General features: G+C 35.4%; 1 protein-coding gene across 2 annotated transcripts; it reads left to right on the top strand.

The window, feature by feature from the left end:
* The first annotated feature begins 58,914 nt into the window (after positions 1 to 58,914).
* On the top strand, positions 58,915 to 141,523 carry LOC136030218 (DNA repair nuclease APEX1-like). 2 transcript variants are annotated; one of them, XM_065709042.1, is made up of 7 exons: positions 58,915 to 59,040; positions 73,463 to 73,738; positions 85,255 to 85,384; positions 121,770 to 121,913; positions 123,880 to 124,023; positions 139,055 to 139,235; positions 141,320 to 141,523. In XM_065709042.1, exons 2-7 carry the CDS (start codon positions 73,502 to 73,504, stop codon positions 141,435 to 141,437), a joined length of 954 nt encoding a protein of 317 aa, XP_065565114.1. In that variant the 5' UTR covers positions 58,915 to 59,040; positions 73,463 to 73,501; the 3' UTR covers positions 141,438 to 141,523. The 2 variants fall into 2 exon arrangements, with proteins under 2 accessions (XP_065565114.1, XP_065565107.1); XM_065709035.1 differs by lacking the exon at positions 58,915 to 59,040 and adding an exon at positions 60,571 to 60,715.
* The last annotated feature ends 2,656 nt before the right edge of the window (positions 141,524 to 144,179 follow it).

Here is a 144,179-nt window from a genome sequence, read left to right as displayed (position 1 = left end):
TACTTGCATGTGTGACAGCTCCCATTTTTAAGTTAAATCGTATACACATATGCTGCCACCTTTCCAAATACATGTCTTTTACCAATATCATTGATTATTTCCTAAAATTTCAATTTCGCTATTTGAGCCACGAGATCGGGAGGATCTTGAGTGGACTGTTCTGTGATAAATCTATTATCATCAGATATAATACGTGCTGCTTCTTTAATTTTGGGCCGATTAGGATTGTAAATCATAGTTATAGAGAAACCATGGGTCCAAGGCGACGAGCAATAGCCAATGTATCTTCAAAATTCTCAGGAAAGGAGTGGGTCGATCTGATGGATGATGATGGAATAATTTTTGCAAACGACTGCATTCTGTTTCGAAGCTAAGTCGCTGGTAAGTCGTGTAACACCTGTGTAGTTTGCAGCCGTAATAGTTTTCTAGTTCAATTGTATCCATTGTATATGATCACGTTTAACACAAATCCTAGGTATCGACAAGACATTGTAGGAAAAGCTGTCAACCAAAATGTAAAGCATTAAAACTCATCCGAGGCTGGTCGGGCGTCACAGCTTACAGAGAAAGACTTTTGGCATGTTTAGGCCAGAAAGCGATGCGATTTTATGCTCATTCAAGCCGTGTTTGATGTGGACGACATTCACAAGATGTTTGAAGTATCATAACCACGGTCCATCTTGATGTTCCAGCTGAATGAAACAGTGGTTTGGTAAAGGGCTCCACACGATGGTTGGTATTTTTTAAACTGACAACATTTTTGCCAAGTTGTTTTAAAACAATTTTATTTTACGGAAAACTGTTGTCAGCATTAAAAGTAAGTCAGAGCTTACTTCGTTACATGAAGGAGAGTCGAACTGTGTATTAATTCTTTAATTCCTGAAAAGCTCAATAGCCAAAGCCGTTCTTAAAATATTACTTTTATGCTCTTTTGGCAATCATCTTGCATATGGTGTCAGTGGTTGTCACAATAGAAGTAATAGTAGTAGCAGTAGTAGTAGCGTGCATATATTGCCTTTTTGTCAGTGAGTCATCCCCTTCAGTGCATTCCCTGAAAGTTCATGAAAGTGTTAGGCACGATCCTCGAGAAGGGGAGAAGGGCGCAAGAATTTTTTTTTTAATCCACAATGTATTGCTAGGATACAAATGGATTTCTGAAATTTTCGTTAAAATAATCGCATCGTGTATAGCATGTACACTTCAGCATATTTATACATCACTTGCAGGCAGCAACAATCAACATGAGCCATTATCTATTAAAGGTTTGTTGTTGTGTCGAAAAACTCCCATTAAATTATTTTTTATGACTGACCATTAAAGTTATTTTTATGAGGGGATGCGTGTCTAGGGGGTGACCAAAGTGAGGGGATGACCTGAAAGGTTTGAGAACCAGAACCATTCATGAGATACACCCCTTTGACAAACTGTAGGCACGGAGTGTGTTGATTTAGTTCAACTTTCTTTTCAATATTCCCCGAGATTTTTGCTTTAATACCCCCAGCCTTTGTACAAGAAGGAGTCATAATAGTTTTAGTAACAGTAGTTGTAGTATTATGCACATATTCCCTTTTGGTCAGTTGAACATACCCCTCATCATGCCCTGTAAGTTTCAACTCAATACGCTAAGCTGCTCCAAAAATATTGCTGATATACCCTTTTGACAACCCGTATACTCATAGTATGTTTTCATTTAGTAGTGGTGTAGCGTGCACATATCACCTTCTGTCAACTGATCATCCCTCTCCTCATTCCCTGAAACTTCAGGCTTAATAGCCTATACCACTCCTGAGAAAGACCCTTTTGTCAACCAACGCACACAAAGTATGTTTCGATTTCATTTAACTTCCCCCCATAAATTAGCTGAATTTTTCACTTTGTATTCCTTAGCCTTTGCAGTAGTTGCAATAGAAATATTATTGATTGTAGCAATAGTTATAGTGGTGGTGATAGCTGTAGTAGTAGGGGTAGGAGTAGTAGTAGTGGTAGAAGCAGCAGTAGTGACAATAGTAGTAGTAGCAGTAGTATTAGTAGTTGTAGCATGTGCATATTGCCTTTTGGTCCATTGATCATCCCCCCATTCATTCCCTGGAAGTTTCAACTTAATACTCTAAGTCATTTCCTGATATACGCCGTTTTGAAGACCCTTACGCACATAGTCTGTTTTAATTTAGTTCACCCCAGTGTCCTTAGCCTTTTTCGATACAAAAGATCAAACATATCCACCCTTCCTACTAAAAAATAAAACTACTATATGGGCGAATTGTATGACTTGCAATCCTTGCCCTAAGGGCTGTGGAGGGGTTCATCACCCCAGTGACATAGTTATTGAAACTTTCAACTATGCTGAGCAAGACGACAATCTCAGAATTAAAATAGAAGAATTTTGGGGAAAAAGATACAGAGGAGAGTGGCTTGTTCCCCTTTTATCACTTTTGGCTCTTTACAGAGCACTAGAACTTTTAATTCGGAATTGAATGAGCCAATTCCAAAGTTTCTATGACAAATCCCTCCATATGAGGTGCCTTGGTGAAAAATAAGTAATAAATGAAATATACATCGTGCTCGCTTTGCTCTTTACTTTGGTAGCACTATTGCGCTGCCTCTGATTATCATTTTGCTATAATCTGTTTAATGTATGAAGTCTTAAGAGACAATTTTACCAATTGTCAAATAGCCCAGTCAATTTTTCATTTGACCGACAATTTACTAATCCCTTCATTCCCCTGGAGAAATCAATCACGGATTAATTGATATTTAACCTCCGTCCTCGGTATAGAAAAGTGGCCTTTGCACCCTACCAGATCTGTTAGTTTAAATTTAAGATATAAATAACCTAATCCGTTATTACTTACCCCCCCCCCCACACACATAAAACACAATCCAACAAAACTAGGCCAGATTAACTTACCTCAAAACATAGTATCAACCAACTGCAATAGTAAAAAAATATTAAAAAAGAGTGATTAACGCATACAATGGCGTCATTCATGTATTTTTTTTGGAGGGGGGAGAGGGAGAGAGCAATATATATATATATATATATATATATATATATATATATATATATATATATATATATATATATATATATATATATACATATATATATATATATATATATATATATATATATATATATATATATATATAAAAATATATATATATATATATATATATATATATATATATATATATATATATATATATATATATATATATATATATATATATATATATATTAATCTAGGGGTAGGTCAATTTTTTTCTTTTTTCCAATATCACATTATCTACAGTAGTGGTTCATGCTTCCCCGACCTCCCTATGGTTCCATGACAATCACAAATTAAGTAATACATTCTATTGTCAGTTACCGCAACATAGTGGCAAATATACTCTATTGGAGATTTGGAGGATGTTAGCTCAAGCCACTTTTCAGCAATGATGGCCAACTGTATACTCTGTGGTATAGCCATGCTAACTCATTTCGTTATTTAATATATGTAATGATTGAAACAAGGCCCACAGTAAAAGAAAGTTTAAAAAAAATGCTTTGAAACAAAATTGTGAAGTGAACAAGAATCGTCATTTGAAGCTGATTCGGGAATGCTAACTTATGGCTCTAAAATACTAACTTATAATATAAAATTTATAGCTTTTTTATAACTCTGAAATAAAATATTTTCTCAGAATTTTCAGGCTATAGAAATTTTGACTATAACCATGCAACATTTTTAGTTCTGTGGCATATTAAAACGGGCAGTAGCATGTCGAATTTCTATTCAAATGAAGCCTTTTCAGAAATTTTAAGATTAAAACTTCGATGCAACGCTTCTTGGAACAAAAGAAAAAGCACACATCTATTAACCAACTTTCTGAAAACAGTCCAAATTTGCATATTTTTTTTGTTGTATAGTGACTTCCAACCTCTAGTTCATGTTTTTTGGACAGGCTGAATTTGGTGGTATAATTTTCATTAAGATAGTTTTCCTTTTTGGATTGCGTTTCCTTTTTTTATAGAATAATATAAATATATTGATCCCAAGAAATTGTAAGCGAAAATCGTCCTTGCATTATACCTTCTTTCTAATTATAAACTTCAGAAAGAAATAGCTGACAGTTTCGTTTAAACGCCCAGGAGCAAAACAATATCCTCTTGTCGCAATTCATACATTTTTAAGTAGGCTTGTTGGAAAACGCAACAAAAAGAAATAGAATTCGACAGAGCCTTGGGACCAATATGGCTAGGGCAGGCGTCTCAGCTAATTGAATTCCCAAAGAGTGATATCCCTCTTGGATAAAGTGTAATGATCGAAAGGGTTTTGTTTTGAATTAGCCAGGGGAATAGGCTGGTAGAAACAAGCAATCTTTCTTATGGGTAATGTCACGGAACATAGTATGCAATTTATTTATGTATCCTTATTTTGGTTAAAGGGATTGTTTTCTCCTTTTGTTTTTAGATATTTGGAATTGTGAAAGTTCTTTTTTCTATATTTCATCAATTAGAACGGGTCACAAAATTAAAGTAGATCATAAAAGTGAGAGTTTTAAAGGAAATCAAAAGTAATATAAATTTATACAATTGAATATTATCAGTTACTAAGTAAGAGGACCCCCTTCTCAGTTTGGCCTTTTACTTCTACTGGCTAGGCTACATAAGGGCTTATATGATGAAATCACTAATTGAACTTTATAATGATTTAATGATAGCATGGATAAAAAGACATAACAACTGTTGATTATTCGAAAAAAAATATAATTTTTCTGTTTTAACTGATCTTTTCAAACAAAAAGCAATCATTCCATCAAATGTCATCGTTTTATTTGATTTATTCGAGGGGTCATAATTCTACTTGATAGAACAACAATTTTAATCATTTTTACTGCTCATAAGTTATGGGCGTAGCTCCAGTAATTTCATTCAAAGGGTCCTGGGAGTCGGGGGCATGGGACATCCTTCAGGAGAAAGAAGCGTTGGAAGATGTGTGAAAAATACAAGCCTAAATGTGTTTTCAAGTTATCTGAAACATTTATTTTAGGAAATTATTTCATTATGTACGCTGAACAGCCAATAGGAAAAATAAGTAAAGGTGTCATGTGCCTGGCTTTAGTCTTCATTAACACATTTTTCTTCAAGCAGTAGTGACAAAAAGTTAGTATTTACCAAATAAGCTACACAGATAGTTTCAAGACATTACACAATACATAATAAACAATGGGCAGACATAAAATCAAGACAAAATAAATTACTGATGCTCGGCTTTTGCTAAAATTGTCAGTAATGAAGTGATGAAGACGACGGTAGCCTAAAAGTCAACAAGCTTTCGGATTTGTGATGGCGGAGTTCATATAAGCTCGGCTTTCTTTTGTCAGCTTCACTGCTTATCTTAAAGGCCTGCCCCCCTTCCTCTTTCCTCAACTCCCCCGCACAGCATAGAAGACTAATCTCACAGTTTAACTGCGTGCTATTCCAGCAGCCCCTGGCATCGCGTCATTCAGTTGCATGCGATTTGAAAACGGCATTGTAGCAAACCAAACCGTACACCCTTTCAATCGCAATTAACAGAACTATATACAGGACGTCTTCTCGAACAAGAAGGAAAATCAGTTTTTTGTATGGGCAGCGCTGATATGTCCTCTTTTTTAATTTATCAAACAGTTCGTGGTAACGAACTGTAGTAAGGAGCGATCCGGCTCAATAGTAACCAAGACTCTAAAAAATTGAATTTTGATATCAATAGCTACATCAAAAGAATCGCATTTTAATGCTGATTTTAAATATATAAGTTTCATCAAGTTTAGTCTTACCCATCAAAAGCTACGAGCCTGGGAAAATTTGCCTTATTTAGAAAAATAGGGGGAAACACCCCCTAAAAGTCGTAGGATCTTAACGAAAATGACACCATCAGATTCAGCGTCTCAGAGAACCCTACTGTAGAAGTTTCAAGCTCCTATCTACAAAATTGTGGAATTTTGTATTTTTTGCCAGAAGACAAATCACGGGTGCGTGTTTATTTGTTTTTTTGTTTTTTTCCCAGGGGTCATCGTATCGACCAAGTGGTCCTAGAATGTCGCAAGAGGGCTCATTCTAACGGAAATGAAAAGTTCTAGTGCTCTTTTTAAGTGACCAAAAAATTGGAGGGCATCTAGGCCCCCTCCCACGCTCATTTTTTTCCTAAAGTCAACGGATGAAAATTTTGAGACAGCCATTTTGTTCAGCATAGTCAAAAACCATAAAAACTATGTCGTTGGGATGACTTACTCCCCCACAGTCCATGGGGGAGGGGCTACAAGTTACAAAATTTGACCAGTGCTTACATATAGTAATGGTTATTGGGAAGTGTGTAGGCGTTTTCAGTAGGATTTTTTGGTTGGGGGGAGGGGTTGAGAATAGGGGGATAGGCTGGGGGAGCTTTCCATCGAGGAATTTGTCATGGTAGAAGAAAATTCCCATGAAGGGAGCGCAGGATTTACTAGCATTATTAAAAAAAAAACAATGAAAAAAGAAATATGAAAAAGTTTTTTTCAGCTGGAAGTAAAGAGCAGCATTAAAACTTAAAACGAACGGAAATTATTACCCATATAAGGAGCTCACCTCCTCCTAATACCCCGATCTTTACGCTAAAGTATTTTTAGTAATTTCAACTATTTATTTTACGGCTTTGGTGATTCAGGGGTCATTCTTAATGAATTGGGAGAAAATCTAAGCTTTAGTGTAAAGAGCGAGGTACTGACGAGGGGGAGAACCCCCTCATATATGTAATAAAAACATGAGAATACAAAACTATTTTACGTAAGCTAATTTATAAGTTACGTATATCTTTTACTAAAAAAAAGATTCGTAAAAAATTAAAAGTTCTAGTTGCCTTTTTCTTAATTAACCGAAAAATCGGAGGGCAACTAGGCTTCCTCCCCCGCTCTTTTTTCTCAAAATCATTCAATCAAAATTATGAGAAAGTTATTTAGCAAAAAAAAAATAATAAATATGCAAATTTCGTTTTAATTATTCCTCTGCGGAGAGCCAAAATCAAAACATGCATTGATTGAAAAACGTTCAGAAATTAAATAAAAAAAAAACAAGTTTTTTTAACTGAAAGTAAGGAGCAAAATTAAAACTTAAAACGAATAGAAATTACTTCGTATATAAAAGGGGCTGCTTCCTCACCAACATCCCGCTCTTTACGCTAAAGTTTTTTACTGTTTTAAAAAGAAGAGTTGAAAGAAAGAGTCAAACTTTAGCGTCAAAGTTTTGTATTAATTTTAATACAATGACCGTTTCCTCTCTATATTTTCATTCGTCGCTATTGAAGCCTTTAAACATATTGAAGAACTATTTAAGGGCTCATTTAAAAGGTAATTATTATATCTTATCATTTTTTTATAGATTTGACTCCATAAAGCCGACATAAATTGTCATATGATACCCTAAAAGCGCAATTTGGATGACATTTCTGGAATGGAAAGGCTAGGCGGGACATATAGACATCATAGAGAGCTAATTCTAGGCTCATTTATAATTTTTTTTAAATTGATCGGTTTTATAAAAAATTCAACTTTATAAGGCAATCATAAGTGCCATATGGCCCCAAAGAAGAACATTTTCGGGTTGTTCCCCTTTTTTAAATGAAAATAACAAAAAACAGGCCCTGTCCAATGAAAAACACCAAGAGAATATCCCTTGATAATCCCCCCATCCCTGCGGGAATTCTCCTCCGCGAAAATCTTCTCCTTGAAAATCTTACCCACATTTCTAAAAATAATCTTATTTTTAATTCAAAAATATTCAAAAAAAAGTTATAGTTATTAACTTATCCATCTGGCATTGTTTGATAAAGAATATCCAGAAAATCTGAATAATTCTTGGCAGTATTGCGGTAGAAAACCCTAGATTAATTATGACTTCCCAGGGATGCCAATCAGAGGAGAAAAATTGACACCTAGTGTTCGAAAATTAACTTTATCTTTGTTAACAAGAAAAACAAATCTATAAAATTACTGACAAAAAATTTTTCTTGTGTGAATCAGGGTATGGGGGTATACATTTCAAGAGGGGAGGGGGTTATATACTGAATATAATTTTAATGTCCAAAATTACTTTCACAAAGCGAAGCTCGGTCCACAAGTACTGCATGTCAAAACTGATAACAACAGAAAAAAGTACAGATTGACACCGCTTACATGTGCATACACAATTTTTAAATGCAAGAAAAATATACATATATTGTTCGAATTCATTTTATCCCACTTGCGGCAGACGTTACGTGCTGCACGCTGATACAGAGATAAAAATGTCCCACACGTAGCTCTGGTGTTGCGTGAAATGCGACTAATTTTAGTAGTTATCCATAGTACATTTATGTCAATTTTTTTCAGAGCTGGTTAAAAGAAATATATAGAAAAGAGAAAATAACGAGAAGTCAGCATAGTATTATACATAAAGGCGATTCTCAATTCATAGGTTAGTATATGCATCCGAAACGTATAGAATAGGATTTTAACAGCGCATGTTATGGGTTTCGATTACGAATACGAGATTTTGGAGGATTACTAGAATTTCTATTAAATCTTGGAAGTAAAAATTAAAACAATTCAATGATACCTGGAGCAGAGTCCCCTCCCCCAGTCTCTATTGACTTCCATGATGGAACTACAGCCGATTTGACATATCAAATTATAGTACAAATATTACTATTGAAAAGCATTAAGTCTTATCTTATTTTTCAATGATTCCATTTCTGTTCCATTCGCAGATGTAGAGGGTGTAATAACGCCCGCTTTTGAAAGTTTTAAAACAAGAAAATGTTATCTTAGACTGATAGATTTTAGAGAGTGAAAGAACCTTGAATATCAGGAATAAAAAATTGGCCTGACCAAACGTTACAAAACAGGAAGCATAGAACATTTTTGCATGTGTGCCATTAACTAGGCTTACCTATTTTCTTGCTGATAAGGTCCTGGGGTCTACGGTGCGGAATCAGAAGTTTCAAATTTGGTCTGGAATTGGACCCAGGGGCTATACATCCAAAGTGTCAAGATATTTAGGATCCAACCTGTAATTTCTTTTTTCCTAACTTAATTGACCCCCCCCCCTTCGTGAGATAAATACTTGCGTATGTGCCTGGCTGAATCATTAAGAATTGTTCAAGTTTCTATATCTTCAACCTTGTTCGATCTGGTTCTTTGTCACAGTTAAGGACCAGGAATCAATCCTCAAATGTTGGCTCGGCTGCTTCATTAAAACTCTTATTATAATCATGCTCATTGTCACGAATAAAACCTATTCAGTACAAACAGATCACATGACTTAAATCACCTTAGCGGCGTGATGTAAGGAAGGAGGGAAAATTGAATAATAGAGTTTTACAAACAAACATCCAAGCATCTGTCGTATCACTAATCGTGTCCCTCAGAAACTACTGAAAGAATGAAGCTGTGGTTAATTAGTATACAGTTAATTATCACAGAGGAACTTCATATGCAAAACATGTACTGAGTGTTTGTTTAACGTTGAGAAGATCCCACCTTCATTTGAATATAGTAGAAATCAAAGTGTTCTGTGTCAACCTGAGGATTGGAAAAAATCCATAGGATTCCTCCGATAGGGTAGCACAATGGAAGAAAAACGTGCATTCTAGTTCTGAAAAATCAGTTTTTTTTTAATATTAGCCTCACTTCACAAAGGACAACGAGTGAAATTCATCCCATCTCTTTTAGTTTACATAGAAATATGAGCCTGTATGTAAGAAGTGTGGGCCACCTCCCTCGCTATTTTCTCTTGCAAAAAATACGACAAGCCACTCTGGGCGGGAGGAACCATACATTGTACATAAAACGTGGGTTCAATGCTCTTTTTAACCCTCGGTTTCTGATATTTTCCCCACGTGACATTCCGCGGGAACAATAAAATAACCGTACACGCACGAAAATAAATTCTGTTACTTGCCACGGCACGTTTTCCCTGTTTCTTGCCACGGCAGGCATAGGAGATCCTTAGTACTCTCGTTTGTCGATTTGTATGATGCATGCAGGTAGTAGGAATTAAACTACATATATATATATATATATATATATATATATATATATATATATATATATATATATATATATATATATATATATATATATATATGTATATATATATATTTATCTTTGTTTCCTTCCCCCTTTCTTTTTCTTTTTAATGACCTCTAGCGCTACAGGCAATGGCTGTTTGAGGCTAAATTATTTTTTCCTGATTATTAGACTGACAAGTATAAAGCAAGTCAGTATCTCATATAGTCATTTATACTTTTTATCTAACAGTTGCGTGGTAACGAACTGTAGATAAGGAGCGACCTGTCTCAATAGTAACCGAAACTCTAAAACACTGAATTTTGATACGAATATATACATTAAAACAATTATATTTTTATGCTAATTTCAATTATATAGATTTCATCAAGTTTAGTCTTACCCAACAAAAGTTACGAGCCTGAAAAAATTTGTTTTATTTTCGAAAAAAGGAGGAAACAACCCCTAAAAGTCATATAATCTTAATGAAAAGTAAACTATCAGATTCAGCGTATCAGAGAACACTACTGTAAAGGGTTCAAGGTCCTATATGTAAAAATTGTGGAATTTGTATTTTTGCCAAAAGAAAGATCACGGATGTGTGTTTTTTTTTCACAGATGATCGCGGATGCGCGTTTCTTTATCTTTTTTTCAAACAGTTCGTGGTAACGAACTGTAGTAAGGAGCGACACGGCTCAATAGTAAACGAAACTCTAATAAACGGAATTTTGATGCTAAAATACACATCAAAATAATCAAATTTTCATGCTGATTTTAAATATATAAGTTTCATCAAATTTAGTCTTTGTCATCAAAAGTTACGAGCCTGAAAAAATTTGCCTTATTTTAGAAAATAGGGGAAAACACCCCCTAAAAGTCACAGAATCTTAACGAAAATCACACCATCGCATTCGGCGTATCAGAGAACCCTATAGCGAAATTTTCAAGCTTCTATCTACAAAAATGTGGAATTTCGTATTTTTTGCCAGAAGACAAATCACGGGTGCGTGTTTATTTGTTTGTTTGTTTTTGTTTTTTCCCATGGGTCATCGTATCGACCACGTGGTCCTAGAATACCGCAAGAGGGCTCATTCTAACGGAAATGAAAAGTTCTAGTTCCCTTTTTAAGTGACCAAAAAAATTGGAGGGCACCTAGGCCCCCTCCCACGCTCATTTTTCTCAAAAGTCAACAGATCAAAATTTTGAGATAGCCATTTTGTTCCGCATAGTCAAAAACCATAATAACTATGTCTTTGGGAATGACTTACTCCCCCAGAGTCCCTGGGGGAGGGCTGCAAGTTACAAACTTCGACCAGTGTTTACATATAATAATGGTTATTGGAAAGTGTACAGTCGTTTTCAGGGAATTTTTTTTTGGTTTTGGGGTTGGGGTTGAGGGGAGGGAGCTACGTGGGAGGATCTTTCCTTGGAGAAATATGTCATGGGGGAACAGAAATTCAATGAAAAGGGCGCAGGATTTTCTAAAATTACTATAAAAAAACAATGAAAAAATAAACATGGAAATTTTTTTCAATTGAAAGTAAAGAGTAGCATTGAAACTTAAAATGGACAGAGATTATTACACATATGAGGGGTTCTAAAAATACTTTAGCATAAAGAGCGAGATATTTAGGAGGAGATAAATACCTCGCTCTTTATGCTATAGTATTTTTAGTAATTTCAACTATTTATTCTACGGCCTTTCTGATTCAGGGGTCATTCTTAAAGAATTAGGACAAAACTTACGATTTAGTGTAAAGAACGTGGTATTAACGAGGGTACAAACCCCCTCATATACATAATAAAAATTAATGAATATAAAAGTTTGTTACGTAAGTTAATTCTTAAGTTACGTATAATTTTTACTAATAAAAAAATTCGTTAAAAATTAAAATTTATAGTTGCCTTTTTATGTAACCGAAAAATTGCATGGCAACTAGGCCTCCTTCCCCATCCCCTATTTTTCAAAATCGTCTGATCAAAACTAAGAGAAAGCCATTTAGCCAAAGAAGGAATTAATATGCAAATTACATTTTAATAATTTATGTGTGGAGAGCCAAAATAAAACATGCATTAATTCAAAAACGTTCAGACATTACATAAAAAAAAACTAGTTTCAAACAGTTCGTGGTAACGAACTGTAGTAAGGAGCGACCCGGCTCAATAGTAAACGAAACTCTAAAAAACGGAATTTTGATGCTAAAATATACACCAAAAGAATAATATTTTTATGCTGATTTTAAATATATAAGTTTCATCAAATTCAGTCTTTGTCATCAAAAGTTACGAGCCTGAAAAAAATTGCCTTATTTTAGAAAATAGGGGAAAACACTGTCTACAAAAATGTGGAATTTCGTATTTTTTGCAAGAAGACAGACCCCCTAAGAGTCACAGAATCTTAACGAAAATCACACCATCGCATTTGGCGTATCAGAGAACCCTATAGAAAAATTTTCAAGCTCCTATCTACAAAAATGGGGAATTTCGTGTTTTTTGCCAGAAGACAAATCACGGGTCGTGTTTATTTTTTTTCCCCAGGGGTCATCGTATCGACCAAGTGGTCCTAGAATGTCGCAAGAGGGCTCATTCTAACGGAAATGAAAAGTTCTAGTGCCCTTTTTAAGTGACCAAAAAACTGGAGGGCACCTACGCCCCCTCCCACGCTCATTTTTTCTCCAAAGTCAACAGATCAAAATTTTGAGATAGCCATTTTGTTCCGCATAGTCAAAAACCATAACAACTATGTCTTTGGGAATGACTTACTCCCCCACAGTCCCTGGGGGAGGGTCTGAAATTTACAAACTTCGACCAGTGTTTACATATAATAATGGTTATTGGCAAGTTTACAGTCGTTTTCAGGGGATTTTTTTTTTTGGTTTCGGGGGTAGGGTTGAGGGGAGGGGGCTATGCGGGAAGATCTTTCCTTGGAGAAATATGTCATGAGGGAACAGAAATTCAATGAAAAGGGCGCAGAATTTTCTAAAATTACTATAAAAAAAAATAAATAAACATGGAAAAGTTTTTTCAATCGAAAGTAAAGAGTAGCATTGAAACTTAAAACGAACAGAGATTATTACGCATATGAGGGATTCTAAAAATACTTTAGCATAAAGAGTGAGGTATCTAGGAGGAGATAAATACCTCGCTCTTTATGCTATACTATTTTTAGTAATTTCAACTATTTATTCTACGGCCTTTCTGATTCAGGGGTCATTCTTATAGAATTGGGACAAAACTTACGATTTAGTGAAAAGAACGAGGTATTAACGAGGGTACAAACCTCCTCATATACATAATAAAAATTAAAGAATATAAAAGTTTGTTACGTAAGTTAATTCTTAAGTTACGTATATTTTTTAATAATACAAAAATTCGTTAAAAATTAAAATTTATAGTTGCCTTTTTATATAACCGAAAAAATTGCATGGCACCTAGGCCTTCTTCCCTATCCCTTATTTCTCAAAATCGTCTGATCAAAACTAAGAGTAAATTAATAAATCTAATTAATAAAACTAAGAGTAAATTAATAAAAGAGTAAATAATAAGCAAATTTCATTTTAATAATTTATGTGTGGAGAGCCAAAATTAAACGTGCATTAATTCAAAAACGTTCCGAAATTACAAAAAAAAACTAGTTTTTCTAACTGAAAGTAAGGAGCGACATTAAAACTTAAAACGAACAGAAATTACTCCGTATATGAAATGGGTTGTCCCCTCCGCAATCACTCGCTCTTTACGCTAAGGCTTTTAATTGTTTTAAAAAGCAGAATTGTGGCAAAGAGTCAAACTTTAGCGTAAAGAGCGAGGGATTGCGGAGGGGACAACCCATTTTATATACGGAGTAATTTCTGTTCGTTTTAAGTTTTAATATCGCTCCTTACTTTCAGTTAAAAAAACTAGTTTTTTTTATGTAATCTTTCCAGGGGTGATCGTATCGACCCAGTGGTCCTAGAATATCGTGAAAGACCTCATTCAAACACAAATTAAAAGTTCTAGTGCCCTTTTTAAGTGACGAACAAATCGGAGGGCAACTAGGCCTTCCCCCACGCTTTTTTCCCCAAAGTCACTTGATCAAAATTTTAAGATAGCCCTTTTGTTCAACATAATCGACAAATCGAACAACTTTGTCTTTGAGGATGACTTAATTCTCCACAGTTCCCGAGGAAGGGCTGCAAGTTATGAACTTCACCCATTGTTAAACTATAGTCCTGGGTATTGTGCTGGGGTATACAGACATTTTGAAAGGGGGAGGGGGATTTCATTCTGGTAGGGAGGGGGTTTGGTTGGGAGAGACGTTAATATGGGATGATCTTACCATGGAAGAATTTATCATTGGAGGAGTGAATTTGTCATGAAGGGGGCGCCGGATTTCCCAGCATTATTGAAAAAACGATAAGAAATCAAATAATTTGTTTTTCATCTGAAAGAATGGAGGAATTTATGATGGAGGAAGGGAATTTTCCATGAAGGGGGTGCCAGATTTCACAGCATTATTTAAAAATCGATAAGAAATTAAATATTTTTTTCAACTGAAAGAAAGGAGCAACATTGAAACTTAAAACAAAAAGAAATTATTATATACATATTTGGGAATTCGCCCCCTCGTCAATATCTCGCTCAATACTCTAAAGTTTTTAGAGTATTTCTAAAGAGCTATTTATTCTAACTAAAAGGCCTTTGTGATTCGGGGGTTACTCTTAGAGAATTGGAATAAAATTAGAACTTCAGTACGATTTGAACAGTACGATCGTTTCCTATCTCAACCAACCCGGAATCAACAAAACCGGACCGAGATGCAGCTGCTCAGGATAACATATAAACCAGAAGAAACATAAGTGACATTACATTTTTTCATAGGTAGGCACACGTGTGGTATCGGTATTCGCAGCATGGAGAACAGGAAAATAAAAAAGACAATTCGAGCGTCTATGGGATAAGCAATAATGCAATACGTTGAAGAGATAAAAAAAAGGGAAAATAATTGGTATGGCTATAATAACGCAAAAGGTAGAGATAATATTTGTTTGAAAATAAAAAGTAATACAAAAATGACTTATAAGAACAATCAAGGTAAAAATAAGTATGCTCTGGTCTTGAAAAGACATGGGTGCCGTCAACTCTACTGCTTTTAATTTTTCTCGTTTTGAGTTTAACTAGGTTATTTGTTGTAATTTCTGTTCGTTTTGGGTTTCATTTATTGATCAATGGTGATTTGTGGTAGTTTTACGCTTGGAAGATACGGAAAATAAACTCGTAGAATTTGGCAAGGCTATCGTCCTAACAACTAAAACAATAAGAATATATTGGTTCCTAAAGCCAACTACCGTTTCAAAGGAAAGCTATGTCTTTTTATTTTGGTGCCATATGTTTTTAGCTTACTTTCGATGATTGCAACACTAACTTGCAGCTCATAATTTATTGCCCTTCCTCCTGGGATTGTGGGGGTTAAGTCATCCTAAAAGACATAGTTATTTTTGACTATGCTGAACATAATGCGATTGTGAAAATTTTGATCCCGTGACTTTGGGAAAAAATGAGCGTGGGAGGGGGCCTAGTTGCCTTCCAATTTGTTTGGTCACTTAAAAAAGGCACTAGAACTTTCAATGCCCGCTAGAATGAGCCCTCTTGCGAGATTCTAGGACCGCTAGGTCAATGCAATTACACCTGGGGAAAAGAAAAAAAATGAATAAACACGCAACTGTGATCTTTCTTCTGGCAAAAAGAATCAACATTTTTTTTAGATAGAAACTTGAAACCTCTATCGTAGGGTTCTCTGATGCGCTGAATCTGATGGTTTAATTTTCATAAATATTCTATTGATTTTTTTTGGGTGGGGGAGGGGTTCCCCTTTTTTCGAAAATAAGGCAAATTATCTGAGGCTCGTAACTTTTAATGGGTAAGACTAAACTTGATGAAATTTATATATTTAAAATTAAATTAAAATCGAATTCTTTTGATGTATCTACTGGTATAAAAATTCAGTTTTTTAGAGTTTTGATTACTATTGAGCCGGGTCGCTCCTTACTACAGTTTGTTACCACGAACATTTGAAAAACCCAAAAGATAAACGAAAAAATTCCTATGAAAAAGATTGCGTCAGTGAAAAACGAACAGAAATTACTTTAAAAAACTTTTTTCACCAACAATTTTTTAAAGAAAAGTAAAAAGGTCTGTTGAGCCAAAAATGAGCAGAAATAAAGTCAAGTGATCTTCCAAGAGCAAAACTACCACAAATCACTATCAATAAATAAATGGACCTTAAAACTAACAGAGGTTATAATTAGGTGAGTCAAATTCAAGACGAGCAAAAATTAACCTGAGTAGAGACCAGAGCATAATTAAATATTTTCGCTTCGTTTTCACTTCGTTTACTTTCATAAATAAAAAAAATATTAAAACCGTAAGTAATAAATATTAGTATATGTAAAGTAAACTTACAATCCGCAGTAATTTGTTTTTTTGTGAATTTTTTTTAAAAATTAATACCGCTCCCCCACTGTCTATCGAAAAATACCTCCAAGGAAATACCCCCTCCCCACAAAAAAAAAACCTGCCCCCCGTGGAGCATTATCAAAAAAACAATGAGAAATTAAATAAAAAAATAAGTTTTTTCAACTGAAAGTAAGGAGTAACATTAAAACTTTAAAGCTTGAAATTATTACATATATAATTGGCTCTTCCTTTCCTCAATACCTCGATCTTTACGCTAAATTATTTTTAGTAATTTCAAAAGAGCTGTTTATTCTAATTAAAAAGTCTTTGCAATTCAGGGGTCATTTTTAAAAATTGGAAAAAAACACAAACTTTAGTGTACAGGGCGAGGTATTGACGAGAGGTGAACCCTCTTATATACATAACGAAAATATACGAATATATAAGTTCGTTACGTAAGTTAATTCGTAAGTTACGCATTTTAATCACCAATAAAAATGTTCTTAAATAAAATTAAAGTTCTAGTGAGCTTTTTAAGTAACCAAATAATTGGAGGGCAACTAGGCCCTCTCTTCCGCCTTTTTTCTCCAAATCGTCTGATCAAAACTTTGAGAAAGCCGTTTAGCCAAAAAAAGCAAAAATTATTATTCAAATTTTGCTTTAATTTTTTATGTACAAGAACCAAAAACAAAATCTGCATTAATTCAAAATATTCAGAAATTAAATTAAAAGACAAGTTTTTCTAACTAAAAGTTAGGAGCAACATTAAAACTTAAAACGAACAGAAATTATTCCGTATATGAAAGGGGCTGTCCCCTCCTAAACACACCTCTTTTTACAGTAAAGTTTGACTCTTTATCACAGTTTTTCTTTTCAAAACAATAAAAACTTTAGCATAAAGAGCGAGGCGTTAAGGAGGGGACAGTCCATTTAATATACGGAATAATTTCTGTTCATTTTAAGTTTAAAACAACTTTCGGTTAAAAACAACTTATTTTTTACTTATTACTACAAGAATCCACAGTTTGGCTTGCTATTTGCATTTCGGAGCAACTTTTTCAGCAATTTTTTATCCTGAAACAAATAGTATTTTTTTTTTTATTTTGTACCTCCTCGAGTTGACTTGAAAAATAAAACTTAATGTTATTCCTAATAGATTCTATCTATGCTCTTTGACAACCTAGATACACTTACACTATTTTGATCTATTTAAATTGTAAGGGTAGAATTACTAATAGTAGTAGACCCGAAAGATTCAACCCCAGTCGTTCTCGATATATTGACGAGGTGTCTTATTGACAGCCATTCAAACAATGCCTTGTGATTTAGCTTTAAAGTGACGTCTAATTTTAAAGCATTGTTGGCCAATTGCACAATTTTGGGAAGTTGACATCCCTAATATTCGCACAGACATTGTTGTTCGACGGTTCTATTATACTGACCAAAATGGCTGTCACAAAATTTTGACTGGATGTGTTTGGGAAATAATTGTGCTCGGGAGAAGGACTGCTTACCCTCCAATCTCTTTTTACTCTTAAAATAGGCACTAGAACTTTTAATTTTGAATCAAATTAGCTCCTTTAAAAGTTTCAATGATATTTTTAGCTATTATGGAATGAAACTGCCTATAATATTGGTTATTTATATTTTGAAAACCAGCATGTTGATAGTTTTTTTCATTTAATTGAAATTATCCCTAAACATAAAGAAAGAAAACGATCAAAAATGGAGTTTTTAAAGGTCAAATGAAAATACTGAGGACCATATGTGAGGGCTGCCAATGATGTATTGTATTGTTTCACTGACAACGTGAATAATTAAGCAATACCAGATAACGCATCATTCTTGAAATTCTCGGAAACATACCAAGAAACTCTATCAAGCAAGGCCAATGGTGAATCTATTGAGGGGACATACCCCCTTCCTCATGGCTCCAAACATGCTCTGAACAAAAAAAAATTTTGACCAGCAATTGACAACATACTTTGTACCTAGAGTGATAAAAAACAAGTTTTTTAACTGAAAGTAAGGAGCGACATTAAAACTTCGAAGGAACAAAAATTGCTCCTTATATGAAATGGGATGTCTCCTCCGCAATCCCTCGCTTTTTACGCTAAACCTTTTAATTATTTTAAAAAGTAGAATTGTGGCAAAGAGTCAAACTTTAGCGTAAAGAGCGAGGGATTGCGGAGGGGAAAACCCATTTCATATACGGAGTAATTTCTGTTCGTTTTAAGTTTTAGTGTCACTCATCACTTTCAGTTAAAAAAAACTAGTTTTTTTTATTTAATTTCTGAACACTTTTGAATTAATACATGTTTGATTTTGGCTCTCTGCACATAAATTATTAAAATGAAATTTGTATATTAATTCTTTTTTTGGCAAAATGGCTTTCTCTTAGTTTTGATCAGACAATTTTGATAAATAAGGGGTGGGGAAGGAGGCCTAGTTGCCCTCCAATTTTTCGGTTACTTAAAAAGGCAACTAGAACTTTTAATTTTTAGTGAACGCTTTTATTAGTAAAAAATATACATAACTTAAGAATTAACTTACGTAACAAACTTTTATATTCTTATATTTTTATTATGTATACGAGGCGGTTTGTACTCTCGTTAATACCTCGCTCTTTACACTAAATCGTAAGTTTTGTCCCAATTCTTTAAGAATGACCCCTGAATCAGAAAGGCCGTAGAATAAATAGCTGAAATTACTAAAAATACTTTAGTATAAAGAGCGAGGTATTTATCTCCTCCTAAATACCTCGCTCTTTATGCTAAAGTATTTTTAGAACCCCTCATATGCATAATAATCTCTGTTCGTTTTAAGTTTCAATACTACTCCTTACTTTCAACTGAAAAAACGTTTTCATGCTTATTTTTTCATTTTTTTTTATAGTAATGCTAGAAAATCCTGGCCCTTTTCATTGAACTTTTCTTCCCCCATGACATATTCCTCCAAGGAAAGAACCTTCCACATAACCCCCTCCCTCAACCCAACCCCCCAAACCAAAGAAATCCCCCTGAAAACGTCTGCACATTTCCCAGTAACCATTACTGTATGTAAACCCTGGTCAAAGTTTGTAACTTACAGCCCCTGCCCAAGGGATTGTGGGGGAGTAAGTCATTCCCAAAGACAGAGTTATTATGGTTTTCGACTATGCAGAACCAAATTGCTATCTCAAAATTGTGATCCATTGACAGTGGGAAAAAAAGACCGTGGGAGTGGGCCTAGGCGCCCTCCAATTTTTTTGTCACTTAAAAAGGGCACTAGAAATCTTCATTTCCGTTAGAATGAGCCCTCTTATGACATTCTAGGACCGCTTGGTCGATACAATGACCCCTGGGAAAAAAACAAAACAAAAACAAACAAGCAAATAAACACGCACCCGAAATTTGTCTTCTGGCAAAAAATACGAAATTCCCCATTTTTGTAGATAGGAGCTTGAAATTTTTGCTATAGGGTTCTCTTACGCCGAATGCGATGGTGTGATTCTCGTTAAGATTCTATGACTTTTAGGGGGTATTTCCCCCTATTTTCCAAAATAATACAAATTTTCTAAGGTTCGTAACTTTGATGAAACTTATATGTTTAAAATCAGCATGAAAATCCGATTCTTTTGATGTATATTTTAGCATCAAAATTCCGTTTTTTAGAGTTTCGTTTACTATTGAGCCGGGTCGCTCCTTACTACAGTTCGTTACCACGAACTGTTTGATAAAATAATTTTAAACAATCTCAACACAATTCTGAAAAATTCCAAGCTTTATTCCAAAGTTACGTGTAATCCAAAACTGGAAAGTTAATGAAAAGAATCGTGAGGGTTAGCTTAATGAGTCAAAAAAACTTTTTGATGAGAAGTTTTATGTAATTTTTAAGTTTGTCAGAATATTTATAACAATAATAACAATAAGCATCACTTTATATTCTTTCTATAATACAAATTCAGTTGTTTCGATATCCTTCAATTTTCTGAAAACTTACTGAGAATTCCACGACAAACAGTTCTTAACAAACGGTTGGTATTCTCTTGGATAGAGCTATTCCACCAGTTCATAGAAGAAAAACGAAGGTCCTACATCAGATTTCGAAGCACATTTTTCTGGCTCAAAGAAAGAGCATAAAAGAGGTAAAATTCGAGTGAATATTTTTGCTTAAGAGGAACAAAAAATTGCTGGTGCTCCATGGCGCAATATTACTATCTAAAACCATGGATAATTGTTTCAACCCCCCCCCCTACTTGTTTTTGCTTTCACAATTAAGAATAACACAAATTCACACCATTATTCAAAGTTGCTCAAGATACTGAGAAAAATACACTGAACGCCAGACCTCTCAATTTCTTATAGGACTTTGGAGTCATCAACATAAATTGTATTTTGCATAGTTTGATAGATTTTCGCTAGTGCTCACCAGTGGGACTTTGATTGTCAGGCTTTTTCCTCGTCACAATTTTTAAATCAATAAATGGAGATCATAAATCTATGAAGTAGTCTTCATTGGAACAAAATTGAAAATGTATGTTTTCAGAGAGTAGAGGCTGTTGGTAAAATTGTTCTGAGTGGCCATGTTTCAAACTGACATCTACACTTTCTGCACTAAAAAGATTTTGAGATAAGGTGACTGTGGGATGGGATTTCTTACGGGGTAGAAAAGTCATTTCTGTCTAGGAAAAGAAATCCTTTTCGATCTAACAATTTTTTTCTTGGTTTCTTTTTCTTATTTGACAAGAGTGATGTCTTCCATTTCTGATCTGAGTAAAGACTTATGAGTGATGAGATGTTTCTCGATCTTTTTAAACCTTTTCCACTTTGTCGTGGTTTCAATCGCTGATGAATGGATCGAGCGCTGGACCTGACATTTTGTGACACACTTTCTTCAAAATCTCTCCCATATCCCCAATTGTGTAGTGTACAGGATAAAAAATACACAGCAACCGGAGCAATATATTTTTTAGCCAGGGGTAGTGCAAAGCGAAACAGCTTAGCAAACCAACTGCCAATACGATAGCCTAACATTAACGAACAACCTTTGCAATAGTACATTCCATGATCCAATTGCCGTGGTCTGAGAGTAGTAACGTAGCAATCAATAACAGGAGAAACAAATGTATTTTTTCTATTACCCATCTCGTTGTTGAGTGGGTCGAAATATACATGTAATTGCAGCCAAACCTTTTGTTATTGCTAAAGGATCACCTAATTCACTTCTTAATGTTAGTTGGAAGAGTTACAAGCACAAAGTAATTATAGGATCATACAGAAGATGCTTTATATTGCAATGACGAACGTGTTCGTGGGTGTTTTTTCATTTCAAAACACATCGGAGGGGGACATTGCAATTATAAACTGTTAATGTCTCAACAAAGAATGCATAAAGAAATGCACAACTGTCCGAAAAGATGCCGGGAAGGTAGTCTGCAAAAAGAACACGACCCATCCCACTAATAGTTTCAGCATTTTTACCATTGATTATATTTTGTTTAAAGCCAAGAGCATCTCTTAGGTTATCGTCGAGATGGATTATTCCATTGTCAATGAATGAACTAATGTAAATCATATTATGTCCCACTGAATAAATAAATTGGAATGTACCATTCTGACGAGTAGAGCTTCTTCTATTGATTACATGGCACAAATCAGTCATACTACCAAATTATGTGGATTTTAGTATGACATAGGGGTATTCACCAGGGCTTTCTTCTATCTATTCATAGTCAACAGGGAGTGGCCAATCATATGGTCCAATATTTATCTCATACGTACGGTCTTTTTAGGATATCATATGTATTTTTGAAAATCAAATCGACAAGAGCAACTTCACACTTTTTGTCGTTGAATATGATGGCGGGGGAGAATTTTATCCGAAAATCGCTTGTTTTATTCAAATATTGGTAGAGGTGATCAGACACATTAGACATAAAGGTCACATAGAAATCATTGAGACTTGTGTACGTCTTCAGCAGATTTCCAAGGATCTAAATCAGAGTTATATCTTAGCCAAGGTACAAAAACTGTCTCTTGCCCCTATGAGTGCGAGTCTTTAATATCTTTTTAATCTGATACTTTTTGACTCATTTTAACTATTTAACACATAATCATGAGAACCACTAAGAATCCCATCATCTTTCATGTCTTTTAAACGATGCGTTACGGGTTTAGTGTCTAGACTCTGGACACTTTAACAAGTTCAGTAGACTATAAGTAGTTCGCCTTTTCAGAAATATTAGTAACTCAATTGATTCGAACAGTATCAACAATATTGGATTTCTTCTTTTTCACATCCCTCCCTTCATTTGACCTTTGTTTAAAAAAATGTCAAGTGTATAAAACACTTGAACATTGGTTAAAACAATTTGGTTAAAACATGATTTTAACCAAATCATGAATAAAGGTAGTAGTATCAACGCACGATGTACAGTTTCTTGAAATTAAAAGTCGAAAAGTGCTTATCAATCGGTTAGCCTATGCTCCCTTTATTGAACTATGACTATGATAGAGCATTGTAATATTTTTCTATAAAGTCTTCTTTACATGAGGATTAACAAATTCAAAACCCTGATTGGTTTGAATCTTCCTATAACAATCTAGTCCAAGGATGAATTCAGCAGCTTTAGCAGATTCATCACCTCTCTTTGACCGCATTGGAATGGCATATTCATAGCGACTAAAACGCTGATTGCAGGTGAATGGAACTTTCTGGCTCAATCTGATTCAGTTGCATCTCATTTAGAGTTACAAGATCTGCTTGTAACATTTGCAAGGAGAAAACACTTTAGTTTTTCGATACTGACTACCGCAAACTTTATGATTACGATGTACGGTGTAGCTTGATTCATTCTAGGAATAATCTGCTAGCTTCTTTTCAAGTCCAGTAGATTCAGCAAATGTGGTGGGTGAACTGAAACTCCCCAATTGACCAATATTTCCATAAACATGTTCCAAAACTTCAACCATCTTGACCATTTTCAATCATTAAACACGCAGTGAAGTGTTTACCGTCCTTTTGCACACTAACAGTAAAGGGTTATGCAGTGATATTAACATACCTTCGGTTGAGTCCCCCCGCTCTCGTCAAATCATCATTGCTTCTTGATGTGCTAGTCTTTTCCCAAAATGATTTTAAATCATATTTTGATATTAGACTGAATTCCATCAATTGTTTTAAAATATGCTTATTACCAATAAGACTTTTCGGGAAGTTTAAGGAGTTTAAAAATTTATATATATTACTATCAAATTAAACTAATATCAAATCAAGCATATTGTAAGTCATGCGGGAGATTACAACTTGATTCCCAGTAATATCGATTTGAACATGTTCACTTTTGGCGAGATATGTCAAGAGTCTTTTACATTGCTCACGATAAGATTGAGGTGATGACGGTGATGAGCACTTGTCACGACTTTACACAATGATGCATCTTCTTTTGGTGACTGTGGTGGTGGTATTGAACTTGCAGAATTTTGATTCATTTCTTTTTTGTGACCAATGACATTTACATTGAATGGTCTCTCACAGTAACGTTTATATCTGTCGACTAGTCGAAGTGCATTTTGAAGTGAAATAGTTTTTCATCGTCAACAGTTGTCTCGTTGTTAAATGAATTCATCAATATTGTCCTTTAAATACTCCTTTTGTGAAAGGGCGAGTTCTATTGAAATCAATTTTTAGGGTTTGGCTATTTTTCACAGAGAAAACTATCTTCAAGTCTAGCAATTATCGGCAGTAAAAGTGTAAAGAAGCTACCACTCGCTTGAAGAAGCCATTTTCTTTTAAAATTGTTTCTTTTGTTTTTGACTGATGCTGCTAGGGCACATACAAGTGAACGATGTTGTTTACCCACTGCTTAACTACTTCTGGTAGTTGAAACTTGCCTTCAGATAGAATTAAACAAAGCTTTGATATGATATTAATGAATTCCCTGTCAACACCATGTTTGAGTATGGCTTTCCTTAATCGTGGTTTTGAATTACCTAGGGCGGAGAATAAATGTCTGTTTTCATGTAGTTTCTTCAGTGTCGGGATGGTAATTAACGACTTTTAATACTATTCGTTATAAGATAAATGGTAATTTTATTGTCGAAAATATCGAATACTACACGCAACTCCTCGGGTGTGTTTTGATTTAGATGCAATAGAATATAAAAATAGGGTTTACTTCTAGACTGATTGTATCCTGATAGTAGAAATTGTGGTTCACCAGGGTATATTTGTCTGTCTAAAGTTATGAGTAAACTTGAATCACGAACAACCCTGTAGACGATGTAGTAAGCAAAATCAAGTGCCCTCATCCATTTGATCTGATGAAAGAGATTGTGTAGAACTAGGGTTAAAGAAATCTGCTCCTAATGATGTCAGACAATGAACAATTATAGCATCTACTGAGACAATTCTTCAATGAATTCACCTTCATCATCAATAATCAACAAAGAGTTTGATTCAATTATATTAAAAATGTCAAATCTCTGTATGAATTTCATGTCTGATGCAATAGATGCGTTATGCTTTTTCTAAAAAAAATTTAATGGTTTTGAATTAAGTTTGTCAAAATTTTCGTTTTGCAAACAATTGATTGACCACAAAGAAACGATCTGGATGGAGTTTTAAACGGTACATACTACCTCCCTCAATGTCAATATACAACTAACAGTAAATTACATCTATACATTGATATAGATATATTCGATATTGATATATCTGATATTGATATATATATATATATATATATATATATATATATATATATATATATATATATATATATATATATATATATATATATATATATATATATATATATATATATATATATATATATATATACTAGCTGTTGGGGTGGCGCTTCGCGCGACCCCAACACCTAGTTGGTGGGGCGCTTCGCACCCCCCCAAGCCCCCCCGCGCGCGTAAGTCGTTACGCGCCATATTAGTTACGCGCCATTGTAGTTGTGTCCCTGTGTCCCACCTGTGAATAGAGATAGATATAAATATATGTTTTTAACTACGTAAAACATGCGAATATACAACATTCTTCGCTGTCCCATTGTCTGTGCATATAAATAGATTGTCAGGTTTACTGACTCTTGAACATGCAACATATAATTGTCCATGGGAAAAACAATCCGTATTCAGATCTATACCTCATTATTCTAATGATGTGTCCCTGTGTCCCGGTCGTCATTTATATTCCCTGTGTCCCGGTCGTCATTTGTGTCCCGGTGTCCCAGTTTGTAATTTCTCTTTGAGTTTTCGGTGTAGACTTGAGAAGATATGTTGGTCCCCATCCTGCACTGGTATCCGGGATCACTGCTTTTCTTGAGGCCAAAATAATTTCAAAGATTTAAAGAACATGAAAATTGGAACTTGGAATGTTACGACGTTAAAAAATGACTATCGCATCGACATTTTGACTGACGAATTCAGACGGTTTGAACTGGATTTATTAGGAGTTTCAGAAACTCATATCCCAGGGGTAGGAAGCATGAAATTAGGTGACATAGAATTTGTTTACTCAGGAAGGAAGGATGGGGTACATAGACAGGGAGTAGGGCTCATGATGAATAAGGAAGCTGCTAAGTCTTGTTTAGGCTGGGAAGGTATTAATAATAGAATACTAATTGCTCATTTTATGACTAAAAAGTTTAGGGTATCAGTTATAGTAGTATATGCCCCCATTGAACCAACTGATGGAGATACTAGTGACTCAGATGAATTTTACTTACAGTTACAGGAGCAAATAGACAGGGTACCAGGTAGAAATATGGTGTTTTTGCTAGGAGATTTTAATGCCCAGGTTGGTAGAAATAGGGACAGATGGTATCCTAGCCTAGGTAATTTTGGTGTAGGAAAAGAAAACAGTAATGGCTATAGGCTTTTGCAATTTTGTAGGTATAACAACCTAGTTATAACCAATACGGTGTTTGGTCACAAAATGGCCCATAAGTTGACATGGTATTCACGTGATGGTAAGACAGCAAACCTTATTGATTATGTTATTGTAAACAGAAGACTAGCAGGATCAATACAAGATACTAGGGTGTATAGGAGTGCCGTTATTGATGTTAAAAGTAAAGATCACCATCTAGTAGTGTCTAAGGTTAATTTAAAACTGAAATTTCGGAAGAGTAACTCCCTCCCGGAAAGTTATGATGTTGGTAGACTTCAGGATGAAAATTTGAGAAAAAAAATCCAGGAACAGTTGAGTACTAAACTTGAGGGTTTAAAATTTGACAATGTGGAAGATGGATGGAATAATTTCAGAAAAATAATTTGTGAAGTTGCTGATGGTGTCCTAGGGAAGAGTGCTAAGACAGCAACTAGGAATATTAGTGAAAAAGCTTTAGGTTTAATAGAGAGTAGAAGGGGTTTGTATAAGAATTATTTGAGCAATAGGTCGTATGAAAACAAAAGGAATGTAAAGAAAGTGGAGAAAGCATTAAAATATGAACTAAGGAGATGTGAAATGGAGGCGATGGATAAAATTGCTGAGGATCTGGAAGATGGGGCTAGACGGCATAATAGTAAAATATTATACTGGCATGTTAATAAATTGAAAGGGAGTAGCCGATCCGGACTAGTCCCAGTTAAAGATAGAAATGGGGCCACAATTAGTGATAAGGAAAAAGTTAAAGAAAGATGGGTGGAACATTTTGAGAATGTGCTAAACCGAGATACAGTTGCAGGAAAAGATATAGATGAAAATGAAAAAGTTTGTGATACCTTGGATGTGAAGGAAGATTTGTTTAGTGAGGAAGAATTAGCGACAGTACTAGAAGGATTAAAAAATAATAAGGCCCCAGGTGCTGATAGTATGATTAATGAGTTCCTTAAATATGGTGGCTCTGAGGTTAGGAATAAGCTACTGAAGATTATGAACATGATTTTTGAAAAAGGGGAAGTACCCAATGATTTTAGGAAAACCTTAATTAAACCACTGTATAAGAAAGGTGACAAGAGTGAATGTCGGAATTATCGAGGCATTAGTCTGGTCTCTGTAGGTAGCAAATTACTGAGTAATATGATACTTTTTAGACTGAGACATGCTGTAGACAAAGTTTTAAGGGAAGAACAATGCGGTTTTAGAAAAGGTAGAGGATGTGTCGACCATGTTTTCACTCTTAGGTTAATAATTGAGAAGTCCCTTCGTTGTCAAACACCTTTGGTCCTTAGTTTTATCGATTATGAGCAAGCTTTCGATTCTGTTGATAGAACAGCGTTAACAAAGGTCTTATCGTTATATGGTATACCAGAAAAATACATTAAAGTGATTTGCGCTATGTACGAGAATAATACTGCTGCGGTTAAGGTAGGAAATGAGGTTAGCAACTGGTTTTGTATTAAATCAGGAGTTAAGCAGGGTTGTGTTCTATCCCCCTTTATATGGATCATTTTGATGGACTTCGTCTTAAGGAGCACAGGAAAGGCAATTGGAGACCATGGAATCAAATGGGGAGGAAGAACGCTCCTGGACTTAGATTATGCTGATGATTTAAGCATATTAGATGAAATTGTGAGCAAAATGAATGAATTTTTAGAGGTTTTACGAGTTCAGGGTGCTAAAATAGGCTTGAAAATTAATGTTAAGAAGACTAAGTCACTAAGGTTAGGAATAAGTGAAGATGAACAGGTGACCTTAGGTAACGAAAAGATTGATCAGGTTGGGAGCTTCAGTTACCTTGGTAGTATTATTAGTAAGGATGGTGGGAGCAGTGAAGATGTTAAAAGTAGAATAGCTAAAGCTCAGGGTGTTTTTTCACAGTTAAAAAAAGTTTGGAAGAATAGAAAGATAAGCCTACAAACCAAGATTAGAATATTGGAAGCTACAGTGATGACAGTGGTCAAATATGGCTCTGAAGCATGGACACTCCGAAAAGCAGATGAAAATTTACTAGATGTTTTCCAGAGAAATTGCCTACGGATTGTTCTGGGTACCCGGCTGACTGACCGTATTTCAAACAGTAGGTTGTACGAAAAGTGTGGTTCAATCCCGCTTTCTGGGGCTATAATGAAAGAAAGGTTGAGATGGCTAGGCCACGTTCTACGGATGAAGGATGACAGATTACCGAAGATTGTCCTTTTTGGCCAACCGTCTGGGGCTACACGGAAAGCAGGTCGTCCTTGTCTGGGTTGGGAGGATGTCATAAATAAGGATTTAAAGGAAATGGGAACTTCCTGGGAGGGTGTAAAGAGGGAGGCTTTAAATAGATTAGGTTGGAGGAGGAGCGTGCGTAGCTGTGTTGGCCTCAGGCGGCTTGGTGCTGCAGTGAGTTATTAGTAGTAGTAGTAGTAGTAGTAGTTTCCCGGTGTCCCGGTCGTCATTTGTGTCCCGGTGTACCGGTCTGTAATTTCTATTCGAACAATCCCTGTGTCCCGGTCGTCATTTATATATCCCGCCTGTGCCCCCGGCGTCCCCGTTGTAGTTGTGTCCCTGTGTCCCGGTCGTCATTTATATTCCCTGTGTCCCGGTCGTGATTTGTGTCCGGGTGTCCCAGTCTGTAATTTCTCTTTGAGGTTCCCGGTCGTCACTTATATTCCCTCTGTCTCGGTCGTCATTTGTGTCCCGGTCTGTAATTTCTCTTTGAGTGTTTTTTCTTTTTAGTTTTTTTTAGTTTTTTACCTTTTTTCTTTTTTCAGTTTTCTTTTTCTTCTTTATTTTTCAGCGTCACTATGAAGTACATATCGACGAACCTTTGTTTTTTTAACTTAAATCTGGTAGGCATTGATGACCTTATCCAAGTCAAAATCCCAAACCCACCATCGCTATCATTTTCAGTTTTGATATGTTTTGACTTTCGCTGTCCAGGTGGATTTTCATCTAACTGCGCGGTTTTGCGTTCAAATACTGTTAATGACGTCACCGTCAAAGCAAAAATGACAACAACTAATTTCATGACGTCAGTCAACACAGAAACATGACGTCACCTGATCCACAGACAGACAGACAGACAACTTATTTTTATATATATAGATATATATATATATATATATATATATATATATATATATATATATATATATATATATATATATATATATATATATATATATATATATATATTGATATCGATATATTAGAGAACAAAAATTAAAGAATAATACATCTTTTTTATTTGCAATAAAAGCACTACAGAACTCTTTTAAAAAAAGGACTTGAATATCACAATTACAACAATACAGCCCATTCGAGTGCTAATATGCGTAACTCTTTCCAAATCCTATAATAAATTTTCAGTTTTTTCTTTTAACAAAAGTGAATAGGTACTCTCGTAAAATACTTGAACTTGTCCCTCTTTCGGCTTTTGGTGTCTATACACGCTTTAATAGAATTCAAACATGAGTTTCTTTTTTATTTCTAAAATTGCGCTACCAGCAGCAATATTTTTACTTGGAACAACACTTTAGTTTTTTTTTATCTAAAAAGACCATTTTGGAGTCAATGATGGTGAATAATGTGAAGTTTGGATCGGCACCGATTTGACCACATTCTTTTGGGTCGGTTACAAAGTCACAATTACACCAATTGTGCACACTGTCGCAAATTTTACCAACGGCTGAATTTAAAATGTTTAAAGATTTCTTTTTCAACTTTCTTTTTTGCTTCTGGATGTTTACTGACAAAGTGTCAATGGACATCGTCAAACACGGTTTTTGGTCGAATTGGAGGGCTCTATTTATCCTTTTGACCTTGAAACCATTGGCTAGCATTCATCTCAAAAGAAAATCATGTACAACAATATTTTGCTTCTGCTGAAGGTTGGTAATAAGTTTTCTTTTGTTTTAAAGGTATCCAGTGCACTCCCCCATCCTCTACCAAAGAAATATTATGTGGACTCAAAGAGTCCTTAGTCACCGGTCTGTTAATGCTCAGAAAAAGAAAATCCTTTACCGAGTCATGAAGTGCCACTGGTATTTCGCCATCAAATTCAAAAACCATCCTTGCCGTCCATTTTCCCCAGCAATGGTAATATCGAGTTGTTAGTTCACAGGGAGCTCAAGGATTGTTAAGCCATTGGGAGCTACTACACCGCAGAGACTAATGAGAAATTGCCGACACCAAAAGGGAGTTCATATTCAGAAGAACTGCATCTGACTTTTTACCGGTGCGTTGTCAAGTCGGGTCAATTTCCAGGATACAATCTATATGGAAAAACTACCCTCCCCTCACAGATACTTCTTCAAATAGAGGCTGATCCACGTCGGCGATTAAGCCTATCTCTCCTTTACTTATTTGAAAAATTAAATCCATCACCAGATGAGAAGTTGAAAAATAATTACACAAATCAAACCCAAATTTCTCATAGATATTATCCTTGTGTTTACACACAATATCCAACAGCGTCAATGAATCATTTGCCAAGTCTGTTTGACAATAATCCCCCTCCCCAATTTTTACACCCTCCCTTAGCCCAAAACTTCTTAGCAAATTCGTGGTCGGCAATGCTGCATTGACGATCGTGAACTAAATCATCAAACGATTCAATGAGTGGCAATTTTTCCTCACGAAGCGTGAAAGTGAAGTTTTACCACTTATACGGATATATGCCCTTACACGTTAATAAATTATACAGTTCATCATCTGGAAAGCGCTCTTTAAGGAGGGGGAACTATTAAATTCGTCACCTTTCTGTACCTGAATTAATTGACATAAGTATTTGGAAAAGAAAATAATTTATTGAGGATTTACAAAATATTGCTGTTTAACGTTTAAATTACAAGATTTAGGGGCCAGTCCAAGAAAGTTAATCTCCCCCTCCATAAAATTAGGTTGTTTCAACAATAATATTGACGGACTAACATCCCTGCCCAACTGTCCTCAACAAATTTCCCTGTTCAAAACCTGCATATTTTTATCTTTAATGGCCATATTATCTTTAATGACTTATCGTGTAGTGAAAGAGTCATTGGATAGGCAATATTGCGCAACCGTGAAATTGACTTATCTGCTGTTATTGTAATTGCTGTCATGGCTGTGCCGATAAAATCTTCCCCACTTAATGCTTCAAACATTTCTACCATTTTCATGGTATTATACGAGTCCTTTTGTTCATGGACATAAGAGAGTACGTTGACTTCATACTTCTTAATACGATTAAAATTAAATGAACCGTACGCATCCTTAAATTTGGCTTCACAGTTTAGGGTAGCCTTGTCAATCTCTAGGAGTGAATGCTGAGAGTTGTTGAATCGCAAGATAACCTTTTTACCGTTAACTGTTTCCACAGAATGATATCCATGATACCAAATTCTGCTTTAACTTTAATTCAGTATGCAATCTAGAAAGATACATTGGACGATAAAAGCATGTCCCTTTCTCATCCTTCTCCCGAAAACTCAACTAATAACTGTAATTGGAAAAAATTTCCAATTGAAGCGGGTTCACTGGCAGGCTTGTAAAGAAACCATACCCAGGGTTTCACCTATTCGATGGGTGGAACCCATATTGGATATATTACCTCCTTCTTATCTTTGCGCTCACCCTCCTCAAACTCTGTATCATATTGTAAAACAGTAACACCGATCTTTAAACGTTCATTATCCAAAGAAAAAGAATAATCCCTTTGAGTGTTACTGGGTATTGATCATTTAAAGTATCAAAATCTACTTTAGAAAAATTTGACCCCTCCCCACCTCAATTAACTCCCAAATTGTCCAAATGTGTCTTACTAAAATCATATCTCAGGAGCTCTCGAGCTGCCACGAGGAATTCATGCTTGAATCACTGGATCCCTGTGTCGAAGCAAACTTGTTGTATACCTTGCCATCCCTTTAAATCAACATTATAGTTCATACGATTATTTTTTTTCCTTCCACCTCTTAAAACAAAATTCTCTTTGAATATACCTACAATAAAATTTAAATTCTCAATAAATAAAACCACCGATCCACTACCCATCTCACTACACATATCCAACTTTGTCACAATACTATACCCCCAATCCATTAGTACACCCTTGAAACTGTGAAAATCCAGATGAAGTGTTAGCATTTCAGTTTGCACATAGTATGAATACATCTCATCAGACTTTTCATTTGAATAATTAATTTTTTTCAATCAACGCCTTAATGCTATCCCCCCACCCCCTCCAAATCTGTCTTTCAAGAAAAACTTGAATCTTGCCACATGGGAGTGCAGTATGTCTACTGGATTCGTCTTGATACTATTCACCATAAGTGAATTGCATGGATCTCCAAATTCATCCCTATACACATATGCATTGTGCAAGGCAGAGTCGGTTAAAGAAAATTTTGGCAAAACAGGGGGCGTTAGTGGATTTTCTTGTTCCGCTCTACTTTATCCTACTTCACCTTCATTATGATCGATGGGGATGGTGCTCATATTTAAATAATTCAGATACTTAAACATACCCTCAAGTTTATCAGGACTCAGATAATCAGCCCAAGCAAAACCATCCTCTGATACACTTTGGTTTTCATGGGCAATTGACTGAGCCAAACCCCCTGTTAAATATTTGGGAGTGTATCAGTAGTCACTTACAAAAAAAATCTACCAATAGGTTATCCACCCAACCAGGGGGCTTTTCTGTCTTGAAATAGCGATTGTCTTGAAATTGTTTTGGTGGTGTCAATATGAATATATCAATGCCATCAAATTGGCTCTCGACCCTTTAAGTGGTAGTTATAATGCAGGCACGTTAACTTAAAAATGAATGAAAAGTTTTTTTGAAATGGTCTGGCTTTTCATTAACCTTAAAAATAATATTTTGATTGTGTGTGTGTGTTTGATATGAAGACTCAGTTGGAAAATGAATGAGCAGTTATTTTCGTTTTAGAATAACACGGTTTTATTAAAATGAAAGGGAATATTTTAATAATCTCTATTTTCGTATCATTTAATATATAGACATAATCATTTTTTTCAAATAATACACACCCACACACCCATACACACACACACACACCTGCATACACACATACACACATAAGAGACAGAAGATAAACTCAAATATTCTTACATTTTCGTTGGAAGAGCTGGTCAATTCCTGAAGCTTTTGCTTACCGTTGATCATTTCCAATAGATCATCTATCATCGTCACATCTATATAGTTTGGAGACCTCATAAAAAAAATCTTCAAATTTAAATCCATCATCATTCCTTGGTCCTTATGGTTATGAAGAATTATTGGCCTAGAATAACAAAAATGTTCCAATAGTCATTTATGTTAAAGTTTCTGAAATTTAGGCTCAAATTTCTAATGTTCCAATAGTCATTTATGTTAAAGTTTATTAATTTAGGTTCAAATTTCTATGTTAAAACAAAATGGAAGTCCATAAAAAAATTATAAATTCAAAAAAACCTAAATCTCCCTCAAAAACATTTGTAAGTTCAAAAAAAATTAATAAGTTCAAAAACAAAATCTAATTTAGAAAGTTCTTAGCTAAAGAAAAATTCTTGCTTTTTTGAAAAGAGTTCAAAAAATGAACCTTAGTAAAAAAAATTATACAAAAATTCTAATTTCAAAAAATTTCCAAGTTCCAAAAAATTCCAACAAAAATCTAAGTAAAAAAAATATTGTAAGTTCAAAAAAAATGTTCAAAATCAAAATCATAAATAAGATCCGCCTCAAGTGCTAAGCTCGTAAACCACTCAAAGGTAGTGTTTATACGTTTTTTAGTTTGAATATTGCTCTTTATCGCTCCTTGAAGGTCAAGGTTCAAAAATATTCCGCGGGATAAGTTCAAAAGATTAAGAATGGCTAGTAAGGAGGGCTTTTTTTAAAACTGATGATTCTATAGGATATACCAACACATAAAATTCAGTAAATGCTCCTTTTTAGTTCTGATATTGTTCTTTACCACCCTCTTAAAGTCCAGGTTCAAAACAATCCATGTTTGAATTCAAAAGTTCAATAAAGGATAGTGTTTTTAACACTATAAAAAACTATAACACTATAAAGGTGGTCTGTTTTTAAAACTAAAGTTGATGTGCATACATTTCGATAACTAAAGGGATTGTAAATGTCTTTTGATAAATCGAAATTCTAGGAAAAGATTCCCTATCCACTAAGCATACGACAAAACTATATAGATTACAAACCTCTTTTAATTGAAATCATAGTCAAAATTCTTTTTCTTACGCTTGTTCATAGATCAAACTCACATTATGAAATGATAATAACTTGAATTGTCATTCTTTATAGTGCTTGTCGGATGGGTATGTGTGTGACAGAACCCATTGTGCTATTTCATCGACAAATTAAACTTGGCATACAAATGTTCTCAGGAAACGTTCTTATCTCTAGGGCAAGATGCGATGGGATTTCAACTTCATTTGGCTTTAGTATACCCCCTATGACTGTCGTAGGAGTATGGGTAGATACAAGGGATGTAAAACGTACTGGTGTTGGGGATCGATGGGATAGGGCCCCCTTCGTACATAGAGATAGCATACTACTCTTACAGCCCTTATCCACAAACTCTGTGCGGTTGGGTCAACCACAAAGGCCATGTTATGGATCTTTTTACTGTTTTTCAATAATCGACAATCTCAAAATTTCTCTTGGATGTATTTGGGGAAAAATAGGATAGGGGAGAAGGTATTTGCCTCCCCCCCCCCGAGAACTCTGACTCTTTTAAAGTGTACCAAAACTTCTGATTTCCAGTCCAATGAGCCCCCTCCGAAGATTATACAACGATACCTTCCATAAAACCTTATATTCCTTAGGGCATAACTTACAACCCTTGCCACGAGGGTTGTGGGGGGGAGGGTTGTCATCATCAAAGACTTTATTTCTGGACCTTTAAACTACGCTGAGCAAAATGGTAATCTCAAAATTTAGTTTGGATATTTTTGGGGAATGAAAGGCCTTGAGGGGATGTTACCCTCTAAAAACTTTCGCCTATTAAAGAGGGCACTAGCTTTCTCAATTTCTAATTGAAAAAGTTCTATTTGGAGTTTCTATGACACCAAATGGCCCTCTAAAAATTTCTATCAGATGTATTTCGTGAAAATACGACGTGTGTATGAGTGTGTGAGGGGAGAAGTATCTACCCAACCATCAATGTGACTTTAAAGAAACACTATAATTTCTGATTATCAATCTAGTGAGCCCTCTTCGAAGTTTATAAGACCACCCTTTCTATAAAAACCTTATATATCCCCAGGGCGTAGCTTACAACCCTCGTTTTCAGGGCTCTGGGAGGGCAATCATCCTCAAAGACGTGATTTTCGGACCTTTCAACTACGCTGAACAAGATGGCTATCTCAAAATTTTGACTGGATGTTTTTGGAGAAATAATGGGCGTTGCGGGGGGCTGGTTGCCCTTAGATCACTTTCGACTATAAGAAAAAGGGCACTACTCGTTTTAATTTCCAATCGAATCAGTTCTTTTTTATGTTATGACGACAACTCCTTCTATACGAATTGCCCTGGTTTAAAAAAAATTCGGTGTGCCCACATCGCTCTTTAATTGGGCAACGCTATTTTGCTACCTATGATAATCAACTTCTAACTAAGTTACTACCCTAAGTGTATAATTGCAGATGTACCCCTTTGCTAACCTGGATGCACATTGTGGACCCAGAACCAGTCTAAGGCAGCTTTCCGAAGTCTAAGTAGTCACACTTGTATTTATTTCCAAGTAGTTATAGTTACAGTCCCAAGAAGTCCCAGTTTCAGCCACAGTTGCAGCTCTTTTGATAACCTCGATGCACATACTGTCTTTTAATTTAGTGTAGCATACCTTTAGTATTTCTTGTTGTCTCACTTGAATACCCTTAGCTTTTTCCTACACATTCAGTATCAAACTTCCCCGACTTTCCCAATGATAAATCCTGTTTGTAAATAATGGCCACATTGCATTATTTACAACTTTTTTTGCGTATTATATTCCAAAAGTGACAAGATTGACTAGCTTGAACAAAGTGACAATTTCATAATTTTGACCAGTGTTAAGTGGGGTCTAAAAGACTAAGGACTCTTCAACCCTCTCAACATACCTTTAAAACTTAAGCCTAATACCCTTAGTATTAGTTTTACAGTCATACATATTACTGTTGAGTCCTTTTGACTACTCTTCGACATATAGAGTGTTTTGATTCCTTTTGCCACCACTCCCTCCCCTCAGTGTTTTCCAAAAGTTTTACCTTAATACCCTCAGCCTTTTTAGAGACTCAGTATCAAACATGCATCTTTTCCAAATAACAAACCTTGTAAAAAAAATAATAGGCAACCAATATAACTTACAACACTTACTAGAGGGGCTATATTATTTTTTCATTCCCAGAGGCATAGTTTCGAAATAGACTTTCGACTATTTCGAACGAGATGGCTACTCCAAAATTTTGATATGGTATCTTTGGAGGGGGGCAGCTAAAAGGGGGATAGGAATGAGACTTCTAGTTGCCCTCAAAAAACGTTTTCAAGTTCCACTTTAATACCTATAGCCTTTATGAACACGACCAGAATCAAACATTCTTATTGCATCTCATGAAGCATAGGTCCTAGATCTTTTGAACATTTTTTAAACAGAATTACTTTTTCAGTATTTTGACCAGTGATGAGGGAAAGGAGCAGGTAAAACAGGCAAGGGGGACGTTGAATAGCCTCTGATAGCTCTTCAACATCCCCTGAAATTTTCATCTTAACATCCTTGGCGGTTCCTCAAATGTTGCTGTTATTGTGTTCGACGTTCCTCTCCAAAGCTATGGGGGGGGGATGTGACAATATCCCAATAAGTATAGTTGTTTGACCTTTATACTATTTTGAAAAAGATGGCTATTTTCACATTTGATGGAATGCTTTTGAAGGGAAAGCAACTAAAAAGGGAATAGGAGAGATTTAAGAGCCTTCCAACCGCCTTTCGATTCTCCCTTAATATTTTCTGAATTTTTTAACTTAATACCCTCAGTTGTTCTTAAAATATTGCAGATCCTTTTTTTATAATAAGATGGATTCCCATAGTGCCTTAGTTTAATATAGCAATCTCAAAAGCTTCACCTTACCTTGGCCTTTTTGGATACGTCCAGAATCAAACATTTACCCATTTTCTAATGATATATCATTCATGTAAACAATGGGCAAATTGTACAATTGACAACCCTTGCCCCAGGACAGTGGGGTCATGGCATTCCTAGAGGCACAGCTATTAGACCTTTTGACGGCTTTGAACAAAATGACAATTTCAAATTTCCTATCAAAGTTGAGCAGAGGGGGCACCTAAAAAGAGCACCTAAAAAGAGCAAGGAGAGAGGGATGGCTGCCCTTCATTCTCACTACAACATCTCGTCAACCTACCTTGAAAGTTTCAACTTAATACCCTTAGCCGTTCCTTAGATAATGCGATAATCCCTTTCCACAGCAAGTGCATAGTGTCTTTTGATTCTGTTCAGTATTACTAACAACATTCACTTAAAATTTCACCTTAATAACCCAAGCCTTTTTGGAGACCTTCAGATCAAACATACCTTCTTTTCTAATAAGAAAACTTATATGTTAACAGTGGGCACCTTGCATAACTTACAAACATTGCCGATAGGACAGGATCCCCTTGGGCTCCAGTTCTGTTCGGGGATTTTTATCCACAAAGGCATAGTTTCATTTGACCTTTGGACTAATTTGAACCAAATAACTATCTGAAAATTATGATTGGATGCATTTTCGAAAAAAAAAGAATTGAGAGGGGGGCTGGTAGTTTTCTGATCACTTTTGACTCTTAAAAAGGGTAGTATTCAAATCCAGCGAGTACCCAATAAAGTCTATACGAACACCCCTTCAAGGAACACCTTATATGTTAACAATAAGGAGCTTGAATAGCTTACAGCCCATACCCTGGGAGTAGTGAGGGATTTTTCAACCCTGGAGGCATAGTTGTTTCACTTTTTGATTGTTTTGGTCAAAATAATTATCTCAAAATCTTTATCGGATGTATTTGGGGGAAAAAGGCGTAGGGCCTGGTTGCCCCCAATCACATTTGACTCTTGGAGAGGGAACTGAAACTTCTGATTTCCAATCAAATGAGTCTCCTACGAAGTTTATTGGATCACTTCTTCTATGTAAAGTGCCTCTGGTAAAAAAAAAATATTAATAGCACATTGAAATCTTTTGGCCCTTTACTATCGGTAAAGCTAAGGCGCTACTTACTTATTTATACTGGCAGTAGGATTAGGCACTCCCACCTCAATCGACATCTGAACAAAGCTTCTGAATGAGCTAAAAGTGCTAAAGCGTTGCCTAATTCTGTAGCCACACCTGGTATATTGTAAATACGCACTTTTGACAACATGGATGCACATATTGGTTTTTTCAACATCTCCATTAATATGCCCTGAATGTTTCAACTTAATACTCGTCACTACTATTCAGACATTGGAGATACATCCATTTGACAAATTTGATGCAGGCAGTATTTTTTGATTCAGTTCAATCTTAATTCATCTTAATTCTCCCTGAAAGTTATAACTTGATGCCCTTGACCTTTCTGGAGATCCATGATCAAACAATTCCCAACAATGAAACCTATACACAAATAATGTTTAACTTGCATAATTTACAGCCCTTCCCCCGGGGCTGCGGGGGGATATGTCAAACTCTGAGGCATAGTCACTATACCTTTTGATTATTTTAAGCAAAATTGCTATCTTAAAATTTTGTTGGGGTGAGGCAAGAGGGCAGCTAAAAGGAGTATGAGAGGAAAGCTGGTTGGCCTTCAATAGTTCTAAACCATTAAAAAGGACACTAGAACATTCGATTTTACTATTGAATAAGCCCGCTTTGACGTTTTTACAACAACTTCTTCCACATCATTTGGCTTGAAAGAAAGAACAAATAAAAAATACATGGAAGCCAGTTCAATCTTTGCTTTGGTAGGGCTAATACGCTTGATATGATCTGTATAAAACTTCATTCGACTTTTTAGATGTATAATTAATCCATACTTCAGTGGTGTAGTCTGAAGAAGGTAATTATATACACAGCAATCCAATTGATCAAACAATAAACTTTTGGGAAATACAAACGTGTTTTTATTTTTAGGGTTATATTCCTTTAAGATGGATGAGGTCAAATGGAATTCCTTCTGCAGGAAGGGGATAAGTGAATATTCTTATTTTTCGATAAGCAGCCACAATGCAAGAACTGAAGAGGAAGACACCAACGACGTCTTCTGTACACAAATTCCTAGCATTAGCAGTTCTGTAGATCAGGAATCAATTTGGAACAGTTCTTTTAATATAGAAAGTTGTAATAAGATGGAAATGGTTGCATTGTCCTTGAGAACTCGAAGGTAGACTAAATTGAATGTCTTGCTTTGTACCATTTTTTCTTCTTTTTTTTCTGTATGATATCAGCACACTGAACTTCAAAAGAGCAGCATAAAATATATAGCACTGGATAATAGCAGTGACTTCATTTTAGTTTTTCCTAAGCAAGCAAAAGAGAGTAATAGCCAACAACTGTTTTTCGAGGATGGGATTTGCCGGTCAGAAAGCTATTTTGAATTTAGTCTTTTAGCCTCGATATATTCTAGAGTTTATAGCTTTAGGCAGAAAGTTACTTCCCCTAGAAACACTACAAATTCTCATAATCAACTAATATTGTGTTAGTTTGAAGCTCTAATTATATTGAAGTTCCAATAACTAATTTGAATTTCTAATAACTAATGTTGTGTTAACCTTGAAGTTCAAGACGTAGCAAAAACTAATGACATTTGAAAATTTGTATCACAAAATAAAATTCAAAGAAATTTACTTGGAATTTTTATCCAAAAAATTAAAATGAGGTATAATGAAATTATCAATTTCAATTTTTTATCCAAAAAATATAACAAGTAATGTTATATGTAATAAAACTTCTATTTAGCGGGATTAAAAAGTAATCCCGCAAAAAAATGATCTGATTGGGTTCTTTTTAGCGGGATTAAAAAGTAATCCCGCAAAAAAATGATCTGATTGGGTTCTTTTTAGTTTCAATAGAATATTTGATGTAGCATTGTTCCTTTATTGCCTAAGCCTTGGGAACACCGAGCTGAAAAGGCAACACAACTAAGCAAAGGGTATATGCTATGAGTGATGCTATGAGTGATACTATGAGTGAAAGACTTGCAGATCGACTTCTAGATCGACTATCTGAGCTTGTGTGTGAATTCGGTGACTTGCCTGACACTCTAGGTAGTTGGGGCCCCACTATTAGGCTTTGGACAGTTGTTTGCCTGTTACTCCAAGCAAATTTACAATCTTGTGTTAATTGTAAATTCTTGGTCAACCTGTCTGAGACCGTAGGCGGACGTGCCTTGTTTGCCTATCATTCCAGACAATCTAACGGTTCTGTGTCAATTTCAAATTCTTCGTTAATCTGCCTGAGACTATGGGTGGGAATACCTTTCCAAAAGCTAACGCACAAGTATTTGTCCAATGATTACTCCCGCCCTTACTCCCGCCATTTACACGTGCCATTTAACCAAACACTTGGGAAACTATAGATTTCACTGTTCGCCTGTGAGTCCCAGGGACTTGTTGGTCATGTGTTAATCCTGTGACACCCTATTCCACCTTTAGACTACAAGTAGACCAGCCTATTATGGCCTAGGTTCACTTGTTCGCCTGTTAGTCCAAGCAACTTCAGTCCCAGATTTTGCATACAAGTCCAGTGGACATTGTCCTTCAAGTGCCAACCCAAAATCAATCTGATCTTTCATCTATGACTATCTACATTGTTTCTTCCCTAGGGATGATATATGAACTGATGGATGATAGACTATCTATCAACAAGTGAAAAGACATCGTTTTTGTACAATGCTGAAAATGGCTTGTGCTAGGTTTGCCTCTCATCCGGACAATCTATTTTAGCTTTTTCTACAATTAGCCATGGCTTGATTGCCATAATTACTTGATTTTAATTAAATATGTTTAATTTATTTTTACAGCTTCTCAAGTTTTTCTGAAAAATAAAACTTAATACTTTTCGCAAGACTATTTTGCCTACGCTATTTTGATTTGGTTCAACTGTAAGAACAGAAGTATAAATAGCAATAGTGACAACCTTGATGCGTATAGCCTACATTTTTTTGATTTGGTTCAATTGTAAAAGCAGAAGTAGTAATAGTAGTAACTCTGAATGATTCAACTTAATTAGGAGCAATAGAGTAGTATGAGTTGAAGCTGTTGTAGTATTAGTAGTAAGCAGCAATGGTATTCACATTGTGCTTTTTTGGTCTAGCACTTTACGCCTTATTAGTGTCAACTTAATGCTTTAAGTCGATACGAAAAATGTCTGATTGGCTCTGTTGATAAAATGCATGTGCGCAATGTGTTTTGATCTAACCCTACAATCCCCTTAACAGTCCCTGAAAGTTCTACATTAAAACCGTAAGCTTCAGTAGCATTAGTACTAGCAGCAGAATTAGTCCTACCACTACTACTACTACTGCTACTGCTACTACTACTACTACTCCTACTACTACTACTACTACTACTACTACTACTACTACTACTACTACTACTACTACCTACTACTACTACTACAACTACTGCTACTACTACTACTACTACTACTACTACTACTACTACTACTACTACTACTACTACTACTACTACTACTACTACTACTACTACTACTGCTACAACTACTACAACTACTACCACTACTACTACTACTACTACTACTACTACTACTACTACTACTACTACAATTACTACTACAACTACTACTACTACTACTACTACTACTACTACTACTACTACTACTACTACTACTACTACTACTACTACTACTACTACTACTACTACTATTACTACTACTGCTACTACAACTACTACTACTACTACTACAACAACTACTACTACTACTATTACTACTACTACTACTACTACTACTACTACTACTACTACTACTACTACTACTACTACTACTACTACTACTACTACTACTACTACTACTACTACTACTACTACTACTACTACTACTACTACTACTACTACTACTACTACTACTATTAATTCTCCTACTACTACAACTAGTAGTAGTAGCAGTATAGCTCATTTTGAATAGCTCAGCATACCCCTCAGCATGCTCTAGAAGTTTCAAGATAATACTGTAGGTCATTCATGATATACGGCTGATACGGCCATTTGACAGTCATACACACACAGTGTGTAACATACCCCAAAGATTTTCAAAAATGTTACCTTAATACCCTTAGCCTTAATATTATTAATAGTAGTAGTAGTAGAAGTGGAAGGGGTAATATACATCTTGTGCCCTTTGGTTGGTTCAACATTCCCCTTTTAGCCGCTGAAAGCTTCAACTTAATACTCTAAGCTGTTCCTAAGATATAGCTGTTACGGTCTTTAAATACCTGCATCCCCATAGTGTTTTTCAATTTAGTTCAGTATTTTCTTCAGTATTCCCTGAAAATTTCTCTGTAACACCCAAAGCTTCAGCAATGACAGTAGTAGTTAGAGCAGCAGCAGTCGTATTTGTAGTAGCAGCTGTAGTAATAGTAGTAGTAGTAGTGTTAGTAGTTGTAGCAGAATACACATTTTCCATTTTGCCTATTTCAACGTCCCTCTTAGCATGTCCTAAAAAGTTTAACTTAATATCCTATAGACCATTTTTAAGATGCCCCTGGTACGGTCTTCTGACTACCTGCTTGTACAAAATGAGCTTGTCTTTAGTTCAACACATCCATAAACATTATCTGAAAATTTCAACCTCCTACACTTAGACTTAATAGTAGTAGTAGTTGTAGTAGTTATTATAATAGTAGCAAAAGCAGCAGCACTAGCAGCAGCAGCAATATGCACATACTGGCTTTTTGTTATCTTAACGTTCCACTCAACATGCTCTGAAAGTTTGAACTCAATACTTTAAGTTATACATGAGAAATTGCTCATACATTTTTTTGGCAACCTGAATGCACACAATACATTTTAATTTACTTCAAAACCCTCTTAATGTTCCCTGAAAGTTTGACCTTGATGTCTTGAACTCTTAGTAAAAGTACTAGTCGCAGTAGTCGCAAAAGTAGCAATAGTGGTAACCTCCTCGTCATTCGCTTAAAGCTCCAACTTAATACTTTCGTTCATTACTGAGTTTCCCCTTTTGACAACCTGTTCTGATTTAGTTCAACCCTCCCTCAACACTCTCTGAAAGCTTTGCTTGAATGCACTTGGTATTTTTAAGCACCAAAAGTATTTACCAATAATAAATACTAGATTTAAGCCATGGGTAAACTGCATAACTTACAGCCCTTTCTGTGAGGGCTGTGGGTGGTTGACCTTTCCAACATTTCCAGAGAAGTAGATGCTGAACGTAACAGTTATCTAAAAATTTTGATTTTTAGATTTTTAGCTCTTATTTACGAAAATGTAGAATTTTGGTTCTTTTTTTTTTTTTCTGAGAGGAAAGACTATGGATACGCGTTTATTTGTTATTATTTTTCCCTCAGGGGCTATCGTGCAAGATTTGAATTAAAATCAAGTAGCTGTGGGTATCAAGAAGAAAAAGCCAAGACAGATAGTCCGATTGAGTGAGAGCCAAATCTGGCATAGGCCTTTATTAGGATAAAAATTATGTCAGTTCGTTTGTTAATAGATAAGTCTATCATCCATCCATGGATCATTCCTTTGGCAAAAGAACTAAGGTAGATAGTCATAGAACTAAGATAGTCATGGAGCTAAGATAGTCATAGAACCTATAGTTTTCCAAGTGTTTGGCTAAATGGCACAGGTAAACGGCGGGAGTAAGTATGACTCTCTTATTGGACCAATACTTGTTTGTTAGCTTTTAGGAAGGTCCGCCCGCCTATAATCTCAGGCAGGTTGACCAAGAATTTAAAACTGCCATAGGACCGTTAGATTGCCTGGAGTGAGAGGTAAACAAGGCACGCCTATCTATGGTCTTAGGCAGGTTGACCAAGAATTTAGTAATGACACAGGACGGTTAATTTGCGTGGTATGACAGGCAAACAAGCGTCTAAAGTCCAACTGGGCCCATCCGCAATGATTGTTAGGCAAGGCAATTGATTAAATCCATGAACTTAGACATTTTCACTAATAAAAACTTAATTTAATGTTAGCTGACCAACAAGTTGACTGGAATTACAAGGGAAATAGGCGTTCTAAGCCTAAAAAGGCCTGTCTGCCTAGAGTGTTAGGTGAGTGAACCCATTTATAAGCTAAGACAGTTGGGCTAACAAAGAATGAATTAAATATTGGTTGACTGATATTTAGTGGAGCGTCTGTGTTTATGTATTGGGTTCGACTGTCTAGATTCGTCACAAGCTCAGGTAGTTGTACCAACAAAAATGCCCACATAGTTAGTAAAATGGTATTACCCCAGACTACACTGCTGAGGAAAAAAAAATGTGTTTAATTAATTAATTAAAAATCTGCAACTTGAACTCCTGACAATAATCTAAAGACCTTATATGAGGGGGTCACTATAGAAAAAAAATAGTGAAAAATGAAATTGGCTGAGAATACTGGACTGAGCTGAGGCAATGAATTTATACTATTTTTAAAGCAATTGGAGACGGTGGGCATCCGCTCTGATGGTCCTCTGATGGTCTTGGAATATTGGGAGAGGGCTCGTTGAACCAGAAATAGAAATTTCTAGCGCTTCTTTAAATTAACGAAAAGATTATGCCACGGAAACATGGCATTTTTACCCAAACTACGATTTTGTGCCATGGAGGCCAAGTTCCTACAAATTGATAATTCTAAGAGAGTCAATCGATTTAAAAGTGTCAAAAGACTATGCATTAAGGTTCCAAGCTGCGGAGGAAGTAATACTTTATAGTTGTGCATTTGTTCCTGAAAATTCTCGAAGTCCTTACAAGTAAAGGTACTTCAGACAGGATAACTTTTTGATGTACGTCTAGAGGACAACAACCAATACTTTTTGTAAACAATGCTAGATGATTTTTTGGAAACTTTTTTTTAATTAAACTATTGCTTGCTTGTTTAGAATAAGGAGCGCTGTCAGTTTTATATTTGCTTTGTTTTGACGTAAAATAAAATAAAAAAATAATGTCCCCTCTAAAAGCACTTCAGATGGAAAAACTGTCTGATGTATTCCAAGTGGGTTGGATCTTAAATGCAAAGGGTGAACTACTATCATGTAGACTACTACATTCATGGACAGGGTATTCACGTATGAGGGAGAGGGTACTCCTCCCCCACTATTATAAGGCATTAGGATACAAAAATTAGTCTGTGAAACAGCGGGGTGAGACACCACTAAATTCGTCTCCCCCTCCAAAAAAAAGAAAAAGGCTAGTGAAGCCTCTAGTCAGTACTAAGTTAAGTCCTTGGGAGGTAATTAATCATACTTCTTAGTCATAGCCTGTCATCTCTCTGAAATCCCATCATAGGACAGCTCTTCTACAGTAATCACTAACTGTATACTTTCAAATTATTTTTTGGGTATTTATTTTACTCTGCTATGACAGCTCAACCCCCTAAAACACGAAGAAAAATTAAAAAACTTACATAAAAATGTATTCCACATCATATATCCTGCTTGTAGTTAGGAATATAGGTAAAATATTCTATTTTTTTTCTTTTTTCCATTACTGTATTTGTCACACTTTCTCTTTGGTCGCCCAATTTTACATGTGGATGAAATTTTTGGCTGGGAGAATTTTCCGGGGTGGAAATTGTCTGGGGGGGAGGTAATTCTCCGATGGATGAATACCACTGATCACCCTACCACGGATCAAACGTGACTACTCTTTAAACTAACTGCCTTCAAACAACTAACAATGTGCAAGACTTACAAATTTTTTGTCAGGGGTTGTGAATGATGTACCGTTCTTGGAGGTGTATTTATTGGGCTTTCGGACAAGTTTTATAAAAATCGCTGTCTTAAAATTTTGGTTGGATATATTGAAGGGTTAACGGGGTTCTTGTAGCCAAAAGGAAATTGAAGGTGGACTAGCATCGTAAAGGGGAAAAATGCTGCCGATCTAAGAAATTAATTACCATTTTTCACACTTGTCCTTTTATAATGGAAAACTGTTTGTTTTGTACTTGTACCATGTGATATCACCCCACTTTGCCAGCCAAAAAGACTTATACAATTGTACATTGGAAAATTTGCATACCACGTATATTCCGTTATCATAAATAAATCCCATTAACAAGGCATTGTATGTCAACCCGTTTATATAGCTTGAAGTTAATGTAATGCCCTTGAGATCTTCTTATGATAAAAGGAAAACTAAAGACAAATATTATATACATCAAAAATTTCACTTTAAAGTAAGTTTCCTATATTGAATTTGTCGGCCTTGGGCAGTCTAGTTAGCAATAGGCTGTGTTTTTGACTCTTACCAACGGCTATTTCTCATAATCAGTCTCCTTAATTTTGAATTTTCGTATTGCAGCATTCACGATGCTAACCATAGGTGCAAGCTCCAGGAGTACTGGTCACTTTTAGAAGATGCTAATATTTCTCGACGAGGCATAAAGCATAGCATATATTAAATACGTAACCTAACTTAATCTTATCTAACCTAACCTAACGAAAGACCAACTAAATACTTAAATAAAATATAGCTACAATTTGCTTTCCAACCAAGCCAAAGCTAATTGTATGGTATAAATAAGTGTACGTATCGGTTATGTAAAAAGACCCTATGAAATTTTGACACAAGAAACTGGTCAAGTAGCTTCTTTATACTGTCGATCATTTGGATGGCAAATATCAATTTGGGATAATAACCGGTAAGTTTGTAAAAATAGTTAGTCGTAAAATATAATATTTTCATCATATTTTGTTTTATTTCATTAGCTGTATCAAAAGTTTGGGCTATATATTTGCAGATTAGGGGGGGGGTTAAAGCATATCATATATTAAATACAGCAATGGTTAGTTTACGCATTCAATATATGCTATGCTTTACAACCCCCCCCCCTAATGTTCGAATATATAGCCCAAATTAGCTATTATATATTCATCATATTTTGTTTCATTTCAGTAGCATTAATCGAAATTCACTTCCCGAGTGTCTACTATTTAACCAATAAGTAAGTAAAGAAGTTACTTGGCCAGTCTCTTATGTCATGTTTGCAACATTCGCGATTGAATTTCTCGAGTCTTTATTTTATAACCAATAGGTAAACCTAATTTGTTTTTTTTTGGGGGGGCGGTGTCTTTATAACGTATCTTAGGAAACAGTCTTTGTCTTATCTGTCTGAAGAAATGGTGCTTTTATTTATTGGTGACTGTGTATGGTTACTTCTTTTACACATACATTTACTACGGTTATGCTTGCAGATCATCCCAATCTGAAATTATTGGCCTGTCACGTGAAGAAAGACGGAAGTTACGTCGATCAACTCTGAAATATAGAACTGCACATGCTTCCAGAGAACGAATCCGGGTAGAAGCTTTCAACCATGCCTTTGGTAGGCTTCGATGCTTGTTGCCAACCTTACCACCCGACAAGAAACTGTCAAAAATAGAAATACTTCGGCTAGCCATCTGCTATATTCGTTACCTCAATCATGTTTTAGAAAGCTAACCAAGTTCTAATAACAAATTGTTGCTGTCATTTGTTTGCGCTCTTTGCGAAAAAAATTCTGATAAAACAAAAACCTGTTCCATTATCGCTTACGCGAGGTGTTGGCCGAGAAACTTGTTTACCGTTGGAATCTTCTGAGCAACTTGTTGAGACAATTTGTCTTATGTTTGGACAAAACAAACCACTGTGTTGAGCTCAGAGAAAACAGAAGTAATTGATGTGAATTAAAAAACATCAAAAACAAGAAGAACAATAAGGAATTACTTCGTAAGACAGTGGAATTCTAATTTAAATGAATATTTCAGCCCTATGTTTTAGGGCCGTCCTCAGCAAGACATAAATATATAGAACAAAAACACTTACAACAACATACAACCAATAGAACTAAAATGATCTTTTTTTAAAACAGTCTCAGTATCCGTACTTCAGCGAAGTTCAACTAGGACTGATAAAAACAGTGAGGTGAAACAAGGCAATTCATTGAAATGAAGGGAAAATATTTAAAAACAAGTTTTTATTGCTAGTCGTGCCTTTTTGGCAGTCAACATCAAATGTCTCTTTGCAACTGGTTCTGTGCTATTGTCTACTGGTTTTTTGAAGTATTGTGTAAGATCGTTTTTAAATTAAATTTGTGTATAGAGCATTTAGTAAATATTCCTCGAAGTCCCTATTTAAGGAAATGTTATTATTAATCTTAAAGCTAATTTTAATTGCTTCTCTCGTGCTACCTTCTTTGTTCCTATGTCAGAGCTAATAAGGTCAGATTTTGTAAGAAGTATTTTGTGGCTAGGATTTTCAAAAACATGACTGCTTAAAGCAGAATCAAAAGAAACATTGGTAATATTAGAATTTAGAGCTTTGGTGATATCATCTTAATGCGTTTGTAGGCGTTTTTCTAAATTCTGGTGAGCTCTACCTACATAGTATTTGCTACAGTCCTATGGTATTTGATAGACCCCTCTTTGAGCTTCACTCTTGGAACTGTTGTTGTTAATCTGTGTTCTAGAAGGCTTGAATCAACGGAAAATCAAACCCTCAAAAATCTCCAAAATTATCTTTTCTTCCAAAACAGTTCCTGTGGCAGCTTTAATTTCCTATCTAGAGTCCTCTTTGCACAAATTTTATACTTTTATTTCTCACTCTAGATGAAGTTAGGGTTAGTTTGATTGAGTCTGATTAGGGTACCCTTTACAAAAGCCAACAAAAGGTTAATTCTCCTGCCAAGATAAAACCAAATAATTTGTATGACCTAAAAATTCTATCTAATCTCCGCAAAGACGCGTCCAGTACTATAATTAAAGCAGATAAAACTAATTTTCTCGTTGTCATGAATACAACATATTGTGACAAAAAAAAATTATTGACATCTAAATGATAAAACTACATTAACAACTATAAGATCATATGATACTGATCAGTTTGCAAATAAAATTATAAATGATTTCAGAAATCTAAGATAAAATGGTAAAATAATCCAACAGTTCTATAATAAATTTTCCCCGTTGGTAGCTTTTGTCGAAAATTTTATGGTCTACTAAAATTCCATAAGCAAGGCAAACCCTTAAGTCCCATTGTAGCTTGTACAAAAGTCCTTGCCTCCAACACTGGAAAATGGCTATGTACAGCCTTCAAACCTATGCTTTACTCTCAAAAATTATCCATATTGTAATTCGGTAGATTTATTCAAAACTTTAAAATGTAAGTATCTCAGAAAATACAATTATAAGTAGTTTTGGCATGGTTTCTATGGATATAGCCTAAATATTGATTTAGATGTATCTGAGCAATTATTAAGAAATAAAATAAGTGAAAATTATCATTTGATAGAAGTTTCGACAACAGGAATAGATTGTGAGGTCTTAATGAACTTGATTAAGCTTAAACAAGTATTTAATGCATTTCCAATTCCGTAATTTTTTCTACCAGCAAATAAAGGTTTTGCCGACGGGGGCACTCCTCTCCAGGTTACTGGCAAATATTTATGCAGAACATATTAAAATTTGGGCGTCAAATTCATATTTCTTGACACATATCTTCTGGGAACGTTACATAAATGAAATAAGTTCACTTTGGAATTATGGGGAACATAAACTTAGGGTTTATTTAGATTGCCTTAATACATATGATAAAACTTTAGAGTTTACCTTAGAAATTGAATTTTCAATTAAAATCTCATTCCTAGATGTGTTAATTATTCGTAGCTAACCCAACTTTACTATTTACAGAAAACCAACACAAAACAATAGATATTTGCTTTTTTGATCAAATCACACCACACAAGTTAAAAGAGCTATTGTGATCTCTCTCGTCGATCTTGCCCTAAACATTTATTCTGACTCCCACATCACAGCAGAACAAATATTATCAGGGACACACTTTTTGGAAATGGGTATCCTATTTTATTTATTAATAATACGATTAACCGTAGACTGAAAACTATGTGTAGTGAACGTCACTACAAATTTTAAGAAAGTTTGCACACAAAATAATCTGTATGTGGTATTTACCAATTATTCCAAAATCATAAATTTCTTAAATCTTGGTAAAGATAAAACCCCAATTACTCGACAAAGAGGGGTCTATCAAATACCATGCGACTGTGGCAAATACTATGTAGGTAGAACTCACCGGAATTTAGAGAAACGCCTAGAACAACATAAACATGATATTAGCAAAGCTATAAATTCTAATATTGCTAATGTTTCTTTTGATTCTGCTTTAACCAGGCATGTTTTTGAAAATTCTAGCCACAAAATACTTTTTGAAGAATCCGCCATTATTAGTAATGACCTAGGCATAAAGCAGGTAGCTCGAGAAGCAATTGAAATTAGACTTAAGATTGATAATGATGTTTCCTTAAACAGGGGCCAGGAATGAATATTCACCTAATGCTCTATGCACAAATTTAATTAAAAACGACCTTACTAAATATTTTTCTTAAATCAGTTGACATTAACACAGAATCTGTTACAAAAAGACCTTTGAGGTTAGCTGCCGAAAAGACAAGACTAGCAATAAAAACGTTTTTTCATTTATTCTTCTTTTATTTTAATGGATTGCCTTGTGTCACCTCACTTAATTTATCAGTCCTAGTTGAACCTCACTGAGGTAAGGATGCTCGGACTGTTTAAAAAAATCATTTTAGTTTTGTTGGTCGCATGTTGTTGTAAGTCTTTTTTCTTTTATATATTTTTGTTTTGCTGAGAACGGTCGTTGGACATAGAGCTGAAATATTCATTCAAATTAGAATTCCATTGTTATACGAAAAGAATTCCCTATTGTGATTCTTGTTTTTGAAGTTTGTGATGGAAAAGCAGTTTGGTCTTTGTCGCTGTTGATGTGAATTAAAACTTAATAATGTTCTTGGGTAGCATTTGCAGCCCAAAAACTCATTTTTGTTTGTGTTTTTCTTTGGTGTGTTTTTTTGTGTATTTTTACTTCTTTTTTTTAAAGTATATTTCTCAGAACATTTGTTCTAGTTCATCCAAATTTTCCCAGTACAAAATCATCGCTGAATTTTCACAATTTGTTCCATTCGAAAATTTCTCAAGATTCAACACAAAACAATTTTTCTATACGAAACTTGACATTTTTTTTTATTCTCATTCAAAGTACCCATTTAAAATTTAATTGCCTCTTTTGCAATTATCCTTTATTAATTATTAATTATCCTTTATTGATTATCCTTTGCAATACTTTAAGTAGTTTTTGGAACTATAAAAAAAATTATTTTTTGGAAATGAAATTTGTTCACTAAGAATGAAAATCAACTTTTATTGGAGCAAAAACGGGGGTTTTTCTAGTTAAAAAAAAAATTATATCCTATTGGAAATACCCAATAAGTTAATTCTGTATGTTCAAAATATTTTATTTATTATTTTTCTATTTCATTATGACTTTACCAGTGAACAAATCTAGGTAAGTTGATCAAATTAAAAGAACAAATTTTTTAGTCAACTGAAAGTACTGAAAAACAATAGAGCTTAAAAAGAACAGAAATTATTCCGTAAGTGTCGGTTTACTGCCCTCTACTCAATCCCCTGCTCTGTACGCAAAGGTCTTAGGGTTCTTGTAAAATACGTTTCATTCCAATTGAAAGGATCTTGTGTTTGAGCAGTCGGTCTTAAAGGATTTGGGCAAAAAGGCAAGCAATAGCGAAAAGAGCCAGGGGCTGAGTAGAGAGTAGCCCCGTTCACACACGGAATAATTTGGGTTCATTTTGAGTTTGAATGTTCCTCATTACTTTCAGTTGAAAGACTTTTTTTCATTTTATTTACTAAATTTTTGATCGTTTTTTAAGTTATGGTGGGCCACTGGCCTCATGTAACCCCAATTTATGGCTATTAAATTGTATATTTGAATAATTGTAAATTAGTAGGTAGAGTTCCGTTTTTTTTAGTCTTTTTGCTTAAGTGATAAAATGTTGGATTGTAGTTAAATTTTACACAAAATTTGAATATTTAGTCAGAGCTTTTATGAACAATAGTTGTGTTGAATAAGTCCTAAATGATATTTTACTACAGAATTCCGGGTGGACTGAGAGGAATATTAATGGTAACTTAGAAGGGAATTTGGCGTGGCTTTTGATCTTCCACGCGGCTGAGGCCATTACTACCTTTACAAGAGGGTTCTATAATATTTAAATCCATTGTATAAATGTGTCTAAATACATCAAAGTATATTTTGTAAATGGGATGCTATCATTTAAAATCCGTAAGAACAAAGCTCTTTGTAGCATCCCCTCCTCCTCAAATATTTCTTGGTTATGTTTTATTTCTTCATGGCAAATATTTCCTGATGAACCGGTCCTAGTTTCCCACTTCTGTAACAGTAGGCACGTGACTAACATCTTATTGAACTTTTTACAAAACCAGGCAACATTTCTTAGGCTCGTAACTTTTACGTTTAGCATTAACCTTAATGAATACTATATATTTGGAATTCGGAAAAAAGCCAATTCTTTTGATGTATCAATTTTTACCATTTTTGTTCTTCTTTTTTTTAGCAAACTAACTCAAATATAAAAAGACGAAAAAAAAACAAATACTATATAAGAAAATAGAAAATGGAAGAAACTCACGTTTGCGAACTATGGTTTGTGTTTTTAAAACAGGACTAGTAAGACCATTCAAGCACAAACACAAGGCACGATTACAGGTAAGTATCATAGGCAGTGTAGGCTACTAACGCCACCTCTGCAAAGAACGATTTTGGCACAACGTATAATTTATATATTTAGTTGGTTTCAGACAAGTGAACTTCGCATAAAAGAAGCTGTCGTAGAAACGTCGAGAGGGGCCCACTTGATATGAAATTGAAAACTCTAGTGCCCTGCTTAAGAGTCAAAAGTCACTGGAGGGTAACCATCCCCCCAGCCCAGCATTTCCTCAAACACATCCAATCAGAATTTTGAGATAGCTATTTTGTGCAATATAGTTGAAAGGTCCAGCAATTACGTCTTTGGGGATAAAAAAAAAAAAACACTCACAGCCCTCAGGGCAAGAGCTATAAGCTATACTAGTTGCTCATTATTAACATACAAGGTTTATTATGGAAGGGGCGATTTTTTTTTCTTTTTAGAGCTTGGGTTAACTATTAGCCCAATTTACTCTTTTCGTACTATTGTTATCACGAACTGTTTGAAAATTAGTATTTTACACTTAAGCCCTATTCGAAAAAAAAATGTCTGCTAAGAAATGCATTGAACTATATCTTAACTAAGGAACAACAATAGATGATCCTAATGCAGCTTTCAAATTTATTAAAAAAGGAAATAGAATTCCAAATGACAAAACACCTCATAAAATTACAATATTTCCCTGAACATCAACAACAGTGTATTATATTTAGCGAAAAGCCTGCTTTCTAAATTTTCTTCACTTCTTTCGGCTCATTTTACCTGCTATGGTGGTTTTTTGGATAAGTAATTTCTTAAAGACTAATCACTGAAGGGAAACCATCCCCCAGCTCAGCATTACCTCAAACATATCAAATCAGAATTTTGAGATAGCCATTTTGTTCAATATAGTTAAAGGTCCAATAATTACGTCTATGGGGATAAAAACCCACTCACAGACCTCAAGGCGAGAGCTATAAGCTATACTTTTTGCCTATTATTAACATACAAGGTTTATTATGGAAGAGGTGATTTTTTTTTTTGATTTTTTTTTTTTAGAGTTAGGGTTTACTATTAGCCGATTAGCTCTTTCGTACTATTTTTATCGCGAACTGTTTGAAAATTAGTATTTTACACCTACGCCATGTTCCAAAAAAATTATCTGCTAAGAAAAACGTTGAATTTCATCTAAACCAAGTAACAACAATAGATGATCCTAATACAACTTTAAAATTTATTATAAAAGGAGATAGAATTCCAACTGATAAAATACATCATAAAATTACAATCTTTCCCTGAACATCAAAACCAGTGTATTATATTTAGCGAAAAGCCTGCTTCCTAAACTTTCTTTACTACTTTTGGCTCATTTTGCTTGCTATGGTCGTTTGTTGGATCAATAATTTCTTAAACATAGCAAATTTTCAGTTTCTAATAAATAAAAATAAAAATATTGAAACTGGGTTGGACTGTTAAGAAGAGAGTAAAACTTGGAAAATTAATCTCTGAACTTTTTTATACGAATAATAGTAAAAGTCTGAATTTTCGGCTTCACATCCGGAAGGCTTCATCTATGCTTTAAAGCAAGAAAAGATAAAATTAGGAAAATAACTAGCTTAAGCAAACTAAACCATATATAAAAAGACAAAAAAAACACAAAAACTGTATAACAAAAATAAAATGAAAGAAACACACATTTGCGAACTATGGTTTGTGTTTTTAAAACAGGAATAGTAAGATCATTCAAGCACAAATACAATGCACGATTACAGGTAAGTATCATAGGCAGCGTACTAGCGCTACCTCCGCAAAAAACAGTGTTGGTACAACGAATTAATTATTAGTTGTTTTTTTTTTTCAGACAAGGGTACTTCGTATAAAAGAAAGTTGTGGTAGAAACGTTGAGATGGCCTCATTGGATATAAAATTGAAAGTTCTAGTACCCCTCTTAAGATTCAAAAGTCACTGGAGGGTAACCATCTGCCCAGCCCAGTATTTCCTCAAACACATCCAATCAGAATTTTGAGATAACCATTTTGTTCAATATACTTAAAAGGTCCAGTAATTACGTCTTTGGGGATAAAAACCCACTCACAACCCTCAGGGCAAGATCTATAAGCTATACTAGTTGCCCATTATTAACATATAAAGTTTATTATGAAAGAGGCGATCGTATAAACTTCGGAGGAGGGTCATTTGATAGGAAATCAGAAGTTCTCGTACCATTTTAAGAGTCAAAAGTGGCGGGAGGGTATATATCCCCCTGTCCTCTTTTCCTCAAATGCATACAATAGAATCCCTCCCCAGAGCCTGGGTGCAAGGTTTGTGAGATATATTCCGGGGGTGTATGAGGTTTTAATGGAAGAGGTGGTCGTATAAACTTTAGAGGAGGCTGATTTGATTGAAAATTGGAAGTTTTAGTTCTAATTTATGAGTAAAAATTGATTCAGTGCAGCTAGCCCCACTCACTCTCAAAGTCGTCTTTTCCCCAACGCATAAGATTGAAATTGGGAGATCGCCATTTTGTTAAAAATAGTATAAAGAATATTTAACAATTCCACCAGGGTTGATAAAATCCCAAAATCCAGGAGTAAGGGTTAAACAGTATGCCCAGGTTTTACATAAGGTTTTTTGGAATGGGTTTTCGTATAAACTTCGGTTGTGGCTCATTTGATTGGAAAAATGGAAGTCCTTGTGCCCTTTAAGAATCAAAAGTGATTGGATGGCAACCGCCCCCCTTCCAAGCTTATCATTTCCCAAAACACGTTCAATCAAAATTTTTAGACAAATATTTTGCTCACCATTGTTTAAAGGTCCAGTAATTATGCCTTTGAATCCACCCACAGCCATCAGGGCAAGAGCCGTAAATTGGACAATTCGTTCATTGTTTAGATATGTTATATGCTATTGAGCGGCTGTGCCCGTTTTCGACCGACTCTATAATGTTAGTACAATTAAGACTACATGCATGAAGGTGAAAATTTGGCAGAATATTTTGGGTGAATTTAAACTAAATCAAAACACACTATGTGCATGCAGATTGTCAAAAGGGCGTATCTCAAGAATGGATTTCAGAGAATACTTAAAGGGGAAGATAAATTGATAAAAGGGTAATGTGTGCATACCACTATTGACACTACTACCACTACTACTTTTACCAGCACTACTGCTGCTAGTGCCGCTACTAAACTACTCTTACTACTGCTTCGGTTGCAACAACTTGTAAGGCTTAGAGTATTAAGATTAAAAGGGCGTCAAAAAGGTGTCAAAAGGGCACGCAAGTAATATTTTTAGAAGGGCTTACCTTATCAAGGTAAAACTTCTGGGGCATCATTAGTGGGATGTTTAACCGAACATAAGACATCATTTAAATACTACTACTGTTATTATGACCGCCACTACTACAGTTATTACTACTATTAATATAACACTCAAACCGCTACTACTTCTCCTACAACTACAACCACAGCTACTGTCATGCTAATACTATCAAGGCTATGTCTATGAAGGTGAAAATTTGAGAGAATATAGAGGGAAAATTTGAACTAAATCGAAAGACATTTAGGTACGCTTTCATCTTGTCAAAAGGGTGTATCTCGAAAATCTATTTTGGTATTAAGTAGAAACTTCGAGAGAATGCCTAAATTAAAAGATCAATTGACCAGAAGGCAATACGTAAACGGTAGTACTAATGCTACTACCACTGCTACCAAGCCAAAATGTGTGGGACAGGAGCAAGAGATTAAACTGACTGGCTAGTCATTTTTACAGACTGTTTTGTGTTAATAAAAAGCATAATGTTGGTTTCGAATACAATGCGTGAAACCACTGAATGAATCAGTAAAACCGCTGCATTTACCGACCGAGATTCAGATTTTGGTACATATCATGTCACTATTTTAATGCTCTTTATTTGACCGAATGGAAAATTGTGGCCCTGTCTTTAAACTCACGGCAAAAGTTGGTAAAAATCCTGCGCTTACTGACTAAGTTTGAACTTTCTGTAGATAATTTGTCAGTATTTTCGGGGTCTTTATTTAACCGAACATAGAATTTTAGCGGCGTCAGAAAAATCATGGCGCTTCGCTTCACGATTTTACCGACTTATTTTTTACCGAGTGATCAGAGCATGTGGGGGGGGTCACCTCCCCCCCCCCATGCACAACTACCCTGACTGCTGATTTAATAGTTCTACTACTACTGTTACTATTACTCCATCTACCACTTCTATTGCAACTACTAGTAAAGCTATGAACATTGAGATGAAAATTTCAAGAAGTATATGAATATACAGGTTATCAAAATGATACATCAGCCCAGCAATGTGTTAGAAATGGATATTTGTATTAAGTTGAAACTTCTAGTACTTGATGCTATGTATGTTCAACTGAGCAAAAGACAGTATTTTAATAGTATTTGCTGCTACTAGTACTAGGGCTATTATTATTAATACTACTGCTGGCACTACTATTACTACTACTGTGACTACTGACTACTAATACAACTATGCCTAAGGGTATGAAGGCGAAATTGTCAGAAAATTTTTATGGGTGAAGATGAACTGAATCACAACACACCGTCTGTATGCAGTTTGTAAAAACAATATATATATCAGTAATATCATGAGAACACTTTTTGTAGGTGAAGTTGAAATTTACAGGGCTTGTTGTGGGGGATATTGAACTAAGGCTAAAAAACAATGATTTCATCCTAATATTACTCCTTTTTCTCGTTCTACAACTGCTACTACTACTATTATTACAACTCCTACCACTATTATTGTTTTTAAGGTTAGGCTACTACTATTAATTCTACTGGTACTGCTGCTTCTGTTCCTACTGTATCTACCGGTGCTACAACTACTGCTAATAAAGCTAAGAGCGTATAGGCGAAAATTTTGGGCAATATTGAAACTGTATTTAAGTAAATCGATACGTACTATGCCGACATAGGTTGTAAAGAGGATGTATCAGCAATGCTTCAGAGACATGTGATGGTATTAAGTTTTAATTTGAAGCTTAAACAATTCAGTTGAAGCTTTCAAGGAATATTTAGGCTGATGTTGAAGTAGATCAAAACGAACAATGAACATTTAGATTGTCAAAAGGGTGACAAAGTAATATCTCAAGAACGGCAAACATTATAAAATTATACCTTTCCGGGTAAGTCGTGATGGATTTACATCTAGCCAGAAGCCACTATGCTCAAACTTTTAATGCTACTTCTACAGTTACTGTAACTAATGACACCAAGGTTATTAAGGTAGAACTTTTAGATAGCGTTTAGGTTGAGTTTCAATTAAATGAAAGAGTATATGCATGCAGGTTTTCAAAACGGCATATAAGTAGTATCATAGGCAGCGTTGCTCTATCATAGCTAGTAAACTTTTAAAGAAGCTAATTCAATTGTAAATTTAAAGTTCTAGTGCTTGTTAAGTGTCAAAAGTGTTTGGAGGGTATGCAACCCTCTTCCTAGGCCCATAATTTTCCAAATACTTCCAATCAAAATTTGGTGACAGCCACTTTGTTCAGTATACTCAAACAACCAAGTAACTATGTCTGTAGGGACATTGGGTGTGTCAACACCCCGCAGCTATGCAATTCACCCATTATGCTTTAAAATTGAATGTTGATTAAAATTAAACCAAAGGTGCTTTGTGTATACTGGTTGCGAATAAAAGATCTCACCAATATCTCAAGAAAAGCTGAGGATATTAAGATGACAATATAACTAAATCAAAAGGGTATAAGTTTATCTAGATTTTTAGAGAATATAGAAAAAAAATTGAATGTTAATAAGTTTTATTTTTCAGGTCAACCAGAGGATCTATAAAACTAAATTAAGCAATATTATTGGTATCAAGATTTTCAAAGGGATGTATGTTGTTAAAAATAGTAAAAACAGTTTCTCTAGCGTAGAACTAGCTAGCCTACCCATGGACTCTTGCAGAAAAAACGAGAGGATGTAAGAAATTGTTTTCTTTTTCCGTAAAGAGATCTTTCTTTCCGTAAAGAACGATGTTTGCACAATGCATTAATATTATTATTTTTTTTTTGTTTTAGACCAGGACACTTCGTTTCGAATTAGTTGTCGTAGAAACTTCAAAAAGGGTTCATTCGATTGGAAATTGAAGTGGCTAGTGCCCTTTTCACTAGTCAAAAGTGATTGGAGGGCAACTAACCCCCCTCCCACGCCCACCATTTCCCCAAACACATCCAATCAATATTTTGAGATAGCAATTTTGTTCAACGTGGTTGAAAGATTCAGAAATTATGTCTTAGAGAATGACAACCCCCCCCCCCGTATCTCTCAGGACAAAGGATGTATGTTATATCCTGGGAGCATATAAGGTTTTTACAGAAAGCTTCATCGCAGAAACGGGTTCATTTTGTTGGATATTTTTAATAGTCGAAAGTGATCGGAGGGAGAATTCCCCCCTCCAGCCTTCATTTCCTCAAACACTTCCGATCAACATTTTGATGTAGCCATTTTGGTCAACGTAGATGAATGTTCTGGAAATTATGTGTTTGAAAATGACAACCCCCCAAAATCCTCAGGGCTAAGGGGTTAAAAGGTTGATGGCCTTAAGATTTAAGCTACTCAGGGGTATTTTGTTTTTCGCTTTATTTCTCTGCCCCTAACACTCTATTTCTCTGCCCCAAACACTCTCGTTTCTCCTTAAAAATATTTATTCCCCTTTGCCTAAGATACTTAAGAGTTTCAAATCGATCGGATATGTTTTTGAGGATTTTTGGGACACTAATTGTGGAATATGTTGTTACAAATTGATGACATAACCTGCGGATAAAGGATGACATATTGCCAAAGATTACCCTTTGGAGGAAGAGCGTACACAGCTTTGTTGGATTCAAGTAGATTGATGATCCGGCGAGTTGTTAGCAGTGGTAGTAGTAATGTGTTGATTTTTATGAAATTGCTCTCCTCCCACCAAAATGCAAACCCCAACAACACAAAGTTTGCTTCTCAACAATTTGATAATCCTTTCTACATTGTATTGTATCAGATAACGACACTTCTTGACTACTAAGGTCCCTGCGTCGGCCCTGCAGTGCACTACTGCAGCATGATTCGATCTCTGGGTCCCATATTACCAAGCTAAGGTCAAACCCACTAGGCCACCACACGACAATCCTTTCTACGTAACTTTCTGATTTTTTAGGTTTGAAAAAAATTTGTGAACATCCTTGCCCATTCTCTAGCAATAAGCTTGTGAGTTTGTTCCAAAGGGCATGGATAACTGCTAACCATATCAATTACCCATAGTCTTTGGTTTGTTCTTTTACCTACCATTGAGGTCATGTGAATTTGTCGCAATAGTAACAATTACATTTACAAATTGCTTTTTATCACGAAGTTATTCCAGTTAAAGGAAGACAGAAGAAATGGATTTGTGTGCCTTACTGGGAAGAATTACTTATATGGAAAATTCGAAAGATGTTCCTTCCAAAAATGTGAATGTGGAAAGGCCACCCACAGAATTTGCAATTTCAATGACTGAAAGAAAATATCCATGTGATCATTGCGGTCACTATTGGCAACGTAAACATTAATACTCAATTCGAAATTTGTCACACATGACCAAACGGTTAACAAAATGCCTCCCAAGAAAACTAAAAATGTGAGTTTTTTTGCTAATTCTAAGAAATTCATGTGATAGCCTAATCTAATTAAGAGAAACATGCTGCATATTATGAAGTACAAATTTCGTTGTTTAAGTTTTTCTTACAAATCTAAATTCCATTTAGAAAGATATAAATCTGCCTAGCCTATGTTTGTGAAGGCACAGGTTAATGTATTCATGTACTCCACACGTCAGTAATAAGACCATGTAGGCTTAGGCCTATAGGCTATATTTACATTTGTATGTCCCAGGAAGGTATTTTAAAGTACCAAACTCCACTCCTTCTCCCTCTAGAAGGTTCTGACCTTGGTGATCCTTAAAAATCTGTGTGCTATAAAAGTGAAACCTTGCAAAGTAGATCTTCTGTTTAAATGAAGTACAACAAAGTTGTTTTCAGCTTCACAACTTTTCTCAATACCAATTTATAAGGTTTGAAGGATATATAATTACATTTCCTAAATGAGAAAAAAAAACAAAACAAAAACATTGATATGGCTTAAAACTCAACTCAAATAACAAGAATTGCGTTTTTTTTAAACTTAAGCCAGAGGAAAAGAAACTGATAACTGAAAATTAAGGTAAAATGTTGTTTTGTCAAAAGTTCAATAGGTAGCCTATAGACCTATCATGTAAACAAATTTCAGGACCCTCAAGAGGGAGAAGGAGTAGAGGTAAGTACTTCAAAATACCTACCCAGGACATACTTTAGCCTGTTGACCCAACTATAAAAGTTTAGTTTTTATAGCCTAACCCCTTGCCAAGATAGCCAAAAGTAGCTAAAATAGAATTTTACCTCCTTTTGTATGTATTCATTGAAAATTAAAAGCTTTTATTGCCTATTTCTTTAAAAAAAACTACAAAATTCTTCCCTAGATTTTGGAAAAAGGCCTTCATTTTGCCCTTTATGTATTTTGTGAATTATTGCTGCTGAGATAAAGGCCTTTTTTGGCAGCATTGTTCAGAGTTTTATTCACCAAAAATACAAACTGGAAGTACAATGCTCTTATTTCCCCTCAAAAGGCTCCACGGCAAAGGATACAAGGGGGGTACAAAAAATACAATATAAGCAACAACCAAAACAAGAACAATAGCTAAATACAGATTTCAGGACCCTCAAGAGGGAGAAGGAGCAGAGGTAAGTACTTCAAAGTACCTTCCCAGGATGTACTTTAGCTTGTTGATCCAACTGTGAAAATTTAATGTTTGGAACCTAACCCCTTTCCAAGATAGCCAAAAGTAGCTAAAATGGAATTTTACCTCCTTTTGTATGTTTTAGTTGAAAATTTAAAGTTTTATTGCCTATTTCTTAAAAAAAACTGCGAAATTCTTCCCTAGATTTTGGAAAAAAAGGCCTTCATTTTGCCCCTCATGTATTTTGTGAATTAATGCTGTTAAAAGCTGCTGAGCTAAAGGCCTTTTTTGGCAGCATTGTTCAGAGTTCAGAGTTTTATTCACCAATAAATACAAACTGGAAGTACAATACTCTTATTCCCCCTCAAAAGGCTCCATTACAAAAGATACAAGGGGGATACAAAAACTACAATATAAGGAACAACCAAAAAGAGCACAATAGCTAAATAACATATAAGATGAAAAAGAGAACATACCTGAGGCCTGAGAGTCAAAGCACAGAGAAAACAACCATGCACTATGAGCAGACACTCAGGGGACAACAACTCCTCAGAGAAAAAGGAAAAAAAAGAAAAAAATGCTATTCTGTTTGATTCTTTACTAAATGATCCTTAAGAATCCTTTTAAAAGTCCCAAACAAGTGACATCTATGTACTGAAGAAGGCAGTGTTTTTCTACCAACCATTATTGACTAACAATCATTTTCTAATGACCCACAAAGGTTTTGTTGATCAACAATGTTGTTGAAAATGACCCACCACTGAAATTGTTGTTTGTCAATTTTGTTGATTAGGTCTAAATAGGAAATTTCAAGAACAGATATCTTGGGGATTTTTTTTTTTTTTTTTTTTAGAATTTAGAAGAGAAAAATAACTAATGTGCAAATAATGTTTTGTACATATTTTTAACATGATCTCTTAACTAAAATAAGACATGAGAAGATACTTTCTTTTGAATGACCTAACCCCTATTCCCACCAAAGGTAGCAAAGAAATCAAGTTGTGTTTTATGGTAAATTCAGAATCTAATCAGACAGTGAACAGGTTTACAAACTGTGAAAATTACAGAAGTAAACATGATTTCAACTGAAAATAGTTAAATAATGTTCAATTGATGTTGAAAGTGTTGCCATTTATTTCCAACAATATTTGTGTTCTTATATAAATTATTGTTGATAAAAATTTTTTGATAAATAAATTTGAATAAATCTGAACTCAATAAATCTTCTGGTCCAGACAGCATTCACCCACATATCCTATATGAATGTTGCACAGTCTTATGTTTACCTCTTTGCTTGCTGTTCAAGTTATCATTAAATCTTTCCTGGCTACCTCAGGATTTGAAAGCTGCACATATTGTTCCTACATTTAAAAAAGGCAGAAAGGACTTTGCTGAAATTTATCAACCCATTAGCATGACATCAGCAGTTGTTAAGGTTCTTGAAAGAATAATCAATTCTGCAATTGTTAAACACCTTGAAGCAAATAATGTTTTAGACACTTCACAACATGGCTTTCATTCAGGAAGATCTGTTAGCAGATCATCTGTTAGCAGATGAAGAACTTTAGCAGATCACTTATATTTTTGAGAGGACCAACGAACATTTACAGATTGGTGTTATACTGTTACAGATCTCGATGCAATTGGACATTTTTTCCAATTCAACACATTAATTGGGTTCAAAGTGAGGGTAAGGGGAACAAAGGAGGGTACTTGCTACTATTGTCATGGGTTTCTGTCTAGATTCCGCACCGAATTAAAATTAAAACGTCACTTGAGGAATTGTAAGCATCATATACACCAGTGTTTGGAGATGGTTTTGGGTGAGAATGCCATCTTGCATTTCAATAATTTCTGGAATTCATTTTTACAGAGCAACTAGGTGGCTTAAGACATCGAAAATAAACTCATGGACGTTTACGATCCATCAAAGTTGAATCTTGTCAAAGAACATGAGGCGATTGCAATCTCTCATGCCCATGCGTAAAGGGATGCTAGTAATACCATGCAATAGGTAGAGGTATTTGAGACATTGGGTGGGGAAGATTCTGTAAGCGTAGCTATGACTGCACTTATTAAACAGTCAATAAGTCAATTTCACGGCTGCGCAACGTAAATTACCCAAAGGTTCCATCACCAGAGGATGAGTTGGGTATTAAAACTAAAGAAATATGTTAGGTTTGTAAGGACAAAATTTGTTGAGGGCGGTGAGGAAAGGTCAGTCTACAATTATGATCATTTAAATAATTCAGTGTTAACGTAGGGGGGGAGGGTACTTTCGTGGACTGGCACATAAATCTTGTAATATCAACGTTAAACAACAGTGTTTTCTACCGCTTTACATGCACAATTCCAACTATGATTCGAAATTCATTTTACCAGTGTGTGGAGATTTGTAGAAAGGTGAAGTTGTAGATGGCGCATAGATAGATGGGTCTTTTTCATATAACGTGATACCCAAATCATCTGAGAAGTTGCTGTTCTAAGTTTCCAAAAAGAAAAACATTTCGAAAATGATAATACGTACTTGAATAAAATCCGTTTCGATTCCTGTATTTTTTCAATCCCAAGTCAATTAATTCAAGTACAGAAAAGTGACGATTTAAATAGCTTCCAGCACCTTAAACGGCGCTTTCCAAATGATGAAGTGTATGATTCATTGACGATTAGGGCCTTATTACTCCTACGAGTACTACAGCTCCAGCTTAAAGCCACATGAGGAAAAATTGCCGCCCATTGAAGTGTTATATGATTCACTTCAGGATTTTCAATGCATCACTGTCGACTATGAATTTTCTAAAAAAGTTTTGCGCCAAGGGAGGAAGTAAAAATGGGAAGGATTATTGTAAAATGTACCTGGCAATGATATATTGACGTTGTGTCTGTAAAAACACGGGTGAAATCTATGAGTAATTGGGTTTGGATTCGGGATATCATTTTCAACTCCTAATCTTGTGATACGATTTAATTCTTAAAATTAGTAAAGAAAAAACACGTCTGATCACCGACATGGATCAGCCGTTATTTGTAGAGAGATTCATACTGGGAGGGTATGCTTTTCATGGTGATCGTATCCTGGAAACCGATCCAACTGGACAACACACCTGTGAAAAGTTGGATGCAGTTTTTCTGGATATGAGCTACCTTTATCCGTCGGTACTACTGTTTGCCGTGTGGGAATTACAAATGGCTGGACAGTCCTTGTGATCCAAGTTTCTCCAACATTGCCACTGTTGAGGAGAATGGACCATAAGGATGGTTTTTCGAAATTGATGTTGAAATACCACTGGAACTTCATGACTCGGTAAAGGATTTTCTTATTCCGTGCATAAATAGACTAGTGGCTAGGGATTCATTGAGTCCCTATAATATTTCTTGTGTAGAGGATGGGGGTATGAATTGGGCACCTTCAAACCAAAAGCTTATTGCAGACCTTGACTGAAACGGAATATTGTTGTTATCACGTTCTTTTGTGGTGGATGCTGGCCAATGGTTTCTAGGTCACAAAGTTTGATAGAGCCCTCCAACTCGATCAGAAGCCATAAATGAAGACGCTTATTGACACCTTTGTAAGTAAACCCTCTGAGGCGAAAAAGAAGGTTGAAAAGGGTATCTTTAAACTCATTTTAAATTCAGTCTTTGGTAAGATGTGAAAGTGTGCACCATAGGAGTCGTTTTGATGTTGTACCTGACCCAAAAGAAATTGTAGGAATCATTGTCGAGGAAACTTTTACATAGAAAAAAGAAGTATAATTTTAGACAAAAATATTGCCACTGGTAGTGTAATTTTAAAAATGTGTGTAAGCTCCAAAGGCCGGCGGGGGGGGGGGGGGCAAGTTCAAGTGTATCAGGGAGACATTGATTCACTCCTGTTAAAAGTTAAAAAAGACAATCTGTTGGACAATTTAGAAAATTATGACCACATTAACTCTTAAATACACTAAACTAACTGGGACGACTCCACTTATCCGGAGGTAGTCAAGCGCCAGGACCGAAATATGTTATTATTTTCAAATCCGAGACGGGGAGCGACTTGATTTCCCTTGGTGTGCTTGCAGGTTCAAAAGTATACTATGGGAAAACACAATGAGGATATCAAAAAAGTCTGCAAGGGGCGCGCTTACACACTATGTTAAGGAAGATTTTGACATGAGCATTTATAGAAACGAAAATAATTTAGTTCCAAGACCGAAGGTCGAGGCCATTTGCTCTTTAAAATTAAAAATAATAGAGTTAGAGTTGAAGAAAATGCCATGACAGCCATATCGGACAAAGTCTATGTGTATGCAGACGATGTTAAGGTATTACCACACGGTCATTAATTAACTTCAGATCGAGATGAATGTATAAAATAGAGACAGCGTCTCGGTTTGGAGAAAGTTCAATAGTTGGCGAGAGGGGGGTTTGTGTTTTGTCTATCCCAACAGGCTCCAGTGCAGCAGTGTGTTTTATATTGTTTTTATTTATTTATTTTGCGCAAGGTGGAATTGTTGTGTTTTAAAAAGTGTTTAATAAGATACCATTATTTTTTACATAACCGCCTGGCCCTTCCCTCGGGTGTCACTCCCTCCGGTCGCACCTGCTCGGCAGCTCGTAGCGGTCGCTGCGACCCTTGTTTTTTCCACTGACTATTTTTTCCAGTCTTGATTCAGAGTTCATGGTGTGAGGACCTTTTTTGGATATAACGTATTACTATAGGATTATAGTCTCTACCTAACCCACAGCTAATATTTTGATAAATTAATTCAGTGACCAAAGGATTATAATTTAAATAAGCTGTCGATTTTCTTATAGATATTTTCATGATCAGTGACCTATATAATATAGGTCGGGATCAAGCAGTGCGAATTTAATTAAGACTATCCGATATTTATCGGCAATTACACTACGATAAAGGTAGGAGGATAAAGGTAAGTAGAAGAGGGATGAGAGAGTTGTTTTCAAGAGCCGTGTTACCCGCCGGGTTTGCCTCTTAAATTGCGGGGACAAGGTAGACAGCCTCCAACGCTTTCCTTACTTCTCATGCAAAGTATTGACAACCCTCTCTAGTTATAGTGGAATAACTGATTCATCCTGGCTGAAGGGCCAAGAAACGGAGATCAGCACCGCCGCTACGGACTGTAAAGTCTAATGCCGTATCCTTTACCTTTTTTTTATTCATTGGTTATACTCACATCAAAGTCCTCACATTCAGACAAATTCCCAAGCGATGCTTCAAGTGTCAGTCATTTGATCATCTTGCTAAAGACTTTACCAATAGCATGTGATGCTCCAGATGTGCTGGACCCCACGAGAACAGTAGAGAAAGCTCTTGCGATTCCCAATCACTGAAATGTGTTTTGTGCCCTGATACTAAAAATAGCCACCTTAGCTTTAGGTCTACAGTGCCCAGCAGTCTGACGAGCAATGCAGAAAGCTTCTCCTCAAACAAGAAAATGAATGAACTGTCTATATTTTGCCGCAATATTTACGGCCATAATGCTGCCAAATTGGACTACGTCAAGAACTTGTGTCTCGCATATAATATTGTTTGCGTCCAAGAACACTTGTTTGCTACCGATAACTTTGGGCTCTTTCAGTCCGTTCCCAATAAGTTCGTGCATATTCATGAGGCTAAGCGATCTAGCGCCAGGGGCTGACCTAGTGGTGGACTTGCAATATTCGTTGACGAGAGCATAGACTGTCGTAAACTTGAGTCGTGCGATTTCTATATAGCAGTCGAGTTCCCAGGCCCAAGTGCTTTCACGCTAATCAATGTATATCTACCAACTAACATGAAAACGGATCGTAGTGAAAAACGGTATGCCGAGGAATGCGGTTGAATTGGAAGGCTACTCCGTATGCTGGAAAGCTCGCGTTTTTTAGTCTGCGGTGACTTCCAGTTTGACCCTTTCTCGAAAGGAAAGTTACAGGACGTTCTTATGGCATGTATTCCGCGTGACTGTTCTCCATATATTAAAGATAAAACTTTACGCTCATTTACAATTCAGGAAGCACAAGTAATATTGATCACATCTTTTCTAACTCTTCTATTCCCTCGCCTGTACATGTGGATTCAGAGCATACCGCAAGTGATCATCTTGGTCTTAAGTTTAATGTTCCTTTTAGTCACGATGTGAAATCAAAAAGCCCAGATTATACAGAAAGACGCGAGCGGAAAAAGATTAATCTCAGTCTGTACCAGTCGACGTGTGACGGAATTTTGGACAAAATAAAAGTCCCGTTCCAGCTTCTTGTCCATGAGTGCTATGACAAAATTTCACTCAATACATACTGCGCTGAAACTACTCATGCGCTAAAACTAGCTGAGTCTGCAGCCGTACCTAGTGCATTTATTAGGAAAGGTACAAGGAAAAGAGGATGGAGTGACTATTCTTACGCGAAGCATGCCAAATGGAGGTCTAAGATGTGGTATTCTATGTGGCCTTACTACGGTAAGCCGAGGACCGGCACTGTCTTCAATCTCTTTCGTAAAACAAAAAGAATACAAAGCATGTGTGGATGAGGTGAAAGCGAAGGAAGCAGAAACTGCTTCGGAAGAGGCTATCCGTGACCCACAAAATATGTGGGAAAAATTCAAAAATAGTAAAGTGCAGTCTAAGCCTTGTGTCATGTTACCTGAGGAACAGTGGTTAAGACATTATTCGAAGGTCTTCGGGTCTAAAGATACTCCCTTGGAAAAGGAATATGATGAATCGCTTAAATCGCGTCTTGATTTACTGTTGAAAAAGAATTTTTTTTAATATCTGTGAATGATGTTTTGAGGGCTGTTCGCCAGTTAAAGGTTAACAAGGCTCCAGGTCTTGATGGTGTCAGTGGTAATCATCTGCCCAATAGTTCACCGCTTTTGATCCAGCATATGCAACTACTTTTTCAGGTGTGTATAGATAGTGCCACCGTCTCCAAATCGTTTTGCACCGGAGTCGTTACAAACATCCTGAAGAAAGGAAAAATGCAAATGAGTTTGGAGACTACAGACCGATTACTGTCTCGAGTACATTGAGCAAGGTGCTGGAAAATTGTCCTTCGCGAAGTTATATCGAAGTGTGTGATAGACTACAGGCAGTTTGAGTTTCGAAAGCATCTCATCTGGGCTTTCGCCCATAGACTTCTAAAGCGCATTCTTGCCAAGGCTGATTCACTTGAGTTATCCGTACATATATGTAGTGTTGACATTTCCGCTGCATTTGATTCAGTAATCCAGTCTGCTGTGTTCCAGACCTTGCTAGATGCCGGTGTGAACACCCATATAGTAGCTATGTTATCATTTTGGTACTCTAATAACTATATAAGAGTGAAACTTGGGCTTGAAAAACTCAGTGAGCCAGTTAAACTAAAGAGAGGACTTCGACAAGGTTCCGTCTTAAGTCCGATATTATTTAACACATTGACTTCTAAGGTTACAAAACAAATTTCTGGCAGGCTAAGATTTGATACTTGTGATTTGAGTTTAATAAGCTATGCTGATGATTTAATTATGTTGAGTTACTCATTGAGTGTACTGAAGTATAACTTAGATAAGCTTGTGTCTGGTTATAGCGCTATTGGTCTACAAGTTAATGGCCAGAAAACTGAATTTCTGGTTTTCAGCTCTGCGAAACAAGAGGCACCAGTACCAACTGTATCCGTGGATGGTGCTATTATCGCACCGTCTTCTTCGCTCAAATATTTAGGTCTTCCATACGGCCGAGATAAGAAAACTACAAGAACTCTGCCTTGATACCCTTGTGTCTAACCTGCGAGTGAGCTATGCTAAACTAGCCCCGCTTAAGTATTCTTACAATCGGCAAATTTTGGCGATGATGTACAGAGGAGTGGCATTACCACTTGCCCTTTACCTTTCCCCGCTTTGGGAATGGTTCACAGAAACAGAAAGACTAAAAGTTAGGTCCGCGTTTTGTAGATATTTGAAGTTTTTGATATTCGAGAGAAACTCATTTCTTTTGAATAAGTATCAAATTCCAGATCCCCGTGAAGCTGTGGCAGAACAGGAAACTAATGCTAAAAAAGTTGCCCTTGAGCACCTTTATGATTTCCTGCCGTTACACGTCATATACGAGCTATGAATGTATATGGTGAATGTAATCTAATCGTTTAATCTTGAAGTATTGTTTTTCGCCTTTTTCTTTTTCGTTTTTCTTTTTATTTCTTTATACTCCGCCATGTTGTTATTCTGATGGTGGGCTAAAATAAACTAACTAACTAATTATGTAAAAAATGGCCAAGTGGTTCTGTAAATGTGTTTCAGAGTTTATGTAAATATGTTTTTAAAATTTTTAGTTTATTTATATATTTAAAGAAAGCGTGTGTTTTATTTTTGTCTTTCAGTATTTATTTAACAGATTGCGGTTAGCTTCGGTTAGTTGCATTTTGACAGCGAGAAGAGTAATATATATCAGTTAAAAACTCCTTTCAGATCACTTATTTGCGGTACATCAGTGTCCGACAAAACAACGCTTTTAACAAAATAATTCAAAATCACGATAAAATGTTTTTAGAAAATCTGAAAAATAGCTATTATTGCTTTAGGGTGTAGCAAGAGTCCTATGATAAGATAAAGAAAATTGCACCAGACATAAAATTGTACGAGGACTTGCCGTGTACTATTATTGAACAAAACTCGAGGTTGATTGTTGATGATTTAGCTGAATCCACTGAAGAATGGTCTCAGGAGATGTTACAGTTATTCACGGTTTGATCTCATCAGGAAAAACTTTCCGTAACCGTTGTTCTCCACAATTTCTTTCATCAGAGCAAGTGTATAAGAATACTTGCTTTGAATTGTACTTACTATATCATATTCAGGGTTGTTCGTTATTCAAGCTCTATCATAATGTTAAACAAACAAATATATCCCGGTGAACTGAAATTTATACTCTCGGCATACAATCAGGCTACAAATAAACCCTATGTTTACATTCTATTGGATCTCAATTAAAACATTATTTACGCGGAGTCACTGATATTTTTGACAATGAAGTTACCGTATATATCTATCAGGGAACAGTTGCCATAATGACACTGGAGGGACTACACGAAGACACACATTTATTATCTGTCCTAGGTAATTCAAAACCGCGACTTATGAAGGCAATACTTAAACACGGTATTCACAGTGAATTCATTAATGTCCTATCTGAGCTTTGTTTAAATTTGACTCAAGGCAATGTTCAATTGCCAGAAGAAGTTAAGCAACGGATAAAGCAACATCGTTCACTTGTGCAGGCTGAAAAATTGCAAATATAAGGGATAGGATTTTAAAAGAAAACAACTTGAATAAGCGGGTGGTAGCTTCTTTTTAATGTTACTGCTAACAATTGCGGAACTTGTAAACACCATTCTCCAAAAAAAACGGCTAAACTTCACGAATTGACTCAATAGAACTTGCCCTTTTACCAAAAGAGTTCTTTGAAGATAATCTTGATATATTTATTAAGAATGTGACAATGGCCGACGGTGAAAAATTAATTTTCTTCAAAATGCCCTTCGACCTGTCGATAGGCATAAACCCTACCGTGAAAGACCGTTCAACGTAAATGTCATTGATCCACCTCAAAATTATGAAAGTTCAACATCCTCGCCAGCACCGCCACTGCCAAAACTGGAAGAAGATTTATCTAAGGCTTTAGGAAGTGTTTTAGGCCTAATGCCTCATTCTTATTGTGAGCAATGTAAATAACTCTTGACCTATCTCGCTGAAAATGAACATTTACAATTTGATGACAAAAAGAATCAAGTCATAATCCATGGCAAGATCTGCAATTTAATTGATTATTTAATCAAATTTTAATTCATTTTTTTAGCCCAACTGTCTTAGCTTATAAATGGATTCTTTTGCCTAAAACTCAAGGCAGACAGGCCCTTTTAGGCTTTTGACGCCTTTCCACTTGCAATTCCAGTCAACTTGTTGGTCAACTAACATTGAATTACGTTTTTTATTAGCGCAAATATCTTTTCAAATGTCTAAGTTTATGAATTGAACCAATCGTCATGGCTGACACTCTTTGGAGGTAGGCCCTATTTGACTTTAGACGCTTGCTTGCCTGTCATTCCACGCAAACTAACGGTCCTGTGTCAGCTCTAAATTCTTGGTTCAACCTTCCAAAGATCATTGGTAGGCGTGCCTTGTTTACCTCTCATTCCAGGCAATCTAACGGTCCTATGTCAATTTTAAATTCTTGGTCAACCTGCCTGGGATTTTAGGCGGGAGTGCCTTTCTAAAAGCTAACAAACAAGTATTGGCCCAATAAGAGAGTCATACTTACTCTCGCCGTTTACCCGTACCACTAAACCAAACACTTGGAAAATTATAGGTTATATGACTATCTTAGTTCTATGACTATCTACCTTAGTTCTTCTGCCCTGGGGATGACGCTAGGATAGATAATAAATAGACTAATCTATTAACAAATGAACTAACACCCTGTGTTTTTGTGTTTGTTTTTTTCTTTCTCTCCGAAACTGTGTGTCTGACTATGTGTTTGCCTTTATTTATGTCTGTCCTTCTCTCTCTCTCTCTCTCTCTCTGTGTGTGTGTGTGTTTGTGTTTGTCTCTGTCTCTCTCACCGTGTCTGTGTGTTAGTCTGGTTCTGTGTCTGTTTTTGCGTGTTTGTGTGACTTTGTGTTTGTTTTTGGCTCTCTCTAACCATGCCTGTGTGTTTTAATGTGTGTTTGCCTGTCTCTTTATCTGTTTTTTTTGTCTGTGTGTTTTTGTCTCTCTCTCACCGTGCTTGTGTGTCTGACTTTGTGTGTGGTCTTTGTCTCTTTCTCTCTCGCTCTCTCTTTCTTTCTTTCTCTCTCTCTTTCTTTCTTTCTCTCTCTCTTTCTTTCTCTCTCTCTCACTTTCTTTCTTTCTCTCTCTCTCTCTCTCTCTCTCTCTTTCTCTTCGTCCCCTCGTCAGTAATTCGCTATTTACGCTAATGTTTTTTAAGTACTTTCAAAAGAGCAATTTATTCTAATTAAACGGCCTTTGTGATTCAGGGGTCGAACTTGAGCGCAAAGCGCTAGGTATTGACGAGGGGGCGAACCCCCTCATATACGTAATAACTTTTGTTCGTTTTAAGTTTTAATGTTGCTCCTTATTCTCAGTTGATATAATTAGTTCTTTTATCTAATTAAATTAGACGCGGGCTGAATTTGTCTGGTTGAATTTTGCATAGGTGGGAACCTTATCAAGTTTCGTTCTGCTACGTTACGTTTTGAGTGCTTCAGTAATAGCTTTAAATTAATTGACTTTTACGCATTATATATACCATGCTTTAGAACTAGCATGAAGTTCGAATACAAAAATGTATAAACTAGATTTTTCTTCCTTTTTTCCTAGGATAAAATGTTGTTCTTAAAAAAAAATTTCCGGTTTTTCATAGTAAGCAGTATAATGTATGCAGTGTATTTTAGATACCTAGCTATTAACGTTCTGATAATTTATACCTCCTATTAAAGGTACCAAAAGTTTTTTTATGTTGCTTTTAGCTTTCTTCTTTGAATAAGAGGGTTTGGCCATGTTGATTGAAGCATCTATCTCTTTTCATGAAATGAAGGCATACTAAATAAAAGAAGAAATTAAAGTATACAGCTTATCTATTTTCACAAATGCTCTTAACCTAATTTCAGGTAAAATCCAAGCTTGAAGACGGGACGAAAGCTGGCGAAATGTCCAAGAAAAAGAGAATATTAAAAGATGCAAAAAAGGAAAAGCTGGCAGAAAAAAAAGAAGTAATTAAAGCAGTTAAAAAAGCAAAAGAAATAGTCAAGAGTGGCGTTGTTAACAAATCTGCAACTGATTTTTCTTCTCTAGACTTTTCCTGTATACAAAAAAATTCAGAAGGTCACCCATGGAACCTGAAGATTGCCTCATGGAATATAGCAGGAGTTCGAGCTTGGCAAAAGGTTTTCTTTCTTCTCTTGTTTCGTAAATTGCTTCTCTGGATTTTCCATATCATTTTGAAACTTGTACATTTGTTTTTCTCCTCGTGACTGATTTTGTTTTCTTAAAACTAAAACTAAAGTTAAAAACTAAAAGTTGTTTCCTTAAAACTAGCTCACTTGATGGTACCATGATTCAGTTAATATCTATAAACATTCGGAGGTGGGGTCCTCATTTCTGTTTGTAGCATTAGATTAGTCTAAATCAGTATTCAGATATCAGTAGTGGTGGGACAATAGTCTTGATTCTGCACGCCTATTTGGGTACTAAATCTTCCCTTTACTACAGACAGGACACCTTTTTAGGGCGCTTTAGCTTGCCTATACTAAACTAGAGCATTGACCTACTTACATAACCAGCCGCCCAGACAGGTATCTGACGCTTCTGGGTGAATGACCTACATATTCATTGCAGAACCTGATTAGCAAATATTTGATCTTCACAGAATAAAAGCAATGTCCAGTTATTATAATACTTAATATTGAAGCAATGACAATTATATGAACAAATTTTTTTGAAAGTCGTTCCATGTTGATTTTTGACTTCGTGAAACTGGTACATTGATTTTTCTCCTCATGAAACTTATTTTGTTCCTGGAAATTGTTGTGTATTGATTTAATTCATGGAACTTGTTGCATGCTGATTTTTGTTCTTGGAACTTGTCGCTTGCTGATTTCTGTTCGTGAAACTTGTTGCATGTTTATTTTCTCATCATGAAACTTGTACATTTGTTTTCTCCTCGTGACTGATTTTTTTCGTGGATCTTCTTGCGTGCTGTTTTTGTTTGCGGAACTTGATGCGTGATGATTTTTATTCGCGAAACTTGTTACATGCTGGTTTTTCCCGAAGAGAAAAATCAACATGAAACAAGTTTTACGAACAAAAATCAGCACGCAACAAGCTCCATGAACAAAATCAGTTTCACGAGGAGAAAAATCAATGTAGAAGTTTCACGAAGAGAAAATTTCAGCATGCAACAGATTTCACGAACGAAAAACAAGCACGCAACGAGTTCCTTGAAGCACAAAGAGAAAAATCAACATGCAACAAGTTTCATGAACATAAATCAACACGCAATAAGTTCAATGAGTAAAAATCAATATGCTAAAAGTTCCATGAACAAAATCAGTGTCACAAGGAGAAAAATTGACTTGAACACTCGACAAAGAAAAAAAACTTGGAACATGCCGAAAAATCATCATGCAACAAGTTCTATGAACAAAAACAGTTTCATGATGAGAAAAATCAGTATACATGTTTTCTGAAGAGAAAAACAACATGTAATAAGTTTCACATACAAAATCACCACGCAACAAGTTTCTCGAACAAAAATCATTACGCAGCAAGTTTCATGAAGAAAATCTTGTTCACGAGGAGAAAAATAAGTGTACAAGTTTCACGAGGAGAAAAATCAAAATTTAACACCTTCATGAACAAAAATTAATACGCAACAATATCCACGAACAAAACGCTACACTGGAATGAAACTATCCTACCTCCAAATGGGCGTCGAATCAAACTATCCCACATCCAAAACCGCTAGTTTTCAGGACAGCTATTTGAAGTTTTTAAGATTATTTTTCCAGTACTTCAAAAAGAAGTTATAGGGAAACAACCGAACTGTAGAGTTTCTTTCGTATTGGCTATGTATTAGTGAAGATATTTTTGACCTACTTAGGTCAGAACGTCGAAAAAATGGATATAGGATGGTAGTCATATTATCTACATCAGAACAAAACAATCATATGTCCCATTTTTTGACACAGGATAGTTAAATATCTGAGAAGCCCTGCTGAAGGAAGGCACAGTCCATCCTATGTCCGTATTATATCAAATATTTCACCATATATTATTTTAATTCATATTCAAAGTATGACAAAATGAAAAATTACTATACGAAGTATCAAAAGTAAAAAATAAAACAAAGTTAATCAGAATCATTCGACTCCGCAGAACCTTCTTTTAAAGAATCCAATGGAAGGTCTCAGAAAAAAAGGTCTCAGAAAAAGGTAAGTTTCAGGAATCAATTTTTTTTTACAAAGATCTTGAACATCGCAGTACACTCTTTCACGAATTGGAACTGAACCAGAATACAGCTTTTACCATTTGCACGACCCAGCTGACATCTTCGCTGAAGCTTTCCCCCTTCTCAACCTCCTAATTGTATCAATCATCTTGACGTGTTCAGCTGCCCAGCTGGTCCGAGCACTAATCATGTCAGGCAATGTGTAATCATCTTTCAACATTCGGATTTCTGTGAAGTTCATTTTAACCTCGTTGATATCGACATTAAAATTATCACTAGTCTCTCTACATAGCTTATCAAGATTATAGAAATCAGACATTCCCATTTCCTTTACTTTGTAAGGACTCTTCAAACATGCACTTTCTTAAATTTGAAACCACTGAGAAAGCATGTACACAGTTGTGTTCTTAGCAAATATCTCGATGAAAGCATGGACCGAATCGTTTTGATTTTGCGTGTGCCCGGTTTCAAGATACATGTGAGTAATTACTATCTTAAATTTACTGGCACAGTATAAATAAAAGGAAACAAGGTTCTTGTTTTGTCCTCCGCAACTGTCACTTATGAAAACGAATTCTTTTGCTCCTTTCTCTACCATGCTCACAATAAAGCTGTAAACACAATTCCCGATTTCTGACGAGCCTCTTTCAGCAGTGCCTGCATGCCACATGTAGCTAGTTCCTTCGCGAGTATTGCAGTTATAGATACTGAGATTGTAACAGTCAAGTTTCGACTTATTGTAATAAGAAGAAACTTCTCCACACGGAGACTGTAGGACCTTTTTTAAGTCAAAGTACTCTAAGATATTCCTTTCAGGGTTCATCTTTCCTCTCTCTTGTTCCTCTGCCATAAACTTTCTACTTTCTTCCTTATTTCTGATGTGCTCACTGTGTTTTGTAGTCAACTGTTCTTTCATTTGATGGCTACCATTTTCCATCGCAACACACTTGTCGAATAGGTCTTTTTAGAGCGGAAAAAGCTGAAATTGAACTCATGCTGAAAAATTTATCTGTATTTGTCGGATTTTGCAGTCCGTCTATTGTTTTCCAGGCACCACTCTCGATAGAGTCTTTAAAGCTGAGCATGACTCTTGATCCCATCTTCCAAATACTGAGATTTATATCTCGCTCTGCCGTAATGGCTTTGGGCTTTTTTTCAAAAGTTTTATATGCTCCCTGCATGATTTAAGTTCTCTCATATCAGTGAATTTGCGGAATTCCTCTTTTCAACCTCTTTCATCCATATTCGCAGCTCCCGTACCAGGCAATTTTTTCTTCAACGCAGTTTTCACCATCTGTTCAGAAATTCCTAGCGTATTTACGAAAAACAGTCGACAGACATTCTCAGGTACCTCATTAATGCACAAGGAATATGCTACTGAAAACACCCTCCTCTCTAACGTCCCAGTGTCACTGTTCTGTCCCTCTGTTCCTTCTTCATGATTATCATTATCGCTCTTACGTATCCTAGAACGTTTTTTTTGGCTTGACTAACTTGCTGAAGTATGTAGTCTCTTTGTCTATTAATATCACCCAATTCCCAGTAAGACCTGAAAATGGTTATTCGAGTCTCTTCCGGAATTCTTTCATAACACTTCATCCTGCACTTACAAGGCCATTTCTTAGTTCTTTCTGGCACAGTCTTTCCTTTGCTACTAATTTGTTTCATGTCAGCATTCAACATCTTCTTTGCTATGTATCTTTTCCACCTGGAAGGTGGAAAGCAGAGGTATTCCCATTCTCTTCTATTCCACTAAGTTCTTTAGCAGAGGTATTTCCATTCTCTTCTTTTCCACTAATTTCGTTAGAAGAGGTATTCCCATTCTCTTCTATTCCACTACGTTCATTAGCAGAGGCCAATCCCTTACCTTTCCTGGCTTTCTCTCTAGTTAGTTCCACTAGTATTCTTCCTCTATTCATTTAGCAACTTCAGCCTTCCTCCATAATTGCAAATGTTTACTATAAATATTAATGATGGTGAAAGCAAACTTTGCCGTCAAATTATCCTATGTCCAAGAAAACGTATCGATACTTAAGAATGGCAATATCCTAAGTCCAAACAAACTATCCTATGTTAAGCAACTCATCAAAATTTATTGCTTGAAACTAGCCCAAGTCCAAATGAGGACAGAATAGTTTCACGGTGTGAGAAAAGAAAATTTGCAGCATAGGATTAGAAAGAAAAAGGCGATCTAGTGGTGTAGGGCCAATTCTGACTGCGAATATGGATTCAGCACACAATTTAGCACAAGATAGACTACTAATCCATTTTTTCTATTTTTGGACATAGGATAGTTTGATTCGTAGTACATTTGGAGGTAGGATAGTTTCATTTCAGTGTAGCGAAAATCAGTAGGAAACAAGAAAATTCAAAAACAAAAATTCAGCACGAAAATTTGTTTTATCAGGAGGAAAATCAATTGACAAGTTTTACGAAGAGAAAAATCAGTATGCATCAACTTCTATGTGAATGTTTATCCTTCCAATGTAAAATGATACTGATCGAAAACGTATAATAAACTAGCTACTTTTAATAACCAGCCATAGATTGCCACGGAGGCAGCTGCATAAAAAATCTTTGAATTGACGGAACTTGGAGCTGAATTGGCTGAATCAGAATTGGAGACGGAAGTGGTGGAACCTGAATTGACGCAATCGGAGCCAGATTTGGAATCAGTTGAACCGGGATAGAAAGCGGCAGAATCGGAGGTGGAACCGTTGTAACTGAGGGTCAGAAGCGCGGGAAGTGGAATTGGATACCACTTTATTAAAAAAAGCATTTAAAAAAATGTCTTAGGAATGATGATGAAGTACTATACGGTAATGCTATACGTTGGCACATTAGTTTCTAATGGTGCAGGCAGTCCTACAAAATAACGGTTAACACATATAATTATTTTAGCCAAAAAGACTGTCCCTCAGTAAAGCAGCTTTTTCAGTCATTTCATGGTGCAAAATTACAATTTTTTGCCAAAAGAAGGCCAGAAAGGTATTGTGTGAAAATTCTGAGATAGTCAATTAATTTAGAATCATCGAAAATCTATACACGTATTGAGCCTGCAATATCAGAGGCAGTAACCCCGCCCGGTGGCACATTGGTTTCTCAAGGTGCAGGTAGTCCTATAAAATAATAGTTAACATATTAATTTATTTTAGCCAAAAAGTCATGTCGTGGTCTAAAAAAAAAAAAATACTAGCCAAAAGAAGTCCGAAGAGGAATTGTGTGAAAATCTATGATAGTCAATTGATTTAGAATTACAGAAACAAGTATTTGAATGTTAAGCCTCCTGTTTCAGAGGTAGTAATGCCGTACGGTGGCACATTGATTTCTAATGGTGCTGGTAGTCTTACAAAATAACGGTTAACAAAACATTTATTTTAGCCAAAAAGACTGTACCACAACAAAGTGTCGTTTTCAGTCATTTTGTGGGGCAAAACAATAATTCTAGCCAAATGAAGTCCAAAAAGATAATGTGTGAAAATTCTGAGATAGTTAGTTGATTTAGAATTACTGAAAAAAACTCTACGCGTTTTGAGTCTTCTGTTTCAGAGGCAGTAATGCCGTACGGCGGCTCATTGGTTTCTAAAGGTGAGGGTAGTCCTAAAACGGTTAACATTAACGGTCATTTTAGCCAAAAAGACTGTCCCACAGCAAAGTGTGGTTTTCAGTCATTTTGTGGTGCAAAACAACAATTCTAGCCAAATCAAGTCCAACTCGTTCCATAGACCTCTTTAACATATTTACCAGTAATCCTAATCGCTTTAATCTGAAGAACTTGCACTCGCTTTTAATTAGTAAAAAAATTGCTATTCCAGATAAAGCAACCAAAAGCTATATACGGGTAAATTAATGAATAATAAAGCGTAAGAAGAATCTTCTGTGGTAGGAAATGTTTAAACGTCGAAGTATGCCTACACCACGGGTAATCTTAGCAGAAATTGCTTCACTATGATTTCTTCACGACAGATGACAATCCTCTATGAATCCTAGGTACCGCAGTTTACCAGCCTACTGAACAGGCTTTCCATACAGTCTAATTAGTCCATTTAAATCAACAGGAGAACCCGCTCACTGTAAGTCATCAAAAATGTCTTACTCATATTGACACATCGAATGCTTACATTCATGAAAACTTCGAGTCTTTCCAGCTCAGTATTTGCTTTACTTACCAACTCGTCCATAGACTTTCCAAATAAGTTCAAAGCACTGTCATCAGCAAGCGATATAATGCAGGCTTCCTTCAGGTAAAAACGCATGGAATCAACATACAATAAATATAATAATGGACCGAGAACTGATCCTTGAGGTACTCCGTACATTACCAAAAGCGCCGAAGACATAACATTTCTAAACCACTCTAAACAATTTCCATGAATACCTAGTGATTCCAACCTCTAAATCAACACTTTAAAGTCCACAGTATCAAACGCTTTGCGGATATCAATAAAAATATACATTGGTATATCCCCTCTCTCAAATACATTTTTCACAGAACCAACGAGGTGTTACAAAGCATGCGTTGTAGAATGCCCTTTACGGAAGCCAAACTAAGTTTCACTTAATGATTCATTATTTTGTAGGAAAGTATAAAGCGGACTGTGCATTACTTTCTCTAGTAGAATTGAGAATAAGGGAAGAATAGATATCGGCCTCCAGTTTTCGATTTCTTTTTTGCAACCACCTTTATGAAGGGGTATTACCTTTGCTGTCTTTAGGTGCTCTGGAAGTTTTCCTGTTTCTAGTGACAGATCAATAATAAAAAGTAGACAAGGAAGTATATATCCAGCAACAATTTTGAATGCACTAAGAGACAATCATCAACTCCAGCAGAATTTGATTTTAAAGATTTAACAATTTTCACAAGCTCTTAAACCTAAAACATCTAAATTAGACCAAAAATTATCTAGTAATTACAATAATTCATGACAACCTGCTGTTACATGAACATTCCACGAACATAATCGAAGAATTTACCGGTGAACGTAATTCACAAAGAAACCGGATATATTCATTATCTCTTAACGGCTTGAATTCAATCGTCACTAGATTATCATCACAAGTAGTGTCATTTGACAGATACTCCTCAAGGATTAATTTTACTGCTGATGATGAACACTGTATATGTGTTCGAAATATCCAGTTAAATAATTTTATATCTATTCACTGTCAATAAAAAGGTTTCATTCCTATTTAGAACTGTTTTACTTTCGTCATTGAAAGGCAGTGTGGTCTTCGAAGTTATCTAGGATTAATCGATTCAATTCAGCAGAAATCATTTCATTGCGGTAAACCATCGACATTTTTTTCTACCTAATACTAAACTAATCAACATAACAATAGAAAAAAAAGAAGAAAAGAAAAGGTAATTTGAATCACGTAAAAAAAAGAAAAAAGGTGGATAATTTCTTAAGAAAAAATGGGTCCCTAATGCATTTATGACATATACCTTCACGTAAAACTTGCAACATAAAATTATAACTTAAATATTTACTCAAGATTAAACAAAACACTATAAATACTTGACGCACTCAGCAAGACACTGTATTTTTTTTTATTGCAATCCCTTCACTCGGCTTTACCAATATTTGACCACGGTCAGACCATGCATTTCGCTGGCCAAACTTATTTTTAGCTGCGTTGAGAATATATTTGCTTCTTTTCGTGAGACATTCAGCTACAAATATATCACTCGTTGCCAACCGAGAGTTGGCTTTGTATGCAGCTCTCGCAATATCTCGACTAGAAAATTTCACAGTAATCGGAGCAACTCCAGTTGAAGATTCTATATCAGGCCTAGTAAGTTGCAATCTGGTCACATTTGACTTGGGACCCAGTAATCTCGTGCAAGGACATTGTTTTGATTTAAGGTATGTAGTACCGCTGCTCGGAGGTCCACCCGCGGCTTCTGTTTAACTCCGTGGAACACCAAACTGTCAAACAATCCATCCTGATCGAGATCATCAAACTATATTTCGCTTTTGTTTATTCTTTCTTCCAAGTTTTTGATTTAGTTACGTATACCCTTTAAAGCCTGATCAATCTGCTCAAACATAGTGTTGTGTTCAAGCATAATTGCATCATAAACTCTACTAACCATAGTGTCAGTTGCCTCTCAGTGAAGACATATCTGTTATTTTTTGTGTCACTTTCTTGCTAATGTTCACCATCAGTTCATTTTTTTGTTTTTTACAATTCAATTTGGGTTGCCTCTAGCTGTTCAGAAATTGAATCCTTCTCAGTTGAAGTTGACAGAATTGGATATTTTCCTTATCTTTTTCCTACAGAGCGAGAAATTATTGACGATTTTGGTACGTTTCCGGTATAGTTAAAAGTTCAGTGTAAGATGTTTTGAGTATTGTTAGTAATTTGATTGGTCAAATTAAAAGAAATTCTCCAAATATTTCCCAATCAAGTACTAGTAAGTATGTTTCCAATTTAACGTGGGCTACAAGACGGGATGATCATTTTTTGGTCCTTCAGCTTAATAGTCAGAGCGCTAGATTCTGTATCATGCCGGAAGATACAAAAATGTTAACGGTGGATTCCAAGGTAATTCACCATGCTAAAAACGAATATCGTAGGGCGCTTGTTTGCCGTTGGGGCGTTTCTGAGATATAGGCCAAAAACACCAAATTTGGCCAACAATAGGGTTTGACGATCCTATTTTTTGTTTCATAAATAAGATTGGTCAAATACAGTGTACTCTGATCTTTTGAGATCAGACTTGGGGCTACACGAATACGATTTTTGTTTATAAAAAAAAAATACACTTTTTACTGCAGTTTTAAACAAAAAACAGATTTTTGTGAACACATTTCTAACAGAAAAGCTAAAAACTCCGAAATTTGTTCAAGATAAAGTATTTTTTATGACAAAAAAGAAAGCCCGTTTAATCCCGAACACATTGAGCTAAGAAAAAAAGTTTAAATCATTGTGTCTGAGGGGTCTGCAACTTTTTCAGCTAGTGTACCCGATAATAGGAATTTTGTTTAGTAACCTGCTACCTAGCGGGAAGTTTTTTTCATCACGCGACAGCGGGTGGAATTAATCATTCCTGAACAGATAGAAAGTCATTGACCCTGAAGTGATGATGGAATACTGTCAAAGTAAAGGTAAACACCAGATAATTAGTGTTATTTAGGCAGATAAACAGTTATTTTATAAACAATGGTGAATTTTATAGCTTAAAGAACTTTCCCCGGGGGCTGTGGGGGGTCTTTTTATCTCCAAACACATAGTTATTAGGCCTTTAAACTATGCTGAACAAAATAGCTATCTCAAAATCTTAATCGAACAATCTGGGAAAGAAGTGGCGTGGGATGGGGCCTAGTTGCCCTCCATTTTTATCACTTGAAAAGGACACTAGAACTTTTAATGTCCGTTATAATGAACCCTCTACCGATGCTTTAGGCCCACTTGGTCGTTAGGATCATCACTGAGGAAAACAAACAAATAAACACGCATCCATGATCTTTCTTCTGGCAAAAATACAAAACTTCACATTTTTGCAGAGGGGAGCTTGAAACCTCTAGTGTAGGGTTTTCTTATAGGATGGATCTTATGGTGTTATTTTCGTTAAGATTTTATGACTTTTAAGCTGTGTTTTCCCTTTTTTCCGAAATTCAGGCAAATTTTCTCAGGCTCGTAACCTTTGATAGGTACAACTAAACTCACTGAAATTTTTATATTTATAAAATAGAATAAAAATCTAATTATTTTGATATATCTATTGGTGTCAAACTTCTTTCTTTTGGAGTTTCGGTTACTATCGAGCTGGATCGGCCATGAACTGTTTGACTAGTTTGATAATTAATTGCTCTTTTTAGATTTGATTTAATAAGGCAATCATAAAGTGCAACATGGCACCCAAAAAGTGCCCTTTGGGTTATTTTTTAATTAGAAGAAATAACAAAAAAGGGTGTTGTCCAATGAAGTTAGCATGGTATTGTACGTAGAAGCAGTTCTACATTTATAGGTTAGTCTGTGACTCCAAAATGCAAGGAATAGTACATTGTCAGCACTTATTAGGGGGTTTCAGTTACAAATAAGAGATTTTGGAGCTATATCGGAGTTTTTGTTTAAATATTAGAGGTGAAAGATTAAAATAATTAAAAGACTCCTGAAGCTGACCTCCCTTACTTACTTCTGTGACTAAGCTACGACCGATTTGACCTATCTAGCTACGGTACGAATATTGTTGTAAAAAGCATTAAGTCTATAATTTTCTTTTTTATGTGTTTCAATGAAAAAATTTGTTTTTCCAATGATTTCTTGTTTTTCAATGATTTCATTTCTGTCCTATTTGCAGACGTAGAGAGTGTATTCATCAGGGCCTCACGTGGGGGGCCGTCCCTCCTCCAATGCTTTTGGGTACTCGTTAAAAAAGTAATAAGTCGATAACATCGTGGGTCGAAGCGACACGATTTTTCCAATGCCGACAAAATTTTTGGTTCGGTTCAATAAAGACCACGAAAATGTTGAAATTTTATCTACAGAAATCTCGAACTTAGTCGGTAAACGTACAGTTCTACGGGCTCCTGTGGCGATTTTAGAAGTACTGCCACAGTTTTTCATTTGGTTAAATAAAAAGCATGAAAATTCTGCCATTATATGTATCGAAATATCAATTTCGGTCGGTAAATGCAGCGGTTTTACAAACTCGTGCAGTGATTTATTCGTAAGTATTCTATTCGAAACTGACATAGTGCTAATCATTGATAAAAGAAATAGTCGGTAAAAATGACTAGCCAGTCGGTAATATCCCTCGTCCCCCCAACAGTTTTGCTAGTAATGTAAATGAGAAAATAAGTACCTCTTTTCCTGGTACGCATTTTTGTAAGCTTTAAAACAAGAAAATCTTGTCTTGAACTGATGGATTTTAGGAAGTAAAAGACCCTGAACAATCAGGGGGAAAAATTAGACGCGAGGAAACGCGTCGAAACAGGAAGTATAGTACATTTTGCATTTTTGCCATTAACTAAGCTCACCTATTAACTTTGTGATAAGGTTTCGAAGGCGTTATATTTGTATAAATGTTAATGTAGAACATAAGAAGTGAAAGGACCCATGCTTTTCGCGTTTTTATAATATTCAAAACGAGGATGGATTAATAAAAACGTATCTGCTCAGAGCAAAGAACGAAGTTGAAACTTAAAACGAGTACCAGTTTTAAAGTTACCTAATAATTTTTTCACCAAAGTATTGGGAGGGTAAGCCGCCCCCCCAAACGACGCCACTGGGTACAAAGGTTTTGAAAAAGACGGTTATATTATCTGAAAGGTATCATGTATTTGCTGAATGTGACAAAATACGCACTTAATTTGATTGCTAATCTTGCAACTTGAGGTTAATGGGTCACTTACGCTGGCTTATTCTACCAATATTGGAACTAAAACTGTTATAACTTTTTAAAATTGCTGACTTAATTATAATCTAGCTTTTTCTCTGCTTCAGAAAGATGGCATGAAATATTTCGATTTTGAAAAGCCAGATATACTCTGTGTTCAAGAGATCAAAATTTCTCCTAACAAGCTTGACGCATCTATAACTGACGTACCTGGATATACCTCTTATTGGTGTTTAGGTAAGTACTTTACTTCCATTACGAGCAGTTTTTAGTGCCGTTATTGTATTTTGTTGTTGTGCATTATATAGAAGACACTGCTCTAAAGTCCAAATTCTCTACATACACTTATGAACAAGATAAATGAAATATTTGCAACATTCATTTTATTAATAAATCTAATATCTTAATTACTCTCCTAGGCCGCCCTAGAGCCTAACTTACAATTGTCTAAAGGAGTCGTCTAGAATAATAATAATAATAAAAAGTTTACCCATGTCCAAGATGAGATGCAGTACTTGTCCTTTTTTTTTTTATTCAGTCCATTTTCACTTATGAAGATATCAAGCAATAATAGAGTCGCCCCACTACCTACATCATAATCTCATAAATGTCAATCCTGTATTCTCTTCCAATTTCCTGTGAATGTAAAAATTAACATACAGTCGGAATAATAATAATACTTCGATAATACCAAAAAAAGATTAAACTTGATGAAGTGAACATGATAAAACAGATAAAGTATGATTTGCAAGAAATCATTTTACTGTTTTTTGCTTATGACGGGCGTTTAATATATGACTGGAATATTCATTTTTCATTTCTTTTTTCAACCCCTTTTCCTCTAAAGATTCTGTAAAGGAGTTTCTTCTCTGGTAAAATTTGCAAAAATCCACATAAATAGATTAAAATTGCACTTTTTTTAGTTGTTGAATCTCGTCTCCAGAAATATAGTATATCCTTTAAATTTTTGGTTGTGTGCACATATTCAATTGCTACAAAATTTGTCCAAAGGTTAGTGCGTACTCTGTAAAAGTGAAAGCAATAAATACTGTTGGAGAGATATGCATTGGTGTTGGGGGAGGATGAAAGACCCTGGCACCCTCTTGGTGGTTTTCCAGCACAAATTAAATTCTCAAGTGGTAAGGAGGTTGCATCTAATTATACGTATAAAAAGGTAATAGGTTTTTTTCGAGATTTGTTAAAACGCAAAAGATTCAATCAAAGAATGCAAGCATCTGAAACTTCTAAAGAAGTTCGCAATTCAAAACGCCCTATAGGCTCTCTTTCAAACAGTTCGTGGTAACGAACTGTAGTAAGGAGCGACCCGGCTCAATAGCAACCAAAACTCTAAAAAACGGCATTTTGTAACAATAGTTACACCAAAAGAATTGCATTTTAATGCTGATTTTAAATATATAAGTTTCATTAAGTTTAGACTTACCCATCAAAAGTTACGAGCCTGAGAAAATTTGCCTTATTTTAGATGCCCCTTAAAAGGCATAGAATCTTAACGAAAATCATACCATCAGATTCAGCGTATCAGAGAACCCTGTAGTATAAGTTTCAAGCTCCTATCGACAGAAATGTGGAATTTTGCATTTTTTTGCCACAAGACAGATCACGGATGCGTGTTTATTTGTTTTTTTTTTTGTTTTTTTTTTCCCCAGGGGTGATCGTATCGACCCAGTGCTTTTTTTCAACTGAAAGTAAGAGACAGCATTAAAACTTAAAACGAACATAAATTATTACGCATATGAGGGGGTTCACCTTCTCCTAATACCTCGCTCTTTACGCTGAAGTGATTTTATTAATTTCAACTATTTATTCTACGGCCTTTGTGATTCAGGGGTTGTTCTTAAGGAATTGGGACAAAATTTAAGCTTTAGTGTAAAGAGCGAGGTATTGACGAGGGGGGAACGTAAGTTACGTGTATTTTTACTGATAAAAACGTTCGTAAGTTACGTATATTTTTACTGATAAAAACGTTCGTAAAAAAATTAAAAGTTTTAGTTGTCTTTTAAATAATAAAAAAATTGGAGGGTAACTAGGCCTACTCCCTCGCTCCTTTTTTCTCAAAATCGTCCAATCAAAACTATGAGAAAGCCATTTAGCCATAAAAATAAATTAATATGTAAATTTTGTTTTAATTATTCATGTGCGGAGAGCCAAAATCAAAACATGCATTAATTCAAAAACATTCAGAAATTAAATAAAAAAAAGTTTTTTTTAACTGAAAGTAAGGAGCGATATTAAAACTTAAAACGGACAGAAATTACTCCGTATAAACTGACGCTAAAGTTTTTTACTGTTTTAAAAAGTAGAGATGAGAGAAAGAGTCAAACTTTAGCGTAAAGAGAAGAGAACAGCACCTTTCATATACGGAGAAATTTCTGTTCGTTTTAAGTTTTAATATCGCTCCTTACTTTCTGTTAAAAAAAACTTGTTTTTTTATATTTAATTCCTCAAGGTTTGTTCCAGAAGCCAATTATCATGTTTGTTTATATTACTAGTTATTGTTAATTATTATGTGTGAAAAAGGTTACTGTGGTCTTAGCACTTTTTGCTTATTGTGGCTATATAAGTCTCTAAATTTAGTGCTATCCACCATTTTAAGACAAAGTTAATAGCAAGATAATTAATTATCATTGATTATCGTTCACTTCTATAATTCCCCTTGGGATGTTTTTTTTGTATATATTTTTTTCATTTTGTCCTGTGGATGGATTTTGTTTGACTAAGATAACTCACCTAAGACTATGCTGAGAATCGAAAATTTATGTCATTAAGAGATTATGATAATTAACAAAGTATGTAATAATCTATATATATAAAAATAACTAAAAAAAGGTAAAAAACTAAAAACTAAAAAAAACTGAAAAAACTAAAAAAAAGGCAAAAACTAAAAAAAACTAAAAACTAATAAAAAAACTAAAAAAGCTAAAAAAACTAAAAAAACTAAAAAAAACTAAAAAAACTAAAAAAAGGTAAAAAACAAAAAAAAAACTAAAAACTAAAAAAGAAAAAACTAAAAAAAGGAAAAAACTGAAAAATAAGAGAAAAAGAAAACTAAAAAAATATTAATAAATATAAAAAAAAAAATCTAAAAATCTAAATAAACTAAAAAAGAAAAAAAAGAAAAAAGGAAAAAAATAAAGGAGAAAAACAAAACTAAAAAACGAATGTATATACAGACCGGGACACCGGGATACAAATGACGACCGGGACACAGGGACTATAAATGACGACCGGGACACAGGGACACAACTACAATGGGGACGCCGGGGGGCACAGGGGGATATAAATGACGACCGGGACACCGGGACACAAGGAATATAAATGACGCCCGGGACACTCAAAGAGAAATCACAGACTGGAACACCGGGACACAAATGACGACCGGGACACAGGGAATAGAAATGACGACCGGGACACAGGGACATAACTACAAAGGGGACGCCGGGGTGCACAGGGGGATATATAAATGACCATGGCGACTCAGGGAATGGTCGATTAGCAATCACCATCAACAAAGCTCAAGGGCAATCATTAGAATCATGAGGTATAGATCTGAATACGGATTGTTTTCCCATGGACCATTATATGTTGCATGTTCAAGAGTCGGTAAACCTGACAATCTATTTATATGCACAGACAATGGGACAGCAAAGAATGTTGTATATTCGCAAGTTTTACGTAGTTAAAAACATATATATATATATATATATATATATATATATATATATATATATATATATATATATATATATATATATATATATATATATATATATATATATCTATCTATATTCACAGGTGGGACATAGGGACACAACTACAATGGCGCGTAACGACTTACGCGCGCGGGGGGGCTTGGGGGGGGCGCGAAGCGCCACCCCAACAGCTAGTATTGAATAAAAATTGTATATTACTTTTATCATGTGATAGTAAACCCGTTTTATGTTGTAAACTTCCTTGCATTTTATCATAACAACATGATAATAAAAGTATTATTTCACAATAAGTTAATTTCTTTAAATGACATAAACAAAATTAGTAAATTGCCAAAATATAGTAATATGTGAAAAGCTTCAAAAAGTGCAAAGATAAAGAATTTGCCTATTTAGAAGAATCAAACTTATATCAACAACTGTCAAAGTAGAAATTTTTTTTATAAATTTACCAAATATGGTTTCGTGTACTGTATTTTTTGGCTTAGAAGGTTACTCGACGATTTAGTCTTGAACAATAGACTGTTGAAGGGTTACATTGTTTATTCGATCGACCTTAATCCTTTTCTGTTTATTTAGCTTTTTATTTTTGCTTTTTGGGGGAAAATGTGAAAGGGCACAATAGTTTAATTTTCTCGAGATACTTCTTGACCTAATTGTTGTCCTGGAAGGTTACAATGAAAGGAAGATTAAGATATTTAGGTCATAATTTTAGGATTGCTGTATGAACACAGATATAGAGCGCAGACAGCAAAAACTGAAGCGTGGGATTGAATTGAGAAAAAAATAAAGGGCTGGAAAGAAAAAACAGTTGATACATTTTGTAGCTGGCGAAGTGTCATGACTCATGATGGCCCGGCAAGAACGAGTGAAATCTGGCTTAAAACTTAAAGATTTCCGTTCTGACGTGGAAACGCTGCTACTGAAACAAAGGCTAAAGCCTTTTGTCAGTAAAAATTCAGATAATAACAAGCTGTTGATTCCCATAGACAAATTCTCCTACAAAGGAGTAGTTGAAACACCTTCTTAAGCTGTTCTATGCCATATATTTTCAGTTCATGTTTTGGTAATTCTTTACCCACTTATCTTTTTTGCAGTTTGGTGCCTGCTAATATCAAAAACCGTATAACTGCAAATGGAGATCTTAAAATAATGAATTAATCCTCGGTTTTTCCTTATTTTAAAGATATGTAGGATCTGGAAGTTTCTTCTTCAACAATTCAAACAATTAGATTTCATATTCAAAGTTGTTAGTACTGTAAACGAAGGAGAAATTTGAATTTTAATTTTTAGCTATTTCAATTATAGTAATTAACGAAATTTAGCCTATAATAACTGAGAGATGCTAAAGAAAATTTTCATGTGCATGATGATGCAACACTATTGGCAATATAACATAAGAGAGAAGCAACTTTTTGAAAAGTTGCTTCTCTGGGATATTGTGCCATATTTGACTGGCTTTGCTTCTTGATTCCCTGTGGTTTGTCTTTTACTATTCCAATTAAGAAAATTGTATAGGCTTTTTATCTGAGTGTAAATATGGTTGAAAATTTTCAAAAAATTTCATGTAAGTTTAACTAGTATCATGGTTGTAGGGATAGCTGGAACCTAATAAAGAACAAACTACGACCCATAGTAACTGAAAGTTAAAAAAAATATTTTTTTAAATAGCGTGTGAGAAAAAATTTTCATTAGCAGCTGAATTAGGAATGGTAACTATTATTTCGATTACTCTCATTATAATTGTAGTTGCAGCGATAGCTGGAATCTAGTAAAGTAAGAATAACCGTCTAACCTAACAATTTACCATAAAACAACTTAAAATCAACAAGACCGATCTGAATTTAGTAAATTAGAAATTTTTGACTGTTAAAATAAGTGAATGTATCCTCGTGCTCAGAGAAAAAAAAGGAATTTAAAGGAGAAATATTAAATTGTTAAACATTTGTTTGACAGATATAAAAAGTTATAATGTTGGAATTTTTCTTTTAAATACTGAGAGTATTCCAGTAGAGCCAAAAATTTTGATATTAAATCACATTTTTAAAAGCTTGCTATATTTCTAAACACAGAGTGGCATTCATTTGATTTTACTTAATTTTGACATTGGTGTTGAAGAGTATTCATCATACTTTTTGATGCTTTTGATGCATCCATTAGTATTTCTTTTTATTTACCACAATCTATAGTGCAAATTGTACTGAGAAAGTTATCCCAAGTCAAAATCTCGACCTTAACGAAATAAAAAATCTGGAAAAGTGTTTTAACTGCTTCAATGAGAATCTCACAGATTGTATGCCAGCGAATGATCTACAAGATCCTTAAAAAAATTTGACTGACGATGATCCAGCACCAGTCAACGAGTCGTCATTGAACGCATTATCAACAAATAAACCCCAGGAAAACCCACATCAATGTGATGTTACAGCTTTCAAAGCTTGTGAAGTGTTATACTTTTGCTAAGGTACTGAGTTTAGATATGTCCTAATGATTAAATCAAATCTTACATACACAAAATTCGAATCTACATACGAAAATTCGAACCTATAACATTGGTGTCAGATCGGTATGAAAACTGCAGTATTGTAATCACCATTGTCAAAAACTCCACGAAGGAAAGTTGCAGTATCCCGCTTTGATAAACAAGAAATTCACTTTTTTTGCATTGACAGCACTGATATGTCTTCTCTTTTTCTTTTTTATTTCTTCGTCAATATTAGGACACTAGAACATTGTATTTTAAAAAATCGTGGCTGATGCGACACCCCTAAAAGGGTGGCCGGTCTTTACCCCCCTGGAAGATACCCGCCCGGAAAATACCCCCCCCCCCGGAAAATACCCTCCGCGGTGAATACCCTCTGGAAAATACCCCTCCACCCGAGGAAAACACCCCCCCGAAAAATACCCCCCCCCCGCGAAAAAATAATCCCCCTCCCAGTTAATACCCCTGCGGAAAATACCCCCTACTCCGCGATAAATAACCCCCTCCCAGTAAATACACCCGGTGGAAAATAAGGCTTTCCAATTTTGAGAATTCTATTTGAGTTTTTTTCCATAGGGGAAGAAATTTTGGTTCTTGTGTATTATTCGCCACTCACTCAAGTTTAAGTTCTGTGTAAAACTCGAGAACAAACTGGTTTTTTCGTTAATTTCTTCTTTACTTTAGAAATAAATTTGGGCTACATATTTGCACATTAGGGGGGTGGGGGTAAAGTATAGTGGGTCTGCAGTCAAAATGTGTTAGGTACAATTATTCCGCATAATATGAAGTAAGAATTGTTTTTTAACTTCAAACTGTCCAAATACTTTACCCCCCCCCCTTAGGCGCAAATTTGTAGCCCAATTTATATATATATATATATCCCATATATTCTGTCACTTTTCTTTCTCTTGTATCACGCTAAGCTGAAAGAAACTAATGAAGCACTATTGAAACTATCGAAAGAATCTTTTTCTCGTTTATTTCTTCCGCAGCTAGTGAGGCACTGTAACATCATACAGAGGTGTTTAAGGGCTCATTTTAAAGGAAATAGATGCAGTTAGTGTCTTTTGTAATTAGCAAAAAATAATTGTTTAAAATAAAATGAATTTTTTACGAAAAACTGTCTTTTCGTTGAATGACGTCATAACCGTGGGCTATGACCATAGATATTGTATAGAGTAAAATCTATTTTATGATTGTAATAATGTCAGCACCGTCAGTATATAACGACGTCATGCCATAGATGTTAAATGGAAAAAAATGAAAAAAAAAGTAAGGAAAAATATAGACTACTAGCTGTTGGTGTGGCGCCATGCAACATATAATTGTCCATGGGAAAACAATCCGTATTCAGATCTATACCGCATTTTTCTAAGGACTACCCTTGGGCTTTGTTGATGGTAATTGCTAATCGAATATTCCCTGTGTCCCCGTCGTCATTTATATATCCCCCATGTGCCCTTCCGGCGTCCCCGTTGTAGTTGTGTCCCTGTGTCCCGGTCGTCATTTATATTCCCTGTGTCCCGGTCGTCATTTGTGTCCCGTTGTCTCGGTCTGTAATTTCTCTTTGAGTGTCCCGGTCGTCATTTATATTCCCTGTGTCCCGCTTGTCATTTGTGTCTCGGTGTCCCGGTCTGTAATTTCTCTTTGAGTGTCCCGGTCGTCATTTATATTCCTTGTGTCCCGGTGTCTCGGTATGTAACATACGACAATAGATCAATTGTGTTTTAACTTTGTTCACGATCCCATTCTACACATGTAGAAATAGAAGCAGTACGATTAGGTGAAGGCATTCCCAAATGCTTGAGAAGTTTGTTTGCAATAGATAAGTACAAATCTTCAATCATAACTAAAGTGCAGTTATAAATTTCTGTTGTAAAGTCCAAGGTCATATCTGACCTTTCTGCCGTATTCGGTGGAGTATATTCCCGGCCATTTGCGATTTGTATTTCTCCCATAACTCTGTAGGAGATGAAGGAGAACAACTTTTGCCGGAAGACACGGGCCGTAATGTCATGTCTATGAACCGGCGATTGTCCATAATGTAAAAGCTGTTGTATCTAATCCTAAGATAGATTATATGTAAATGTAATAAATGACGAATCATTAATCTATAGGCATAATATGTCATTGCGCTGCATTTCTTATCCATTTCTTTATTAGTGGCTGGATTTATCAATTTAATATTAAAGTGATAGCCGTCGGCTCCATGCCAAAAAATGATAGGATATTGTAGAGTATCGTAGCATCAATGAGTTTAATAAAAACCTCTTTGAAACGCCTTCTTATATACTTATAATGACGTCATACACGAAGCCTTTGACGTCGTAATACAAAAGAAGAAAAAAACTAAAAAAGGTAAAAACTACAAAAAAACTAAAAAGAAAATATATATATATTTATATATATCATCTTTTCCACAAAAATAATAATTTAGTGCTTCTGCTTAAAAACAGCAATCGAATTGATGCCTCCTGATACGCAACTATCAACAAAGCGGCAATCGTTGTGGTCGGTGATCAGTTCTTACCTCGAGATAATATTCTTTATAGGCGAAACAATCAGTTGACAAGAATTGCTTAAACTCATCGATGCTACGATGCCCTACAATATCCTGACGAATATAAATGACACCCGGGACACTCAAATAGAAATCACAGACTGGGACACCGGGACACAAATGACGACGGGGACACAGGGAATATAAATGACGACCCGGACACAGGGACACAACTACAACGGAGACGCCGGGGGGCACAGGGGGATATATAAATGACGACGGCAACAAAGGAAATGGTCGATTAGCAATCACCATCAACAAAGCTCAAGGGCAATCAATAGAATCATGAGGTATAGATCTGAATACGGATTGTTTTCCCATGCACCATTATGCGTTGCATGTTCAAGAGTCGGTAAACCTGACAATCTATTTATATGCACAGACGATGGGACAGCAAAGAATGTTGTATATTCGCAAGTTTTACGTAGTTAAAAACATATATATATATATATATATATATATATATATATATATATATATATATATATATATATATATATATATATATATCTATATATATAAAAATAAGTTGTCTGTGTGTGGATCTGTGGATCAGGTGACGTCACCTGAAAAAACTGGATCAGGTGACAAAACTGAAAACTGAAAAAACTAAAAAAAAGGCAAAAACTACAAAAAAAACTAAAAACTAATAAAAAAAATAAAAAAGCTAAAAAACTAAAAAAACTAAAAAAAGGCAAAAACTACAAAAAAAACTAAAAACTAATAAAAAAGCTAAAAAACTAAAAAAACTAAAAAAAGGCAAAAACTACAAAAAAAACTAAAAACTAATAAAAAAAATAAAAAAGCTAAAAAACTAAAAAAACTAAAAAAAAGGTAAAAAACTAAAAAACTAAAAACTAAAAAAACTAAAAAAAAGGAAAAAACTGAAAAATAAGCTAAAATAAAGGTAAAAACCAATAAAAAACTAAAAAAAAACTGAAAAAACTAAAAAAAGGCAAAAACTACAAAAAAAAACTAAAAACTAATAAAAAAAGTAAAAAAGCTAAAAAACTAAAAAAACTTAAAAAACTAAAAAAAGGTAAAAAACTAAAAAAATAAAAAATAAAAAAAAATAAAAAAAAGGAAAAAACTGAAAAATAAGCTAAAATAAAGGTAAAAACCAATAAAAAACTAAAAAGAAAAAAAGGAAAAAACTAAAAAAAATTTTCATCTAAAAAACTAAAAAGAACTAAAAAAGAAAAAAATAAATGACGACACTCAAAGAGAAAGCGACCAGGACAAAAGGAATGTTCGAATAGCAATCAACAAAGCACCGGGACACAGGGAGTATAAATGACGACCAGGACATAAGTAAAAAAAAAACTAACAAAACTAAAAAGAAGGTAAAAACTACAAAAAAACTAAAAAGAAAAAAACTAAAAAAAGGCAAAAGTTACAAAAAAAAACTAAAAACTAATAAAAAGGCTAAAAAACTAAAAAAACTAAAAAAAGGCAAAAACTACAAAAAAAACTAAAAACTAATAAAAAAAAATAAAAAAGCTAAAAAACTAAAAAAACTAAAAAAACTAAAAAAAGGTAAAAAAATAAAAAAACTAAAAACTAAAAAAAACTAAAAAAAAGGAAAAAACTGAAAAATAAGCTAAAATAAAGGTAAAAACCAATAAAAAACTAAAAAAAACTGAAAAAACTAAAAAAAGGCAAAAACTACAAAAAAACTAAAAACTAATAAAAAAAGTAAAAAAGCTAAAAAACTAAAAAAACTAAAAAAACTAAAAAAAGGTAAAAAACTAAAAAAAAATAAAAAATAAAAAAAACTAAAAAAAAGGAAAAAACTGAAAAATAAGCTAAAATAAAGGTAAAAACCAATAAAAAACTAAAAAGAAAAAAAGGAAAAAACTAAAAAAAATTTTCATCTAAAAAACTAAAAAAAACTAAAAAAGGTAAAAACTAAAAGAACTAAAAAAGAAAAAAATAAATGACGACACTCAAAGAGAAAGCGACCAGGACAAAAGGAATGTTCGATTAGCAATCAACAAAGCACCGGGACACAGGGAGTATAAATGACGACCAGGACATAAGTAAAAAAAAAAACTAACAAAACTAAAAAGAAGGTAAAAACTACAAAAAAACTAAAAAGAAAAAAAAACTAAAAACTAATAAAAAAACTAAAAAATCTAAAAATCTAAATAAACTAAAAAAGAAAAAAAAAGGAAAAAAATAAAGGAGAAAAACAAAACTAAAAAACGAATGTATATACAGACCGGGACACCGGGATACAAATGACGACCGGGACACAGGGAATATAAATGACGACCGGGACACAGGGACACAACTACAACGGGGACACCGGGGGAAACAGGGGGATATAAATGACGACCGGGACACCGGGACAGGGAATGGTCGATTAGCAATCACCATCAACAAAGCTCAAGGGCAATCATTAGAATCATGAGGTATAGATCTGAATACAGATTGTTTTCCCATGGACCATTATATGTTGCATATTCAAGAGTCGGTAAACCTGACAATCTATTTATATGCAAAGACAATGGGACAGCAAAGAATGTTGTATATTCGCAAGTTTTACGTAGTTAAAACCATATATATATATATATATATATATATATATATATATATATATATATATATATATATATATATATATATATATATATATATATCTTCTATATATATAAAAATAAGTTGTCTGTCTGTCTGTCTGTGGATGGATCAGGTGACGTCACCTGAAAAAACTGGATCAGGTGACGTCAAAACTGAAAAAACTAAAAAAAGGCAAAAACTACAAAAAAAAACTAAAAACTAATAAAAAAAATAAAAAAGCTAAAAAACTAAAAAAACTAAAAAAAGGCAAAAACTACAAAAAAAACTAAAAACTAATAAAAAAGCTAAAAAACTAAAAAAACTAAAAAAAGGCAAAAACTACAAAAAAAACTAAAAACTAATAAAAAAAATAAAAAAGCTAAAAAACTAAAAAAACTAAAAAAACTAAAACAAACTAAAAAAAGGTAAAAAACTAAAAAAAATAAAAAATAAAAAAAAAATAAAAAAAAAGGAAAAAACTGAAAAATAAGCTAAAATAAAGGTAAAAACCAATAAAAAACTAAAAAGAAAAAAAGGAAAAAACTAAAAAAAAATTTCATCTAAAAAACTAAAAAAGGTAAAAACTAAAAGAACTAAAAAAGAAAAAAATAAATGACGACACTCAAAGAGAAAGCGACCAGGACAAAAGGAATGTTCGATTAGCAATCAACAAAGCACCGGGACACAGGGAGTATAAATGACGACCAGGACATAAGTAAAAAAAAAACTAACAAAACTAAAAAGAAGGTAAAAACTACAAAAAAACTAAAAAGAAAAAAAAACTAAAAACTAATAAAAAAACTAAAAAATCTAAAAATCTAAATAAACTAAAAAAGAAAAAAAAGGAAAAAAATAAAGGAGAAAAACAAAACAAAAAACGAATGTATATACAGACCGGGACACCGGGATACAAATGACGACCGGGACACAGGGAATATAAATGACGACCGGGACACAGGGACACAACTACAACGGGGACACCGGGGGAAACAGGGGGATATAAATGACGACCGGGACACCGGGACAGGGAATGGTCGATTAGCAATCACCATCAACAAAGCTCAAGGGCAATCATTAGAATCATGAGGTATAGATCTGAATACAGATTGTTTTCCCATGGACCATTATATGTTGCATGTTCAAGAGTCGGTAAACCTGACAATCTATTTATATGCAAAGACAATGGGACAGCAAAGAATGTTGTATATTCGCAAGTTTTACGTAGTTAAAACCATATATATATATATATATATATATATATATATATATATATATATATATATATATATATATATATATATATATATATATATATATATATATATATATATATATATATATATATATATATATATATATATATATATATATATATATATATATATATATATATATATATATATATATATATATATATATATATATATATATATATATATATATATATATATATATATATATATATATATATATATATATATATATATATCTATATTCACAGGTGGGACATAGGGACACAACTACAATGGCGCGTAACTATTATGGCGCGTAACGACTTACGCGCGCGGGGGAGCTTGGGGGGGGCGCGAAGCGCCCCCACCAACTAGGTGTTGGGGTGGCGCGAAGCGCCACCCCAACAGCTAGTATATATATATATATATATATATATATATATTCACAGGTGGGACATAGGGACACAACTACAATGGCGCGTAACTATTATGGCGCGTAACGACTTACGCGCGCGGGGGGGCTTGGGGGGGGGGGCGCGAAGCGCCCCCACCAACTAGGTGTTGGGGTGGCGCGAAGCTCCACCCCAACAGCTAGTCTATATATATAAAAATAAGTTGTCTGTGTGTGGATCTCAGGATCAGGTGACGTCATGTTTGTTCGCATATGACGTCTGAATTATTTCACACTAATACAAAAGAAGAAAAAAACTAAAAAAGGTAAAAACTACAAAAAAAAACTAAAAAGAAAAAAAAACTAAAAAAGCTAAAAAACTAAAAAAAACTAAAAAAAGGTAAAATCTAATAACTAAAAAAACTGAAAAAAATAAAAAAAGGCAAAAACTACAAAAAAAATAAAAACTAATAAAAAAACTAAAAAAGCTAAAAAACTAAAAAAACTAAAAAAAAACTAAAAAAAGGTAAAAAACTAAAAAAACTAAAAACTAAAAAAGAAAAAAACTAAAAAAAAGGAAAAAACTGAAAAATAAAAGAGAAAAAGAAAACTAAAAAAATATGAATAAATATATATAAAAATAAGTTGTTTGTGGGTTATGTCTGTCTGTCTGTCTGTCGAGTGACGTCGTGTTTGTCCGCATATGACGTCTGAATTATTTCACACTAATACAAAAGAAGAAAAAAAACTAAAAAAGGTAAAAACTACAAAAAAAACTAAAAAGAAAAAAAACTAAAAAAGCTAAAAAACTAAAAAAAACTAAAAAAAGGTAAAAACCTAAAAACTAAAAAAAACTGAAAAAACTAAAAAAAGGCAAAAACTAAAAAAAAACTAAAAACTAATAAAAAAACTAAAAAAGCTAAAAAACTAAAAAAACTAAAAAAAACTAAAAAAAGGTAAAAAACAAAAAAACTAAAAACTAAAAAAGAAAAAACTAAAAAAAAGGAAAAAACTGAAAAATAAGAGAAAAAGAAAACTAAAAAAATATTAATAAATATAAAAAATATAAATATAAATATAATATAAATTAGCAATCAACAAAGCACCGAGACACAAATGACGACCGGGACACAGGGAGTATAAATGACGACCAGGACATAAGTAAAAAAAAAAAACTAAAAAAATGGTAAAAACTACAAAAAAACTAAAAACTAATAAAAAACTAAAAAATCTAAAAATCTAAATAAACTAAAAAAGAAAAAAAAAGAAAAAAGGAAAAAAATAAAGGAGAAAAACAAAACTAAAAAACGAATGTATATACAGACCGGGACACCGGGATATAAATGACGACCGGGACACAGGGAATATAAATGACGACCGGGACACAGGGACACAACTACAATGGGGACGCCGGGGGGCACAGGGGGATATAAATGACGACCGGGACACCGGGACACAAGGAATATAAATGACGCCCGGGACACTCAAAGAGAAATCACAGACTGGAACACCGGGACACAAATGACGACCGGGACACAGGGACATAACTACAAAGGGGACGCCGGGGTTCACAGGGGGATATATAAATGACGATGGCGACTCAGGGAATGGTCGATTAGCAATCACCATCAACAAAGCTCAAGGGCAATCATTAGAATCATGAGGTATAGATCTGAATACGGATTGTTTTCCCATGGACCATTATATGTTGCATGTTCAAGAGTCGGTAAACCTGACAATCTATTTATATGCACAGACAATGGGACAGCAAAGAATGTTGTATATTCGCAAGTTTTACGTAGTTAAAAACATATATATATATATATATATATATATATATATATATATATATATATATATATATATATATATATATATATATATATATATATATATATATATATATATATATATATATATATATATATATATATATATATATATATATCTATCTATATTCACAGGTGGGACATAGGGACACAACTACAATGGCGCGTAACTAATATGGCGCGTAACGACTTACGCGCGCGGGGGGGGCTTGGGGGGGGGCGCGAAGCGCCCCCACCAACTAGGTGTTGGGGTGGCGCGAAGCGCCACCCCAACAGCTAGTCTATATATATAAAAATAAGTTGTCTGTGTGTGGATCTGTGGATCAGGTGACGTCATGTTTGTCCGCATATGACGTCTGAATTATTTCACACTAATACAAAAGAAGAAAAAAACTAAAAAAGGTAAAAACTACAAAAAAAACTAAAAAGAAAAAAAAAACTAAAAAAGCTAAAAAACTAAAAAAACTAAAAAAAGGTAAAAATCTAATAACTAAAAAAACTGAAAAAAATAAAAAAAGGCAAAAACTACAAAAAAAATAAAAACTAATAAAAAAAACTAAAAAAGCTAAAAAACTAAAAAACTAAAAAAAAACTAAAAAAAGGTAAAAAACTAAAAAAAACTAAAAAAGAAAAAAACTAAAAAAAAGGAAAAAACTGAAAAATAAAAGAGAAAAAGAAAACTAAAAAAATATGAATAAATATATATAAAAATAAGTTGTTTGTGGGTTATGTCTGTCTGTCTGTCTGTCGAGTGACGTCGTGTTTGTCCGCATATGACGTCTGAATTATTTCACACTAATACAAAAGAAGAAAAAAAAACTAAAAAAGGTAAAAACTACAAAAAAAAACTAAAAAGAAAAAAAACTAAAAAAGCTAAAAAACTAAAAAAAAACTAAAAAAAGGTAAAAAACTAAAAACTAAAAAAAACTGAAAAAACTAAAAAAAGGCAAAAACTAAAAAAAAACTAAAAACTAATAAAAAAACTAAAAAAGCTAAAAAACTAAAAAACTAAAAAAACTAAAAAAAGGTAAAAAACAAAAAAAAACTAAAAACTAAAAAAGAAAAAACTAAAAAAAAGGAAAAAACTGAAAAATAAGAGAAAAAGAAAACTAAAAAAATATTAATAAATATAAAAAATATAAATATAAATATAATATAAATTAGCAATCAACAAAGCACCGAGACACAAATGACGACCGGGACACAGGGAGTATAAATGACGACCAGGACATAAGTAAAAAAAAAAAACTAAAAAATGGTAAAAACTACAAAAAAACTAAAAACTAATAAAAAAACTAAAAAATCTAAAAATCTAAATAAACTAAAAAAGAAAAAAAAGAAAAAAGGAAAAAAATAAAGGAGAAAAACAAAACTAAAAAACGAATGTATATACAGACCGGGACACCGGGATACAAATGACGACCGGGACACAGGGAATATAAATGACGACCGGGACACAGGGACACAACTACAATGGGGACGCCGGGGGGCACAGGGGGATATAAATGACGACCGGGACACCGGGACACAAGGAATATAAATGACGCCCGGGACACTCAAAGAGAAATCACAGACTGGAACACCGGGACACAAATGACGACCGGGACACAGGGAATATAAATGACGACCGGGACACAGGGACATAACTACAAAGGGGACGCCGGGGTGCACAGGGGGATATATAAATGACGATGGCGACTCAGGGAATGGTCGATTAGCAATCACCATCAACAAAGCTCAAGGGCAATCATTAGAATCATGAGGTATAGATCTGAATACGGATTGTTTTCCCATGGACCATTATATGTTGCATGTTCAAGAGTCGGTAAACCTGAAAATCTATTTATATGCACAGACAATGGGACAGCAAAGAATGTTGTATATTCGCAAGTTTTACGTAGTTAAAAACATATATATATATATATATATATATATATATATATATATATATATATATATATATATATATATATATATATATATATATCTATATTCACAGGTGGGAAACAACTACAATGGCGCGTAACTAATATGGCGCGTAACGACTTACGCGCGCGGGGGTGCTTGGGGGGGGCGCGAAGCACCCCCACCGACTAGGTGTTGGGGTGGCGCGAAGCGCCACCCCAACAGCTAGTATATATATTTATATATACATATATATATATATATATACATATATATATATATCTATATTCACAGGTGGGACATAGGGACACAACTACAATGGCGCGTAACGACTTACGCGCGCGGGGGGCTTGGGGGGGCGCGAAGCGCCCCCACCAACTAGGTGTTGGGGTGGCGCGAAGCGCCACCCTAACAGCTAGTAGAAGATATAATCTGGCGTAACGGACAGACAACTTATTTTTATATATATAGAAGATATATATCTATATATATAAAAATAAGTTGTTTGTGGGTTATGTCTGTCTGTCTGTCTGTCCTCATATGACGTCTGAATTATTTCATCATATACCAGTTCAAAAACGAAATTATAAATACAAAAGAAGAAAAAAAAACTAAAAAAGGTAAAAACTACAAAAAAAAACTAAAAAGGAAAAAAACTGAAAAAACTAAAAAAGCTAGAATACTAAAAAAAACTAATAAAAGTTAAAAAACTAAAAACTAAAAAAGAAAAAAAACTAAAAAAACGTAAAAACTACAAAACTAATACCTAAAAAAACTAAAAAAAAGGTAAAAACGAAAAAAAATAAAACGAAAGAAAAACTAAAAACTAATAAAAAGACTAAAAAAACTAAAAATTGAAAAAGAAAAAAAACTAAAAAGAAAAAAGAAAAAAACTAAAAAAGCTAAAAAAAAGGTAAAAACCAATAATAAAACTAAAAGACACATGGACACAACTACAATGGCGCGTAACTAATATTGGTAGAGCGTCATGTTTCAGGTTGTAGATCTGAGAGGTTCAACCCTGAATACAAAAGAAGAAAAAAAACAAAAAAAGGTAAAAACTACAAAAAAACTAAAAAAAAAGAAAGATAAACTAAAAACAGAAAATTTATTTCATTAACCAATTCAAAAACGAATGTATTCAAACCCGAATAGCTGAGTTGGTAACGCGTTATGTTCCAGGTTCTAGGTCTGAGAAACTACAAAAAAAAAGAAAAAGAAAAAACTAAAAACACTAAAAAAAAACTAAAACAAGGTAAAAACTACAAAAAAAAAACTAATAAAAAATATTAAAAAAAAACTAAAAAAGAAAAAAAGGAAAAAAACTGAAAAATAAAGGAGAAAAACAAAACTAAAAAAAATAAATAAAAAGGTAAAAACTACAAAAAAAAAACTAAAAAGAAAAAAGGAAAAAAAAACACAAAATTTATTTCATCATATACCAATTCAAAAACGAATGTATATACAGACCGGGACACAGGGACACAAATGACGCCCGGTACGCCGGGGGGCACAGGGGGATATATAAATGACGACAGGGGCACAGGGAATGTTCGATTTGCAATCACTATCAACTCACCATCAAAGCTCAAGGACAATCATTAGAATCATGAGGTATAACTAAAAAAAACCGGGACACAGGGAAGAAAAAAGAAAAAAACCAAAAAAAAAGTAAAAACCAAAAAAAAACTAAAAAGAATATAAATGACGACCGGGACACAGGGACACAACTACAACTGGAATGCCGGGGGGCACAGGGGGATATATAAATGACGACGGGGACACAGGGAATGTTCGATTAGCAATCACCATCAACAAAGCTCAAGGGTTATTAGAATCTTGAGGTATAAATCTGAATACGGATTGTTTTGCCCATTGAGAATTATATGTTGCATGTTCAAGAGTCGGTAAACCTGACACCGGGACACAGGGAATATAAATGACGACCGGGACACTCAAAGAGAAATTACAAACTGGGACACCGGGACACAAATGACGACCGGGACACAGGGAATATAAATGACGACCGGGACACAGGGACAGATCATTAGAATAATGAGGTATAGATCTGAATACGGATTGTTTTTCCCATGGACAATTATATGTCGCATGTTCAAGAGTCAGTAAATCTGACAATCTATTTATATGCACAGACAATGGGACAGCGAAGAATGTTGTATATTCGCATGTTTTACGTAGTTAAAAACATATATTTATATCTCTCTCTATTCACAGGTGGGACACAGGGACACAACTACAATGGCGCGTAACTAATATGGCGCGTAACGACTTACGCGCGTGGGGGGCTTGGGGGGGCGCGAAGCGCCCCACCAACTAGGTGTTGGGGTGGCGCGAAGCGCCACCCCAACAGTTAGTATATATATATATATATATATATATATATATATATATATATATATATATATATATATATATATATATATATTACTTTAAATCCCCATAAAAACTGTTTCCATTAAATGTCCAAGATCTTATTTTGCTCTTTTATAAAATGATTAAAATACTGGATATTTTTATTGTGACGAAAGTAACTAAGAAAAGTTAAATGGCAAAATTACTGTTTTAAAATTTAAGATTTATTTGGTGAAAGCTTAGTTACCATACATAAAAATGAAAATGTGATCAGGAACCTGCAGACTATCAACTTGATCTTTTTCATAACAGAACTGATAAGGATAATCATAACGAAATGAATCAAAATCCACAGAAATTGTGTCAGGCTATGGAAGATATCTGATTACAGCAGGAACCATGACAGATCAGTTATGGTATTTAACAGCTTTCATCAAACAGGTCGTGGTAACGAACTGTAAGTAAGGAGCGACCCGGCTCAATAGTAACCGAAACTATAAAAAACGCAATTTTGATACCAATAGTTACATCAAAAGAATCGGATTTTATGCTGATTTGAAATATGTAACTTTCCAAGTTTAGTCTTACCAATCAAAAGTTACGAACCAGAGAAAATTTGCCTTATTTTCGAAAAAAGGGGGAAACACCCCACAAAAGTCATAGAATATTAATGAAAATCACACCGTCAAATTCAGCGCATCAGGGAACCTTCCTTTAGAGGTTTCAAGCTCCTATATGCGAAAATTGTATTTTTTGCCAGAAGAAAGATCACGGATGCGTGTTTATTTGTTGTTGTTTTTTACCAGGGGTGATCGTATCGACCCAGTGGTCCTAGAATGTTGCAATAGGGCTCATTCGAACGGAAATAAAAATTTCCTGAGCCTTTTTTAATTAAAACACATAATTTTATTAAGTTCAACAAACTTTTTTATTAAAAAAAACTGCATGTTTATGTACAAGATTGATGAATGGACGTTCTCAAATTGAGTGCCAAAAACAGATACAAGCAGGATGAGAAAGCAGCAGCTCTTAAGAAACGTCGAGTTTTAAAACGATACAGGATCATACAGTTCGTGATAGCAAATTATAAGAGGCGACCCGGCTCAGTAGTAACCAAAACTCTAAAAAATGGAATTTTGATACCAATAGATACAGTAAAAATTCTTAAGAAGGTTACTTCCAAAGTTTAGTTTTTGCTTTCGTAGTGTATAAAATGTATCAGGTATCAAGAACACTAATTTTACAATAAAAATGTAATTAATAATTTTTAGTAAACAGTTTTAAAATATTATATTGCAATAAACAACAGGTGCAAAAATAAGTTAAACACCAATAAATACTGACGCAATAAGTTGCATTTGAAGAACACGCTTAATCAATTCTCTATATACTGTTTTAGGTATCATTATTGTTTTTATAGCTAAAGTTGTGAACTTCCCCTATTGTGTATTAAACGTCATATACTTGTTAAGAATGAACGTGTTAAAAGGTCTGGCAAGTGGGTTGCTTTCCGGGATTTCACTTACAGTATTTATGTCAGGGTTTGATTATAGTCTCGGGGAACTTATTTGGGATATCAGGCGAAAAATTGAAACTGTAACGAAAAAGGGTAGAAAAATTGTTGGCAATCCACTTAACTTAAAAAAGCAGACTATATCTTCTGAATCTTTTTGCGTTGAAGAGGTGGATCTTCCAAAACCCAATATTCCTATTATAGTCTCTAATTTAAGTACATCTAAAAAAAGAAATGAAGAAAGAGCGAAACCTATGAAAAAAGCAGCCAAGCAGACTTTAGAAGATATCCTAGATAGTTCTACAATTAGTGAGGATCTCCAAAAGAAACAGCACAACAAATTTTCTAGCATGGTATCTGAAAGTTCAAGCAGTGAAGAGTCACCTATAGCCAACCGACATGTTAAAGACAAAAGAGGCCATTTTAAGAAGAACCAAACCCCCAAAGTCATTTCTGTTATATCTGAAGAGTCTAGTTCCAGTTCAAATGAATACTATAAGTACCGACCTCGCTTTCGGATATGGACATGAATAAAAATTAGAATGGAATTCAAAACAGTAAATTCCACAAATTCCAAGTTTAATATACGCTTTTGGAGAAGATCGAAATCAGATTAAAAAACGTACAGATAGATTTCAATGGCGAAGTTAAATGTTGTTTCTTCTATAAACTACAAACAGAAGAAAAACACTGCCTTATTTTAGCGGGAACCTTATTAAAGTGAACGTTAATTCCAGAAGTTGTGCCCACCAAAAGCGTAAGAAATACTATAGAGACAGAGATGTGGACCAAAATTACTGTAAAGCTACTGTCCTAATAATGTGCCTTCATTATTCTCAGAAAAGATACCACGCTCTAGGATAACGAAAAACGTTCCTCCTTAACCATTGACGGTGTCGACAATTGTTGACATTTCAGATACCGGGCCTTTAAGGTTTCCCATTTGAAGTTTTTTAAGGAATTGTAACTGTTATAATTAATATTAACAATATTAAAATTAATGCTAACAGTGACAGTTTATTGTGAATACAAATCTATGGAAATTTCACAAAATAGCCTGAGACCCCTCAAAAATGGTGTCGGATCATAATGAGATCTACATCTTAGAGAATTTCAATCACACCTAATGCGTTTAAAAGCGAAATCTAATGGAAATTTTTATGTGTAGTTCATTTTGAAAGAAGCAAATATACAAATAAAATCCAATTTACGACAAAAACTGGATTTACATGTGCAAGACGATAAAAGCAATGTATCTTTTGACAAAATTAAATAAAAGAAACAAGTTTTTTTTTTACTGAAAGTAAGGAGTGACATTAAAACTTAAAACGAACAGAAATTACTCTGTGTATGAAAGGGGTTGTTCCTTCCTCAACGCCCCGCTCTTTACGCTATAGCTTGACTCTTTCTCTCAATTCTACTTTATAAAACAGTAAGTAGCTTTTTGCGTAAAGAGCGAGAATTTGAGGAAGGAACAGCCCCTTTCATACACGGAGCAATTTCTGTTCGTTTTAAGTTTTAATGTCGCTCCTTAATTTCAGTTAAAAAACTTGTTGTTTTTATTTAATTTCTGAACGTTTTTGAATTAATGCATGTTTGATTTTGGCTCTCCGCAAATGAATAATTTAAATGAAATTTGTGTATTAATTTTTTTTTGCTAAATGGCTTTCTCTTAGTTTTGACCAGACGATTTTGAGAAAAAGGGCGGGAGAGGAGGCCTAGTTGCCCTCCAATTTTTCGGTTACTTAAAAAGGCAACTAAAATTTTTAATTTTTAACGAACGTTTTTATTAGTAAAAAATATACGTAACTTACAAATTAACTTACGTAACGAACTTCTATATTCGTATATTTTTATTATGTATATGAGGGGGTTTGCCCCCTCGTTAATACCTCGCTCTTTACACTAGAGCTTTAATCTTGTCCCAATTCTTTAAGATTGACCCCTGAACCACAAAGGCTGTAGAATAAATAGTTGAAATTACTAAAAATACTTTAGCGTAAATAGCGAGGTATTTAGGAAGACGTGAACCCCCCGTATGCGTAATAATCTCTGTTCGTTTCAAGTTTTTATGCTAGTCCTTACTTTCAGCGGAAAAACTTTTTCATATTTATTTTTTCATTGTTTTTTTAAATAATGCTAGAAAATCCTGCGCCCTCTTCATGGAATTTCTCTTCTCCCATGACAAATTCCTCCAAGGGAAGATCATCCCGCGTAGCCCATTCCCCTCAATCCCCTCGACCGAAAAATCCCCCTGAAAAGGTCTGTACACTTCCTAATAACCATTACTGTGTGTAAACACTGGTCAAAGTTTGTAACTTGCAGCCCCTCCCCCGGGGACTGTGGGGGAGTAAGTCAGTCCCAAAGACATAGTTATTATGTTTTTCGACTATGCTGAACAAAATGGCTATCTCAAAATTTTGATCCGTTGACTTTGGGAAAAAATGAGCGTGGGAGGGGGCCTAGTTGCCCTCCAATTTTTTGGTCACTTAAAAAGGGCACTAGAACTTTTAATTTCCGTTAAAATGAGCCCTCTCGCGACATTCTAGGACCACTTGGTTGATACGATCACACTTGGGAAAAAACAACAAACAAATAAACACGCACCCGTGATCGGTCTCCTGGCAAAAGATACTAAGTTCCACATTTTTGTAGATAAGATTCTACAGTTGGGTTCTCTGATACGCTCAATGCAATTGTGTGATTTTCGTTTAGATCGTTTGACTTTTAGGGAGTGTTTCCCCCTATTTTCCATAACAAGGCAAATTTTCTCAGGCTCGTAACTTTTGATGAGTTTGATGGAACTTTGATGGAAAAAGTCAAAAGACTAAATTTGATGGAACTTGTATATTTAAAATCAGCATAAAAATCCGATTCTTTTGATGTATCTATTAGTATCAAAATTCCGTTTTTTAGAGTTTCGTTTACTATTGAGCCGGGTCGCTCCTTACTACAGTTCGTTACCACGAACTGTTGTATATGATAATATAACACATATATCTAATGAAAAGGTGTCTTTATGGGCTTTTCTTTATGTATTTTTTTATATGCATTTTTGTTACGTCTTTTAAAGTTAGGCACAAATTTGGGGGGGGGGCTACTGAGTTGAAACCTCCCCACTTCCCGAAAAGTCGTTTTCAAAGATATTTGATTATTAAAGCAAGTCCGATTTCTAACAACGATATCTACTGAGTTTCAAACTTGTGGTTTTCTTTTTTAAGGTTTTTGAATTGGTACAATCCCTTATTAAAATTAAATAAAAAAACAAGTTTTTGTAACGGAAAGTAAGGAGCGACATTAAAACTTAAAACGAACAGAAATAACTCCGTATATGAAAGGGGCTTTTCCTCCTCAACGCCTCGCTCTTTACGCTAAAGTTAACGCTACGTTAAAGTTACGCTCTTAACTCTACTTTTAGCGTAAGCGTAAAGAGTGAGGTATAACGAGGAGCAAACCCCTCATATGCGTAACAATTTTTGTTCGTTTTAAGTTTTAATGCTGCTCCTTACTTTCAGTAGAAAGAACTTTTCATATTTATCTTTTCAATTTTTTTCAAATAAAGCTAGAAAATCCTGCGGCCCCTTCATTGAAATTTTCTTCCACATGAGAAGTCTCCCATGGGATATTTCCATGGAAATATCCTCCCACGTAACCCCCCCTCAACTCTTCTCCCTAAACCAAAAAAATCCCCCTGAAAATGTCTGTACACTTCCCAGTAACCATTACTATATGTAAACACAGGTCAAAGTTTTCAACTTGCAGCCCCTCCCACGGGGACTGCGGGGGAGTAAGTCGTCCTGAAAGACATAGTTATTAGGCTTATCGACTATGGTGAATAAAATGGCTATCTCAGAATTTTGATCTGGTAACTTTGGGGAATAAATTAGCGTGGGAGGGGAGAAAACGAACTGTTTGATATATACAAATGTTTTTGCGACTACCAGTTTTTGCTCTTTACGCAATTTAATGTCTTTTCGTATTGTATCCTTTCAAAGATATTTGATTTTTAAAACAAGTCCAGTTTCTAACAACGGTTTTTACTAAGCCTCCAACTTTTGGTTTTCTTTTTTAGGGTTTTTAAATTGTTCTAATCAATTATTAGTATATATAAAAATATTTTTGCAATTACCAGTTTTTTTTTTCTCTTTAGCCAATTTAATGTCTTTTTATACTGAGGTGTGCTCAAATACATTTGCCTATTGACGCTAGTCTGATTCCTAACAACGATATGCACTAAGCTTCAAACGTTTGGTTTTCTTTTTTAATGTTTTTGAATTTTGGTAATCCTTTGCCAAAATAGGAATCATCATTTTTAATAATGGCAAAATTTCGTTTCTCGGCCCTTCCTTTTGACATAATATGCGCTAAAAAAGGTTTTCTTGGGCCTTCCTACTGACATTATATAACTGGTTGCGTTCAAACCTGTTAGCTTTATAAGGTAATTTAAGGTTTATAAGGTAGTTATAACAAACTAGTTTAAAAAATTTCATGCATTTATCTAGTTTGAATTAAAACATTAAAATTATTGCTCAGACACCGTCAATATCTTTGCAGCTTACATAATAACTTTAGCGATTCTGAACTGTTGATTTTATCTAACAAAAACACAAACTAAATTTCAAAATTTTCAGGCATTTTTCTAGTTTGAGTTAAAACATTAAAATTATTGCACAGGCACCGTAAATATTTTCGCAGTTTACATAATAACTTTAGCGATTCTGAACTGAATTTAAAAATCATCTCAACTTTTTCTAATGTCTTAAAAAGACATGGCTAATTTATAAGAAAGAAATTTGGAAAGAAATTAATGTTTTTCTAACAACGATTTCTACTAAGCTTCAAACTATTGGTTTTCCTTTTTAAGGTTTTTAAACCTTAACAACAAAAATTTTTGTTGTCTCTTGTCAAAATATATGCAAATATTTTTGGAATTACCAGCTTTTATGGCACTACCATAAAAGCTGGTATCTACCAAGATACCATTATTTTATCTACCAAGTGACATATAGCGATCGCAAATTCTGTCGGTCGGTCGGTCTGTCTGTCCCTGTTTTGCTAGTTTAGGCACTTCCAGGTAAGCTAGGACGATGAAATTTGGCAGGCATATTAGGAACCAGACCAGATTAAATTCGAAATTGTCGTTCCCCCTATTCGACCATCTGGGGGGGGAGTGGGGGGACGGTAAAATCGGAAAAATTAGAAAAAATGAGGTATTTTTAACTTACGAACGTGTATCGTGTCTCAGAGCTCTTATTTTAAATCCCTAACGGATCCGGTGACATTGGGGGGAGTTGGGTGGACCTAAAATCTTGTAAAACGCTTAGAGTGGAGGGATCGGGATTAGGGTGGAGCTTATTTTAAAAATTTTGGAAATATTATTTTCTTACCCCCCTAAGTTGTTCCATATCACATGAAAACATTGTAGAAAAAGTTTGAGCCATTTATAATAATGTTTAGGGGTAGCTCAAGTACCTCAAAGATTAAGAAAAAAGAAAAAAAAGAAGGATTTCGATTAAAAATTTTAAAAATTAAAAATTTTGGAAATATTATTTTCTTACCCCCCTAAGTTGTTCCATATCACATGAAAACATTGTAGAAAAAGTTTGAGCCATTTATAATAATGTTTAGGGGTAGCTCAAGTACCTCAAAGATTAAGAAAAAAGAAAAAAAAGAAGGATTTCGATCAACTTGTATTTTGCTTTAAAAAAATATAAACAAAATTGTTTAGTTCCTATTTATGGTTGACCTGACAGAGTCTGCTTCCTGCTGTCGGGATAAACTCTGCGGTGTTCATTGACAACTTGCAGCAGAAATTGCAGCTGCGACTCATCTTGGGTTATAAAACCGCTCTACTCTTGAATGAGTGCCACTCCTCGCTCAGCGTGGTCATTGACGACTTTGAGTGACCTCACAGTTTCTGACGCTAGCTTGTAGTCGTGTCTATCTTCCCACAAGTCTGGATCAACTGTGAGAAATCCATCCGGAAGATCCATCATTTGAAAAAGTTTTGCTGACTTTGCTGTAACAAAATGTTCCAGGTTTTTATTCTTGGCTGAATCAAGATCAATGGTGATACGCTTGGTATGTTCATGTTCCTGGTCGTCTTCACTCTGCATGGCACTCACCATCAGTCTCTTCGTCGACGAACTGACGCGCCTGTCGAAGAAAGCCAAGCCAACGAGTTCGGGTGACAAATACCACAAGTTACCGGAAAACTTGTTTGATGTGGCCTTTGAGATTGCCAAATGGATGGACGAGTACTCGAGCAGCGACTTCAGCAGTAGTAGGTCACTGTACGGAGCACCTGAGGCTAAAGGTGCAGAGATCCAGGCTTTCAGGTACACACGTACTGCAAACACACACACGTCATGCAAACCTCTTTCTTCTGTGAGAGTCAGTCTAAACTGAGCCTTGAACATCCAGATCTTTAAACTGTATATCACTTTGCTCATCCATCTGGCATTTTGCATCGCTCCGGGTGACATGAATCGTACTCCTCTCGCAGGAGTAGCACCAAGAAAGATGAGCACAAGTTCCAGGAATTCCTTGTAATCATCCCTCGGCTCGCTCTGTTCAAGGTGCTTGTTAGCAAAATCGATGGTACTTTGTTTGATGTCATCCACTAGACGCGCCACATCATCAGCTGCAATTCCTGTTTCATATTTATCTGTATCTATGAATCTCCAATAGTCCTGGAAGCGTTTGAAGAGTGGAACCTCAGGAGAAGATGTCGATCCCATGCACACTCGAAACGCAGCACCAATGACGAGCTCCATAATATGATGTCTACAAGCCAGTGACAAGAGTTCCTTACCTAGCTTCTGCTCCAACAGAACACAAGCACCAGAGATCCTGCCAGTGTTTGAGCTTGTAGTATCGAAACACATGGCTCGGATGTTGCCGGGTATGCCCCAGTCTTCAATAGCTCCGAAGACAGCAGAAGCCTGAGCCTCGCCTGTTCCGGATGGAAGCTTGGCTACTGTGAGTAGCTGTAAAACTTCTTTTCCGGAAACCAAAACAGGCAGACGATCAACCTTCTCTTTTCCAGTGAGGTCGGGGATCAGTTTGCCGTCCCAGTGGACAACGAGGGGAACATCACTCTGAAACTTGGCTCTGATGCTTGCAGAACTGTGAATTCGATGTTTTGCTCTGAGTCGGCGAACTGAATCTCTATTTAGAGCTAGTTGGTCAATAGTCATTCCTAAGCTTTTGGCAGTTTCTGCTATGACAAAAACAGCCTTGCGGTCTGATACTTTAGTACGATCAAGAGCTGCTGCTAGTTCAGGTGTAACTACAGCTTTTCGGCCCCTCTTTCTTTTTTGAGTTCTGCTTCCTCCAACAGCCCCCTCACTGTCAACTTCTTCTGCTGCGCTGATCTCTGAACCAGATGTGGTAAGTTCGGCTGTGGAAGCCTCTATCTGTTGTATGTTCTCTGTTTGCTGTCGTCTTTTAAGTGTTTGCTGCTCTCTCTCAGACACCCTTTTCTCCTTGCAAGCTAGTGTTTCATCTACGCCAACCATTGACCCCCGTCTCCCTTTTTCTCGCTGGGCTAACAAGAAATCTTTGTCTTCTTGTATTGACATCGTGTTCAGGGCATCGGCGTGAGCGATGTCAAAAAGATCCTCGAGCCTAGATACGAAGGCCGCCTCTCTCGCCTGTTGAGTTGATGACTTTCGTGCTTTGTTCTTCTTGAGAAGACGCCATTCTTCAAATGCCTGCTCAAGCTTGGTTTGACAGTTTTGATGATCTCTCATTGGAATTCGAGCTTTCCGCCAAAACTTTGCTAGTTCGGTTACAGCAGCAGCCGACGAGTGCCTAATGGTCACATTCAGTTCAAGGTGGAGATGAAGGAAGAACCCAAGAGCCATTCGCAATGAAGGCAGCTTTCTACCTCTTAATTCAGACACAGAGCTACCAATGAGATATATCTCCGTTCGAGATCTAGTTGCATTTGCTAACATTTTCAGTCTCAATTGGGTCTGAAATAAAAAGAAAACAGAATTTATAATCACGAACTTAGGTAGGGTGAATTTTTTTTAGAAAAAAGAGCAAAAATTGTTCAACTCATTGCTTCTCCAACAAAAGAATAGGCTCAGTTACATTCAAATTCGTCAATCAACGCTCAGTAGTCATTAACGTTATAGAAATCTACTGTCTTGAGACAAGTTAATACACAATTAGCTTATTATTGTAAAAAAAACAACACTGATAACAAAACAGAACTGATACAATATCGCCTCGAGCAAAAAACTACACCAGACTGAGTCTTGGTGTCCGAGACTCTAGTAAGCGCAACCGGTCAAAAGCAAACAAGTCTGAACACGTTCATCTCTGAAGGATGGAAATTTTGCATTGCCGGCTAAATTATGTCTGGTTCTGCTGCAAGTTGTCAATGAACACCGCAGAGCTTATCCCGATAGCAGGAAACAGACTCTATCCGGTCAACCATAAATAGGAACTAAACAATTTTGTTTATGTGTTTTTAAGCAATATACAAGTTGCTCGAAATCCTTCTTTTTTACTTTTTCCTTCTTTTTTACTTTTTTTCTTAATCTTTGAGGTACTTGAGCTACCCCTAAACATTATTATAAATGTCTCAAACTTTTTCTACAATGTTTTCAGGTGATATGGAACAACTTAGGGGGGTAAGAAAATAATATTTCCAAAATTTTTAAAATAAGCTCCACCCTAATCGGGATGAAACTTACTGGGAAAAAAAAAGCAGAAGTCCTAGATACGTGATTGACATAACCGGAACGGATCCGAGTGATCGGATCTTAATAAAATATCATATTTAGAAGGACCTCGTAACTTAAATCTCTTATTTTAAATCCCGACCAGATCCAATGTGATTGGGGGAGGGAGACCGGAAATGTTGGAAAACGCTTAAAGCAGAAAGATCAGGATGAAACTTGGTGGTAATAATAAGGACAAGTCCAAGATACGTGACTGACATAACGGGATCCGCTCTTTTTTTGGTTGAGTTGGGGGGGGGGAATTTTGAAAAATTAGAAAAAATGAGGTATTTGTAACTTACGAACGGGTGATCAGATCTTAATGAAATTTGATATTATAAAGATTTTGTGCTTTAGAGCTCTCATTGTAAATCCCGACCAGATCCGGTGACATTGGGGGGAGTTGGAGGGGACACCAGAATTCTTAGAAAACGTGAAAATTAAGGTATCTTTATCTTCCGAATGGGTGATCGGATCTTAATAAAACTTAATATAGAAGGATCTTATGTCTCAGAAGCTCCATTTTCAATTCGAATCGGATCCGAGGACATGGGGGGTTGGAGGGGGAAAACAGAAATCTTGGAAAACGCATAGAGTGAAGAGATCGATATGAAACTTAATGGGAAGAATAAGCACAAGCTATAGATATGTTATTGACATAATTGGAACGGATCCATTCTCTTTGGGGAGCTGGGGGGTGTTAATTTGGAAAAATTAGAAAAATTGAGATATTTTTAACTTAGGAACGGGTGACTGGATCTTAATGAAATTTTATATTTAGAAGGAACTCATGTCTCAGAGCTCTTATTTCAAATCCCGACCATATCTGTTGACATTGGGGGGAGTTGGAGGGGGAAACCGAAAATCTTGGAAAACACTTAGAATGGAGAGATCGGGATGAAACTTGGCGGGTAAAATAAGCAGATGTTGTAGATACGTGATTGACGTAACCGTACTGGATCTGCTCTCTTTGGGGGAGTTTGGGGGTGGGGTTCAGTGCTTTGGCGAGTTTGGTGCTTCTGGACATGCTAGGACGATGAAAATTGGTAGGCGTGTCAGGGAGCTGCAAAAATTGACTTTATAAAGTCGTTTTCCTTGATTTGACCATCTGGGGTGCTTGAAGGGAGAGGAAAAATTAGAAAAAATGAGGTATTTTTAACTTACGAGTGGGTGATCGGATCTTAATGAATTTTGATATTTAGAAGGACCTCGTCACTCAGAGCTCTGATTTTAAATCCCGACCGGCATTAAGCCTGATTTTCCTTTCAAATCAATGATTCTTAGAATTTTGCTAGAGCTCATACCATGTGACGGCCTCGTCACAAGTGCCATATGAGCTCTTAGCTCTTGTGTACTGTTCAAGGAATTAGATATAAACTTCTCCATACATGAAAATATTCAATTTTTATGCATAGGTGTGGCTAGTGTCATGACGTCATTGCAATTTTTACTACATTACGTCTTTTACAAACACCAAAATTAAGGCCCTTAAAGATTTTTCTCAAACTTCTGACCTATCTAGATCCTTTTTAAGGCCAGAATATCCCATGATGCAAATTTTCCCGAAAAATTATGGAGCCGTTTATACATCTATCTATATATATATAAATAAGTTGTTTGTCTGTTGACTGACGTCATGTTTGTGTGTCGACTGACGTCATGTTTGTGTGTCGACTGACGTCATGTTTGTCGACTGACGTCATTATAAGGATTGAGATGTATGTCATCATGAAGTTGTTTGTCGACTGACGTCATGTTTGTCGACTGATGAAATTACAGACCGAGACACCGGGACACAAATGACGACCGGGACACTCAAAGAGAAATTACAGACATGGACACCGGGACACAAATAACGACCGGGACACAGGGAATATAAATGCCGACCGGAACACAGGGACACAACTACAACGGGGACGCCGGGTGACACAGGGGGGGTATATAAATGACGACCGGGACATAGGGAATGTTCGACTAGCAATCACCATCAACAAAGCTCAAGGGCAATCATTATAATAATGAGGTATAGATCTGAATACGGATTGTTTTTCCCATGGACAATTATATGTTGCATGTTCAAGAGTCGGTAAACCTGACAATCTATTTATATGCACAGACGATGGGACAGCGAAGAATGTTGTATATTCACAAGTTTTACAAACGTATATATATATATATATATATATATATATAAATAAGTTGTTTGTCCGTCTGTCGACTGACGTCATGTTTGTGTGTCGACTGACGTCATGTTTGTCGACTAACGAAACTACAGACCGGGACACAAATGACGTGTTATGTCTGTTATAACGTAATAGAGGCAACAATCTTGACAGGGCCTTTTGAGGGTGAGGCTTTTCTTATTCCACGCATTCTCATGATTCCAATGGATCTGCTTTTTCAACCTAAAAGATTGAAATTCCCAATTTGATTAGCATATTTAGTTTTCAGTCCAGAACCACTAAAGCTATTATGTAAATATCAAAAATATTTATGTTGTCTGAGCAATAAATTTTAGTTTTTATTTCAAAATAGAAAATTACCTGACAATTTTAGAATTATATCTATCTGTATATGTAAAAATAAGTTGTCTGTCTGTGGATCAGGTGACGTCATGTTTCTGTGTCGACTGGCGTCATGAAGTTAGTTGTCGTCATTTTTGCTATGACGGTGGACACAAATGACGACGGGGACACAGGGAATATAAATGACGACCCGGACTCAGGGACACAACTACAACGGGGACGCCGGGGGGCACAGGGGGATATATAAATGACGACGGCAACAAAGGAAATGGTCGATTAGCAATCACCATCAACAAAGCTCAAGGGCAATCAATAGAATCATGAGGTATAAATCTGAATACGGATTGTTTTCCCATGGACCATTATGCGTTGCATGTTCAAGAGTCGGTAAACCTGACAATCTATTTATATGCACAGACGATGGGACAGCAAAGAATGTTGTATATTCGCAAGTTTTACGTAGTTAAAAACATATATCTATATATATAAAAATAAGTTGTCTGTCTGTCTGTGGATCAGGTGACGTCATGTTTCTGTGTTGACTGACGTCATGAAATTAGTTGTCGTCATTTTTGCTTTGACGGTGACGTCATTAACGGTATTTAAGACATTTGTTCACGGAAAAATGTTTAATTGTAAAATGACTGAAGAAACTACAATGGCAACAGCCGAGGAAGCTGCTCAAAGAGTTTATGCCAAAAAACTTGCTGCTGATTGAGAAAGTAAGAAAAGAAAGCGTTCCGAGGAATCACAAGAACAGCAAGAAAACAGGCTTGCGGCTAAAGAACGCAAAACCGCGCAGTTAGATGAAAATCCACCTGGACAGCGAGAGTCAAAACATATCAAAACTGAAAATGATGGCGATGATGATTGGGTTTGGGATTTTGACTTGGATAAGGTCATCAATGCCTACCAGATTTAAGTTAAAAAAACAAAGGTTCGTCGATATGTACTTCATAGTGACGCTGAAAAATAAAGAAGAAAAAGAAAACTGAAAAAAGAAAAAAGGTAAAAAACTAAAAAAAAACTAAAAAGAAAAAACACTCAAAGAGAAATTACAGACCGGGACACAAATGACGACCGAGACAGAGGGAATATAAGTGACGACCGGGAACCTCAAAGAAAAATTACAGACTGGGACACCCGGACACAAATCACGACCGGGACACAGGGAATATAAATGACGACCGGGACACAGGGACACAACTACAACGGGGACGCCGGGGGCACAGGCGGGATATATAAATGACGACCGGGACACAGGGATTGTTCGAATAGAAATTACAGACCGGGACACCGGGACACAAATGACGACCGGGACACAGGGAATATAAATGACGACCGGGACACTCAAAGAGAAATTACAAACTGGGACACCGTGAAACAAATGACGACCGGGACACAGGGAATATAAATGACGACCGGGACACAGGGACACATCATTAGAATAATGAGGTATAGATCTGAATACGGATTGTTTTTCCCATGGACAATTATATGTTGCATGTTCAAGAGTCAGTAAACCTGACAATCTATTTATATGCACAGACAATGGGACAGCGAAGAATGTTGTATATTCGCATGTTTTACGTAGTTAAAAACATATATTTATATCTATCTCTATTCACAGGTGGGACACAGGGACACAACTACAATGGCGCGTAACTAATATGGCGCGTAACGACTTACGCGCGCGGGGGGGGGCTTGGGAGGGCGCGAAGCGCCTCACCAACTAGGTGTTGGGGTGGCGCGAAGCGCCTCACCAACTAGGTGTTGGGGTGGCGCGAAGCGCCAGACCGGGACACAAATGACGACCGAGACAGAGGGAATATAAGTGACGACCGGGAACCTCAAAGAGAAATTACAGACTGGGACACCCGGACACAAATCACGACCGGGACACAGGGAATATAAATGACGACCGGGACACAGGGACACAACTACAACGGGGACGCCGGGGGCACAGGCGGGATATATAAATGACGACCGGGACACAGGGATTGTTCGAATAGAAATTACAGACCGGGACACCGGGACACAAATGACGACCGGGACACCGGGACACAAATGACGACCGGGACACAGGGAATATAAATGACGACCGGGACACAGGGACACATCATTAGAATAATGAGGTATAGATCTGAATACGGATTGTTTTTCCCATGGACAATTATATGTTGCATGTTCAAGAGTCAGTAAACCTGACAATCTATTTATATGGACAGACAATGGGACAGCGAAGAATGTTGTATATTCGCATGTTTTACGTAGTTAAAAACATATATTTATATCTATCTCTATTCACAGGTGGGACACAGGGACACAACTACAATGGCGCGTAACAAATATGGCGCGTAACGACTTACGCGCGCGGGGGGGCTTGGGGGGGCGCGAAGCGCCCTACCAACTAGGTGTTGGGGTGGCGCGAAGCGCCACCCCAACAGCTAGTATATATATATATTTATATATATCATCTTTTCCACAAAAATAATAATTTAGTGCTTCTGCTTAAAAACAGCAATCGAATTGATGCCTCCTGATACGCAACTATCAACAAAGTGGCAATCGTTGTGGTCGGTGATCAGTTCTCACCTCGAGATAATATTCTTTATAGGCGAAACAATCAGTTGACAAGAATTGCTTAAACTCATCGATGCTACGATGCCCTACAATATCCTGACAAATATAAATGACGCCCGGGACACTCAAATAGAAATCACAGACTGGGACACCGGGACACAAATGACGACGGGGACACAGGGAATATAAATGACGACCCGGACACAGGGACACAACTACAACGGGGACGCCGGGGGGCACAGGGGGATATATAAATGACGACGGCAACAAAGGAAATGGTCGATTAGCTATCATCATCAACAAAGCTCAAGGGCAATCAATAGAATCATGAGGTATAGATCTGAATACGGATTGTTTTCCCATGGACCATTATGCGTTGCATGTTCAAGAGTCGGTAAACCTGACAATCTATTTATATGCACAGACGATGGGACAGCAAAGAATGTTGTATATTCGCAAGTTTTACGTAGTTAAAAATATATATATATATATATATATATATATATATATATATATATATATATATATATATATATATATATATATATATATATATATATATATATTCACAGGTGGGACATAGGGACACAACTACAATGGCGCATAACTGATATGGCGCGTAACGACTTACGCGTGCGGGGGGGCTTGGGGGGGCGCGAAGCGCCCCCACCAACTAGGTGTTGGGGTGGCGCGAAGCGCCACCCCAACAGCTAGTATATATATATATATATATATATATATATATATATATATATATATATATATATATATATATATATATATATATATATATATATATATATATATATATATATATATATATATATATATATATATATATATATATATATATATATATATATCTATATTCACAGGTGGGACACAGGGACACAACTACAATGGTGCGTAACTAATATGGTGCGAAAAAAGTTAAAAAAAGAAAAAAAACCTAAAAAGAAAAAACTTTTAAAAAAGGAGAAAAATAAAAAAGGTAAAAAACCAAAAAGAAAAAAACACCGGGACACAAATGACGACCGGGACACAGGGAATATAAATGACGACCGGGTCACAGGGACACAACTACAACGGGGACGCCGGGGGCACGGGGATATATAAATGACGACGGGGACACAGGGAATGTTCGATTAGCAATCACCATCAACAAAGCTCAAGGGCAAAAGCTTCCGCGTGACAAGTGGGTATGCTTTCAATTGTACCATTAGAGACTCATGAAATATTAGTTACATATAATTAAAGTAAGGAACAAATAGTAAAGCCTATTATAACTGAATATTACTAGAAAACTATAAATTTGAAATAAAACCTTACTTTCCTAGAAAACCAGCATCATCCATTTATAATTAACAAAAACAGTTGCCACGGGTGAAGTTCGGACTCGAGACCATAGGATCACAACACCTAAGCTACCAGCATCATCTTTTGATAATTAACAAAAAAGTTCAATAAGTATCAAAGGGATCGGATTTTTATGCTAATTTTAAATATCTAAGTTTTATCAAGTTTAGTTTTACCCATCAAATGTTATGATCCTGAGAAAATGTGCCTTATTTTCGTAAAAGTAATGAATTAATTCGATCCCTTGTGTACAATTTTAATTGCTATGTGCCGTGGTTTGTTCTTTACTAGGTTTCAGACGTATTCGATGAAATTAATAAGGTCCCCACTGATAATGATTGAAATATATCAATCCATTATGTAAGGCTCATTTAGAAAATAAGGCTCATTTGTAAACCTTTCAATAGTCTTTTACCGGCCTTGAACTCAATATATCTTACTATTTAATCTTAATTTGCCAAAAAGAAAACTTTAGCAAGCCTATTTTTCAGCAAAGTGCTAGGCTTTAAGAATCTACAAATATATGGAAATACCACGGCCCAATTTATTTGAAACAGTTTTTGAAAAAAAAATGTTTCCACTTCAGGCAAATGAGCTATAGAAGTCAGCATGAGTATTTTTCTGAAATACTGTATTAAATATAGGTTTAGCTTAAGTTGAATCTTCTTTCTTCTGAGATTGTAGCAACGTGTGACTGTTAAGAAAGTTCCTTTGTAAGAAATGGAAAGTGATTGTATTAGATAAGATTTCCTCTAAAAGCATAGCCTGTGGTCTAGGATTAGTTATTTGTCCATTTTGAACCAGTAAAAAGGTATATATTATGATTTACGCTTGTAATTTTATCGAAGGTGGCACTGATGGTTATGCTGGTGTGGGAATTTATTCAAAAATAAAGCCAATCTATATAAAGAACGGCATTGGTGATGGAACTCACGATAAAGAAGGAAGAGTCATTACAGCGGAATTTGAGAACTTTTTCCTTGTCAACGCTTGTAAGTTGAATTTTCCTTATTTTATTGCATCGCTTTTTTCAAGATTTTGGAAAACAGGTTAATTTAATTTTATAGAAACGTGCAGAACTTTTAATAGAGACAAAGGCAATTAAACAAAGACAACCTATAAATTACTCTTCACGATAAAGAAGGAAGAGTCATTACAGCGGAATTTGAGAACTTTTTCCTTGTCAACGCTTGTAAGTTGAATTTTGCTTATTTTATTGCATCGCTTTTTTCAAAATTTTGGGAAACAGGTTAATTTATTTTTATAGAAACGTGCAGAATTTTGAATAGAGACAAAGGCAATTAAACACAGACAACCGAAATAAAGATAGTCATGGTCTGAACATTTTTGTTTCACATCCAAAAATCATTTTTAGTTTGCAGTCAGAATGCAAAAAACAATAGATAAAAAGATAGAAGATAAAAAGTACTCGCATCTAAACCTCATTTTTATTACTCGAAGTGCCAAAAGAGCAAGCTCCTCTGTATAATACAGCTGTGCAGCCCAATCAAAACTGCCTTAATATAGTAAATTCTAATTCCTGATGAACGAAGAAACGTAGAAGCAGAATAAAAGAAGAATTAGAAGAATACTTTTAAAGACTCGACAAAACTAATCAATAATACACCATTTAAATAGTGGATAAAATAATTAGAAAACATCAAAACTATCAGAAATCTCAATGGGAATGAACAATCTATTTTGTGAAGGACGTTACGAGCAAAATTTTCCTGGTAGCAAGAGAAATCATTTTGAAATAATATTACATTTGGAGGCACAAGCAATTTTCTTTATACATTTTTGTTGCACTTTTTGGAAAATCATGTCTTAAATTTTTGCCCATACTCATAAGATATTTTATACATGTTTTTAAATATTGAAGAGTTTTCTGGAACATTAACTTTCAGTGCGTTTGAGCATTCCTTTATCCGACTTATCCGTTTAAGACCAACTTACACGGATGTAATCTGTGTAAAATAGCTTCAAATATTTATCCAGGAACTTGTCATTTCAAACCCTAAGGAAAACTAGGCGAGTAACAACATTAATCACGCGTACTCAACTGGAACACAGCTTATTTACAAATCCCTGAGGGTGTGTTACATTTAACACCTACTCACCTTTTTTGTTCTCTGTTTATAATTTCATACGTTTTTTAGTTTTTCAAAACAAATTAAAGTTTTTGTTTCCATATGAAATCACTTATGCTACAGTTTCCAGAGCTAGCAGGCGTAACTTATCCGATCCGTAATCCAGATCGTTTTAAGTAGTGATCGTCTTAGCCGTTGACGTTGTTTACGTCTCTTGAAATGCTAAGGAAGTAATCGGGCTTTTCGGATAAGTAGTATCGGAATGGTGGAACTTGTTTGGTAAGATTGAAAAAGCTGTTGGTTGCTATAAGACGAATTCAGCCTGCTGAATTGACCATGCCTGCTTTCCATTGAAAACTCCAATCAAGCTTAGTAACTGAAGATAATCCTCTGATACGAACAAGTATTTTAATTTCCTATTAAACTTTTTTCCTTTGTAAATGCCTCACCCTAAATTTAACTGTGAAGAACGAGGGGGTTATTTGAGGGGTCACGAGACCACTAGCATGTATTTTAATGAGAAATCAATGTATATGCGAACTTTCAGGTCTATCGCTCTACGGGAAACAGGTTTAATATAGATTGCAGGATTTGGTTTTTAAACCCCTCACTTCTGTGGTATACATAGACAATTTTAAATAAAGGAGTTTAAATTAAGTTTGGTTAGGTATTTATGAATGAATACTAATAAAAATATTACCAGATTTTTACAAGAAATTATATGATATTGGTGGATAAATTTCATAGAAGAAGTAGCTAGGGATGGTGTTTCTAGTTTAATTTTAACAGAGAAATTTGATTAGGATCAACTCTATAAACCCAAAACTATATATAATGAGCATCTAAATGGAAGATATTTCTTTTTCAGACGTACCAAATGCTGGAAGAGGTCTTGTGAGGCTGAAGGAAAGAACAGAATGGGATCAACTATTTCGAGAATACTTAAAAAGACTGGATCAGACAAAACCAGTTGTTCTTTGTGGTGATTTAAACGTATCTCATAAGGAAATTGGTAGGTTTAAATTTTTTTTAGCAGTTTTGTGTTCTTAGCAATAACTTGATATTTAGTCCAAGTTTATTTGGTAAATATTGTGAAAATCAAAGATTATAAGAACTGAAAAACAATATTGGCGTGTCTCAAACAAATGGTATATACCCGAAGATTTGAGGTTTTATTAGAAACCTGATGCGCATGTTGTCTTTAAACATTTCTGGCTAATGGTTCAGGCAAGTCTTTTCTAATTTCATTCTTTTAACTTGTCAAATCGGTTAGTAAGTTTCGAATGTGCAACTTTTGATTTTAGAGTTTTGTAAGGGGAAGGTGGGTGTTCAGCCTGAAGGTTTGCCCCCCCCCCTTAAAAAGTTACTCCTCTTGAGATTTAAAATGTTAAATATTGTAGGGGAAACCGGCCCAGGCTTGCCACAGCACAGGTTCGTCATTTGCATTTAACTAGGGAGCCATCTATGGAAAAATTCCATAAGCTAGCGTTTCAGTTGCCATCTAGTAGCGAAAGTTTGGATGTTTCCAACTTTGAGTTGAACCCCCTTTTGCAGATTTTGTGGGCTTGTTGATTTTTATGTCTTGAAAATTAAATTTTTGTGTTAAAGGAATATGAAAAAGTCGGTCTCTAACGTAAAGGTAAGAGAGAATGTCTCGATAGAAACGTCTGAGACTTGAATGATTTTATTGAGTGATTAAACCCGTACAGAGTATTTCACTATCTAATCTACAAAATACAACACATAGATTATATCACAAATACAGCTACAAAATACAATCTACTAAATAGTACAAAGGGAAAAAATAATACACAATATCCAGTCTCTTTGTTTGATTAAATAAAAAAAAACAAGTTTTTTTAAATGAAAGTAAGGAGCAACATTAAAACTTAAAACGAACAAAAACTATTCCGTATATGAAAGGGGCTTTTCCTCCTCAAAGCCTCGCTCTTTACGCTAAAGTTTGACTCTTTCTCTTCACTCTATTTTTAAAACAGTAAGAAACTTTAGCGTAAAGAGCGGGGTGTTGAGGAGGAAAAGCCCCTTTCATATACAGAATAATTTTTGTTCGTTTTAAGTTTTAATGTTACTCCTTACTTTCATTTAAAAAAACTTTTTTTTTTTATTTAATTTCTGGACGTTTTTGAATTAATGTATGTTTTGATCTTGACTCTCCGCACATAAATAATTAAAACGAAATTTGCATGTTAATTAATTGCAATTAATCAGAAGATTTTGAGAAAAAGGAGCGAGGGAGGAGGCCTAGTTGTCCTCCAATTTTTGATTACTTAAAAAAGCAACTAGAACCTTTAGTTTTTTACAAACGTTTGCTCAACCGTCGTCGATACCTCGCTCTCTACACTAAAGCTGAAATCTTGTCCCAATTCCTTAAGAATGACCTCTGAATCACAAAGGCCGTAGAATAAATAGTTGAAATTACTAAAAATACTTTAGCGTAAAGAGGAGGTAAACCCCTCACATGTGTAATAATTTTTGTTCGTTTTAAGTTTTAATGCTGCTCCTTACTTTCACTAGAAAAAACTTTTCATATTTTTTTTTCCTTGTTTTTTCAAGTAATGCTAGAAAATCCTGCGCCCCCTTCATTGAAATGCTCTTCCCCATGAGAAGTTTCTCCATGGAAATATCCTCCCGCGTAACCCCCCCCCCCCCCTCAACTCTCCCCCCTATACCAAAAATCCCCCTTAAAACGTCTGTACACTTCCCAGTAATCATTACTATATGTAAACACAGGTCAAACTTTGTAACTTGCAGCCCCTTCCCACGGGGACTGCAGGGGAGTAAGTCGTCCCTAAAGACATAGTTATTAGGTTTTTCGACTATGGTGAATAAAATGGCTATCTCAGGATTTTGATCCGGTGACTTTTGGGGAAAAATGAGTGTGGGAGGGGGCCTAGGTGCCCTCCAATTATTTTGGTCACTTAAAAAGGGCACTAGAACTTTTAATTTCCTTTAGAATGAGCTCTTTCGTGACATTCTAGGACCACTCGGTCGATACGATCACCCCTGGGAAAAAAACAACAACAGAAAAAACAAACAAAAAAACAAAAAAACACGCATCCGTGATATGTCTTCTGGCAAAAAATGCGAAATTCCACATTTTTGTAGATAGGAGCTTGAAACTTCTACAATAAGGTTCTCTGATACGCTGAATCTGATGGTGTGATTTTCGTTAAGATTGTATGACTTTTAGGGGGTGTTTCCCCCTATTTTCTAAAATGAGGCAAATTTTCTCAGGCTCGTAACTTTTGATAGGTTGAACTGATCTTGATGAAACTTATATATTTAAAATCAGCATTGAAATACGATTCTTTTTATGTAATTATTGGTATCAAAATTCCATTTTTTAGAGTTTCGGTTACTATTGAGCCGGGACGCTCCTTACCAGTTCGTTACCACGAACTGTTTGATTCGAGTGTGCTAGAACGGCATATTGAGCCTCTTTAATAAACTAAATAACATTAATATCAAAAATATCAGTATAAGAAAACTCTTGTAATCTAAATTGCAATTCGGCTAGGACATTTTCAAAAACTTTACATTCAAAGATAATGATATAAAGTCTCTTCATCACCACAATCACAAGTGGAACTATTACTTTTATTAATTCTATATAAAAATGAGCTAATTTACAGTGACCGATAACAGTTTGTGTCAGTTTATGATTAGGAAAAGTTTTTGCAACTTGAAGAAGGTTATTATTATCAGAAAAAACTTGAGGGTCCAGGGCTTAAAACATTGCAGAATATTTCATACCATTTCATATATAGGTTATGGTATATAGGTTATAGGTTATGCGTAAAGTTTTCCGAATTTCATTTATAGTATTAGAGGAAGAAAAGGGAGTTACCGAATACATAATTTGCTTGCGAGTCAGTATAATATGTATGTTCATTTAACTTATGGCTATTTAAATTATTCAGGGATGGCCAATAATCAGGCTTTCCTCTCTTTAGTTATCTGGTGAGAGCTGTCTCTTCGGCTCTAAAGTCTATAGGAAGGTATCCTGCTAAAGCCATTATTATCTCAGTTTTAGCGGATAAAAAAGCTTTAGAAATTAATACCATAGAAATTCTTGGACAGATACTAACATTTTTACAATTTTCTTTTTATTTAGCGCTGACAACCACAGGTATTGCATATAAAATGATGGGTTCAATAGCAGCTTTATGTAACTTTCTAAGGGCAAATGGTTTAAGACCCCAAGTGGTTTTGCCGCACATAACAACTTTGTCTGGCGACTTTTACTTTACTTTCAACACCTTCAGACATCTGCAGACCGTCCTCACATTTTTTTTTCAAAAATGACTTTAGCTTCATTTTGGGTTTCACACGGAACATTCCATACAATTAGGTTGCTGTCATTAGATCTATATTCAAGGGACACTAGGCGGTTTCATAAATTAGAGGTAGAATCTCTGAAGAAACGAGCCTCTTCCGAGACAACACAGAGATGTTTCTTGAGTTCATCAACTTCGCTTTTCATGCCAGTAACATCAGAATCAATACGATTAACTTTTGTGTTTAAATTTGTATGTCCAGATTCCACTGTTGAAAAACAGCATTCCAAAGTTTTTAATCTACTATCAATTGACTCCAAAACCTTCCTATTATCTTTTACAATTTCTAACATCTGAGCGAAACTATCAGCCAAAGATTTTAAAAGATAACTCATCATTAACTTTCGAAAACACTGCATTTAAACCACTTGATGCATCCAAAATATCAAACATGGAGCGATTTGATGGGCTATCATCACTTGATGCATTTTCGTTTCTTTTCTGTTTTTTTTTCTTTTCCCTATATTTATGTAAAAATATACTAAACGGTCTTACCGGAAAAGGAGTATCAGATTATTATCCTGGCCAGTGCCTACGTTCAATGCATTATTCCCCAATCAAGGGTACGGCTAATACTGCTATTTAGCACAAAGATACCTCCAGAAACTCATAAATTATAGGCCAAGTAAACCAAGTATAATCGCATCAGAAACTATAGGCCAAAACAACCAAGTTTGATCACATCAAAAATACATCCATAATCATAAATCTTAATTCACGGACATAAACAGGCTGTTGATCCTTTTCTATTTTCCCTTCTTCATTCATTTCTTTTTCCCTACTTCACCTTTCCATGCAAATGATGACACACAGGGAAGTTACTAACCTTGAGCACTAACATTCCATTTCATCGCGCTTTTTCCGTAGGTACCGGATTATGCTGTTACTCGTTCAAAGTCAAATTTATGGAGTATAATCAGTCAAACTAGTTCAATTCAAAGCAAAACATTCAACAATTTATTATCCTCTGACACTAAATGATGTTTATGAGGGGGTGATTTAAACCTATGACTTATTGATACTCCGAATTAATCATTAAATTTATAATGAACTGTCCAATCCAGATATAGTACAGGAAAATTAGCTCCAAAAAGAGGTCGACCCGAAACAACAATTGCAACAGAAATGATTTTTACACCGTCTTGTAGAGAAAAAAAAACTGAACAACATATCCATTTTCGCATATTCTGAGTCGACGCAAAATAACCGTTTTTTGGCTTTTAATGCTATTTTTTCCGTTATTCGAATAAAAATCGCAATTTTCGTGGACATCGGTTTTTCTTGAACTGAAGTATGATTCTAACCCAAAATAACATGGCGAGACCGAAAATGAAGTTGGATTTAGCGTAAGAAGCACCATAAAAAAAGTAACTGTATTTTTTCGACTTTTTTCGCCTAAAAAATACAATTTTCGTTGTAGCCCGATTTTCTTGAATGAAAGTGTGGTTCTGACGTAGAATCACGAGCTGAGACCGAAAATAGAATCAAATAGGTTGTTCACTGAACCAGAAAAAAATCGTAATCATTAATGAATGATCTACATTTTTTTAGAAAATAATTAGGGAAAGTGAATTACAAACCGAACTGGTTTTCAGTGGTCAGTATCATAAATCACACTTAAAACACTCTTCGTATACTATTTAGGGTCAACCCATAGTGTCTAATCTTCACAGTCTATTAAATAGAATCAATCTTATAAAAAAATACAAAATAGGGAATCAGATTCCGACTAGTTTCACAACTTCTTCATTTGGAATGGATTAACGACTAGGGTTCTAGGTTCTCTTCATCATTGTTGCTGTCGATTTTTTGGGAGTTGGAACACATTGTTCCCTTGCAGGTTCTGCATGCTGGAGTGCAAACTAAGCCGTTTTTAAAGCAGCTACACCTCGCTGAACTACACTGTACACGACAGGAGCACTTCACAATCTTTAGGAGCATACGCGGGGCGGGTGGGAGGTCAGTTGTTAATGGGTACAAGAAGTCATCTTTATTCTTCCATCCCCATTCCTCGGCTTTCAGTTCCGGATCAGGCTCCCCGGTCCATACCTGAACTTGATAAAAAACTCTATAGCTATGAAACTTGGCTGCATCAGAAGTTGGTGGCAGATGTTCTTGGTGAACAAAAGAGTTTGCCGTTGTCACTTTCTTTTCAAAAACTTCTCTGCGGAGTTTGTTCAAGTTCCCTCCTTTCGACGAACCGTATATGATCAGCAGGGCGTCTTCACCAGCGGTCTTGATTTCCTCCTTCGAAGCGGACTTCTGCATGAACACTGCAGCTGATTTTTGGAAATCATTGTCTTCTATCAGCCTCTTCAGTGCAAGACCTTTTCCCACACCGTGGATTCGCGAAGTAGAGTCACAGCCTAACAGGGCGTGAGCAAAAAGGATCAGATGACAAGTATCTTGTCCCAGCTTCTCTTTCAGGGTGTGTATGTCCCATATTCGGGGAGCTTTATTTGACTTTGGCTCAGGTGCGAAGAATAGTTTCTTGCTTGACAAGTCACAGTGGTAGCATAAGAGAACCAATAGATCGGTATCGTCCCCAACTACGGCAGTGTCGTGATACCGTGAAGAGGCAACAGCAGCTTCCACAATCGGGACATCTGCGTCACCTGATGCCTGGGAGACAGAGACATCCTTTGCACGGAGATGATCAGCCAAAGCACAGATAAACCTGGCTTTGTTTTTCTTGCAAGATAAGAACTCTTCTTTCTTCACCTTGAGCTGCATATCTGCTGTGAAGAAGATCTCACGGCCAACTGTACGACTCCTCTGCGAGTGAGTCATATCTTTTATGGAAGCCCCACCATCGTAGCCGTCGAAAACGATAGTGGCAGAAGGGTACTTTCCTGTCAAGTAAGTTGCATAATGGTCTAGAATCTCCAGGTATCTTTCATTTTTTGTCCATGGTATCCTGTGCAGCAGAGCTCCTCCGTCTAGGATATATCGAGTGCCTTCGGAGAGGGGAAATGAATGCTTCTCAAGGTTGCACGCCTGGGCTATGGCCTTTGCAAGTTCTGGTTTGTTCGCAGTCCGGAGCATGCAGGAGCTGTCAAAAAGTGACGCTGGGTAGGAACACAGTTCGTGTTGAAAGTACTCAGTTTCCGTAAGATTGATCCTTTTCGCGATCATGATAAACCTCTGAAAAAGAAGAGTCGGGTCTAGTCGTTTGCAGTCTCCGCTTGGACTTTGCTTGGTCGTCATCTGGATTGCCTGTTGTTTTCGTCGAAACACAAAGTCAGAGACCAGCTGTCCAGACATGGCGTCAATGACTTTTAGGCCAACATCTTTGGCAGAATCAACGTTGGCAGACGGATAGGCAGTTAGACCATTTGCTATGCTTCTTAACTGAACATCTCCCTCAAATGGTGAACCCCTTTCCAGAAACTCGATAATCGTCTGCGTATCTTTGCAGTCTCTCAGTTGCATCGGCTCTGACATCTCCTTGTGCTGATCGCTTGTAACGTACAGAATTTGTGAGATACGTTCCATCAGAAGGTTTACTGTAGAGCAGACTGGTCGCGGGGTTGTTGGCCAACCAACAAACGAACAGAATTGTTTTGAAGAACTCGTATGGGCCGGACAACGGAAGCAAATGTACTAGGCCAAACGCTACTACAATACAGACTATATGGATGGACAAGGGAAAAATAGAGGAGGCGTAGGACATATATAGGGAAAAAATGCTTAAGTTTTCTCATTATACCTAAGTTACGAGACAAAGTTTTTTACTCACAGACTGTACATGCGATTTGAATGATAAAACCTCATCTGTATAAACCCCCAGGTACTTAATCGATAAAGCACGCTTTAAAATTCCACAATGTGTAACAATTTCATTAATCCAAGGATAAAAAACGGGAGATCGAGAAAAAATGACAAATTTTGACTTACCAAGATTAACCTTAAGCCTATTTATTCTTAACCAAGAATGTAATCTATCCACATTGTCTTTCAACGATGTCAGGAGTAATTCTTCCGTCTTTGCAGCACTGATAGCCACTGTGTCATCCGCAAATAATCACACAGTTTCATTCCGGAGACTTTTAGTCATGTCACTAACGCTGAAACAACAATTATGGATACAATTAGGCATATTATTAATAAACAAAAGGAAAAGAATCGGGCCAATAACAGATCCCTGTGGGACACTACAACTGACTGGACGCAATTCAGGTTTTAAGCAATTCATGTGTTCAAACTGGTACCGGTTACTCAGGAAACTCTGTAGAAAATTAAGAACTTTACCTCGGATCCCATAAACTTCACACTTTTCCCAGAGTAGACCATGGTCAACTGTATCAAAAGCCTTCATTAGGTCTAGAAATACTGGACCAACCTTCAGTCCTTTGTCTAAAGCCATATTAATAATACTTGTCAAAAATACACATGCATCCTCCGTCTTCCTATTCTTCCGGAATCAAAACTGATTAATATTAAAAGTTGAAACGTCTCAAGAAATGTGGTTAACCGAGAACTAAAACATTTTTCAATCAGACGAGAAATAACTGGCAAAACTGATATTGGGCGATAATTACCAAGATACAAAAAAAAATTTTATACAAGATAAAAGAAAAAAAACAAAACAAAAAAAAAACAAAAAACAAGAGCTAAGAGCTCATATGGCACTTGTGACGAGGCCAGAAGAGCTAAGAGCCAAGAGCTCATATGGTATGAGCTCTAACAAAATTCTAAGAATCAATAGATCGATTTAAAAGGAAAATCAGAGGCTTAATGCTGGTCGGGATTTAAAATAAGAGCTCTGAGTCACGATGTCCTTCTAAATATTAAAATTTATTAAGATCCGATCACCCACTCGTAAGTTATAAATACTTCATTTTTTCTATTTTTCCTCTCCCTTTAGACCCCCAGATGGTCGAATCTGGGAAAACGACTTTATCAAGTCAATTTGTGCAGCTCCCTGACACGCCTACCAATTTTCATCGTCCCAGCACGTCCAGAAGCACCAAACTCGCCAAAGCACTGAACCCCACCTCGTAACTCCACCAAGGAGAGCGGATCCAGTCTGGTTACGTCAATCACGTATCTACGACATTTATGAGCGTTTTCTGAGATTTTGGGTTTCCCCCTCCAATTCCCCCCAGTGTCAAAAGATTTGGTCGGGATTTGAAATAAGAGCTCTGAGACATGAGTTCCTTCTTTATTTCAAATTTCATTCAGATCCGGTCACCCGTTCTTAAGTTAAAAATACCTCAATTTTTCAGATTTTTTCAGATTAACAACCCCCAGCTCCCTCAAAGAGAACGGATCTGTACCAATAATGTCAATCTCGTATCTATAACTTGTGCTTATTCTTCCCATCAAGTTTCATCACGATCTCTCCACTCTAAGGTTTTCCAAGATTTCCGGTTTCCAAGATTTCTGTTTCCCCTCTCCAACCCAGAATTGAAAATGGAGCATCTGAGACATAAGATTCTTCTATATATCAAGTTTCATTAAGATCCGATCGCCCATTCGTAAGATAACTCGATTTTCACGTTTTCCAAGAATTCTGGTCTCCCCCTCCAACTCCCTTCAATGTCACCGCATCTGGTCGAGATTTAAAATGACAGTTCTAAAGCACAAGATCCTTTTCATTAAGATCTGATCACCCGATCGTAAGTTACAAATACCTTATTTTTTCTAATTATTCCGAATTACTCCCCCCTCCAACTCCACCAAAGAGAGTGGATCCGTTCCGGTTATGTCAGTCACCTATCTTGGACTTGTGCTCATTTTGTCCACCAAGTTTCATCCTGATCTCTCTACTTTAAGCGTTTTCCAAGATTTCCGTTCCCCCCCCCCCTAATGACACTGGATCCGGTCGGGATTTAATGTAAGAGATCTGAGTTTCGAGGTCCTTTTAAATATTAAATTTCATTAAGATACGATCACTCTGTCGTAAGTCAAAAAACCTCATTTTTTCTAATTTCTTAGAATTAACCCTCCCTCCCCAACTCCCCCAAAGAGAGCAGATCCGTTCCGGTTCTGTCAATCCCGTATCTAGGACTTGTGCTTATTTTTCCCACCAAGTTTCATCCCGATCCCTCCACTATAAGCGTTTTCTAAGATGTTAGTTCCCCCCCCCCGCCTGATTTCTCCTTCACCGGATCCGATCGGGATTTAAAATGAGAGGTCTGAGACACGATATCCTTCTAAACATTAAATTTTATTAAGATCCTATCAATCCTTCGTAAGTCATAAATACCTCATTTTTTTAATTTTTTAGAATTAACCATCCTCTCCCAACTCCCCCAAACAGAGCGGATCCGTTCCGGTTATTTTAATCACGTATCTAGGACTTACGATTATTTTTACCTCCAAGTTTCATCCCGATCCCTTCACTCTAGGCGTTTTCCAAGATTTTAGGTCCCCCCTCCTACCTTACCCCAATGTCACCGTATCCAGTCGGGATTAACAATAAGAGCTCTGAGACACGATATCCTTCCAAAAATCAAATTTCATTAAGATCCGATCACTTCTTCGTAAGTTAAAAATACCTCATGTTTTCTAATTTTTCAGATTAACCCTCCCCCCAACTCCCCCAAAGAGAGAGGATCCGTTCCGGTTATGTCAATCACGTATCTAGGACTTGTGCTTATTTTTCCCACCAAGTTTCATCCCGATCCCTCAACTCTAAGCGTTTTCCGAGATTTTAGGTTCCCCCCTCAATTTCCCCCAACATCACCGGATCCAGTTGGGATTTAAAATAAGAGCTCTGAGACACGATATTCTTCCAAACTTCAAATTTCATTTAGATCCGATCACTCCTTCGTAAGTTAAAAATAACTCATTTTTTCTAATTTTCAGAATTACCCCCCCCCCCAACTCCCCCAAACAGAGCAGATCCGTTCCGGTTATGTCAATAACGTATCTAGGACTTGTGCTTATTTTTCCCACCAAGTTTCATCCCGATCCCTCCATTCTAAGCGTTTTCCAAGATTTTAGGTCCCCCCAACTCCCCCCAGTGTCACCGGATCCAGTCGGGATTTAAAATAAGAGCTCTTAGACACGATATCCTTCCAAACATCAAATTCCATTAAGATCCCATCACCCGTTTGTAAGTTAAAGATACTTCATTTTTTCTATTTTTTCCGAATTAACCAATGTTGATGTTGAAATCACCAAGAATGAAATAAGGTTTATTGCTAGATTGCACTTTAGCCAGCTGTTCATGGAAATTCTCAAAAAATTCTTGAATAGAGCTAGAGGGAGACTTATACACAATTACTAAATATGCATCAACATTATTTAATCTAGCTTCTAGAACTAGTGTTTCGCACACCATTTCATTATATTTGCGCAGATCATAACGGATTTTCACATGCAGATCTTCACGTACATAGGCTGCAAGACTCCCGTGCTGACGTAGCTCTCGGCTCCGTGTTTTATAAAATGTACCCCGGTATATCCAGAAGGGCAGAGTTATGATCACCCAGCCAAGTCTCCGTTAAAGCTAGAACATGGAAGAAATTAAGATTAGCTAAATTAACTAAAAAATCAAAAGTTGTATTGAGGCCTTGGCAATTCAAATGAAAAATCTTAAAATCATGTGACCCACCATGCTGACACCTAAGATCATAATTAAATATAAATTTAGTATCTTCAGGGGGCTCTGGAGCCGGAACAATAAAATCCAGATTTCTATTAATACTTTCATTTAAATAATCATAAAAGTTTACCCTCTGATTTTCCAAATCAACTATGCTATGAGCCCCAAGGGGAATAACAAGTTCTCTAACCACTATCTAATAAAGAAATAAATGGTCTCTGGAGTCAAATAGGGCGAATACCAGTCATAATTAAATACACGCTCTCAACTCTCATAATTTGCTATAACAAAGAAAACAAACAAACGAAAGGAGCCAGAAAAGAGAGAAGAAAAAAAAGATCTATTCATTCGAACTCACACTTAAGAAACAATAATACAAACACTAAATATCTCATCTAATAGCACTACAATAAATTAAAAATAAATAAGTAACCAAATAATGATGCAAACAAAACAACCAATATTGTTCACAAAATAATTCACTCATCCTCATAATTTACTGCCCTCATACATACTTTCACAATTTATAGGCCATTCTCATATCGGCATATCTCTACTACTTATCATTATGTTTCTTAAACAATTATCTGGAATCTGCTCAGACATATACTTTTCACGGGAGAATTTACATGATGTCGAATGCACAGAAGAGGTGGTGCCGACTTTGAAACCCAAACGTCCAATTCACGGATTTGGCAGTCCATAGTTTTTGTTTCAAGTGCCAGTAATTTCCGACGAGTATCTCTTACAGAAAGTGGCATATCATCTGTCAAATAAATATAAGAAAAGTTCATGACAACTTTTCTATATAATTTTTTAGCGTTTTTCAGCAATACCAGTCGAATCTCTGCATTATGTATTTCAACTTTGATGTATTTTTTTCCTTTCCATATTCCAGAAATGAATAATCGCAAATATGTTCATAGTCTAACCCATCTTTGATGACCTTTTCAAACACCATTTTTGCTGGTTCCGCGTCACTCGCCGAAACGTTCTATAAAATCACATTCTTACGCGTTTCTTTACTTTCTACTCGCTGGAGGTTTTGCTTAACTGTAGACAACTCTGTTATTAACTTCACATTTTCACCAGCCAAAACCGAAATTTGTAACTTCAGATTTGACGCTTCATCTTCTACGGCAGAGACGAGCGGCTTTAATTCAGATATTTCTTTATTTGAATCCGTCACTGACTTTTCAACTTCCGTTAATCGATTTACTACTGCTTTCATACTAACCGCTAGACCTTCTAAATAAGTTGAATCGCCCTTTACTGTTGCTAAAATTATAGCTATGCTGTCAGCTAACGATTTTATTGACAATCCTTCAACCGATGAGCCTGCCGAGACATTTGAAATGTTAGAACTGTCAAGCTCTTGCTGCTTTTTCCGTTTTTTCGTCATTCCAAATGAACCTCTCCAATAAATTTAAAATAAATAATCAAAAGAATACGCTCACCTAGAAAGCTCCTTTTTTACCCACATGGAGCGGAACATGCAATTTGCTTTCTAGGGCGTTAATTGAGCTACTGCGAGCAGCTAAATTCACGAACAATCGGCCCTTAATTTGCAGTTTCTCCTCTCTAATAAACGATTATCTTGACATTATTAACCGATTTTTCTCATCTCTTTTCCCTCCTCATAGACACCTGGCAACACATAGTAACTAGGTTAGGATCCAAGCGAAGCTACCTGTTCTAATCCATTCAGTTTCAGGTAATTAATAACAGTCTCACAGTGAAATGTCTAAAGTCTTGATTAAACCAATCAGAGAAGTTTTACACTAATCCGATTTACACTTTTTCAATGCGTATTGTTGTATCCAAAAAAACTTTGTACAAATCATTCAAATAAGATCTCCAGCTTCCACTGTCAGAGTGAAGATTGGAAACTTCCTTTATTGTAATCTCAAATTGAAAGCCTCTTGTGGTTACTTTGTTAGTAAAACTGGAAGAAACTTTAAGCTGGTTTTTGGACGGTACTACGTGTCTAAGACATTCATTATGCTTTACAAAGTCAATTTTACCAATCAAATGTAGCCTACCAATTAAGCGTTAAAACCTATTTTTACTACTTTTTTTTGCCATGAGATATTTGCTGGTAGTAGAATTTAATTTCTTGAAATAGAACTGGCCCGGGTTTCGTGTCTGCTCCTATTTTTCTATGGTAAAAAAAATACTAATAATTCAGCGACCAAAAGTTGGCTTTTCGGGCGTTCCCACTCTTGCTCTAGATTTAATTTCTGTTTTTACAATGGCCTTTTAAAACAAAATCCATCTAACAATCCACTGCAATACTTCTTGCTTAAATGTTCAAATTATTGTTCTAATCTATGAACCTATTATATGCTATCATGACCTGTTAGTTTTCCAGAAATATTTTAATTTGGTGTTTGCATAGAATTATATAAACTGCTTGAATCTTCATAAGCCTATTGAGTAGCCCATTCTGAATGACAAGTTGGGTCTACTACTGAAAAATTGACAGTTTTGAACGCATTTTCTAGGTGGCACAACGGGTGTCTTCAAAATTTACTCGACTTGGTGATCTTTTTGGATTGAAACATAATTGAACCCTGATTTCTAACGTAATCTGTATTCTCCCTGACAACAAAATAGCTTTTAAAAAACCAGTATTTTTTCTCAATCATATGCTGCTTTAGTAACTCGTCAGCTTTAGTGCTTCCCCTTGAATATTGTCTTTATTACTCTCATTGTTATGCTAAATCAATGGCACAAATTCAAGGAAATGTATGGGGGATTTGGGGATGGTGGGTGGGACAAAAATGTATTTTTCAAAATCTAGCGTGAATCGTTTTATATCTCTGCAGTGAAAATAGGAAAAAGAGGTCATTTTGCACTGTAATATCCAAATACGAGGGTTTTTCAAAATCTATGGAAGGGAGGGGAACAAAAAATCTTACGGGGAACACATTCGCATGCTTGTTAGTTAAGACTTCTTTGTGCGAAATTTTTCATATCATTTTAAATAGATACAAAAATATCTAAAATGCCAAATAGGGAGGATTTATGGGAATTTTTTCGTTTTTTCTTTTTGACACGAAGGATGTTAACGATCTATAATAGTTTGTTTCATAAAATTATTTTTAGCAATTCCCAAAAACCCTTTTTTTCAGTTATGATAAAATTGAGTCCCAATGCCTGCTAACGAGAGAAAGCTAGCATTGGAAATAAATAAATATCTATTATATAGATTGTACCTTTCATTTGCACCACTAACCAAAAAGTTCTCAAATTAGATGTCGATACTTCTTCTTCTAAATTTGTTCACATGCGTAGAGAAATTCCTGTAATTTTTTGTTCTTGTTTGGAACTTTCCAAGGCAACAAGGCTCTATTTTTCAAAGAGTGGTTAAACAGGAAGATAATATTTCCTTTAAACACAAATTTTCAATTCTGACCGGAAACAGAAAATAAAATGAATATTTCATTGAAAAATTGTTTCCCGCGTGACAACAATTTTCAATGCATTTTCAAAATGTAGATGGGCGGTTTTGTTGGTTTTTTCAATTTTTTTTTCCATGAAAATACTAAAAAGCCAATGTTCAATGAAAATACGAAAAATGTATTTTCAAAAACCAAAGATGGGGGATGCACTTACTTCCCCCTCTAGATTATGAGAAACGCCCTTTTTTGGCATTTACATTACTTTTTTTACATTAAAAAGTTTTTGTTTTGCATTCTCATGGAAAAAGAGATCGAAAAAGTGGTTCCCCCTTGATTTGAAAACATATTTTTGCCTTCCCCTCCCACATTTGCATGAATTGACGCCATTGTTGATTGAACATAAAATCCAATTGTCGAAGCGAAATTCAGCTCCCGTTAAAATCTAGCTTCAGGCTATGTTCTAAAATAAAAAAAAAAGCAATTAAAAACTGACTGGCACTTTTGTCAGTCGATAGTACCGACAAAAATCACACTCTTCAAATAATGTTTGATCAGCATCAGCCCTATACAACCATCGATCAGCGTCACAACCATCGACAAAATATTTATTTTAGTTTTTATTTCTCTCTTTTTTAAGTTTAGACATTTACTATGTTACAATTTCTTCTTCTTTCAGTTGTTTAGGATCCCATCACTGTATGTTCCTATTTGAATGATATATTTCAGATCTTACCAACCCCAAAACCAACAAAAACAACGCTGGTTTTACACAAATAGAGAGGGATGGTTTTAGCACCCTTCTTTCTGAAGGTTTTGTTGACACATATCGCCAGTTATACCCAGATAAAACTGGAGTTTATACTTTTTGGACATATATGATGAATGCTAGAAAGAAAAATGTTGGATGGTATGTTAACTTTTTGCTTTTTCTTTTCTAATCCTTAGCGGACATCACATGAGTGATGTAAAAATATAAATGAGGTATTTCTTTTTTTTATGTTTTTTCACCATATGTATACTCAAGAGTCAGTTGAGCCTATTTCTACCAAAAAAGACACCACTTAGCTTGCCTAAAAAAGATTAAAAATAGCTAATAAAGTATTACGAATCGATTGGAGCCCAGTTGGGAAATCCTTTTTTTTTCTATAATTGCTTTCCGGTGCTGGTTCTCTTGCAGAAATCAGAAGCCAAAACATGATTCCTGGACCCAACAGCTGGGTGCATACCAGCGTTGTCAACGCTATGAAATAAACCGTACCGGTTTTCCGACTAAAATTGTACTTCAATAGGTTATTTTGTACCATCCGGACAGCAGGTTAAACTTTGCTACAACAAGAGAATAAACTTAAACATATGTCCGACTCAGAAAAGAGCAATTTAAATCCAAATATTGCGGAAAACTTTGTATTTCAACCTAAAATATCTCCATAGTAGTCATTCCAACGTAGTTGAATCAAGTTCTAACATCGAGTGTTTTATTTAAAATCGTCGATTGTTCAAGGTATCACTCCTCACCTATTCAATATAGTCAGTATCGTATTAGAATGATCAGAATTTACTGCTGCAGAAAGCTTTGGTTAGTTAACTTAAAGCTTGAGGAGATGGAGTGGTGGCTTCTTAATAAAACAGGCCATTAATATATCCACGTGCATTGAAGGTTTATAGATAAAATAAAAAATCTAGGGCTTTGAGGGAGAAACAGAATCCGGTGTAAGATCTCGTGCATGGTACATCAACTTGCAGTGAGTCAACTCGGGGTGGTAGGAGTCCCAAGATTAGTCCGGAAGACTCACCCTCCTTTTATTGGAAAAATTGTGGTTTGAAATGCAGGTTTTTACCTTTGGAAAACGATATTACGATCATATATGTTTAATATATAGCTTGAAGTTTCAGGATTAAAGATATACAATATGACTACTGATGCTATCTCGCGTATGAAACTGTGAATTTTAGAGACAAATTTTGAGATATCAAAAACCCTGACTTTGTTGAATTTGGGTACGTAACTCTTGTTATGTGGATAATTATGTGAATTCAGTGCGACGCTTAGTATGATATAAGATAGGAAGTAGTTGGAAGACACTTTTTGTTTTTTGCTTGAAAAAAAAAATGCAAAAGGAGCTACGGTTACCAAATAAGCTCATCCTTATATAGAGCTATTTTTTGGGAAGGAGGGGGGTTGTTTAATATTTGTCAAGTGTAATTGAGCCAAGAACATCCGCGATTTTTCATAAAATTAGCATTTGACGCACAATAAATTAGTATAGGTAACGCACAAGATCGTCGAATAAACAAGAGGAAATTAGATTTTAGCAGGGCACAGATCTTTCGCATATTTTACTAGGGGTCGTTTTTGTTACTATTTTGACAAAAATTAGACTCAAAAGAAAGATAAAATTAGGCTCGAAAGAAAATATTAAATTAATTTAAGGTGGTATGATTGCAGTAAGAGTGTGTGCTGATTTTTCACACATGTTGCTAGGGGTCTTTTTCGTTACTATTTACATAAAAACTGGACTGGAAAGAAAGATAAAATTATGCTCAGAAAGAAAATATTAGACAAATTGGAGGTGGTATGATTGTAGTGTGTGCCGATTTTTCGCACATGTTGCTAGGGGTCGTTTTCGTTACTATTTAAATAAATATTGGACTCGAAAGAAAGATAAAATTAGGCTTGAAAGAAAATATTTAATAGATAAGAGGTGATTCAATTGTAGGAGCAGTGTGCGTAGATGTTTAGCGCTTGTTGCTAGGAGACGTTTTGACTATTATTTAAATAAATTTCCGAGTTAAAAGATAAAATTAGGCTCATAAAAAATATAATAAATAAAAGGTGGGCGCAGATCTTTTTTCAGGGATGGTCATACAATGTTTGTCTCAGGCGCATTGGGGTTTTGACAAGATTCTGGTAGAACTAGGATATTTGTTTTGTCACTATCTCTGAAATAGTCTTGACATATTTCGTCTGTATTTTAAATTCCCTTTTTTTAGGAGACTAGATTACTTCGTTATTTCTGAGAGATTCCTTCCTGCCCTCTGCGATCACGTTGTGAGAAGTGAAGTCTATGGTAGTGATCATTGTCCTATTGTTTTATTGCTCCATACATAATTCGTGCTTCCCTTTTTCTACCACTAATTTTTTATGTGTTAATATGACTCAATAAATGTCAATTTTTGTGACAACAACAGATACAAGTCTTTTTCTTTCTCTGTCTTAGTTTTGTTTTGACAAACCAGTATACTTTGCTACTACGTAAAGTATATCTGTTAATTCAGCACATAGTTTGTGGCAGCAAACTGTTATTGAGGGGCAATTCGTACCAAATGTTGATTATAAATATGTAAAATTCATTAAGATTACGGTTACGCGTGAGAAGTTACAAGTCTTGGAATATTTGTCAAATTTTAAAAAGCGTGAAAACATCCCAAAAACTTAAATGATCTTGATGGACATTAGACCATAAATTTACATATCAAACAACCCTATTGCAGAAATTTCAAGTCCCTATCTACAAAAAATGCGAAATTTTTTATTTTTTTACGATTTTTTTTCCTGGGTGATCGTATTGAATTAATGGTTCAAGAATATTGGGTGAGGTCTCATTAAAATGGGAGTTAAAATTTCTATTGTCATTTTATGTAGCAAAACAGACTGTGCCACAGAAAGCGGCGTTTCCAGCCCTTACGGGACCAAAACGATATTTTCTGTCCAAAGAGACCAAATTCTATCGAGCAATAATTTTGAGATAGCCTATCGATTTATTATTGTGGAAAAGGAATATATTGAGCTCCCAGTTTCAGAGACCATAATGCTGCTTGGTGGCGCATTCGATTCAAAAGATTACATAGTACTTAGAAATTAAACGGTTAAGTTGAGCAATCATTTTAAAGCTTCATTTAACATTGACTAATCAATTCATTTCTCACTTTCCTATTTATATATATATTTTTAACGTTTTATTGTTTCCGGGGAGGGGAGCATTGCCCCTTAACAGATTTAAGCTTTGACCTTTCCTTCATTAGGAAGGAGGATTGCTATAGGATAAAGCGTGCAGTACGGGTGCCGATGATGTGAAACCACCCTTCTTTTTGTGGAGAGGATAGTCTATTTTTCAGGACTAAGTTTATTTTTCGAAATGTAAGCATATTGAATAAGTTTTATTCATCGGAACATCGAACAGTTCAGGGTAATTAGAAGTAGAGAGCGACGCGGTTCAATAGTAACCGAAACTCTAAAAAACGGAATTTATATATATATATATATATATATATATATATATATATATATATATATATACATATATATATATATATATATATATATATATATATATATATATATATATACTAGCTGTTGGGGTGGCGCTTCGCGCCACCCCAACACCTAGTTGGTGGGGGCGCTTCGCCCCCCCCCCCAAGCCCCCCCGCGCGCGTAAGTCGTTACGCGCCATATTAGTTACGCGCCATTGTAGTTGTGTCCCTATGTCCCACCTGTGAATATAGATAGATATATATATATATATATATATATATATATATATATATATATATATATATATATATATATATATATATATATATATATATATATATATATATATATATATATATATATATATATATGTTTTTAACTACGTAAAACTTGCGAATATACAACATTCTTTGCTGTCCCATTGTCTGTGCATATAAATAGATTGTCAGGTTTACCGACTCTTGAACATGCAACATATAATGATATATATATATATATATATATATATATATCACACCATCAGATTCAGCGTATCAGAGAGCTCTACTATAGAGACTCCAAGCTCCTATCTGCAAAAAAGGGAAATTTTGTATTTTTTGCCAGAAGAATGATCACAGATGCGTGTTTTTTTGTTTGTTTTTTTTTTCTCCCAAGGATGATCATATCGAAACAATAGTTCCAGAATGTCGAAAAAGGGCTCATTCGAGTGGGAATTAAAGGTGCCAGTGCCCTTTTTACGTGACCAAAGAAATTGGAGGGCACCTAGTCCCCCTCCCATTCCCTTTTTAAAATTTTGAGAAAGCTATTTTGTTCAGTATAGTCGAAAAGTACAATAAATATGTGTTTGGAGATGACGTGACCCCCCAGAACCACCGGAGGAAGAGCCGCAAGTTATAAAATTTGTCCATTATTTACATATAGTATTTGTTATAGAGAAGTATACCGACATTTTTCAGGGGGAGGTCGGGGAGTGGATTTTCTACGGGGAGCAATTCCCAAGGGGATGGAAGTTTTCGGGGGTTGAACTTTCAGAAAAAATTTAACACGAGGGCAATTTGCCAGAATTTGTATACAAGATTCGTTTTGGATGTCTTACCTTCTTGTTGGCGACTCCATTTACAGGCGGAGATGCTTTGGAAGAATTTTCCGGGGGAACTTTCAGTGGAGTTGAACTTCTCTGGGGGATTTTTACGTGGCGTGGGGATTTCCCACGGAAGAAAATCACCATGGGAGAATTATCACCAGGATAAATTCTTCAGGGGGAAATTTTCTGCAGGAAGAATTTCCATTGAGGCGGAGGAGGGGAGAATTTTCGGGAAATATTTTTCACACAGAAAGGATCCCCCATGACCTGATGATCAGAAATTAAATTAAAAAACAAGTTTTTTTTAGTGAAAGTAAGGAGAAACGTTATAACTTAAAACGAACAGAAATTATTCCATATTTGAGGTGGACTGCCCCCTTCTTAATACCCGCTTTTTACGCTAAAATTCGATCTTTTGTCTTAGTTCTTTAAGAACGATTCCAGAAACACGAAGGCCGTTTAATTAGAATCAGAACCTTTTTTAAAAGTTCTTAAAAACTTTAGCGTGAAGATAG

This window comes from Artemia franciscana, chromosome 1, assembly GCF_032884065.1.
Source record: "Artemia franciscana chromosome 1, ASM3288406v1, whole genome shotgun sequence".
In the NCBI taxonomy this organism is placed as follows: domain Eukaryota; kingdom Metazoa; phylum Arthropoda; class Branchiopoda; order Anostraca; family Artemiidae; genus Artemia; species Artemia franciscana.
This window is presented reverse-complemented; position numbering and strand designations above follow the sequence as displayed.

Bases quoted from the DNA above. Each gene is read 5' to 3' on its own strand.
- LOC136030218 (XM_065709035.1), top strand. From the start codon at position 60,692: ATGCCTCCCAAGAAAACTAAAAAT. The intron at 85,385-121,769 runs GTAAGTACTTTA...ATTTTATCGAAG, and splicing joins TACCTCTTATTGGTGTTTAG to GTGGCACTGATGGTTATGCT. The intron at 121,914-123,879 runs GTAAGTTGAATT...TTTCTTTTTCAG, and splicing joins CTTTTTCCTTGTCAACGCTT to ACGTACCAAATGCTGGAAGA.